The following is a 144,179-nucleotide window of genomic DNA, read 5'->3' on the forward strand; positions in this document are numbered from 1 at the left end:
CTTCCCATTGACACAAGAATAGTATTTAAAATCTTTACACTGACCTTATTGTTACTAAGATTTCAGCTTGAATGTAACCTTCCCAGGCAGGCCTGCTCTCAAAACTCAGCCACAGCTGTATGACTGTTCCCTCCCTGCTACATGGCTGTGTTTTAATACTTAGCCTAGTATTTGTTATTATAGGTGATTTTCTATAGTATTTGTTTACTTATTTACTATTTCTTCTCCATAGTGAAAACATATGTCTTGAAAACAGATGTCTATCTTTTTTGTTCACTACTGAATCATTATTAATAATAACAAAACACGGGGTGCCTGGGTAGCTCAGTGAGTTAAAGCTTCTGCCTTAGGCTCAGGTCATGATCCCAGGGTCCTGGGATCGAGCCTCACATCGGGCTCTCTGCTCAGCAGGGAGCCTGCTTCCCTTCCTCTCTGCCTACTTGTAATCTCTATCTGTCAAATAAATAAATAAAATCTTTTAAAAAAATAACAAAACACTTTTAAAACTCTTGATGATTTTTAGTTACTGTTCTAAATGATGTGTATGTGTATATATGCATACTTACACATGTATATGTTAACATTGTTATACATTTACATATAACTAATATCATTTCCTATATTTGAATATATGAATATGGATTCACATAAACGTATTTGGAGTGATATTAGTTATATAGAAACACTAATATAAACACTAATATATGTTGACTAATTGTCATAACAACAATGTAAGTACATATCATTACTGCTTTCATTACTACTTCATGGTTGAGAAACTGCACAGAGAGATTAAATTCCTCAAGATCACAAAAGCTAGAAAAGACTGGTGAGAGAGAATTCAAACCCAGTCAGTCTGGCTCCAGTCTTTCCTCGTAATTATTAAGTTAGAGCATCTAGAATGGTGTCAGGACTGATGTAGATTTTTGCTTTTGTTTTTGTTTTTTCTTAAAATTTATTTATTTATTTGACAGAGAGAGAGAGTTCACAAGTAAGCAGAAAGGCAGGCAGAGAGAGGAAGTGGAAGCAGGCTCCCAGCTGAGCAGAGAGCCCAATGTGGGGCTCGATATGGGGCTTGATCCCAGGACCCTGAGACCATGACCTGAGCCAAGGCAAAGGCTTAACCCACTGAGCCATCCAGGCACTCCCTGATGTAGGTTTTTAATTAGTGTTTCTTCATTCAGTGGAAGTGTAGAATTGGCTCTCTGGAAGAGGTGGTTATGTTTTGATTTAACATTTATAGAGTTGGCTGTAGAAGGCTAAACATTTTATATCTAGAAATAATTTTACTTGTGAACATTTTGGGGGGCAATAGTCTATAAATTATATCCTTATTATTTACTAATGAATGGTAACTTAATCATTTAAATTAGTCTTATTGGAAATGTATGGAATTGTCTCCTAAGCATATAAAAAAGAAAATTTTCTACTTAGAAGACAAATTAATTATTACATCTGTGAGATTTAACAATGCACATCCATATTCCTTTTTTTTTTTAATATTATAGCCAAGTATAGGGATGCCTGGGTGGCTCAGTCTGTTAAGCATTTGCCTTCAGTTCAGGTCATAATCTTGGGGTCCTGGGATCAAGCCTGGCATCTGGCTCCTTGCTCAGCAGGGTGTCTGCTTCTTCTTCTGCCTGTCTTCCCTCTCCCCCTGCTTGTGTTCTCTGTCTCTCTTTGTCTTTCTCAAATAAATAAAAAATAAAATCTTTTAAAAATACTATAGTGCCGGGGCACCTGGGTGGCTCAGTGGGTTAAGCCTCTGCCTTCGGCTCAGGTCATGATCCCAGGGTCCTGGGGTCGAGCCCCTGCATCAGGCTCTCTGCTCAGCACGGAGCCTATTTCCTCCTCTCTCTCTGCCTGCCTCTCTGCCTACTTGTGATCTCTGTCTGTCAAATAAATAAATAAAATCTTTAAAAAAAGTACTATAGTGCCCAATATACATGTGATTTGGAAATTTATACCAAATATTATTATAACATAGCTAAAAATGTCTATGGCAATCTACAGCTTTATTAGTTAGAATATTCTTAATAATTTTTATCATATTTAATGTTGTGTCTAGCTCTCAGGGAAATCTGATGGTCTGGCATAGCCTTAGCTCTCAGAAGCCTAGAGCCTGCTTTATAGGGCCAGGAGCTCTTAAAGACATATTGCTTTCATTTTTTCCTGTATCTTGGATGCAATTAATTTAGATGGAATTCAAAAAATACAGTTGCCTTTTAAGAATGACAACTATTCTTAAATGAAAGCGATGTTAGCACCTGAAGAAAAATAGTGTTGCTCTTTAATTCAGCTGAGTCCTTTGTGTATTTGTATCTGCAAAGTGGGTCTGGAGCTTCAGTCAGATATATGAGCTTGAGAAAGATACATTATTCTTTGTTGAAGAATAGCAAGTAGAAAAATCTTGCTGTTCCTCAAGTAGAAATGCAAGGAATCAGGATGGATGCGGGTAGTGGGAAGGAATGGAAGACAAATGGGGAGAGCCGCAGAGGATGGGGGCTGGGGTATGCAGTGAAAAGGCAAAACAGCACTTGGAAACAGGCTTCATCATCATATAAGCCCTCCATAAATATTGTTAATGTTGATATGTATTTTTTTTATTTTTAAAAAGATTTATTTATTTTAGAGAGAGAGAGCAAGCAAGCGGGGGGCGGGGGCAGAGGGAGACAGAGAATCCAAGTGGACTCCATGCTGAGTGTGGAGTCCAACACAGGGTTTGATCCCAGGATCCTGAGATCATTATGAGCCAAAATCCAGTTGGCTGCTTAACCAAATGAGCCACCAGGTGCCCCATGCTGATGAAAATTAGAAACCATATCAAGGAGGATATTGTATTAGTTATTTCATTAGTTTTGTTTGTATTGTTGTCTGTAAATCACACAAAAAAGCTGCTTTCATAGCTGTATTGATAGTGATGAAGAAGGCATCAGGCCTTGTACGTGAAACCTATGCAGGTTATCTCTAAACCTGAAGAACAACTCTATTACATCATCCCCCTTATCAGTACATAATTGGAGTGAGAATAAGTACTTTGTGCAAGTTTACACACCTGGTCATTGGCAAGAATGGGAGCCATCATGCAAATTCTCATACATGGCCAATGTGACTTGAAGTGGCCGTTGCTTCCAGTTCTAATGCTGCTCTGGACCATAACGGACATGAGCTTTCCAGCCAGATGAGATCTTGTGTATACCATTACTGCTGTTGTGAAGACACCTTCTCTGTTCTCTTTAGCTTAGAAGTTTTTTTTTTTTTTTTTTTTTTTTTTTAGATTTTTTTTTTATTTATTTTATTTGACAGACAGAGATTACAAGTAGGCAGAGAGGCAGGCGGAGAGAGGGAGGAGGAAGCAGGCTCCCCGCTGAGCAGAGAGCCCGATGCGGGCCTCGATCCCAGGACCCTGAGATCATGACCTGAGCCGAAGGCAGCGGCTTAACCCACTGAGCCACCCAGGCGCCCAGCTTAGAAGTTTTTATGTGTAATTAAAAACAGATTGAAGATAAAATAACAGCTTAAGCATATTTTTGATAACTTTGGCTAGATAAAAATAATCTCTATTTTCTTTATTCCTTGTACATATTTCATTATTTTGGATGCTTTCATTGTTGAACATAGCACTGATTGTTCCTCTGACTTGTTTATAAGACTTTGCCCACTTCTGGACCATGCATGCAAGAAGACCAAAGACTGAGTTATGTGGTATAGCACTGATTAATTGTCAAGTTAAAGTGCAGTTGGAATGAGAAGATGATCATAAGATTCTATTATTGTTTGCTAATTATAACCAGAACACAATCTGTTAACAAATGACATAATACTCTAATCCCTTCCTACAAATTCAAGAAAGAGGGACTTTGTGACCAATGAAGAGCTTTGAAGCAGAGAGGGCATAATTTCTTTATGTTTTAATACCATTTTTTTTCATTTTTGGATGTTGATTACATACACACTTCTGTAAAATATCAGCTATTAAGAAAGACAGTTTATTGTTAAAGTCATTGTAAAACTGATTATTAGGAGAAATATTTGTGAGTTAAGTGCTAATGAACAAAGAGAACTTTATATTGGGCAAAAACAAATACTTGTGGTATTAAACCATACAATGATAAGTAAATATAATACATATATATTTTTATATACATTCAGCGATGCCCCAAGTTTGGGAGGTCAAACATGGATCAGATGACTAGTTCAGATATCAAGAACAGTTTTTCAAATTATTTAATCATAATTGGTTTTTAATTTCAATATTCTATATAAAATATGATTTTATAAGAAAGGCATTTGAATTCATTCCCTTGAATGGTGATTTTTTTTTTTTAAGATTTTGTTTATTTGAAAGAGAGAGAGTGTGATCAGGGGGAGGAGCAAAGGAAAAGGGGCAAGCATGGAGCCCCCTATGCGGCTCAAGTCACAGTGCTGAGATCATGACCTGAGCCAAAACCAAGTTGAATGCTTCATCAACTGAGCCACCCAGGAGCCCGGAGTGCTGAAAGTGTTGAAGTCCAAAGTACGTAGTATCCATGGAAAGGGTTGGAATTGAGATAGCCAGAATACAAATGGATAATGGTTGGATTATATATGCCAGTAGAATTTTGATCCAGAACTTCTGCTGCAACCAGCCCAGGAATCCACACTATGACCACAAAAGTCAACCAGAAACATCAAGACTGGTCAGTGACTGCCACATCCCTATATTTCCCCTGGTTTTCAAGATGGAACTAATCAGAGAGATTCAAATATGTTTCTCAGACCCATCACCTAAGATGTCCTGCTGCCACCTCCAGCCTTTCTATGCCAAGACTGTCCAGTCAAAGCCCAGCAAAAACCATGCCCTTTTCTCACTAGAGAGTTGTTCTACTCTCCTGCCTACTTTTGAGCCTCTATCATACGGAAGTGGTGGCTGACTTGCTATAACAAGCTCAGAATAAATAACTTCAGAATAAAGAGTTTGTTTTCATTTGGGTGGTCTTTGTTTATTTTACAAAGCCAGTATGAGTAGAGACTTTGACATCAAAATAGATGAGATCCAAAAAATAGAAGCTAGGTTTAAAATATAATTTAGTGATTTTTATCCCCACTATATTTAAAAGAGAACTAGGGGGGCACCAGAGTGGCTCAGTGGGTTAAAGCCTCTGCCTTTGGCTCATGTCATGGTCTCAGGGTCCTGGGATCGAGGCCCGCATGGGGCTCTCTGCTCAGCAGGGAACCTGCTTCCTCCTCTCTCTCTGCTGGACTACTTGTGATCTCTGTCTATCAAATAAATAAATAAAATCTTAAAAAAAAAGAGAACTAGTTTATTTCTTTATTACAGGAGGAATAGTTCATATGCACCAAATAAATTAGTAAAAGAAAAAGTTATTCATCTTTTAGTTTTCCTCAAAATGTGGATATCATGAAATAATGTTTTTCATTAAAAATAAAAGCCTGATTGTGTTGGTACTCAACTCAAAATCCTCCCATGGCTTTCTAGAGACTTTCTTAGAATTACTTATTTTGGCTTCTCCCTAGTTGGGGATAGGTATTTGCACTTTTAGGGGAATAAAAGGAATTCTGATAGCACTGGCCTGTAGTATAAAATTAAAATCTTTCTCCAATCTCATCTTCTCCCACTTCCTACTGGAGGATGACGTTCGCTGTTGAAATATTCACTGTTTTTGAGCACACTCAGTTACTTCGAATCCTTGGAAGTCAGTTCAATTCAATTCAGTAAATACGGCCTGAATGTCTAACAGGCTCAGAGGTATTTTCTGGGTTCCGGAGTTTGCATCCTTCTGGAACAGACGTTTTCTGACTGGAGTGCTCTTTCTCTCAGAAGCCCTGTCTCTTCATGATCCAGTCCTCTACTCAGTAAAGCTTTTCTTAAATCATCCAGGCAAGGTTAATTGTTTCTGGTTCTGAGTTTCCAGAGCAGTATCTTTACATCTTGTGTATCCATCTTTTTTCTTTATGTTGCCTTATGATTGTTTATGATAATTTTTATGAATACCTTTAAACTATTTCCGTGGATAGTACATCATGCTGTCCTTTATACTCATGGTCTTTTCTCTGCCTGATCTCTGGAGCAGGCATTATTAGTATGACCATCCACAGAAGAGTAAATTGAGGATTACAAAGATTTATTAATTTTTGCAAAATCATGCAGTGAGTGGGTACAGATGTAGGATTCCAACTCCTGGTTATTTGGACTATTAAAGACTTCGGTGACCTGCCTCCAACTCTGACTCCGTTAGACAGTAAATCTTCTAAGGAACAATGTGCCCATTCATCTTGTATTCCTTACTTGCTTTGCAAAGTCAGAATAAGAAGCAAGCTATGTAGAGTGTCTACCCTACTGACTGGCATGTCCTGTATATAGATACTGTCTGCGCACTGATCAAGAAGGCATGTTTCTGTCTGCAAATCCCTAACTGCCTTTGGCTTAGAGCATTTACTTTAGAAAAATCTGTGATTGCACATTCTTTATCTTTCTTTCTGGTGGGTAAAATCCTGTTAAAAGCTTCTTGCATGTTTCTATAACCTGGGACTTTCTTTCTCAAGGACAGGGACAGGGGTGGTGGTGTTTGTTATTTGTTATTTGAAATGTTATCAAGGTACTTCATGCCCTTATCTCCTGCTTTCTTTAGGGAGGGCAAGAACCTAACTTTAGTGGACACCTTGTTCCCTGCATAAAAATTTCCTCTTGTCATGTAGATTTGAGAAAGTTTACTTTTTCCGGGGTGAGGCCAATTAGTAAACACAGATGACCTGAGATTCCCGCATCCCAGCTCTTAAAAAACTCACCAGCCCTTAGTTTTAGTAGAGTTGAGCTTAGACTGAATTCTGGCCACTCGTCTCTTTTATGTGGCCTCAGAGTCTTTCTTTGCTTCTTTATCTTTGTGAGGTTCAGTTTTTGCTTTGACACACTTTGAGCTTGGGTTTGTCACTCAGTCTCCTTTCTCAGGAGTGATGATTCTTCTTCTGTTTCCATGAAATTATTTCCCAGTTTCCAACCCATTTAATCTTCAGGCTTTGGGAATGACATCAAAATTCCTAGGAATTCTAGAAGATACTCTAAATCTTATTTAAATCTAAGTTTTTCTTAATACTTTATTTATGTATTTCAAATGGGTGACCATGAAAACAAACTAAGAATTGGTATCTGTGATAGGGTTACATTTCGGTGGTTTTTCTTCTCTTCTATCCTATTCTATTTTATTCGTTTACACCTATGACTGGCTTATTAATATTATGAAATGATATCTAGGAATGAGGCTGTGTATCCAGTAACATGTAAAAATAGTTTCTACTTGTAATAGAAAAAATAAATTCTAAATGAAACCATTAAAAATTTAAAGATAATAACACAGATATTTAATGTCCAAAAGATAGTCCTAAAATGAAATTATAAATTGTAAGGTGGATCTCACTGTTACCTTTGAAAATTCTTGTTAAGTTCTCAGAGATGAGGTTCTGGGGAAGAAAATTAAGGTAAGTTTTTTAAAGATAAAGTTCTGCAAGTGAATATCTCTCATATCAGTGGCAGTTCACTGAATAAAGGATAGGTTTTTCAGGAAATTATATTATGATAATTAGATATCTAAATTCAGGAAAAAAATGAACTTTGATCTATACCTCATATATGCACAAAAATTAACTTGAAACAGATCATAGATAAAAATGTAAAACCTAAAATTAAAATCTTTAGAATAAAATATAGGAGAAAATTTTTGTGACCTTGAGTTAGGCAAATATTTCTTAAATACAACACTAAAACCAGAATTCATAAACTAAAAAAAAGATAATTCAAACTAATTAAAATTAGAAGTTTCTGTTTTTCAAGACCATGAGAATGAAAAGAGGCCACAGGTTGGGACAAAATACTTTTAGTCAAATCTCTGATAAATGGTAAGAAAACAAGCCACTGTAAATTTTGGGAAGAAGATTTAGACAACTATTTCACCAAGAAAAGATGTGAGTGACAAGCACATAGCAAGACTCTGGATATGATTAGTCATAGGGGAATGCAGATGGAGGCTACAATGTCTTATCACTATGTACCTTTTAGAGTGGCTAAAATCAAAATGATTGACAGTATCTCATACTGACAAGAATATGGGGAAATTTGATATATCATCCATTACTCATGGGGATATAAAATGGTACAAACACTTTGGAAAACAGTTTGGTAGTTTTCTAACAAGAAATGTATGCCCCTGCCATATGCGGTGGTCCTTCTACTTTTTAGGTATTTGTTCAAGTGAAATGGAAAACATATATCCATATGTACACTTGAATATGAACGTTTGTGGCAGTTTTATTTGTAGTAACCCCAAACTGAAAACAACTCACATGACTATCAAGAAGTGAATGGATAAGAAAACTATCATATATCTATACAATGGAGCGTGTCTTAGTGATGAAAGAACCATTGATACAGGAGATAACATGGATTCTCAAAAATGATTACTTCAAAAGAAAGTAACCGGACCAAAAAATATGCATAATTCTTGCATATTCAAGGCAATACAAATCCTCCCTTTGAAACAAAGATCTTGTCTAATATTATCCTATTTTGGAGGATTAGGTATCTCATTTCTGGTATTTCCTATTTTAAGAATCAGTAGTGTCATCCAATCTCATTAAGCCAGCAGTAAAGAGATTTGGGGAGACTTTCATTAACCTTCCTAACTTTGTGGTTTCCTAAAAAGAAAAGTATGATGAGAAGTTGCTTGAAGAAAAAATGATAGACCTATAGAACTCTGCACTTATAGTAACATGTTTCTGTTTCTATAGACGGCTTTTAGCTAATTTATTGTTTACTTATTTCTTTGCTTTTGCTTTAAAATAGCCAACGGATTCTTGGTGCCTGGGTGGCTCAGTCGGTGAAGGATCTGACTCTTCATTTTCGTTCAGGTCATGATCCCAGAGTTATGAAATTGAGCTCGGCATCAGGCTCCACACTATGCTTAAGATTCTCTCCCTCCCTCTCCCTCTGTGCCCCTTCCCCTGCTTGTGTGCAGATGCACACTCTTAAAAAAAAAAATAGCCAGCAGGTTCTGCAAGAATATCATAAAATAGCCTAAATAATATGAGCCTACCTAATCAACTGGTAATATCTACTAGCCTTCAGATCTATGTCTTACAATTTTAGGATAAAAGGGTTAACCTAATACCAGACTTCAGGAAACCTGTATGCAAAATGACCCCTTGTGTTTTCTCCCTTCCTTTTTAAAATCTCTTGGGCATTATTGAAAATTATATGTTACTTGTGATGGCCATTTTGTGTTCTCATTTTCACTTCCAGAACTGAGTAGTTGCCAATTCTGTATCCCATTCAGACCCCATTACCTGTATGATTTCTGAACAGTTAAATTGTGCCTATATAAGAAATCACTGGAAGGGATTCACAAATCCCACATGTGGTAGAGTTAGTTCAGTGGGGGACCAGAAAACTCAGATGCCTGTGAATAATAACTGGAATTACATGGCATTAGTTTCTTGTGGAGATCCTAGGCATGAAATTGGAAGTGCCCATATATCCCACATTTTATACATTCAGTGCTCTTGCAAATTCAAAGGCTAACTCCAGACTTACATTTTGACTGTAACAAAACTATCATAAATGAAAACAATGATCTCAAGGTATTCGAGTTAAACCCACATAAGAACACCAGAAAAAAAAAATAATTATGAAGGAAAAATAATTAAGAAAATTCCTCTAGTGTGTCTTATTCCATAATATTGGGCAGAAGCTGTCATTTCTGTAGTTATCTTTTGAGGGACACTATTTGAGTCTTAGAGTCTTAGGTTTCTAGAGGCTTTTAAATTAGTCTTATTTTGAGGCCACTCATATGTGGAGTTCCACTGTTATATAGACTGGAGACATGCCTGTCCTATATCTTTAATCTTGACTGTTGTAGCTATGATCAATAGAATTTGAAATTTTGCCTTCAGGCAAGGATAAAGCACTTGTGCATTACTATGTCATCTGGTAGATCCAGTTACCATGCCGGAGATCATGCAAACTTTGGAAGGTATCTCCTTTGGAAAGGTCGCTTGTACTTGCTTGACCTAATTATGAGTAGACCAAGTAAGTCCTGCCTGATATTTAGCTAGATCCATGTGCGACATTGTTGGGGTTCTCTAACTATTCCATATTCCGTAGGTTGTTTGTGTATGATCTCATAGAGAGAAAGTCAGTCTGCACTCGGAGATGTTTTCATAGCCCTTAATGCTAGTGGCAAAATTTTAGGTCAGGGTAGAGCAAGGATTTCTTCTTTTTGATGCTTTTAACTTGAGGACAATGTTTACTGTTTCTGAATTTCTTAACAACTCATGGTGACATGAACATGAAATAAAATTTTTGGATTGAGAGAATAACCTCGGTGAGTTGTTTCTGTGTAGGGAATACAGAGTTTATTTCGCCAGCTCCATCAGTGAAAACCTATTCAACCGGAAACTTTACAAACAGAAACTAACACATATTCATAGTTTGGAGATGGGCAGTTGTATGAGATTAATTTGCATCAGAAAAGTTTGAGGAGGAAGAGCAATTTTTTTTTTTTAACTGTTATATATTCTGAGATTTTGTGTGACATGTAAAAACTATCTCTTTCATTATGTTAAGGGGAGTAAAAGAGTAATTTGACCAGGGTCCATTGGATTAATTGTGTCTCTCCTGAGAAGCCATTACAATTCACGATTATGGAGGCAGCATTCCTTTGATAGCCAGGATGTTTTTATTTATCAGAGGATTGAGCTGATTGCTTTGAGTTGATAAAAATCTTTCTAAATTTATTAGCACTTAATGTACCTGAGAGGTAACCTCCGTATTGACCAAGGAGGTTAGGCAGAGCATTGCCCTCAATTTCTGGAGTGATCTCTTATATGGGATCAAATAACAAATAACTGTTTGGGATATTGTCAAGTCTCTGAGAAGTCACTGATGTTTTTACCATTCTTTTTTTTTTTTTCTTTTTAAGATTTTCTTTATTTATTTGACACAGAAAGATAGAGGCAGAGAGAGAGAGGGAAGCAGGCTCCCTGCTGAGCAGAGAACCTGATGTGGGGCTCCATCCCCGGATCTTGAGATCATGACCTGAGCCGAAGGCAGAGGTTTAACCCACTGAGCCACCCAGGAACCCTTTTTACTGTTCTTAATTGTCTTCCATTTTGAAGTCACAATATCGTCAAGTCATGCCCAACTCCACAAGTACATCTACTGTTTGTACAAATGTTTTTTTTCTTAACTTTTTCCAGGCTTCCAGCTCAGATCATAGGTACCCAGTTTAGTTATCTGAACAGATTAAGCATTAGGAAAGAAATGTCTTCAGTCGCTTGTAAGTTCAGTGGTTACACCATATCCCATGCAGGGAATGCCTTTGCCATTTTTAAGGTAAGAGCCATATCAAACAGTATTAATTCAGGATCAAACAAGAGGGGTCTGTAAAATCAACCCGAGTATATTTAATTCCTGAATTATAGCCAAACATTCATGTATTCTCCTTCATCTAGAAGGGGTAAGATTGTAGGTTTAAGATTTGAGTAAAGTTTAATATTGGCTACGAAAGTAGACAATAAAAGATTTTCATAAACTTTCACAGGATCAAATAAGAATTAACCAAGAGCTCTTGGCATGTAGAGCCCATGGAGTTAGTGGAAAAACCAAGTTCCACACCAGCAGAAGCTTCAAGCAGTTTGGCTGCTGCTGATACTTCACACAAGTAGGAAAGGCATGCCTTTGCTCCTGAATGGAAGGTTATGCTAATGGCAGTAGCATTTTGCATGAACCATCTTACTATGTCCTAATGCAGTCAGTCCTGTCTCTCATAAACAGCAAGATGGATGGTTTTCGTATAGTTAGGGATACCCAAAGTTGCAGGTTGCTGCAGACAGGACTTTAATGAGGAAGCTTGCCAGCATTTGGATCCATGGGAGATGTGAGGGCTGAGCTATATTAAAACAAACAATAATTATTGTCTACAAGAACTAGTCAACCTAAAAGCATATGAGCAAACTTGCTTTGCAAGTGAGCAAACAAATAAACAAACAAAAAACCCAAACCAGCCAAACAAAAACCTTGACTTGTCTTTTAGTTTGGAGACAGATATAATTGGAGAGCCTTTATTTTCAGAGTACAGAAGATACCCATCTTCTGAGATTGTGATCCAAATATTGCACAGATTCTTTATAGATTTAAAAGTTTTTTTCTTGATGCTCTCTGCAACTATATATATATATATATATGGAGTCCTGTGGACTGTTTCAGGAGAGCATGACGCTAAATCCTCTCCATGCCATTTCAGAGTGGATCCTCAAGCAAAAATCAAATCTTTAAGGTTATCATTTAGACACCGAGGGAAATATGAGAGAGTTCTCATCATACCTGAGGCATAACCAACCAGGTATGCTGCTGATTGTCCCACCAGAAATCAAACAGATTACTAACAACTATTACCTACCGTGTCGAAAGAAGATGGCAAATGAATCTGCCATTGTAAAGTTTTTATTTAGCAGGTAGAAACTCCCTGGAATCTAGGGAGCAGGGTTTGATTACCCTCAGGGCTTGTGCAGATAAGTAGCCTTTTCCCTTAAGCTCCTTAACTGGCCATGGGGGAGTGCTGCAGGGACTGGTTCATGGCACAGTGTGTCCCTGCTCTAAGGGAGGCTCAATAAGAGATATTCCTCCTGAGCTTGCTTTTTGTGCCAGAGCACACTGCGGTATAATTCAGGCAGGGGTTTATATAGAATAATTTGAATTTTTATAAAGTCAGCTCCATATATTCTGCTCAGGTTACTTGAATCTTTGGCAAAAAGAGTAGAGGGGGGGCGCCTGGGTGGCTCAGTGGATTAAGCCGCTGCCTTCGGCTCAGGTCATGATCTCGGGGTCCTGGGATCGAGTCCCACATCGGGCTCTCTGCTCAGCGGGGAGCCTGCTTCCCTCTCTCTCTACGTGCCTCTCTCCCTACTTGTGATCTCTGTCTGTCAAATAAATAAATAAAATCTTTAAAAAAAAAAAAAAAAAGAGTAGAGGGTAACTGATGTGGTATCTGGTTTGTAGAGGCTAGTAGGTGCACAAAGTTGCACACCTCCATTTTTTGCATCATACTTGGAGAACCAACTGGTCACTTATAAGTACTACATAAATAAATATAATTTCTGAAAAGTGGATCTCTAGTATGTTCAAGTTAGGTCAAGGGGAGAATTGTGGATTGGTGCTATTGCTATCTTTTTGAATCCACTGTATGCAGTTGTATGATAACTAGGTAGAATTTTAGTAAACTCTATGCAAATTAGCTATTGCAGAAGTCATTCTAGTTAAGTCATATATTTGCATATTGTGGAGTCAGCAAATTATAGCCCTTGAGCTAATCCCACCTGCTTCCTGTTTTCATACAGCCTACAGGCTATGAGTGATTTTTGTGTTTTTAAAAGGTTGGAAAAAATCAAAAGAAGAATAATATTTTATGACATGAAAATTCTATGACATTCAAATTTCAGTGTCCATAAAGTTTTATTGAAATACAGCTATGCTAATTTGTTTACATATTATCTATGGCTGCTTTCACACTATGACTGCAGAGCTGAGTAGTTGTAATAGAGATCATATGCACCATAAAGCCGGAAATATTTACTCTCTGGCTTTTAGGAAAAAGTTTGCTAAACCCTGTATTAGAGTGACCCAGTATGCTAATTTTTATATATGATACTTTTTTGTTATTTTGACTTAACTGATATCTGAGGTATACTCTGTATACCTCAAAGAATAACTTGTGTAATACAGTAGAAATGGAGACTCTAAGATGTAGATTTTCCAGTAATTTGATGCATTGAATAGAGTATGGTATTTGGGATCACATGGTGTTTGCCACCTACCAACTCTGTGCCTTTGTGCAAATATATTAATAATTCTACACTGTAGCAATTAATAAATAAATGTTGGCTTTAACAATTGAGCAGTTCTTAAAGAATTATATGCAACCAAATTAGGAAAAAGGGTATAGATTATTATTTCAAAATACAATTTTGTTTGATTTAGCATAACTTTCCTTCTTTTTTTTTAAAATCTGAGAGTCTTTTATTCCTAACTGTGGTGATGAATATACTTCTTCTTTTTATGAAGATACCATGGTTGTAGGAGTTTTTTTTTTTTTAATTTTTAATTTTCCAAAAGGCAAATTAAAACCATGGCAGCACAATTACGTACATATACCCACACATACACAGAAGTATATATATGCATATGTAAATAGACATATATACACATGTGTAGTCAGGTGTCAAATGTTTTTATATTTCTTCATTTTTAAAGTTTTAAGTGTCAAATAATTTTAAGTTCTCTAAGCCATATGGCCCGATGCCTTTACTTCCACCTACATTCTGAAATACTTCTGTACTTTATACACATAGCTCTTTAAGTAAGGATTACAGTATACATGATTATTGAGAAACTATTCCAATCCTGATAGAATATGAAGTAACATTTAAGTGACTGGTATCATACTGGCCCTTTGTTGCTATGATGATTACTTAAATGGCATGTCTTCTAAGATATTGACTTATGTCCTGTGAGTAGAATCATTTTCCTGTTTTTTCCTAAGAAAAAAATTCTACCAAGATTTTAGAATTCATTGTGATTCATAGCTTCTGTGTCTACAGAAGTATTTTGAGTGCACTCTTCTCTAACACAAACACTTCATGGATTGATCTCCCATATTACATGTCAGAGCAAATGGCCAGCTGCTCTCAGAAAATAGGGCAATTCCCATTACAGCCTCTACTCGAAACTTTTTTATTTTCATGGGCAATTTAAAGAATGTGACTTAGGAATTACATCTATTCTTTTCGGACAGTATATGCCCAATTACTTAAATATCTAACTTGTATCTATTGATCTCTATTGAAATCCCTTTGTCCTCACAAACCTTTGTGGAATTCTCTAAAACTGTACAGGTGTTTGTTCTGAAAGGTTAAAAAAAAAAAAAAATAGAAACCCTGGGGAGCTCTTGTGCACAAGAATAATTCTGACACAGCCCATCCATTTGCACCTATAAAATCCCATAAATTGGTTTATTTCATGTTCACAATTTTATGTCTTTTATAAGCCTTTCAGTGAAGTTGTTTTTATTTCTGGTGATGACATATATAAAATGATATATAAAATGAATTTTAAACATCACAAAATTCATATCAGAGTCAAGATTTGTATATATATATATATATAGTATTAATAGACATAATGGGACTGCCTCACATGTTACTGATAGAAACATTGCCAAATATTTTTATCAAAGTATAATTAAGGATCTTCAAAGAATAATGAATAATGGGTAAAGTACTGAGACAATGAAGAGAAGGAAATGCTCTCTTATTTTTTAAAATATATGAGTAAATGAAATTCTACAAACCTGTAGACTTCATAGCTCCAAATTGATGTAAGACAAATCTTAAATTATTGAAAGACAGTTTATTAAATTACTTGGGAAAAGAAGCACTTATTTCTAACTCGTAACATTATTTTGATATTTTAAATTCTTATGAGACGATATTCTTCCTCCTCCTTTGCTGAGGTCACTGGCTTAGGAATGCATCGCTGGAGGAGACTTTGATTGCAGGTAATTCACATGGAGCCGACTTCAAATTGTGGGTTAATCAGTATGATTCACTGGTGTGATATGGCTGTCAACAAAAATTTAACATTATCATAAGTTCATTACAAGAAATAAACTGTCTGGAGCAAATGCAATAATATTCTGCTCTATCCAGAACTGGCACAGTCACAAGGGGTGTTGTATTCTCTCCTGAATTCCATGTGTTGCAAGTAAAATTAAGAGAACAGAATGTGTTATTAGCTGAGTGACCAAAGGGGTTAGAGGAACTGAAATTATATCAAGGAAGGGGACAAGAGGTTTTGTAGCTTTCAAGAATGCCCAATTCATCTGTTAGGGTGAGGGATGATTGCACTTGGGATTTAGTTCTAACTTCACAGACTTAAATTTATTTTTGCTATCTGCTTAATTTTTTGAATTTTTTTTCTGTAGACATAGGAGTTTCCCTACAGTTGTTTGGATGTCTAATCTTTTCCTGTGTATTTTAAATGTATTTTAGATTTTAAGTTTCTGTATATGATGACAATGTGTCCAACTAGATCATAACCTACTTCATTCAGTTATTTGTCCACTTCTAAAATATTTTACTAAACTATTTTATTTAATGTGTCTTGATAGTACTTATTGATCTGGAAGTTTGTGCTCATCTTCAGTAATCTTATTTAAAAAACAATTTTGACTCTTAACATCAGTCAACATTATCAATTTCTGGGGCGCCCAGGTGGCTCAGTGGGTTAAAGCCTTTGCCTTTGGCTCAGGTCATGATCCCAGGGTCCTGGGATCGAGCCCCACATTGGGAATCTCTGCTCAGCAGGGAGCCTGCTTCCTCTTCTCTCTCTGCCTGCCTCTCTGCCTGCTTGTGATCTCTCTCTCTCTGTCAGATAAATAAATAAAATCTTAAAAAACAAACAAGCAAAAAGCCATTATCAATTTCTTCTACTTCCCCAGAAATTAAAGAAGTAGACAGTTGTGGTATAAAGTGTGGCTAATTGAAGCACAAGCTTGATGGCATTTAATTCTGTAATTTTACTTTGTGATCTATGACTATTCCCTAGCCTGCCTTAATAATAATAATAATAATAATAATAACAATAATACATATTTCATATAATTGCATTAAGAATTTTAGGATATGCCTCATGTAAAGCAGTTTGCATAGTATATTACACCAGTAATATACTAAACATCTTATTTTTGTATTATTTTTTGTGATAAATATTAGAAATAAGCTTTAGAATTTTGGAGTTTTGAAAGCAGTCATATTTGTTTTCTAGAGTTGCCACAACAAAGGACCATAGACTGAGTGACTTAACTAACAGAAATTTATTTTCTCACAGTCCAGGAAGCTGGACGTCCAAGGTGGAAGACCAAGGTGTTGGCAGGGCTGATTTCTTCTGAGGCCTTTTTACTTGGCTAACAGATGGCCACCTTCTCCTTGAATCTTCATATGGTCTTCTCACCTGTGTGTCTGCGTCCTCATTTCCTCAGGAAACCAGTCATGTTGGATTAGAGCCAACCCCTATGACCTCATTTTCCTTAATTACCTCCTTAAGGACCCTACCTCCAAGTGAAGTCGCATTCTGAGGTACGGGGTGGAGGTTAGAACTTGAAGAACTTGAAGAACTTGGAGGGAAACAATTAAGGTGCGAACTCAAGTTGTGTCAAATTCATTTTAGAAAACTCTGCAAAGGTGAATTTCCCCATCAGGAGACATGTACGATCGTGTAGATTGCTGCAGTATTCACACAGCCTGCTCATGGAAGCGGCATGAGTGTCCAGCAGAGGATGGGTGGACAAAGAAAATGTGGCGTGTGCCTACAATGCAATATGGTTCAGACTTAAAAAAGAAGGAAATCCTCCCACTTGAGACAGCATAGGTAAACCTGGAAGGCACCATGTTAAAGGGAAATGAGTCAGACACAGAAGGACAAATACTACATGAAACCACTTATAGGCGGTATCTCTAATAGTCAGATTTATAAAGGCAGAGAGTAGAATGGTGATTTCCAGGGAGTTGAGAGAGAAGGAAATGGGGAGGTGTCAGTGAAAAGTATACAAAAGGGCCAGTGATGCAGGATGTGTCATCCTAGAGGTCTGCTGTATACCATAAAGCCTATAGGTAATGTCACGGCAGTATATACTCAAAAAATTTGTGAAGAGAATAGATCTCAAGTGTTCTTATCACAAAAAACAATAAGAAAATAAAGCACTAAGAAACTTTTGGATTGTTTACATCAATTGTTTACATTAAACTTGTATAGCTTTTGTACGTCAATCATATATCAAGAAGGTGGTTTTAAAAATCCATTACCTATTTCTGACTTTGCAAGTGCTGAGCATCTACAGGGCACTTCATTTCCTGGGTGAAATAAATGACACAACAAGAGCTGCAGGCCTGTTTGTGGTCTTCTACACAACACCACCTGCTATCAGAGTCTCTAATTCTATAAAGTCAATTTCATGTTCCATGCATAGTTAGAGCGAGGCATAAACCGGAGGCAACTTGAAGGTGTTCAGAGGTGATATATATAGGTAAAAACATTTAAAAAAAATAAAAAGAAGTTCTAACCAAGCTTATGCTTAGATTTCAAGAAATGAATAAAACCCTGTCACAGGAAGTGGCTAGTAGAAGACTTCAGGTCAAAGAAACAGGTAGCTCTGAGACTCCGTGAAGGTTTTGTGGTCCAGTAAGTCCTTGACTGGTCCTTCAAAGACAGCTTGAATTTAGGGCTGTGAGGGCAGAGAGTGGTGGCCTGGGGAATGACTTCACCTATATTCTTGCTTAACTGAAATGGGAGAGTGAGACATTTATAATTCCCATGAGAAGGAAGGCAGGAGCAACGGTCTAAAGAGTTGAAGGGGAAGACACTTCTGAGGACAGAGATCACTTTCCTTAGATTTGTTAAAGAAGCAAATATTTTTCTACTTTCTACCCTCAGGCAGGTTTTGAAAACTCTTAGAGATAATCTTCCCAAGATTACTTAAGTGTCGATACATCATAAACGACACTGAAGTGCTTTCGATTCTTCTGGAATCAGGGAATCATGCATAGCTTGTTTTGTTTTTGGAGCAGTATCTTTTTTTTTTTTTTTAAATTTTCTCTGCTTAAAATCAAGCAGAAAACACACATACCTTGTTATATACTAACATTTTCACAGTACATCGTTGGTAGAAGAGAAGGACTAAAAACAAAAATGTGTTTGCAGAGATCCAAAGAAAGTGCATGTCTGGGCCTCGCCTCCCACAGCCTTGAGAAGTTGTTCAAGATGAGCCACTTCGTAGTCTCTGGCTCTAAACAGGGTCGCAGAATTCATTGCCAGGTATTTTAGGAAATCGTAATTCAGTAATAATGCAAGGCTCTTCTTGTCCAAAGCTGTGTAGACCAATATTGCTCCCATTCGTAAAGGTTATCTTGGAAGATAGGGTGCTCCGTACATCTGGGTCTTGGGTGCATCGGGATGATCTGTGAGGATCTCTAGGCCCTGCGGTCTCTCAGATTTGTAGAGGAGCTGAGTGCCCAAAAGTACTTCGAAGTATTACTGGATCCCTGCCGCAGCCTCATTAACTGCAGACGACTCATTATCTGTGTTCTCCTCAGATTTCTTGTAATGTGCATAGAATGGAGTCCACATTCTCTCTGGCAGGAAGATAAAAGACCCATTGCTGCCTGGTAGTTAAGTCTCCATCCTCTAACAAGCCATGGTTTTAGTTCTTTAGGAATCTTTAATTCTGTTCATGAATACTTCCTCAGTGTCAACAGTAAGATCTACTGGGGCCCTTTACTTGTGAGGAGGCTGAGGTGTCTTTCTGGTCTACCACCATTTGCATTTCCATGTGTTTTCTGTTTGTTCTTTTTGAACTTTCAGTTCAACACTTTTCTATTGGCAGAACAGACGTCTTCTTTCCTGGGGCAGCCCCCACCCCCATCTTCTTCTCTGGATATTGTCCCTAGTTGGCTCTCTAAAGTTCACTGTTTCCCAGATTGGCCTCCACATATTTGAGTACTCTGCTTCCTAGAACCCATTCAATCCAATTTTTATTCCAACCCTGTAATGTAAAAGCATTTCACTTGCTTATCCGTTATGGCAACCTTTACGTAAAGGTTGTATAGTTTATTTTGTAAACTGTTTTGCTTGCGACTCTATCATCTGTATTCTTTGCCAGCCATAGCTCTTGCTACATTTCCCTTACACTATATACGTCAGTCTTACAGAAATGCTCTAAAAATCTAAATGGGTTCTACTTCTGCCATTTGCTTCCATATGCATGTGCTCTTGACTGTAGGAATGCCCCTTCCCCATGTGCTGGCTGGCGAATTTCTCATCCTGTAAGATTTGGTTCAGTCACAGCGCTCACAAGGGTACTTCCCCTGACCCTACACGCTCGCAAGGGTACTTCCCCTGACCCTGCACGCTCGCAAGGGTACTTCCCCTGACCCTGCACGCTCGCAAGGGTACTTCCCCTGACCCTGCACGCTCGCAAGGGTACTTCCCCTGACCCTGCACGCTCGCAAGGGTACTTCCCCTGACCCTGCACGCTCGCAAGGGTACTTCCCCTGACCCTACACTAATCAGAGTTTCGTTCTTTCCCCATGCAACCATTTCCCATGGGTCCTGTTTCATAGTGCTTATCCGTAATGCTTACCCAATGCTCTAAAGTTCTGACTTCTTTGTCTATTATTATAATAGACTATGAGCTGTTTCCTAATAAGAACCATGGTTTCTAAATGTTTCCATCTTTTGCAATAAGATGGAGGATTATAGCTAATTAATGAATAAAAGAATCAGTAAACACAACATGAATATAACATACACTAATACCCAACTACATACATCAACAGGAAATTGTCGAAAGCTCTGTTCAGAGGAGAATGACCCTAAAACTGCATTGCCTTACTATCCTTCCTTTACTGTCAATGTCATTGAAAATAAATCTGATTCTCAGTGTTGAGTATGAAATGATAAATGATAAAGCAAATCTCTGAACTCTTGCAGTCAGAGGAGATGCTCAGTGATACCGTACATGAAGGAAAGAAGCATTTCTATTTCGGCATAGCAAAGGAAACCATTTTCAGCTCAAACATCAACAAGAAAGTTAGTTTCCTCCAAAGGAGCAAATTATAGTAACACTTTTGCAACAAAAGCATGTGGCAGAATGCAAGCCACAGAAGCAGAACACAGAATTATGGAGTCAGAGAACAAAGAGTATTTCAATTGGAAGGAAGAAAGACAGAAAGCTACAGGGCAACTAGAGGCCACACACATGACACTTATTAACTCATAAACTAATGGGTGGCCTTTTTAAAAACACATTTAAGGGACAAAGGCTGATTACTTCAAGTGAACCTGAAAAGTATAATAAAAAATTTAGAATTATCTTCATTTACATTGAACCAAAGATGGAAATTTTTAGGCATACCCAAAAGAAAAAGAGGTATGGCAACAATTCAGTCGCTGTAAACCAATGTCCCAGCAGGCAGGGAGTGAAGTAGTGAAAAGAATTCTAAAATTCATCTTTGGGGGAAAGAAGGGGGAATAATCAGAGAATTTTTGCAAGAAATAAGAATAAGATAAACTGCAAAAATGAAACAGTGTGTCATATATCTTAAAATGATAATATTGATACACAAAGAAAGATTGATGGAATAGAAAAAGATCATTATTTATATAATGTAAATACATTAAAGGAGTAGAATCTTAAGTCAGTAATGTAATTTCTAATCAAGTAATGACAGAGGAAAGCCATTTAATTCTTTTCTCTTCCCTCTAACACACTGGAATCAAGGCAACAACAACCCCAACAAAGAAGGAACATTTTAAATTCAGTAAGAATTTTAGCTAGGTGAGGCTTGTCGAAGTATTATTATTTTACTAAAATTCTTATCTGATTTCCTTTTTACTTGGGTTTGTGGCTTAATAGTCAATACAGTTGATGCCCCAGAGTATCCATGCTTTCAGCATGTGATTTGTCATATGTCTCTGTCTCTCTGTCTCTCGTTCACTGTCTCCATCTTAATCTCTGTCTATCTGTCTCTTTCTGTCACACACATACACACACACACACACACACACACAGACATACACACACATCCCTTCATTCAGCAAATACTAAGTCATTTACACAGCACATTCCTCTTTAGGAACCATTGTGTCTCATTCTAAGTGTACATTTATACCAGGCAGTTGTGTTGTATGGTTATTCTTTGTTTTATCATCTCGTCTGCTCTCCTGTTTTTCTTCAAGTTACATTCAGGGATTCAGTTTTTGTTGGGTCCTTTCTGCCTTTAAGATACTGATTTACCCTTTTATTTTTTTTTTTTAAAGATTTTATTTATTTATTTGACAGAGAGAAATCACAAGTAGTCGGAGAGGCAGGAAGAGAGAGAGAGAGGGAAGCAGGCTCCCCGCTGAGCAGAGAGCCCAATGCAGGACTTGATCCCAGGACCCCGAGATCATGACCTGAGCCGAAGGCAGCGACTTAACCCACTGAGCCACCCAGGCGCCCCCTGATTTACCCTTTTGATATTTTCTAGATGAGCAGAAAATAGGCTTATAAGCCGAACTTCTCTGTATTCTTGGTTTTTCAAGGTAAGGTGAATAGGAGGATGGTCTTCTCTGCTGGTCATACTAGAGGTAGCATCTCAGCTTTCGTGGTGGTCCCTCTGTTCGCATGGAAGGAGGGAAAGAAGGAGAGTCCAAGGAGTCGGGGAGGGAGTGATTTTTTATAGAATTGGTTTATATGATTTTGGGGAAATGGCAAGTCCAGAATTTACAGGGCGACAGGGCAGAAACTCAGGGAAGAGTTGATGCCACAGCTGGAGTTCAGAAGCCTGGCAGAGATGGAACTCTCTCTTCCTTGGGGCCCTTCCATCTTTTTCTCTATGGCCTTCAAGTGGTAAGATGAGGCCCATGTACATATGGAAGAGGAGATGCTCTTCCATATGTTAATCTCATGTAAAAAGTATCTTCCCAGCAACATCTAGACCGGTATTTGACCACATAAGTGACTAGTCAAGTTGACACAGAACATCAACCATCACAGTGATTCATCAGTCCCCATTTGTCCGTGCTCTTTCCTTCCCCAAACAATGAGCAAATAGTGGCAGACAGAAGCATACCCAACATCAACCTTTTTCTATTTGAAAGAATTTAAAATCCTTTTTATTCAAATCTGTATGTCTTTGCTGTATTTCTAGGAACTTTTTGAAATATCTGAAATTCTATTTTTTTTATCTTACCATTATTTAATGATTTTGAGGCTTATTCTTCTAATTTTTTTTTTAAGATTTATAAATTTGAGAGAGAGAGAGAGAGAGAGGGCATTCTCACGTGAGCTAAGAGGAAGGGTAGAGGGAGAGGGAGAGCAGACTCCCCAGTGAGCATGGAGTCCTGTGTGGGGCTCCGTCTCAGGACCCTGAGATCATGACCTGAGCTGAAATCAAAAGTTGGAAGCTTAATCTGCTGAGCCACCCAGGCATCACTTGTATTAACTTTTGTGTTTACTAATGATAACATTACTTTATTTTATTTTTAATGTAAAATATACGTTTATGTGGATATTTATATATGGAAATTACTTGAATTATTTGACCTCAGATGAAAATTCCTCCTGAAAAAATTTTCTCTTTGCTTCTACAGGTTTCCACAATCACTAGAGATCCGTGACTTAGAATTTTCAAGTAAATTAACATCTTGCAACTCTTTGGGTTACCCACGTAGTTTCTGTTGGGTGATAAGCCTCCCCGGGGGCTGGGATGTGGTTGCAAAACTCTCAGAAAAGATACATTTTTGTTTTTCTTCTCTGCTCAGGGCCTAATTATCTGAAAGGATTTCTCGCATCAAGGCAGTGATAACAGTTATTGATAGTTTTCTCTCCAGAGTAATTGTTTCTTTCCTACTATGTCATGCATGGATGAAAGAATTATGTTTATTTGTTGATATTATTTTTTGTTATTATCAGAGAAAGTGTCAGTGTAGTCAACTGGGTACATTAAATGTATAAGTTATTTAAGTATGATTTTCAATTTATCACATTTTTCCTTATTTTTTTTTAAATCACTGCTCTATTGGAAATATCTTGTTTCTATTGAAGTATTGTTATGAATTCTCTTATTTTGAACTCGTACTGTCAGAGGATTTTTCTATTTGATCAAGCATTTCAAAAAACTCATCTTTTGGGTATTCTGAGTACAGTTGACCTCTAAACAATACAGGGGTCAGGGGTGTCCCTGCAGAGTTGAAAGTCCACATATAATTTTTGAGTTCCCCAAAACTTAACCACTAATAGCATACTGTTGAAGGGAAGCCTTATCAAGAATTTGAAATGAGCTCTTCATAAATAGGCATTGATTGTAGTTAAATTAATTTGGGATCGGCACTAAAAAATATTAAAATACATACGTGCCTATTTTATTCTGAGAACTTGGTATCAGCTGTTGAGTAATTCAGTGTCAAGACCCCCTATTGGGGTTTCTGACTCCATGAAGTTGCAACATAGGGAAGTGTTTGGAAACGGAAAATTATGACTCCCAGGCTTGACCCTATTCGTAAGCCCTCTCCTCTTGGAATCTAGGACACAGAGGACAAAGCTTGGGAATCACTTGAAAACAAATTCGTTGTTTTGGGTAGAACTCATGCATGCACATATTTCAGACTAATAAATATCTGGACAAGGAAAATCTGAAGTTTTCCTTGATAAAGTGGATTCCTTCTGGGTAGCACAAGTTGCTTTTCAAGGCTAAACCTGAATCCTTCTTGCTAAAACGTTCATGTACCTCCTCAGTTAACAGAAAAGGCTACTGCTCACTGTTCCATAGGCCATATCTCCTCTCCTTGAAGATTAGGTGTCCATTCAGCTTTCTTTCTTTCAAGCTGAAATGAACCTTGTTTTTCTCTCTTTCTCTCCTGGGGACAATCCCCTGACTTTTCGTCACTTGGTAAGTTCCTCTGTGTCCTCTTGCTCACACCCCCATAACCCCTGCTTGTCAGGGTGTCTGAGTATCCACAAGCTACCCACGGTCCGCCCTGTCCTTTTTATTCCGATGTGGCACAGATAGCGATCAACTCTGCGAGAATCTGTGTTCTCCTGCAGGTTTCCACAAGGAAGCAAAAGACCTTCTTCCTCTGGCAAGTGATCATTTTAGATTTTATTATTTTTTATTATGTACATTTTATGAAATCCACAATGTGTCTGCAGACGGCCCCTTAAATAAACAGTGTATCACCTCAGCTGGGCACCTCACGCTGAGCAAAACACGGTGGCTCTCCATTGACAGTTCTTTTCTGCTTCCTAAAACTGTTGACCTTCTCTAAATATTTCATTTCTTTTTAGGAAAAACGCGGGGAAGTTGTTAGATGTAGCTCAGTTCTTTTAAAAGTTTAGACTCTGTGTCTTGTCAGCAGAACAAATAGACACAGCTCCAGTGGGCCCTGCATATGAAATCACTAGCAGGATAATCCTACAGGATGCCAACTTCAATGCTTCAGTGAAAAAGCACTTCAATAATAGTTTGCTACAGAGGTATATTTTACAATCCAATGAGCTAACAAATTCTAACCCACCGAGCTTAAAACAAGATGAAATAAAATAAAACATAAAATGTTCTTGTTCTGCAGAACTGGGCATGGCAATTTCTTGTGGCTTTTTTGGAAAAATATTACATTTCAGATGGCTCGTCTCATGGAGTTGGGTAGAGATAATTCATCAGAAAATATTCATTAATAGCTGTGTGTGATTAAAAAGCTGTCCAAGTTCTTTTTCCCCCCCTCATGGTCTGAAAAGATTTTATTTAAAGCCTTAAGCAGGATAAATTAATGTTCTGTTCATCCCTTCTGCTGTCTTCACTTGTTTATTAATTAGCATAATCTTCTAACATTTAGCAAGATAAAGCCTGCTGAACACTGGGGAGATACATTTAGAAAAGAAATACAAAAGCTGGTGAGAGTTCTACCTTGTAGCCGGGCTTCTTTCTTTATTAATTTTAATCAAAGGAGGTTTGACTGTAAACACATCATCACTTCATATTTACATGTAATGCTTCCTCATTAGCAACAAGAGAGAGATGGAGGATTCAGGTGATAAATATGGCTGTCCTAAATGTATTGTGGTACCTTTGAGTCAAAGATAAAGTGGGGGAACTCTGAAGATGTTTCAGGACAAATGTAATACATGGGTCACCATGACCAGGATAGTAGGCTGTGTGACACAGCACAGGCTGTCCATCTTCTCAGAGTCTGTGTTAGACCTGCCTATCCCATTGACAATATGCCAGCCATTATGATATGTCAGTCACAAGATGCAAAAGTGACACACACTTGGCCTTCTGGGAGCATTGTGTGGTAGGAACACACAGACACTAGTTAAATAAGCATGCAATAAATATTTAACTAAACCTGTGAGAATTACTTGAGATCATAAAAGCAACAGCAGTGCCAAATTTAATCTGGGAAGGTTTTCCTGAGATAACACTTACTTTCAAAGTCTAACAAGGTGAGGCACCTGGGTGGTTCAGTTGGTTAAACAACTGCCTTCAGCTCAGGTTATGATCCTGGAGTCGTGGGATCAAGTCCTGCATCAGGCTCCCTGCTTAGCAGGGAGTCTGCTTCTCCCTCTGACCTTCCCTCTTCTCATGCTCTGTCTCTCTAAAAAAATTTAAAAAATAAAAAATAAAAAAGTCTAACAAGGTGAAAACAAGAGAGAATATTTTTGGTTTTGTTGATTAGTTTGTCTTTTGGTTGAATATTTGATGATTACATGATAAACAGTTATTTTCAAATAGTGCTCTATATTAAAAAAGAAATTGAGTTTTTAAATATTTTTCCATAGAAAACACTTATGATGGAAGTTTTTTTTTTTTTTTAGGATTTTATTTATTTGACAGAGAGAGAAATCACAAGTAGGCAGAGAGGCAGGCAGAGAGAGGGGAGAAAGCAGGTTTCCTGCAGAGCAGAGAGCCCGATGGGGGGCTCGATCCCAGGACCATGGGACCATGACCTGAGCCGAAGGCAGAGGCTTTAACCCCCTGAGCCACCCAGGTGCCCCTACGATGGAAGATTTTTAAGGGCCATTTTTAAGAGAAATTTTTAACTTTTAAGGGCAATCATTTCTAAGAATTGCATTGAGTTTAGTAACTTCAAAGTAGTGTTTTGATGATATGGGTTTATAGATTCCCAAACTCTTCCCTTGACAATATAAAGGTTTCCAATAAGAATGTATGAACATGGGGGCACCTAGGTGGCTCAGTGGGTTAAGCCTCTGCCTTCGGCTCATGTCATGATCTCAGGGTCCTGGGATCAAGCCCCGCATTGGGCTCTCTGCTCAGCAGGGAGCCTGCTTCTCCCTCTCTCTTGCTGCCTGCCTCTCTGCCTACTTGTGATCTCTGTCAAATAAATAAATAAAATCTTTAAAAAAAAATGTATGAACACGGGCACCTGGGTGGCTAGGTCAGTTGAGCGTCTGATTCTTGATTTCGGCTTAGCTCATGATCTCAGGGCCCTGGGATTGCGAGCTTAGTGGGGAGTCTGCTTGAGATTCTCTCTCTCCATCTCCCTCTTCCCCACCTCCCACTGACACACACGCTCTCTAAAATAAATAAACAAATCTTTAAAAATGAAGACTGTAAGTATAGACACACAAAAACATACAACTCTCACTTGTCAGGGGGAAAATTTCTCTCTAAATGTGCATATTGGGGGCGCCTGGGTGGCTTAGTGGGTTAAGCTGATGCCTTTGGCTCAGGTCATGATCTCAGGGTCCTGGGATCGAGTCCCGCATCGGGCTCTCTGCTCAGCAGGGAGCCTGCTTCCCTCTCTCTCTCTCTCTGCCTGCCTCTCCATCTACTTGTGATTTCTCTCTGTTAAATAAATAAATAAATAAAATCTTAAAAAAAAAAAAAATAAATGTGCATATTGAGGAAAAACACAGAATGAGGCCCAAATGATAACATAGAGGCTAGTCATGGGTACTTAATCTGAAATGGATTTAGGTGCAAAAACATAACTGCTATTCCAGTCTGTACTCAAATGACCCGGTGCTGTCTTCTTAATGAGAGGAATTAAGTATAATGCTTCTGGACAACAAAATATATAACATTAATTCTTAGTCTGTGTTACATTATAGGTTCAAAGGCCTTTTCAATTCATTAGGAAAAGACAAAACTTACTCTCAACAGATTTAATAAATCTCAGATAATATGCTAAGCCTATTTTTGTTAATTTTGAAAATAGCAAGCCAGTTGGGTTTCCGGGGGTCCCTCTGTTGCTCCCGCACCCCCACCCTTCTCAATTCTCTTACTTTGTCCTGTCCCTCATTTTTATCACTTTCTTGTCCCTTCTTCCTTCTTTTAAAATTTTGTTCATATTATATGTCCTTCTCTTTATTAGAAGTGATGTGATTTATCTTCTAAAGATAAATTTCCCAAGGAGTTGAAACTGACAAACACAGTAATTCCTTGGTCCTAAAGAAATCTGCTTCCACTATTTTATGTTTTCAAATGCATTTTTGATATGTTATAGAATTTCCATTCATTTTTCTTTCCTACTTTATTTTAGCCATCACATGTATTACTACATTTCAGAATTCTAAAACCTATTTTTTTCCTATTAAAGCACTAGTTCCAGACATATATTTAATGAAACATAGAGTTATAAATCCTCATAAAATCTTGGATTATAAGCCTGCTCAATTCTTTTAAAATTGAAACACCTAATAAATTTTGGAATTGAATATAGAAATAAAAAGAAAGGTTTGCTAATACAGCTGAAGTAGTAGTAATTATTCAATAAGAGATAACTTTCCTCTGCTTTGGAGGTTCAAATGTTGGTTGATATTTGGGCATCAACCCAAACTAAAAGTGGAATTTCTGGTTCAACAAAATTATAAATTCAATGAAATGTATTATTAAATTTAATAAATATGTAAGAGTAGCTAATGTTTCAAATGAGAATTAGGAGCTCTAGAAATCAATTTCCTTCTCTAAAATAGTTACCTTTTCTAAAACAAGGTAGATTTTTGGAATATTTTTTATTGGATTTGGAATACCAGAGACAATACAAGGAATGAAGGAAGGATATAAAGTAGTGAAATTGAATGGAGGGTCAAGTCATTAGGGACAGGTGAAATCAGAGAGATCAATTTGCATAAATATAAGTTGGGTAGAAAATACATTTAAAGTCACATTCTTTTGGGATGGAGTGGGGGAGCTGGATCAAGGAGCTGGTCTAGTTCGGCCAGGTCCTCTCCATTGACAGTTGCTAACGTACGCTACCTACCTCTCCTTCTCTGAGGAGCAGAGCAGAGTTTATTCACATTCTTATTCTCAGTATCAAAGGTAGATTCTGGATGATGAGGGTATGCTGGCAGCCTGCTGGCCCCAGCCACAGTTCCAGTACCAGAGCACTACTGACTTTGGGAATCCAACAAATTCCGTGTTGCAGGAGGCTGTCCTTTGTATTATGGAATACGTGGCAGATCACTGGCCTGTATTGGCTTAGAGTGTGATCACTGTGCTAGGGCAACCCCCAAGTCATTGGTGAGTGGACAGTGAACTGCTTCATCCCATGTTCCTGGAGAATATGCTGAACTTTAGAGGTGGCTCTTTAAAATGAGAGACCCTCGAGTTTAACCTTCACAGCAAATCTGTTTTTCAATGCACATCTCCTATCCATCTCTAATACAACATGTTGAATTAGTGAGCCCTCTAGTTTACTTATTTGGTTCTGTATTCATGGGCTGACCATCAGCATTCTGAATCTAAGGGATACCCCTTTGCTCATCTCTGTTTCTCCATCACCTCCCAAATTCCTGGCGAGTAGAAGACCCTTCACTACCATTTGCTGAAATTTTTTCCAGACTGAAATGCTAAATCACAAAACAACTGTACTTATTTATGAAATCAATTAGCAATGACATAGGTGTTCTTTCTGAAAGGATAGGCTAGCTGATTAATTCTGTCATAAGTGAAAGTCTGTCCCTCAAAGACTACTGTAAGAGAATGTTCCCCAAACACATCATGTGTAAATATACTGTTCCTCTGCCTTTTCATGTACTTACAGTCAGTGACCTACAACTTCGAGAAAATTTTATCTTGTCCTCTTACCTCACAGATTCCCAGTTGTACAGTTTAATTCTGTAACTTAGTGCTTAGACCACAATGGAGTCATCACCCAATGTTTTCCTCTTTGCCCAATGTAACGTTAGCTGCATAACAAATGCTCAGCAAAACCTTGCTGATTTGATTCAAAAATCCTTTAGTATACTATTAAAGTAACTACAGGCTACATTACATAAAAATCATAATGTCATATTTTAGGCGGATTTGAATTAGTCTCTAATAGTTCATGTAGTAATTTAAATTCCTAAGAAACCAAGGATGGATATCATTCTGCCAAAGTTTTACCTGCATTCATTCATTCTTTCATTAATTAACAAGATTACCTAATCTTTTACTTAACTCATAATCTTTAAGATTAAGACAGCCATGGGGGGTGGGGAACAGACAGCCATGGGGGCTGGTGGGAACAGATGCCATAAAACTACATAGGGGCAATGATAAAAATAAATGGAGAGAGCCAGGATAGCATAATGAATAAGAATACGGACTCCAGACACACGGCAGCTCTGTCACTAATTGAGTGACTTTAGGAAAAGTTACTGACTCACCATGCCTGCCTTTCTTCATCTGTAAAATGCGGATAATAACAGTACCTAGCTTACAGAGTTGTTGCTGAGTACAGAATTTTAAATGTTTTTTTTTTCTTCTTTTTTCTTTTAACATTTTAAATATTTTCAGTCCAGATCATCATACTGGGATCTTGAACGTCAATCAAGTACCGTATTCCACTGGGGGTCATTTGAGTCTTTTCTCTTTGATTACTTGTATCCTCCTAATCTGAGACTGAGAAACAGATCTCCCTCCATCCAGCTCATGTTGACTGAATTGTTAATTCCAGTAGACATGGATAACGGTTTCGGAATTGTTAGCCTGACTCCGTGGACCTTTCCAGACCACAGTGCTTCTGTGTGCTTTCTTTTGCTTTTAGTCATGTAGATTACATTAGTTCCTGTGTTTTCTCCGGTGAGCATCTTTCCCCACTTCCTTAAGGGAAGTGGAGTCTTATACATGGATGCAATCAGTTTCTTTTCTCACATTTCATTCTGGAATTCCCTAAGCATCACATAAAGTGTATTTCTGTGTCCATATTAAATTTTCATATATTAGTGTTCACCTCTCTTCTGTAAAGTTCTATGGGATTTGTCAAATTCATAGTGTCATGTATCAACCATTACAGTATCCTACAGAAATGTTTCACTGCCTTAGCCCTACCCTATGCTCCACTGGTTAATTTTTCCAAATTTAAACCCATGACCACCACTGGTATATTTAATGTTGCTGTCGTTTTCCCTTTCCAGAGTGTCAAATAAAGGAGATCACATAGCATGGGGCCTTTTTGACTGGTTTATATCACTCTACAATATCCCTGTAAGTTTCACCAGGACTTTGCATAGACTGGCAACTCATTCCTTTTTATTGTGAATATATTGCAGTTTATAGATGTGCTATAGTGTGTTTAGCCAGTCTTCTATTGAGGACATTTTGGTTGCTTCTAGTTTTTTTTGATTATGATTAAAGTTGTAATAAAGGTGAATGTCAGATTTTTGAGTGGGTATAACTATTCAAAGCAATTGGGTAAATATCTAAAGAGTGCATTGTTAGATCATGTAAGACTATATTTAACTTTATAAGAAAAGTACCAAACTCTCTTCCAAAATGGCTATATGACTTAGCATTCCCCTCAAAAATGAATGAGAATTCTTGGCAATTCCTTCTTTCTTGACTTCTTCCTTCCTTCCTTCCCTTCTATTTGCTTTCTTCCTCCCTCCTATCCTTCCTTACTTATTACTGATTCAATTTCTTTAATAGATGCAGAGCTATTAGATTATTTTTCTGTGTGTGAACTCTGTAGTTTATGGCTTTCAAGGAATGAGAATAATTAATCGAAGTAAGCAAATATGTAAAAATCAAATTGTTCATAGTATCCTTTATTATCCTTTTTCTACCTGTTGGGTAAGCCAGGATAACCTCTCTTTTATAACTGATATTGGTAATTTGTATTTTCTGTCCTTTTTATTTTCTTGGGGAGACTGGGTAGAATCATCTTTTCAAATAACCTGCTTTAGTCTTTGTCAGTTTTTTTTTTTTTTTTGACATTTTTTTTTAGAACAATAGCTGTTCTAAATTTCATTTATTTTAAAATTTATTCTGCTAGAGTTTATTTTTTTAGCTTAAATTTCTCTTTCCCCTTTCAGTTTACTAAAGGGAGACATAACTTTAAGTTTTAGATAATTTTTTCTAACAAATGAATTTAATACTGTTGCTATCCTAAGCTCTGCTTTGGTTGAATGCCATAGATTTTGATACATTGTGATTTAATTTTACTTTAGTTAAAAATTTTTTTGAAGTTTTAATTTAAATTCCAGTTAGTTAACCTGGAATTTATATATAATGTGAGTTTCAGGTTTACAACATAGTGATTCAGCACTTCGGAACATTACCCGGTGGTCATCATAATTGTACTCCTTAATCCCCATCCCCCGTTTCACGCATTCCCACACCCACCTCCCTTCTGGTAACTATCGGTTCGTTCTCTGTAGTTAAGAGTCTGTTTCTTGGTTTGCCTTGCCCTCTTTTTGTTCCTTGCTCATTTGTTTTATTTCTTAAATTCCACATATGAGTGAGTCGTATGGTATATGTCTTTCTCTGACTAACTTCACTTAACATAATACTCTCTAGCCCCATCCATGTCATTGCAAATGGCAAGATTTCATTCTTGTTTATGGCTAAATAATATTCATTGCATATGTATACAACATCTAATTTATCCATTCATCTGTCGATGGGCACCTGGGCTATTTTCATAGTTTGGCTGTTATTGATAATACTGCTCTTAGTATTAGGAGATACATGTATAGATGTATACTGTACAGTATACATCTCTTTATACATATATACATATATACATATATACATGTATAGATGTATACTGTATATTATACAGTATACATCTCTTTATACATATATACATACATATACATATAATATACAGTATGTATCTCTTTGAGTTAGTATTTTTCTATTCTTTGGATAAATACCTAGTAGTATAATTGCTGGGTCATAGGTTAGTTCTATTTTTAACTTTTTGATTAACCTCCATACTGTTTTCCACAATGGCTGTACCAGTTCGCATTTCCATGAACAGTACACCTCCTCACCAACACCTATTTTTTTCTTTGTTGCTGATTTTAACCATTCTGACAGGTGTGAGGTGATATTGTAGTTTTGATTTGCATTTACCTGATGATGAATGATGTTGAACATCTTTTCGTGTGTCTGTTGGTCATCTGTATGTCTTCTTTAGTTAGATGTCTGTTCATGTCTTCTGCCCATTTTTATTTATTTATTTATTTTTTTATAATTTTTTTATTTTTTATAAACATATATTTTTATCCCCAGGGGTACAGGTCTGTGAATCACCAGGTTTACACACTTCACAGCACTCACCAAATCACATGCCCTCCCCAATGTCCATAATCCCAACCCCTTCTCCCATTTTTTAATTGGATTATTCATATTTTGGGTGTTGAGTTTTGTAAGTTCTTTATATATTTTGGATTTTATTTGAAGACATCTTAACTTTTAAAAAAATCATTAGCTTATGTATCATATAGGTATGTAATGTTTAATTAGAAAATATTTTGGGATTTTCTGCTGTTTTTCTGTTATTGAATTCCTTAATTCCATTTGATCTGAAATCATACTTTGTATAATTTTTGTTCTTCATGTTTTTAAAGCTGTGTTTTATGGCCCAGAATAGGGTCTTTCTCAAATGTCCAGGTGGGCTTGCAATGAATGTGTATTCTGCTGCTATTTGATGGCATATTCCACAAATGTCAGTTCAATGAAATTGATTGATAGTGCTAGTCAATTCAGCTATGTCTTTACTGATTTTCTGCCTGCTAGATTACTAACAGAGGGTTAATTAATTAATTGGATTTAATTTGTAGTATACATTTTTATCTTATGTAAGTTTACTTTCAAATACTATGCCATTCTTGTGTAGTGTAGGGAATTATAACTATTTCCAATTTCTACCTACAACCCCTTGTGTTATTGCTTATTAATTTCATTCATTTGAATGCTATAAATGCCCAATACATTTTTAATGTAACCATTTAAAATAATGAGTTAATTTTTTAAAAAATTAAGTATTTGTTATATTTATTTATTCTTAGATACTCTTCTGTTCTTTATGCAGATCTAAATATATGACCTATATATTTTTTCATCTGTCTGAAAAACTTTCATTTCAGCATTACCTGAAGGGTAGATTTAGGGCTGTGAATTTCCACAGTTTTCAGTAGTTCAGAAAATATTTACTTCTCCTTCACTTTTGAAGAGCAATAATTTGTGTGTATAGAATTCTAGAATCTTTTTTCTTTCATTTCAGTATTTTCCTAAAAATAAAAAATACATTTTAAGTATTTACCTATAATCCCTTACTGCTTGCATGGTATCTAAGAACTTTTCTGTAATTGCTTCTTGTTCCCCTCTAGGTAATATGTTCCCCGAACATCCTCCCTGGGTTTCAAGACTTCCCTTTAGTATTCTGCAAGTTGAATATACTATGCTCATGATTTTTGTTTGTTTGTTTGTTTTGGTAATTATTTTATCCTCTTGTTTCCGGGATATCCTAGAACTATGGCTTATTGTATATCATCCATTTTGGAAAATTCACCTGCTACTTCCTCAGATGTTTCTTCTACCTCATTCTCTTTTTTACTTCTGACATTCCAATTATACCCATGTTGTGTTTTTGGAAATTGCCCCACAGTTCTTAGATGTTCTTTTTTGTCTTTTTTGTTTTGTTTTTAGCTTATCTCTTTTCATTTTATTTTGTGACACTTATATTGCTTGACTATCAAACCCAGGATTCTTTTTTCAGCTATGTTGTATGAACCCATCAAAGATATTACTTATTTCAGTTGCAATGTTTTTGATTTACATTTCCTTTTGACTCTTGTAGAACTCCCATCTTTCTGCTTGTAATGGCCATCTATTCTTGCATGTTGTCTGCTCTTTTGATTAGAGCCCTTAATGTATTAATCTTAGTTATTTTAAATTCCCTCTCAGATAATTCCTACACATCAGAGCCCAATTCTGATTATTGCCTTTTCTATTCATAATCCATATCCTTTCACCTTTTGACATGACTTCTAATTCCCCCTTTTCCCTCTAAAAATCAAATATTTTATATCAAGTGATAAGAACTGAATTAAGTAGGACTTCAGTGTGGGGATTTATGTTAATTTGGCTATGAATTGGGCTCTGTTTAATGTTTGTTATGTCTCTAGGTTGTCATAGCTAAGGCTTGTTGTAGCCAGAGCCTTCAACTCCCTCTGTGATCTCTGTTGTTATCTCCTCTTTTGATTTTCAGCTTCCCTAAGTACTCCTCCTTGGAAAGAATTGGTATCTTGCACATCCTTCAGATACAGTCCCTTGTTATGTTGGGTCCTTATGGTATGGTGGTAAGGGGTGAGGAACTGAGGGGTTCTGTAATAGTTTGATTAAATCTGAGTGTTTTCTTGGGACTGTATTTCAGGGCTATGACCTTCACAGTGTTTCTCTAATGCTATTTTTTTCCTCCCTGTATCTTTATTCCCTTCTCCAACCCCTGCTGTTTCCATCTGGGATGAGACAGTAATACTAGAGAAGACTGGAGTGAGAGAAAAGTCTCTTCTCCAAACCTGTGGTAAGAAGGGTAAGGGGAAGTCTGTTCTAGCGAGAAGGCATTTGTTATGAGAAGGCTGCACTTGTATTCACAGTGATTGTGCTGCCTGTCCTCTGGCCAGACACACAGGTGAATCTTCCTCAAATCTTTATAGCGAGAATCCCACAGTGAGGTTCGTTTCCTGGCAGTATAACCTTCAAAAATCTGAGGACTTGTCTAAGGCTGCTGTTTAGGAATTTCCTACTTTTTTTTTTTTTCAGTTTTATTTTTATGAGAGAGAGAGAGAGCTCAATAGACAGAACATGAGTAGGGGGTGCAGAGGGAGAAGCAGGCTCCCTACTAAGCAGGGAGCGGGGCTTGATCCCAGAGTCCTGGGATCATGATCTGAACTGAAGGCAGGCATTTAACCAACTGAACCACTGGAGCACTCCAGAAATTTCTTACTTTCAAGGTAGTCCATATGCAACTTCCCCAATTCACCAAAATTAGCATTTAAGAGTTTCAACCAGATTATTGTTCCAGTGGATTCTCTTTTAAGTATGTAGAGCTAGGCTGTGACTCTTGGGATATGCTTGTCTCCAAATTTTGCTTGTGATTAAATCTGTTTCCTCAGTTTTATGGCTTAGAGAAGGTGTGGATTTTCTGTTTGTCTAGCTTTTTCTTGTTGTATGTATGGGAATGCTGACTTCCAAACTCTTTACACTTCAGTGAAGCAACTAGAAGTTAGGGACAGTTCTGAAAGCCAATTTTCTAAGTTTCCTTCTTAAAAAAAAAAAAATAAAGATTTATTTGAGAGAGAGAGAGTGTGTGTGCACACAAGAGCAAGTGCACAAGCAGGGGAGGGGCAGAGGGAGAGAATCTCAAAAGGCCTCCCTGCTGAGCTTGAAGGCTGGCTTGGGGCTTTGTGTGGGTCTTCACACTCATGAGATCATGACCAGAGCCAAAGCCAAGAGTCTGATGCTTAATTGACTGAGTCATCCAGGCACCCACCTAACTTTCCTTCTTAATTCCTTTCCTACAGTAAAGGGAAAAAATAATAGTTTTACTTACTTCTGTCATATTTCAAGAAATGATACAAAAGCATGTCATAAAAGCAAAGAAAAATTTACATCTGTCTGGAATTAAACATAAATCGTTGCTATCTACACTATGGCTTTTACACATTTTATTTGCAGCAATGTCCACAATAGCCAAACTATGGAAAGAACCTAGATGTCCATCCACAGATGAATGGATCAAGAAGATGTGGTATATATACACAATGGAATACTATGCAGCCATCAAAAGAAGTGAAATCTTGCCATTTACACATTTTATTTGAAAAACACATTACTTTTCTCCCCACTCAAAACGTGTTAAGTACAATATCTTGTTTTTGTTTATTCAGTGTTGAATAGCTATTTTTGTTTGTTTTGTTCTCCTTTAATTAGAATATATACATGTGTGTCTTTACTTGTGAGCCCTTTGGAAGCAAATATATTATTACTTTTAATTTTTGATCCATGTGTCCACAGTGAGTTGGACACCTAATAGGATTACCAAAATATGTGGAATAAATGAATGATGATTTACTGTATAGAACTGAAGATTTGGTTCTTTTCTGTATCCATGTATACAAGGTCAATCTTGTAAAAATGTGTATGAGTGTGTTAAAACCCCATCTACACTGATTTACCTATTCACACATAAATACTCTCTTCTGTCTGTTTTTTGATTATTTTGTTTTGGGGTCATTCTCTTACCTTTATATCCTAATTAACTCTATCTAATTTACTTATTTATTTTTATTTATTTTTTTAAAAGATTTTATTTATTTATCGGAGAGATACAAAGAGGGAGCTAGGGAGCACAAGTAAGGGAAAAGTGGGGTTCAATCCCAGAACCCTGGGATCATGACCTGATCATGATCGAAGGCAGATGCTTAACCAACTGCACCACACAGGCACCCCTAACTCTAATTTAGATTTCAATTCTTATGTTCTACTGAGTGATTATGATATTCTATCTGGATCTAGTCCTTTATTTTGTGTCAATTATGGAATATATTTGTAACTAACTCCTCCTATACCTTGCCTTAAGAAAATATTTCTTTAACATTCCTGTTTGTAGGTAGGCTACTCATCTCTTCTTGAAAAGGCATGCTCTTCTTTTGACAAGTTCCAACACCCCCATGGGTGCATTTGAAAAAGGAGAAAAGAGAAACCCAGACTCAATAGAAAGTATTTGTGAGGGTGGTAAAATTTCAGAAAACTGAAAGCTTGAGGAGAGTAGATAGACCAGTTATCTGCCTATGCAATGCAGACTGTTGTCTCTTAGAGTTTATATATTTGTCTCTAACCATTCAAACACATTGTAGAGGAAAGCTTATAAACATAATTGTCAATATTAGCCCAAAGAATGATTGCATAGTGGAGGGTACACATGAGACAGATATTCACATTTCCAAACTTTGTAATACCAAGAAAGCATTCAGGATTAATTCACATTATGTGTAACTTAAGTCTAGTTTGAACTAATTGCTTTTTATTTATTTTTTTTTTAAGATTATTTATTTATTTATTTGACAGACAGAGATCACAAGTAGGCAGAGAGGCAGGCAGAGAGAGAGGAGGAAGCAGGCTCCCTGCTGCGCAGAGAGCCCGACGTGGGGCTCGATCCCAGGACCCTGGCATCATGACCTGAGCCGAAGGCAGAGGCTTTAACCCACTGAGCCACCCAGGCACCCTGAACTAATTGCTTTTTAATACACATCATTGATCTCTGTATATGGACAGGGTGTAAGTTGCTATTTAAAAATAGTCATAAATATCTCCCGATGATGTTCCTATGCATTTGAGCTTAGTTTGTAATGTGCAGAAGTCATGAGCTACTGCTATAAGGGTGCAGTTTCCTTTGTTCAAGTAAAATGGAATGAAAACAAAATTGATAAGAATCAGAAATCTTTCTTGTTCTTAATGAATAATAATCACAAATTAAAATCACTACGGTAGAGTGCCATGAACAGCAATGAACAATAAAATTATTTTTTCCACTTTCATTGTTTTGTGCAACAGGGTCCAATATATTTGTATATATTTGAATAAACAAATAGCTGTACAATTTTAGAAGTATAAAATGGAAAAGTCATGAATATTTCCAGAAGTAAAGTGAGACGTTTACCTCTACCGTATGCATTCCAATTTCATTTTAATTAGCTTAAAAGGTTGCAATTAAGACCATTCATCTTATTAATTCTGTAAAGAAATGAAGTGCTTCTTTTTGATATCTCTCGCAAGGAAGATTTGGAAATGTCAGAGACTGAGTTATAGGAAAAAGAACATTTCATGGCCTAGTAATTCAGGCAATGCATGCCAAGCAATAAGAAGGAGAGAAAGATAATTGAACTAGGTAGGATGGAGGAAAGATTGTGGGATAAATATTATGTATGGAGGCATACTCCCCAGGTAATGAGGTGATGGATCTAATCTTTTGTAAAATGTAATATACAAAGAGCCCTGTTTTCTAGAAACAGACAATACATGCAGCTATAAAAGAACAAGTAATCAAGCATTTATTATTCTCTGGCTCAAACAATAAGCAGAAGATTATAATGGTGAAAGAAACTCGTCCAGATTGAGGAAATTGCTCAGTATAAGCTTTCTTTAACACCAAGCCAGCTCTCAATTACATGCACTGAGGGAAGAGGAGACATAATGCAGGTTATTCGAATTGACATCCATTAAAAAAAAAATACATATGATTTAGCAATGGACAGTGCATATTCTGATATGAGCCCCATAAACAATGAAGAGCCAATATTTGCTGACAGTTTTGTCATGGGGACCCACAAATTGGGTGCACTGTGCAGTGATAGCTGAAAATCTTAAGAGGCGTACTGTCTTGGTACCAAATTTGGAATTATGAGGCAAGGCAAGAAGCTCTTTTTGGACCTTCCATCATTACTGTTCCAATCAGTGAAATTGTCTCAATATTCACAATACCTACCTTACATGGTCATTATCAGGATTTGGTAAAACAGGGTATGTGAAAACACCTGGGACCTGTTTAAATTATTTTATTAACATTATGCCATGAGGGCAGAGAATTTCTTTTTTAACATTCTGTCTTCTCTGTGTGGCCCAGTAATTGGCTCACAGTAAGCACTACATCAGTATCTCTTGAACAAATGAATGAGTGAATGAATGAATTCTCATTAGTATTTTTATAAATTATAGAATAAAAGCATTTCTTATAACTCCTCAAGGGATATTTTTTGCTGCAATAAAAACAGAGGTAATAATTTTTGAGGAACCATATAGAAGTATAATTGGCAAAATCTAAAGTAAACCCCTTCAGAGAGTTGCCAGTAGTCCACTGGCTTCAGCAACAATGTCATAACATTAAGTAATGAGTAATGCACTGAAAATATTTCTCTATCAGTGGATCATTTTTAGAAGTCCCTAATTGGTGGAACCTAATATTCTCTGAGTGTTTAATATTTGTATCAAATCATGTTTTTGTTCATATCTCAAAAACTGGTCATACATATAGTATAATTATGCTCAATGAACCAGTAAAGAAACTAAGACTATAAAAGTTTTAAAACTTGTCCAAATATAGAGCTAATTAGGAATCCAGCTGAGATTTATATTCTGTTATATAAGACTCCATGTCTTGCCTTTTTTCTTCATAACATATAGCCTTTACATAATGTGAATATGCAATTTTTGGTTAGCCAAAGAACAAAATAGAAAATGCAGTATTTGTCTATTATATAAACTTCTCAACTGGACATTCAACCTTGTTAGGTAAACTTCCTTAGGATATCCTTTTTCCTACTCATCCTTTATAAATCCCAGAAGATTCTACCTCTCTATGGATATCCTTCCTTTGTGAGGTAAAATTATGGGTGAGAACAAGAAATGGGAACTGGTAAACAAACCAAAGAAAACAAAAAGCCAACAACAAACAACACTCAGCTTTGGTAATCTGTGAGGCTTGGGGTTTTTATTTTTATTTGGAACTATTCAGTATTCAAAATAAATTTATAAGTTGACTTTAAAGCACTTAGAAAGGAAAGGAGAATTCTTAGACTTCATAAATCACAGTTAGTCCCTGGGACTATGGAATGCAAAAAAAAAAAAAAAAGTAGAGGCCATGCCTTGTTCATCTTCCCAACCCTCCCCCAGACCATATAACAGTCCCTTACGTGAATATTTGTTCAATATATTTTTTGTTAAATAATTAAAGGAGAAAATGTGGAATATAAGGTCTCAGTGATAAAGCAAAGGCGAGATACAGAGTAAAATCCCCTTCTCACTAACTTTATGCAATTTAATATATTGTGGAGTTTTTCTGTAAGCATATAATGTGAGTCCAATGGAAGATAAAAATTGATATAAAATAGAATAAAAAAACCTTACATTATCAGTATAGTATGTGACCCAAACTGCATTTGTAGATATATTTGATTTTCAACCTCTTTTTTCTTTCTTTCTTTCTTTCTTTTTTTTTTTTTTTTTTTTTTGGCTTTATTTTGGAAATAAATTGAACTGGACCAATAATTGTTAAAGCTGAGGCCTTACGGTAATGAATAAAGGAGACTGTATGTAAGGACCATAACTGAATTAATGGGGAAACATCATGGCAATAAGTAGCTCGTGGAGGAAAGCAAACTAAATCACTGGATTAAAGAAGAACCAAAATGATCCAATGGAAGGTAAATGATGACAGTGATGCAGATGACAGCCACATGGATGAAAAGAGGACGGTATCACACAGAGAAAGAGACTACAGCTTCTCTTTCTTTGCAGTGCTTCCTAAAGTGGATTTGTTGAATTTTCCAGCATCCAAGAAGCAAAGCCCAGGATGGATGCCATACTGGGAATGCCCTGTGGAGGCGGGCAGAGCGGATGGAAGGGGGAGGGTAGGAGATGCTGTGGTGAAAGCCTGACCCACCTTGTCCCTTATCAGATTTCCTGTGCTTTCAAAGGTCAGAGTTGTAACCTGAGCCCTTATATCACCAGACATTCTCTAAGAGCTAAATTAAAGGCCTTAAGAACATCCCTGTTATATGCCCCCCCACCAAACTCTACTAAGAAAGTGTACATTACTTTTCCTAGGTTTCAGAGCCGGCACTTGGTGGAGATCTTGTACATAATAATAACATGATCCTGACTCTCATCTACAAGGATGCTGTGTTAGATATGTCCTCCTCTGTTAGTTTCCTTTTAATTCCAATTGTCTCATTCAAATTGTGCGATGAAAAGTATAGACACGGAGCCCACTTCCCATGTCAGATATCCCCTGGAGTGCTGTGCAGGAACTGGGCACTATTTTCAAATGCTGACCACCTGAATGATTGAGTCAACCCAGGTGTTGCATATGTATTATAAAAATAAATACTCATGTTAATATAAACAGCTAAACCCATCAGGAAAGTTATATTTAATCTTCAAGTACTTGTGGGCCAGGAACAGTACAAAATGCCTTATGTAAATTATTTCATTTAGGCATGGCACTATGCAAAATCATCTTTACTTCTGTTAAGATTGTATTTTCATGATTACCAGAGATATTTTCTTATCTTTAAGTGTTTCTTTAAGTACTAGAAGTTTAATAAAGATCGTGATTACGCTAGTGTTCTGGGAAAAAGGAAAGTGGATTATTACCTTTTTCTGGATAATGCTCCGAACTTTTCTTTTTTCTCCCAAACTGTTTTATATCACTGCTGAATTGTCAACAGATAATTCCTCCTTTCTGTGCAGGAGGCCAGACTGATATGGACAGAGTGCAGAGTAATGAGATTAACCTTCTAAAGTAAAGTCACTTGTCAGCTCCCTAATTCTTTAAACCTTTTCAGAAACCGGTCGCAATTTTGTGGTATCAATAAAGAAATAAATCATGGTTGAAGATTATTTTCTTGGGTATCTGTTAGAAAGTAGAACAAAGAGCTACTTACCATTGCTTATCTCAAGTAATAATGGTTAAGAAGCCTTCATTTATCAAAAAGCTAACCTGTGACTTGGAAATTCTATTTAAAGTTTGGTCTTACTTTCCTTAAAACCATCTGCATAATAATTAGCTGGAATATTTTTTCAGATGTACACAGTGATTTCTAGGTTTTTTAGAGCCTCATTATCATGTGGTTTTCCAAAAGCATTCATGGTTTTTGGTATTCCCCTGTACTTAGTGGGATTTGTGGACTTCAAATGGTCACAATTACCAGATGCACTTCCTGACGGCCAAATAGTAAGCATGGGGGGCCAGACAAATGCTCTTGCAAGAATTACAAATGAAGTCTTCTTCTTTCCAAAAACTGTAACGTGCCTAAGTGAATGTGCACCAGTGGAATGGTTTTACTCATTTCTGTTGGTAGCAAAATTATACGGTCACTACCATATTTCAAAAGAAGTGGCAAAACACATCAATTAAATAACTAGACTAATTAGATAAGATGCTTTAGCCAATGCTGTTATTCTGTGGGGATAGGGAGTGGAAGGAAGCTAATTAAAAATCTTTGGGATAGCTGACCTCCTGTTCTAGAGAACTAAGTGTTCTCTAAAATTTCTCACATAGATTTTGAGGACAGGGTCAGAAACTTTTCATTCAGTCATTGCCAGTGCTGAGTTTTAGAACAATGCAATGATCAGGAATTTGATGTCAGGTATGTCAGCTATGCGTCAGGTAAAAAAAAAATGGATAAGTTATGACTTGATAAGGAAGAGAGGGGAGTTTTAGGGGGAGGGAAAGGCACAGAAAAAAAGAGAATATGTTGTTAGTATTTGATCCTATGTGGCTGGAACAAGCATGCGTGTTGTGAAGACAGATTTCTGTAAGAACCAAGAAGTCAAGTGGTACTAAAATCCTTCAATGTCAAAGCCATGGATAAGGATAGGTTTAATTATCTAAGATGAAAATCAGGTAGAGGTAGAACTGAGAGGATGTGGTTAGCACAAAGGACGCATTCTTGAGTGCGTACCAAGACCCCCCACCCAGGAAAAAGTGCAGTTCTTTGCATACAGTTTGGCATATGATTCCTAACAGGGTTGGACTAACATTATGCAATCAGCTATAGAGCAGACATTCAGTGGTTTCAGTGGTGTTTAATTAACTAATTCTCAACAATGTATAATAATGAATTTAAAAGATGATATTACTATGAAATCATCTACATGTGGTGTTCATAATGCCATCATTGTAAAATAGCTCTTCCATATTTGCCTTAGGGCACTAGAATGTGTGAATCCCAGCTCTTACAACTATTACAGAGAACTAAATAGTCAGTGTATATCATTCTAGATAACATGAAAACAGATTCATAAACCCTTACGTATGTGTTATTACACAACATCTTAATATATGGTTCATTTTTGTAAATAATAGTGTAAAATATATTCAGACTGTTTTGGCTTGCTGTTCCTTGAAGATTGTCTTGTATGTATCGCTAGGCTGAGATGATAGCAGATACTGATTCACATCCTTATTCTTCTCTCGTAAGTTGTGTAAATTTAGGCAGTTTAATTAGATTCTTTGAGTCTGGTTTTCCCATTTAAAATGGAGATGATAATGCTTACTTTTCAGGGCTAATTTGAGAATGAATGAGAAAATGTATGCACAAGTTATGGAGCAGTGCCTGGCACTTAATAGACGCTTGGGTAATGTTAGTAATTTCTTCCTCCCTTCTTGTTCAAGACATTGAACAGATGGGTATTTTATTATATATGAATAAAAATACTAATTATTTCAACATAGCAAAAATTCTTATATACCCTATAATATAGTAAGTAGCATGACATCACATAATAAATCATAGTTTTTTATAATAATGGCAAAGACTAAAAAGCTCCAAACCGAAAGGGGAGAATTTTAAATGAATTCAGTCATTTGATATAACTGCTAAGACAGTGAGTATACAGACACAATAGAAGGCCCAGCAAAAGGGAGTTCAGTTCTGGCTACAGCTCTATAAGAAGAATATTCACAAATCAATTTAAACTTGAAAGATGGCAAGAGATCTTGAATTCTGGTTATGAGACTAGTAGAAGTAACTGGGACTATCTTGAGCCTGTGGTGCACAGGGAATCTGAGATCTTGCCATGTTGTATGGGCTATCATGTGGAAGCAGAACAAAGAGGGCTTCTTTGCTGCCTAAGGGCTTCATTAGTATGACTCAGAAGAATATAGAATAGAACATTAAAACTAAAGGAAAAATAGCAAAATCAAACAAGAGCAACAAAATGACTGTTCTCTAGTAAGAAAGGCAAGAAACAGCCCACTGCTGGTGATATGAGAGCAGAGGCAAAACAGAGAGTGTAGGTTAAGGAAATTGACAAGGAAATGCTCAATGTTTAGATTAAATACTCAAGCCTAGGATCTCTCCAATCCTTTTCAACTTTAAGATCTCATAATATAAGTGATGACAGGATTGTCCTGAAGATGGAGTGTGGTAAAAATAAAATAGAAGTCTGTCTTTATGGGGCGCCTGGGTGGCTCAGTGGGTTAAAGCCTCTGCCTTCAGCTCAGGTCATGATCCCAGGGTCCTGGGATCAAGCCCCACATCTGGCTCTCTGCTCTGCAGGGAGCCTGCTTCCTCCTCTCTCTCTCTGCCTGCCACTCTGCCTACTTGTGATCTCTGTCTGTCAAATAAATAAATAAAATCTTAAAAAAAAAAAGTCTGTCTTTAGAAATAATTATTTTGACCAATCAAAGACCTTGGCTTTTAGGAATTTCTCAGGGAGGAGTAGCTAAAATTAATATTGAAAGCATTCTCTGATATATGATTCAAAAAATTAAAGGAAATTCAAAATACTTTCTGAGAAAGCAGTGACTTCATCAGTTACACTTATATCCAGAGAGTGAGTGTGAGTGGCACCAAAAGATCATAGAAAAAAATTACTATAAATATCAGCCATTTGGATACTTTTAACACTTCCATGTCACCTCTCTCCTTCCCACCCCCTCCTTGAACGCACACAGAAACACACATGAAAGGGAAATCTAAATGAAAGCGGAGATGAAGCTAAGAGAAAGACTTTGGTAGGGCAAGGGAATTAGGATTCTTCATCTAATCTACATTTACATCTGTTTCTCTCTCTCTCTTTTTTTTCCAGTAATCTTTTATTTTTAATCCCAGTTTACAGACACTGAAATTCACTCTTTTTGTTGCACAGATCTGTTTCCTTATAATACCTAGTTCAGGAATTAAGGTAATGGTGCCCTAAAAAGTGAGTTGTAAATTGTTCCCTTCTTTTAATTTGTCTTAGTTTAGTGCAATTGTTATAATTTCTCCCTTATGTTTTTTTTAATTTAATTTTTTTCAGTGTTCCAAGATTCATTGTTTATGCACCACACCCAGTGCTCCATGCAGTATGTGCCCTCCATAATACCCACCACCAGGCTCACCCAACTCCCCACCTCCCTCCCCTCCAAAACCCTCACTTTGTTTTCCAGAGTCCACAGGCTCTCATGGTTTGTCTCCTCCTCCAATTTCCCCCAACTCACTTCTTCTCTTCATCTCCTAATGTCCTCCGTGTTATTCCTTATGTTTCACAAGTAAGTGAAACCGTATGATAACTGACTCTCTCTGCTTAACTCATTTCACTCAGCATAATCTCCTCCAGTTCTGTCCATGTTGATAAAAAAGTTGGGTATTCATCCTTTTTGATGGAGGCTTAATACTCCATTTTATTAAAAAGAAACTACCAATGAAGTTCTCTAGGTACAAGTCTATCTAAATAGAAGTATTTAAAAATTGAATTTATTACTAGGTCTCTTAAGATAATCTACTTTGTCTTCGGTGAACTTCAGTAGCTTGATTCAGGAAATTGCCCATGTTTTCTATATTATAAAATATATGGCATAAAGTTGTAATAACACTCCTTTCTTTGTCTAATTAATGTCTGTAGGCTCTGTAGTAATGTCACCACTTTCATCCCTGATATTGCTGGTTTGTGTATTCTCTCTTATTCAACTTGATCAGCCTGGTGAGAGATTTATCCAATTTTTTTGACCTATTATTCAATGAACTTCTTTTAGTTAAATTGATATTTAAATTTTTTCTTTTTTTTTAATGAATATCTGCTTTCTTATCTTTGCTTCCTTTCTTCTGTCTCCTTTAGATTGAATTTGTTTCTTCTCTTTTTTTTTTTTTTTTTGCTTTTTTTTTTTTTTTTTTTTTTAATGTTGGAAGTTTTAAGTACTGGTTTGAGACCTTCCTTATTTCTTAATAGAGACATTTAATTTTATAAAATCCCCACCAATAACTGCTTTGGTTGCATCCTGTAAAGTTTATTATGTTGTGTTTTTCTTTTTATTAAGCTCAAAATTGATGTCTATTTCCCTGGAAATTTCTTCCTTGATGTATGGATTATTTGGAAATAGATTGCTTAGTTTCCAAAATTTGAGAGAATTTCTAGAGATCTCTCTGTTACTGTTTTCTAATTTAATTCAATTTTGGTTAGATAATATACTTTGAATTAATTCAATTGTTTTAAATTTGGTGACTTTTTCTTGTTTTAATCAACCAAAATATAAATGAATATTTCATGTGCACATGAAAAAAAGTATTGTCCTCTTTTTGTGGTATATTGTACTATAAATGTTAATTTAGCAATATTGAATATTAATATTTTAAGTTACTAATTTCCTATATATTTTTACTGATGAAACTATCTACTTGTTCTATCAAGTAGAACAGTTCAAAGGAATTGTGATTTTTTTCTATTATTCCTTTAAGTTCTATCCTTTTTTGATTTATGACTTTTAAAGTTCTGTTATTGATATATACACATTTCATATTGTATGACTTCAACTATTAATATTTCTTTTTGTACATTTGTACATTTATAGTTGTTTTTCAGTCTGCCATTGCTGTTTGACTTCTGTTGTCTCATCACTTAATTCTTATCTTAACTTTCTTCCTTTATAAATTTATTGTGTTTATTATGCATCATCTCTACTTATTGCACATTTAAACATTTTAAGCTTATTTTAAAATATGGACTTTAAATTACCATTGTGAACCATCAAATGATATCATTCCACTTCATGTAGAATGTAAGAATCTTAAAATATACTCAATCATTCCCTCCATCTTATCCTTTATACTATCCTATTATTCAACTTAATTGTGCATTTGTTGTAAAACATACAATTTATAAAATTAACTTCTTTGGTTTAGACAGTCTATTATTCTTTAAAGTAATTGAAAAGAAGGAGAATGTGTCTTGTATGTGCCTGCATTTTGACCATATATATTTCTCTTTTTTCGACCCAGATTTATAGCTGATAGTGTTTTCCTTCTGCCTGAACCAATTCCTTTAACATTTGTCATAATTAGGTCTACTAGCAGTGAATCTTCTCAGTTTTTGTTAGTCTGAACAAAATTTTATTTCACCTTCATTTTTGAAGGATATTTTCAGTGGGTATAGAATTCTGTAATGGAAGATTATTTTTCTTCCTTTTTTTAGTTTTTAAAGACATCATACTCTATGTTTTATCTTCACTCTTCTGTGTATATATATATTTTTCTTTTCTTCAGATTGCCTTTAAAATGTTTTCTTGGGGCGCCTGGGTGGCTCAGTGGGTTGAGCTGCTGCCTTCGGCTCAGGTCATGATCTCAGCGTCCTGGGATCGAGTCCCACTTCGGGATCTCTGCTTTGCGGGGAGCCTGCTTCCTTCCTCTCCCTCTCTCTGCCTTCCTGTCTGCCTATTTGTGATCTCTGTCGGCCAAATAAATAAATAAAATCTTAAAAAAAATAAAATGTTTTCTTGATTTTTGCTTTTGTGCATTTTGACTGTGATATGTATTTATAGCTTTTTAAAATTACTGGGTACCTGGGTGGCTCAGTCAGTTAATCATCTGTTTTCAGCTTGGGTCATGATCCCAGGGTCCTGAGATTGAGCCCCACATTGAGCTTTCTGCTCAGTGAGGAGTCTCCTTCTCCCTCTCACTGTGCTTACTTTTGTGTTCTCTGTCAAACAAATAAGTAAAATATTAAAATAAAATAAAATAATTATTAATAATGTTTGTTTCTTTGATCTTCTTAAATCTGTTTTTGCTTTTTTTCTTTCCTCCTTTCATTCTTTTTGAAAATTCTCACCAATTGTATTTGGAAATAGTTCTTCTGCCTTCCCTCTTTTCCTTTATGGGTCTCCAGTTATGTAATGAAGTCAAGATAGTTGATATTGACCTATACCTCTTGAGTTCTTTGTTCTGATTTTCTTTATTTCTCTTTGCTTCATTTTGGACAATTTTTATTGGACTCTTTTCAAAGGTGTTTGATTTTTTTATTCTATTTTGTTGATAAACCCACTGAAGGAATATTTTATCTCTAATGTCATATTTTTATTCCTAGCAATCTCATATGACTTTTTTAAAATAATTTTATATGTGTCTGCTGAGACTCTTCTTTTTGTATCAATTATTCCATGTTAATTATCATTTAAACTGTATATTAATTCCCTAGGAATTATGTAACAAATCATCACACACTGGGTGGTTTAAGACAACAGAAATATATTCTGTCACAATTCTGGAGACTGAAAGCTTGATATCAAGGTAATGAAAAGGCCATGCTTCCTCAAGAGTCTCAAGAAAGAGTCCTTTCTTCTAGCTTCTGTAATTTGCTGGCAATTCTTGGTGTTTCTTGTTTCGTAGATATATCACTCTAATCTCTGCCACTGCTTTTGTATACCATTGTCCCTGTGTCTGTATGCATCTCTTAAACCTTTAAAAATACCCACCATATTGAATTTAGAGCCCACCCCAATCTATTATGACTTGACTTTAACCTAAATAATAAGAGTGTTAAAACCTTATTTCTGAACTAGGACACATTTACAGGTACCTGGGCTTAGGACTTCACTTTATCATTTGGAGGACACAATTCAACCTACAACATACTATCAACTTCATAATGATTATAGATATTTTAAAGTCCCTGTAGGGTAGTTCCATCATATGGGTCATCTCTTAGATTATTATCTCTTGATAATCATTTTTGTTGCTTTTTATAGTCTGTTATTTTTAATTGAATACAAAATTTTATGTATACATGAAAAGTAGGTACCAAGAAATTTATACGTACCAAGAAATTTATACCAGGAAGAAGGTAGATGTTTTCTTCCATCAACTCATTAGTGTGTAAGGTTGGGTCAGTCTAGTCACTTGGTTGGGCTGGATTTGGGCTTTGTTGTTGCTATTGTCATTCTTATCTTCCCACACACTTTACATTCCTCTAGTAAGACTTTTGTTTCTTATTATTCAGGGGTAAGCTTGTGATACAGGCAGGAAAGTATTCTTAATCCTCTGGTCCAGGTTCTGCTTTTGGTAAGACTTGTGCTGCTCCTGGGTTCACGATAAGGCCCTTTAAGCTTTCTTCTACTCCCTTCTTCAGTGTGGTCAGTATTTCCTTGCTGTTGTGGATCCTGTGCATGCAAAAATTCCTTGCCTTTCCCCACATGTCAGGTGGGTTTGACTTCTACTCTTCTTTCAAAATACATCATTATCATCAATAACAAGAAAATTCCTGGGTCTTCATTTAGCTTTCTGTGGGAAGAGAGAGTTTTCTAAAGGTAGAGAGTTCTGCTTTTACTTCTCCAACAGAGTCCTGAGTACCACAGACTTCTATGACCTTTCTGTAGTGGTGTAAAGCTTTTTGTTTTTCTTTTTAAGTTAATATTTACTAATATCAATGCTTGAGGGCAGGGTTCTGGGAAGTGTTTGACCTTATCACGCATCAACAGCTGATCTCCTCCCCTGAGGACTGTGCCACCGAGAAGCTCCTCAGACCTCTCCCTCTTGCCCCTCCTCTTTTTGTGAATACCCAGGAGAGACACATGGAAAAGAGCCTCTGAGTAAGTGTGAACACTCCCACGTCTAGATCTATTTTAAATTGGTATGCCAGCACACATTTGGCCTTTAAAAATTTGTTAAAATTATAGCTGATTTATTCTTTCCCACTTCTGCAGAGACTGCTTCTTCCTCCCATGCTTGTCAAAGGTGAAACAGTTCATAATCTCTGCTCTCCTGAGAGGCGCTTGTTACTCTTTGGAATCCAGTTCCTTTTGCTGCCTTGTAACCTCAGTTATTTGACAGAGTCAAGAAGAATTATGATTCATAGATTAATACCAACATTCTCTTGAATCTTTCTGTACCTTGATCACATGCAGGACTCAGTGAATTCTAGGCCTAGACCTACATTGTGATTCAAAGCAAACCAAGGATCTCCTATCTAAGGATGAAGGATTCCTTCACATTGATATTTTTGCTTTGCTTGTCTGTTTCTCCTTACTGGAATAAATAAGCCTTGAAGGCCAGAGTGTGTGCCAGCTTTATTTATTGCTAGAACACTTAGAAAGGAGTCTTCCACAAAGTTGCTTCTTGGTAAATGTTATTGGATGAATGGCTATTTAATAACATATAGTTTAATGAGGCATTAAATATATTTTCATATTTTGTTCTCAAACAACACTTAACGTAGATAATATCCTCACATTTAGAAATGGAAAGTGGTTTTCAAAGATAGTTCATGAATTGACCTGCATAACCTAGTTTTACTTGGCAGGGAGAGAGAGAAAGTAGTATCCTGGAAAGAACAAGAATATTCGTGTTGGGCATAACTGTTTTTGAATGCTGACTTCTCTTCCATCTTTGGTGGTTTACTCTCTTTGTCAAAGTGAACCCAATATTTCCTCATTTAAAATATTATATTAAAGAACTAGTGGGATCATTATTTAAAGAAATTTAAAGAAATTGGACAACTTGTAGTATACTTAGAATAGCTATTACCTGTTCTCTGGCACGGAAGGCAGAGCTAACTCTTCCTTGTGGTAAATTGAACGAGTAAATATGAATAACTTGTGTAAAACAAAAGCAACAGTGGATGGGTTTACAGATTTAAATCCTCGGTAGCTAATTTTGAGTAAAAAACACATTTTCTAGAAAATAAAAGTAATCCATGAAGCATAAATAGCATTGAAGATAGTATCAAAATAATATTGATAAGTCGACAAATGTAATATCCAGAAGGGTTTTCTAGGCTATCATGTTTTGCATTCTATTGTCAAGGTCATAGGAATATTGGAAGGATTAAAAGAGAATAATAGATTTATGTATTTCAAACTTATCTCTTCCAGCAGAATGGAGTGCTATTAAGCATGAAGTCATAAAGACTTCATTCAGGTACAGATGTTTTATTGTTTTATGTTGTTTGAGATTTGGAGCTTTGTAGGTCTAGGGAGTGACAAGACAGACAGGAGAGTTGACAGGACCAAAAAGAAACGTCAAAGTTGTAATATAAGTTGAGTTACTAATGCAATAATGATCACATTGAATAAGAATGGAAATCCAACTTTCTGTATATCTGTGTAAGTTTTCTGGGTTGCTCAGGTCTGTGGCCGAACATGCATATATATATTTTTTTTTTGCCAGTTTGGAAGAGTGATAGACTTTTCTGTGCCATTTAAAAGAATACGAATTATTTCCCTCTGAGTTCAAATTTCATGGTGATAAGAAGTTTTGAAAATATCTCAGTGGTGGCAAAATGCATTTTTCTTATTTGCAATAGACTTCTGTAGGGATTTACTTTGTGTCTTTATGGAAAATAGCCTGCAGCATTATGTGCTAACATATTGGTTAACATCCTTTTTTGAGAGTCCATTAGCCAAGGAAACTCAGGCAGAAAACTAATGTTTTCTTTTCCATTACATGTTTAGAAGTAAGTGGAACTGTTTTGAGGACTGGAAAGACATTGTAGCTGAAAGTAATCTTGGATATTATCATATTATCAAGGAAAACTTACTTATATTTGAGAACTATAAGACCTAAATTGAGAAACAGTATAACCAATGTCACATAATTATGTTCAATGGATACATTTTATCATTAGTGTCTGAATACCAACTCAGTGTGATTTAAACTGTAGCTTATTATGTGGAAGTGAATCTTGCATAAATTATTGGTCATATAGAAAAATAAATACTTTATTTCACTGGGTAGTTTAAATACCTTTTTCATGTTTTAAGATAACTTAATGACTTATTTGTCATTTTGCTAATGTAAATGTTTGTTTTTTCAAAAAAATCACTGACAACTCATAATTACACAAATTCTATAAAATAATGAGAAGTATATATAGAATAATTTGCATAAAATGCACAAAGTAAAACTAAGCACTGTCTCAATGCCAGTACTCAGAAGAAAGCAAAAATTCACCCTCAGTAAACATAACATTGACATTCAGTACGACTCAGAACTTAATAACACATGAGCTCTTACCTCAAGGAGCTCACTATCTAGTAGTGAAATAGACACTAAGAAAATGATTACAGTGTTTTAATATAACTGAGATAATAACAATTAAGTAATTGGTTTAGGGGTTAAATAGTACAAAGAAATTATGCAGTTAGGGATTTTTTGTTAACAGGCGGTGCATCTAATAATATGATTATTAATAAAGAAAGCCTACTCTCAGTTTAGACACTAATTACTAAATTACTTCTGGGTCTAAAGGAATGAATATAAGCTTTTCTATTGAAGAGATAACATGATGCAAAATATGTAAAGAACCCTCAAAACCAAGGATTACAGAACAAGGAACAAGGAACCCTACACCACCAAAAAATGAAAAGCACAAAAGACTTAGACATTTTACAATAAAACATATGACAGATTATCTCATGAAAAAGTGTTCAATGTTAGTCATTTGAGAAATGCAGAATAAAACATCAGTGGAATACTAGTATGCACGTGTTAGCATTCTAAAATAAAATAATCCTGGCAAAGCCATGTGTGGGTATGGTTTAGGAGCAACTAAAACTCTCAGGTGTCTTTGGTGGCAATGCAAAGTGGCACAGCCACTCTGGAAATCAGCTTAACATGTCTTCTAGTATATTTTTATTATATTCATAATCACCCAAAACTAGGGGCAACCCAGATGAACTTCAGTGGGTGAATGCATAAACATTCTGTAGTACATCCATCAAATAGACTGCTACAACTGGGGCGACAGAAAGGAATTAACCCTTGGTCGGCCCTCTACATCGTGAATGAATCTTAAAGGCTGAGTGGAAGAACCCAGCCAGTTATGATTCCTTAATGTACAATAACATTTACATGATGTTCTGGAATAAGCGAAGTTATAAGGACAGAGTACAGATCAGTGGTATTAATGTGCTAGAGATGAGAACTCTTGACTCTGAAAGGCAGCACAAGGGAACATTTTCTGGTGATGGAGACGATCTGCACCCCAATTATGATGGTGGTCCCCAAATTCTGTCTGTGTGTTGAAGTCACAGAACTGTGCACCAAAAGGTCTATTTTACTATTTGTTAATTTAATAAAAACTGACTATGTTGTTATAACAATTCACAACTAATTCAATGACTGTGTCTAAAATGTGATCACTATAAATGCTGAAGAGGATGTTGAGGAAGTAGAACTCTTGTAGAGTTCTTTCATATTTTCTTATAGAAATATAAAGTGATTTAATCACTTTGGAAAATAGCGTTACCTCCATTAAAGCTAAACATAAGCCAACTATGTAACCCAGGGTTCCTGCTCCTAGATATGCGCCCAACAGAAATGTGTGTGTGTGTGTGTGTTAAGAAAAAGGCATATGCAAGAATGTTCATGGTAGCTTTACTCCTAAGAGGCAAAAAACCAACTTAAGTGAACAGCAAATAAAGAATATCAAAGTAAAGCAAAATATATTTACATAATGGAACACTACACAGAAATAAGAATAAATAAACTACAGATAACACACAACACTGCTGAACTTCACAGACATTATATTGAATGAAAAATAAAAACACAAAAGAGAACATTTCTGTAATTAACTATGTATCTCAAGGACAGGCAAAATGTATTGAGTGGGCTGGGACATGAGGGGTCTTGGTGGGGAGGGGAAATATCTCCGTCTGAGTAGTGGTATGAACACATACATATGGTACATTTACGGAGTTATATGTGTCGTATTTGTGTACTTCACTCAATGTTGTACCTTCATTTCAAAAGAAAAAAATTTTTAAAGTAATGAAACAGGAAAAGAAAATAAAAGAAAGGAAAGGAAGAGAAAAAAGCAAAACCTTCCAGTCATTCCTTCCTAAAGAATTCTCCTTAGGTCACTTCCAATCTAAATGATGATCCCAGAGTGGATAAAATTAATAAGCTTCCCTCTTTGAAAATGTGTTTATACTGACTTATCTGAGTACATTATTTATTCCATACAGATACTTAATTATCCCACACCTCAGTTATTAGTCATTTGTTAATATATTCATATTAATATATAAATCAGTATGACAATTAAGTGATTTAATATGGAACCAATTTTCCTGAGCAATTAGAATCCTGGACACAGTCCATCAACTCTTTTAGTTCTAGCATCTGAAAGAGTGATTCAGTGGTCGCTGGCATAACCTGAGTGTTGCACAGTTCATGGGGACATGTTTACCTTGTGGTCTACATAACTTCATTCCTTAATTTGAATAAAATAGTAGTTCTGTTTATCTCATAAGGAAAATAGTATGATTTGGGACTGTTTTGCCTGAGCTCTGGCAAAGCTGGTGATTAGTAATACTCTACCTTCACCAACTCCTATAGATCACCTATATCATATCCGATAGGCTATATCATCACCAACTCCTAAGATCTCCACTGCATTATTGAGGAAAAGCTATGAACAATGCTGTCTATCCCTTTTGGTCCCTTTCCTGAGGGGAAAAGAATGGTATTTGAAACAGAGGAGAAGCAGCGGTCACAATTGCATTGAGAAACTTAGGGGCGTTTAACCCACTCAGAGGGTTTATGGCGGGTGCTTTGCAACTTCTGGAGGAACCCTTGAGATCCACCAGTCTCAGTGCTGAAGAAAGCTCAGGCACTGGCCCCTATGACCTTCTTCCCTTTAAAATAGTTGTGTAAATCTTGAATTCTCTGTATTACAACCGCTCATTCCTTGAATACAAAGAACTAGCTTCTGTTTTTTCTGACAACAATGATATTGAAACATTTTTCTACAGTTGACACTAACTCTCCAGTTCTTTGGTTGCTTTTTAACAAATAGATATAAGATTTCTTTCCCATAGAGTCAAAATGTTATGTTTCTTTCTGGGGAATCACATTATTTAGCATGTGTTTAGCATGGTATCTCCTTGGTAATGGACATATCATAGACTAAGGGATAAGATATCACAGATACTCTATGAATCTGGAAAATATTTATTGGCTTCCAATGTTAGGCCCTGTGGTGGTGAAAACTAATCAAGCAACTTTAATTTTAAAGTGCAGTTATGGCACATCGAAGTGGAAGACCTTTATAAGAGAAGGTTTGATAGAAGAAAGGACATTTAAACTGACAAATGGGATTGATATTTAGTCAAGTTAGAAGTTGGGATATTCCAGGGGTTCTGTGACAAAGATCTCTCTTCTTTTTCTAAACAATGCCTGTAGATTCATTTAGAAAAGCTCTCCCAGATATGGGAAACTTTCTGTGGTAGCCTGCAAACCTAGGTGTTTTTTAAAGTAATGCTTTCATAAGGAAGAGACATATTTAAGACTGGCACCAGTATTAGAAATATTTGCCTAATGACCCTATTGCACTGGTTACAAACTTATTAGATATGTTCTGTGACAGGTAGTGTACATTAGGGCCTTTTAACAGAATAGATTTAAAAATATATTTTGGAAGGTGGTTGTACGTTAGTGATTAACCACTGATGGTTAAGTACCATCTCCTTGCTGGGTGCTGTCTTTGGCATTTTGTATTTGTTGGCATTTTGTATTTGTAGCTTTATCTTTATTACAAACTTTTTTTTTTCTTTTTCAAAATTTTGCTTATTTATTTTAGATGGAGAGAGTGAACCAGAGAGCATGAGTGGGGTGATGCAACAGAGTGAGAGAGAGCAGCAGACTCCCCACTGATCAGGGAGCACAAGCAGGGCTCAATCCTGGGACCCCAGGATCATGAGCTGAGCCAAAGACAGCCACCCAGGCACCCTTCTTCACTGCAGTCCTATAAGCATCTATTTTACTGAGAAATAGAAAGCTGAAGTAAAACTACACAACTTTCCAGTTGGCATATATGTAGTAATTAGTGGATGATGTGGGTAGGGTAGTAGGGATGGGCAGTGAGCACAGTTCTGGCTCCAAGGTCTGGTCTGGACTGTTTTCCCCACTGTACGATGGCCCTAAGACTCGACTGCATGTTTCTGTGTTGCTGGTGACTCGTGCGAAGCACTGTATTTATCTTTTGAATTCCTGTGGGTTAGACTCCATTTATCATTTCTATAGGGAGTCTTATTTTCTGAGACTGTATCATGTAGGAGGCCTTGTGTTAGCTGTTTTATAAACACTATCATTTGTTTTCAAGCCCTCTGAGTAAACATGCGACCCTTCTTGTAAGGAAGCATTCCAAATTCAGGGAATGAAAGTCCACAGAGTTCATAAGAATTGGAGTTCAGTTTTGGACTCCGGCTGATTAGACTCTGAGTAAACCTCTCCACTTTTCAACTCTCCAAAAGGTGTGGTCTCTACCAGAAAACCTAAGAGAGTTCCAGGATATTCAGTTAACCTAAAGATACTCGGTTAAAATATATTCAAGTGAAAGTAAATTTCTCAGTGACAGAAGACTTAATTCAATGTGGTAAAGAAACTGATAATTCATTCTGGCAAGCTGCTGAAATAATACATCAGATTGGGCTTTTGAGATTTAAATTAACATACACTGAAAATTAAATATAGGTGTGGAAGCTGAGACAGAAAACTACATAAACAAACCCAAATTTGGAGGATGGATACCAGGTGGCACATATGACACCAGCTGAAACCTTTTTTTTTTTTTTTAAAGAGAGAGAGAGAGAGAGAGAGCACACACATGCAAGGAGGAAAGGGGTGGAGGAAGAGAGAGACTCTCCAGCAGATTCTATGCTGACCTCAGAGCCCAATGTGGGATTCTATCTCACAACCCCAAGGTCATGACCTGAGCCAAAACTAAGAACCAGCTGCCTACCTGTCTGCAGCACCCAGGTGCGCCACCAGCTAAAACTTTTACAATCCATCTCCTGCAGTGTATGAAGACACACACTATGTGGCTTTGTGTGACAACAGAATTTTGGAATTTGGAGAAAGTTTATCCTCATGTCTGGCCCTGAAGAGGAAGAAAGGCTACTGTTGAGAGACAAAAAGACTCTTTATTTTCTAGATAATAAAGAACAATATAAAAGAAAAGGCATCCATTGGATTTAGACTTTTTTTTTGTTAGCTGAAAGGCACCTGCAGAATCATTAAGGTAAACCATCTTACTTTTAAAATGTGCAAATGGAGACCATGAGAAGATGAATAACATTCCCAAGACCACAGAGCTTTTGCAGTGTAATAACTCAGGTCTCTTCCCTGCCCAGCAGTTTCCAGCAGACCACATGCTAGTGGAGTTTGGGTTGAGCCCAGGAGTTAAAACCTCCAAGAAACTGTTATTAATCTTCTACACGTGGTGGGACGGCAGCTACACAATGAGAAAGGCCATTTTTAGCTCAGACCACAAAAGAGGGGACGCTTCTCACCAGGTAATATTTAAAATTCTGTTCTTATTTCCGCAGCTTGAGCAAGGTACTGATTCTGACAGAGACAAATGCAGCCCAGAAGGAGAGAACGTGGTGTCCTGAAAGCCTCCTAGTTTAGAGGGGAAGACATTGATATAAAAATGGAATCCCGCTCTCTTATTCCACAGATCAATTAATGAAAAAGAATCCACACTTTCAGAAGATACTGTGGAGAATAAAAATCTATTGTGGGATTCAGTTCAGAGCTTTTGGCGTGTTTACCTTATAGTTGGAGTAGCTGAATAAACCCATACCAAAATATGCTAACTAGGAACACTGAAGCAAAAAGTCACACCCTCACCAGAGGCTGGGGACCGAAAACAGGGCAGGAGAAAATTTGTGGGATTTGGAAGGAAAATGAACAAGATGCATTTAGAAGAAAAGTATTTCTTGCACAAAGGTAAGGACACATTTATTATTGAATTAGAAAGAACAGTGATAAAAAAAAAAAAAAAAAAAAAAAAAAAAAGAAAGAACAGTGATATCAAAGTTTGCTTGTCTCAACTTAAGGTCACCAAAAACAACCTGAGTAAAGAACTTGGTTGTAGGGAGTTGTTGAGTGAGGTGATCCCAAGAATAACAGAGCGGAGTGAGTGACACAGGAAAGGAGGAAAAACCAGTCAAAGGCGTATTATAAATATTTCATCTGTAGGCACGATGTGACCTCTCACAGTCGTAGGGGACCCTTTCCAGAATTATCCACCTGAAAGGCTGTAGCCTTTACCAACTGGCTATAGTTCCCACTGATGACAGACTGCCCTGGGAGTGTAACTGTCCCCATTTCCAGATGGCATTTGCCCCCGGAAAAGACCCTGGAAAAGAGTGCAGGGAGCTGACCTGAGGGAATTAGAGGTGAGTCCTGTGGGAGGGCTGACCAAGCTCTTTAGAGAAGTTCCCTACAGCCCTTTCTGCATCCCGGGGGATGTGCCATAGGCAAGAGAGGTGTCAGTTACAGAGCTACATTTCCTGTACAATTTGTTATAGGCAGATTTCACTTCAGACACTGGGCTCTTTTATACCCATAATTAATGAAGTCAAAGTATCCATCCCGGCTGAAGATACATTACGGGACCAGGCAGCTCCTATTTGTCTTCCGCGGTAAGGTCTACTGGCCGGTGGCGCCAAAGGCAGAAAAGCAGCTACCCTTGACATTTACTCCTTCCTCGGCCAGTTTTTCCGGCACTGATGGGTTACGTGCATATTGTGCTCTATCCTATGACACCATCCCAACTATCTGTTCCCTGTGCTGAGAGGGGTGACTTATTCATGAGTCCTACAGTGCTCATCTAATTCTTCATTTAAAGCACAATACCATGAAAAACAATTTCAGTGATGATTCAGTTTTAAACATTTAAAAAAATATTCTAGCGCATTATTATTATTTTTTAAAAGATTTTATTTATTTATTTGACAGAGAGAAGGTGATCACAAGCAGGCAGAGAGGCAGGCAGAGAGAGATAGAGGGAATCAGGCTCCCTGCTGTGCAGAGAGCCAGATGTGGGACTCGATCCCAGGACCCTGAGATCATGACCTGAGCCAAAGGCAGAGGCTTAACCCACTGAGCCACCCAGGCGCCCTTCTAGCACATTATTAATGAGGATTCAGATAATGCTATCAAAAGGAAAGAAAGGAAGTTGATGGCAAAGAGATAGTTTTTAAATATGCTGTTTATTTAGTGGGTAGCAGGAAATTGAATTTGCAAGAGTAAAAACATTTCAGAAGCTAGAGACCTAGATTTGGGACTTGTCGATGTTAGATGAAGACAAGAGGAACTCTCTGATGGAAAGGGGAAAAATAATACAGAAGCCATCTATGGATAGAGAGATGGAATACTTCTATGAGAATATCCTTCTTACACAAGAAAGAAAGGAACAGGAAAGTACATCAAAACCTAGAGAATCTGAATTTATGACTTAAGAAGCAGAGAAAGGAAACCTTTGATTACAATGTTCAATGTTGGAAATTTGAAATCAAGGAGTCATAAATGACTCTATACTTAGTAATCCCCCCCTAATTTTTTTTCCTTGAAGAGCATTTCCAGTGAACCGATCATATGAGTTTACTTACTGGAGCAAAGCTGGAATATGTATTTGAAGATTTACTTGAGAGAAAGAGAGTGAGAGAGAGAGAGAGAGTGAATGGGGGGAGGGGCAGAGGGGGAGGGAGAGAGAGAATCTCAGGCTGACTTCCCACTGAGTGTGGAGCCTGACATGGGGCTTGACTTCATGACCCTGAAATCATGACCTAATCAGAAGTCAACAGTCCGACACTTAACTGACTGCACCACTGAGGTGCCCCAGTCTGAAGATATTTTGAAAAGTTTTAAATTGAAACCGATAATATTGAGAGGATCTCCTATTACCATGTGTTAATATTTAATGTAGTACAATTTTCATTTTGTAGGATTTCAAGAAAATCCTACAGAAAAAAATGGAGGCAGAAAAAACTAGAATCTATTAGAGGAAGGCAAGCGTTGATACACAAATTGATGGTGGGGAACTAATCTTATAAAAGTAGCGATACAACTTTCCTTTTTTCAAGAGGAGATAAGGTAGGTAGGTGAAAGTATAAAATACTCTGGAAATCAAGAGGAAAAAATTGTGGAATTTCAGATCAGATAACACTAGTTTTCTCAGGTAGAAAGTGAAAGCATCAGAAAATGCCTCAGGGTGACAGGTGTTTTGTACTTGAGAAGAATGTACTCAATAGTAAACAATGGAAGAGGGTATGTATGTAAGAAGTAATGTGAGGGACACCTGGCTTGGTCAGTTGGGCATCTGACTCTTGATTTCAGCTGAGGTCATTACCTCAGGGTCATGGCATTAGCCCCACGTCGGGCTCATGCGCTGGGCATGGAGACTGCTTAAGATTCTCTCTCTCCCTCTCCCTCTGCCCTGCCATCCATCTCTGTCTGCCCCTCCCTTTCTAACAAAAAATAAAGAGGTGATAGTGAAAATCAGTTTATATGCAAGGTTGTGGACCAAAGGGGTAGTGAATTGTGAGTGTCACAGAAAATTTGGACCTTGGTGCTAACTATTGCTTTGGCGTTAACTGAAGGACTGAGAAGTCATTTAACATCTCTGGATTCCATTTCATTTTTAAAAATGTGGATTCTGAAAAAAAACTTTTTTTTTTTTTTGGAAGCAAAAATAAATGTTACTGTGCTGCACTTGAAGGCTTACATAATCAAATAAGCTTCACAGAGGAGCTGGTCCTCTGTGCATGGGCAGGTAGGTGTGAATGCCAGGGACAAGGGTGGCCTCTCTTGAGACAAAACTATGGACAGAGAAGAGAGCCTTGATGGCGAATCAGATACTAAATGCTCCCTCTATGCATTCCACACACTGGGCACCTTCACATATTAAAAAAAATGCAAACATATGGTTTTGGTTATTGTTTGCAAGTTAGTCTATTGTGGATATACTTAAGAAAGGGTCCTCACCATGAGAAATCATACATGGGCCAGGAAATCATCATCTTTAGAGATTAGAGAGAATAAAGACACAGTTTAGGCATTACATTCCTGGTCTAATCAATCAAAAAGAATATATTGATATTGATAGTTGCCCCCCTTTAAAATTAATATTAGTGGATGATTCCCAATGAAGTATGATGAAGATATGATTTGGGAAAGACAGGCAAAGATCTTAAGAAAAACACTGAAGAAATAATATACAGCATCCATAATTTTCTAAGGGAAAAGTTACGTTATAAATTATCCATTCATACTGTGATCTGTAACCATTTACACTAGACTAGATTGGCCGCTTCCTTCCTCTCAGCCTCAATCTAAATACTTTTGAAAGCAGACCTTCAGTAAAGACATGCTCTGAGGAAACTCTTATTAAGGTACCGTGCCTTGCCATTTTTTTAAATAAAATAACCTTCCATTATTTGACAATAAAGGTGATGAATAAAATAACTACAAAAGACAATTTCTAGTACCAACATAGATAATATAAGCACACAGTAATATAAGCAGAATTGTTGCCAATCCAAATGATTCCTAATTCACTATTTTATAAACATTTTTCTGGATTAGACATTAAATAAATGATTCAGTTTTTGCTTTGCTGAGCTGTTTCTGTTTTCTTCGTCTTTGTGGATTTCTTTTCTTTTCTTCTTTTTTTTTTTTTTTTTTTAACACCTATTTCCTGAATCATTTTATTCAGTTCTCAGAATTGGCTCCGGCACCATCTCTGCTGCTTAGACTTTCTGTTCCTCCCCATGTGGCATTGATCCTTCATGCTTTTGGCTTTCTCTGAGTGTTATAAATCTTGTATAGAAGGTCTGTCAGCCAGTGTCCAGTCAGAAAACCATGTGATATTCTACTTTTTTCAAATGAGGAATTTAATGCCAGGAAATAGCTATAATGTGCAGAAGGAGTAGAAGGACAAGAGAAGGGTTAAGTTCTAACTGGAGGCGGGCTCGGATTTACTATTAACCGACAGAATGAGGGAAGCAAGAAAAAGAGAATCATGAACCAAGAAAGCATTATCTCAGAAAAGAATGCCCAAAGCAGTTTCACTAAATTAAAGCAAAAATATCAAATAACATCACTTTTCAAAAATGAAAGCTGAACTCCAGACCAGTAGCCATACAGTGAACTTGAATGGACACCCTTTGATGGCTCCATCCCAGAAGTATTAAAGTATTTAGATGGTGTGTCTAAAATAATTAAGAGAGAATAGACAGCCATGAGATATTAAGAAAATCACTCTAAAGCACACAGGCCTTGGAACTAGATAGCATGACTGGATCGCTCCATTCTTCCAACTCAAAGAAGGGAATATAATTCTGTCTCACAGACCTATGGTTATAATTGGAGAAGGTGAGTGATACAGAGAGATTGTGTGCCCAGGTGCTGAGAGCTATTGTTATCGTTAAAATTTTTTAAAAGATTTATTTAATTATTTATTTTTTTGGGGGGGGGGTGGGAGGGGCTTAGAGAGAAAGAGAGAGAGAATCTTAAATATACTCCACACCCAGTGTGGAGCCCAACACATGGCTCGAACTCATGGCCCTGAGATCATAACCTGAGTCAAAAACCAAGAGTCGCCATTATTATTATTATTATTATTATTATTATTTTCATTAAAACTCTGTCTCCTTTTAACTGTATTTGAATAAACTCACAGGTAGGACGATTCATTTGGCTTTCTGGAGATGTCAATTCTGAAGTACTGTAGCCATATATATAACTCTATTGGCACACAGATTCTATTTTGGTTTCTTCTTACTCACATAACTGCCAGCTATACCCGAGACTCTAAACAGTTCTGGGTGCATGAAAAACTCTGATGACTGAGCGTGGGGCCAGGTGAGTTCTCCAAATGAACACACCCTGCTGGTCCTGATGGGGGCAGATCCCCTCGCTTCTTTTCGAGGGTGTGGTCCTCATCCTCACTTTCCAACATGCCACACTGTTGCCTTTTTTATATTCACATTTCACCAGGATCCAAGATTTCTTTGACATGATTGTGACACTCTTTGTTCCCAGAGCCTACTCATATGGTGATTAATATTGGCTTAGAGTGGAAAAAATGGAGCCAGGAACTTTTATTACAAAAGATAAGCAGGTTTTTTTAATAGTGTAGAAAATGTATTTCCATAAGATACTATGTATCTTGCAATTCATTTAAAGTAAATATATCAAAATATCCTGCATTAAATAAGAATACACAGATTACATTTACCTAATAAAAACATTTCTAGATGTCAAAAAGTGCTTTTCATTTAAGAACTTAATACAAATAAAATTTTTAAAACCAAGAAGGAAACTCTTAAGTAAATCACTTAGTGGCATATGATACCATAATTTTACTTATAGAACATGGCATGGAGAGTTTTTGCTGAAGAGAAAATGAAGAAAAAAATGGAAATTAAACCACAAATTTAAGAAATGGGTGCTCGGGGCACCTGGGTGGCTCAGTGGGTTAAAGGCTCTGCCTTCTGCTCAGGTCATGATCTCAGTGTCTTGGGATTGAGCCCTGCATTGGGCTCTCTGCCCAGTAGGGAGCTTGCTTTCCCCACTCTCTCTCTGCCTCCCTCTCTATCTTGTGTTTTCTGTCAAATAAATAAATAAAATCTTAAAAAAAAATGGGTGCTCTTAAATTTCTGGTTAACTGAAATTCAACTTTATTAGTACTAGGGGCCTTTGAGAATCAATTTTTTACTCACAGACGTGTAAAACTTCCCCTAACAGCAGTAGTATATTTTTTTATTTCACCAAAAATATTTTTCTTTGATAATTTAGAAACTTATTTATACATATGTAGCATTTATGAATGATATCTGATTAACTTCTTAAATTTAATTACCAATTTAATCCTTCAAACATTTGTGACATTGCAGTTTCTTATAACACTTTTTTCCCCCAATGGCCTTAGGTGTTATAATAAGGAATACACTGAAATCCACTTAGATAAAAATTAGTCTTTTTTTTTTAAGATTTATTTATTTGAGAGAGAGAGAGAGAAGGCATGAGCGGGGAGGGGGAGGGGTATGCAGGAAGGGAGAGGGAGAGGGAGAAGCAGGCTCCCTGCCGAGCAGGGATACCAACTTGGGACTCAATCCCAGGACCTTGGGATCATGAGTTGAGCTGAAGGCAGACCCTTAATCGACTGAGAGATCTAGACACCCCTAGTATTAAAGACTATATTCATCCATGTTGTCGCAAATGGCAAGATTTCATTTCTTTTGATGGCTGCATAGTATTCCATTGTGTATATATACCACATCTTCTTGATCCATTCATCTGTTGATGGACATCTAGGTTCTTTCCATAGTTTGGCTATTGTGGACATTGCTGCTATAAACATTTGGGTGCACGTGCCCCTTTGGATCACTACGTTTGTATCTTTAGGGTAAATACCCAGTAGTGCAATTGCTGGGTCATAGGGCAGTTCTATTTTCAACATTTTGAGGAAACTCCATGCTGTTGTCCAGAGTGGTTGCACCAGCTAGAGCGTATCATGCTTAGTGAAATAAGTCAAGCAGAGAAAGACAACTATCATATGATCTCCCTGATATGAGGAAGTGGTGATGCAACATGGGGGCTTAAGTGGGTAGGAGAAGAATCAATGAAACAAGATGGGATTGGGAGGGAGACAAACCATAAGTGACTCTTAATCTCACAAAACAAACTGAGGGTTGCTGGGGGGAGGGGGTTTGGGAGAAGGGGGTGGTATTATGGACATTGGGGAGGGTATGTGCTTTGGTGAGTGCTGTGAAGTGTGTAAACCTGGCGATTCAAAGACCTGTACCCCTGGGGATAAAAATATATGTTTATAAAAAATAAAAAATTAAAAAAAAAGACTATATTCATGAACTATTTCCAAAAGTATAGCTTACTGTTTCCTAGTTATGTCTAGATAGAGCAAGACAGATTCCTTCCCTGTCTTCTGAGAGCTCACATTCTAAAAAATAAGTCAAGTACAGTTTCTGAATCACCAGGGTCTTCATTTCACTTTCCAATGTTTGTGTAAATAATTTCATCCCTGGGGGTAAAGAAAACCCTTTCGTATGCAGAACGGTCTTGAAATTCATGAGCAGAATTTTAAACACCTAACAGGATTTCATGTTGACAGGCCTATATATTCTGATTTAATTCCCTTTTTCCATCTCTATGACAGCACCAAATGGTTTTCTGGGTATTTTTTATTTTTGGGTTTCCCCTCAATTCTTGCAATATGGCTTCTGTAGATTCATGATCCAGTTGGCTTGGTTCTGTGACACTTTGCTGAAGCTTTCTGTTTTCCTCCACTGTCATCTGTGGCTTCCTTCTTATCAGAAGGTTCTCCATTGGAATATTCTTTTTCCTGGCTTTGTAGTTCTCTTGGATTAATCGCAACACTTTTTTAAATGCTCAGTTTTCAATAAAGAAAATGAATGTCCTCCACATTAACTTGGTGTTTGTTGTGAAATGCAGATTTTTTTTTTTTTCAACAGTACTCGCTTATGGATACCATTTATAACTCCTCCAGGAGATAACGGCTTCTGTTTTAAAGGACACAATAAAATATATTGATAAAGAAATGCACACTTCAGCAAAGGATGCTTCTAACATACTATCAGTCCTCACCACTACTGGATTTTTGGAAGATCATAATTTAAACTATTTGGCATGGGATGTCAATGTATACACTTACCGATCAAGATTAAAAAAATTTAGCTATTTGCACATTGATTAGAAATTAAAATGTATATGAGTACATGGAATTTAAAACTTCTAGGGAAAAAAAAAACCCTAAGCAGTAAAAAGTTAAGATATTTAAATATTCATTGATGTATCTATTACCCTCAGCATAAGCATATATAATTATGAATTCAACTATTTACATGTGTTGCAAATGAGATGATATCAAACTGCTGTCCACAAGCTGTATTTAACTCAGACAAGTGATTAAGATTCAGTAATTTTTTATTAATAGACTTTATTTTTAGAACAGTTTTAAATCTGGATAAAGTTGTATTTTAAATTTCTGTGCCTTTTGCCAAATGCAGAATATAACATTGTCACCACTCCAGTATCATACAGAATAGTTTCACGGCCCTAAAATTCCCTGCGCTCTACCTCTTCATCCCTCACCTTCCTTACCCACTGATGCCTGGGAACCATTGATCTCTTTACTTTCCCTGAAGTTTTGCCTTTCAAAGGACATCATATGATTGGAACCATATCGAGTATCACTATTTCGAATTGGATTCTATCACTTAGCAATGTGCATCTCAGGCTCCTCCATGTCCTTTCTAGGGTGATGGCTCAGCTGTTTTAAGCGCTGAATAATACTCTATTGCAAGGATGTACCACAGTGTGTTTATCCAGGAACCTACAGAGTGATGTTTTGGTTTCTTCCACATTTTGGCAAATATGAATAACCTACTAAAAGCATCATTCATGTGCATGTTTTATGTGTATATAAATTTTCAACTCATTTGGGTAGTAGCTAGGAGTGTGGTTAGTGGTAAGACTGTATTTAACTTTGTAAAAAGCTGCCAAACTGTCATCCAAAGTAGCTGTACCTTTCTGCATTCCCACCATCAATGGATGAGGGTTCATGTTTTTCCACATCCTTGCTGGAATTTTCTGTTGTCAGGGTTTTGGTTTTTTAGCCATTTGAACAGGGTATGTGTAGTGCTATCTCATTAAAAAAATTTTTTCTCTAATGACATATGATGTTGAACATTTTATCACATGCCTATTTGCCATCTTCTATCTTCTGCGGTCGAACGTTCAGATATTTTGCCAGTTTTTTAAATTGGGGTGCTTGACTTCATGTTTTTGAATTGTATGAGTTCTTTGTATCTTTTCAATACGAGCCCTTTATCAGTAGGTGTTTCACAAATTTTTCTTTGTAATCTATGGATTGTCATTTCATCCTCTTAACAGTTTCACAGGCGAGTCCCTTTTTTAGATTTATTTATATATTTTAGTGGGGGGAGGGGCAGAGGGAGAGAGAGAATCTCAAGCAGACTCCCTGCTGAGTGCAGAGCTGAGCAGGGAGCTAGGCATGGAGCTCTGTCCCAGGACCCGGAGATCATGACCTGAGCGGAGATGAAGAGTCAGCTCCTTAACCTACTAAGCCATCCAGGTGCCCCCAGAGGAGTGGTTTCTAATTTTAGTGAAGTCTCACCACTTTTTTTTCCTTTCATGGATCTTGGTTTTGCTACTGTATCTCATAACTCTATGCAAAACTCAGAATCATCTAGATTTTCTCCTATTCTAGAAATTTTACGTTTTTGTGTTTTCCATTTGGATATATAATCCATTTGAGTAAATTTTTGTGAAAGATGTATTGTTAATGTCTAGATTCTTTTTCTCCCCCCCGCCTTTTTTTTTTTTTTTTTTTTTTGCATGTGGACATCCAGTTGTCCCAGCATCATTTGTTGAAAAGCTGTGTCTTTACTCCTTTGTCAAGAATTAGTTGGCTGTATTTCTGTGGGTCTGTTCCTCGACACTCTGGTCTATGCTGTCAATCTGTCGGTTCTTTCACCAACACTGCACTGGCTTTATTATTGTGGCTTTATGCTAAGACTTGAAGTTGGGGGGCGCCAGTACTCTGACTTCGTTCTCCATGGTTTTGTCGGCTGTTTGGGTCTTTTGCCTTTCCCTATAAATATGAGAATTGGTTTGCCAATACCCACAATGTAACTTGCTGGAATTTAGATGCAGTAAATTATTATTCTCCAATTATTTTCAAAATAAATTGTCAGATAAGCCTTTTCCCCTGGTGAACTAACTAGCTGTTTAGTGTGAGCTAGCAGTGGCAGAGTGATGATCTGTGTTGGTGGCAGTCTCACTGCAGAGCAATCTGTCTTTACACATTAGTCACAGGAACTATAAGAATGGATGGAAGAATCAGCTTTCACATTTCATTGGATATTGGCATTGTCATAGTATTTTATATAGCCTGACTTGTATGTTACAAAACATCAAAAAATTTAAAAATAAATAAATAAATAAATAAAGTTATTCTGAAGGTAATGGCAAATTTCAGATAACAGGTATTAACTACTTACAACACTATTTCTAGGAATAATTCACAGTCTGAACCATATTTAAAATCAAAAACAAAAACACGTTTTTCTTGTGGTCTGTGCAGGATTCCTTCCTATTCCATCATTAGGAATCACTGCCTTGTCGCTGCAGAAACGTTAAAATCTGCAGCTGCCGACTAAGTCTGCTGTGAAAGGTGTACCTTCAGAAAACGTGAGTACATTGAACAACAGCCATAGCTCATCATCAGCGCCATCTAAAAGGAACATGGCAGGGCCAGCCTGGACAGAGATCCCAGGGCGACTCTGCATAGTGTCTGCATTTCCTCTGTCCTTTCAGGAATTGCCCCTCACCATTCAGGAGTATCTAGACTTTATTTATTTCCATACATTTATTTATTTATCAGCTTGAGTGAGAGAGAATGTGTGTACAAGCAGGAAGAGCGGTAGGCAGGGAGAGAAGCAGGCTCCCCACTGAGCAAGGAGCCTGGTGCTGGACTTGATCCCAGGACCCTGCCGGGGCTCATGATCTGAGCTGAAGGCAGATGCTTAATCTACTGAGCCACCCAGGCATCCAGTATCTATAATGAAATTTAATTCTTATTTTTCCCATATAGAAATGAGCATGGTAATGCTATATGCCAGAGAGACCTTGCCATCCAAGAAATCTCATTTTTACAATAAGTGTAAGGATACATTTCACTGTAAGAAGGCAAAAGAGTATAAAGAAAAAGAAATGAGCGACATTAGTTCTCCATCACCTCCAATGATTATGCCCATAGTGCTTGGTTTTGAGAAACTCCAGTGTCCTCATCTGTAAAATGAAGCTATTGACAGTTGTGTAGGATGTTAGAGATGATGACCTTCAACCTTGTATAAGGTCACCTGGTATAATGTTAAGGAGTCAGTATATGCTTCTTTCATTTAAAGTGTATATGAGGGGGGCGCCTGGGTGGCTCAGTCCTTAAGCGTCTGCCTTCAGCTCAGGGTGTGATCCCAGAGTCCTGGGATCAAGCCCAGCATTGGGCTTCCTTCTAGGCGGGAAGCCTGCTTCTCCCTCTCTTACTCCCCTCTGCTTGTGTTCCCTCTCTCGTTGTGTCTCTCTTTGTCAAATAAATAAATAAAATCTTTTAAAAAAAACAAAGTATATGTGAGGTATTTAATGGTTCTCCCTTTTGCATCCGAGTTTATAAATGAGAACCCTATAACCTCATCCACCAGACAAGTCCTTGAAGAAGGTTCATCTCTCTTTCCCATTTTAATCTTTACAACTGGAACTCTCTTTTCTTTTCTAAATCCTTGTTTTCAAGATGACTTTTCATTTTATGCGAGTGTCATAGTGTGTTCTCATAAAAATAAAAGTGGGAACTTATTCACAACCATAATGAAAATATCCAGGTAGGAGTTAAAGGCTGGATATCATACGAATAGCTAGTGTGCACAATCAGGGGATGTCTGAGCTATGTAAGCTATGTTGTATGTTTGACAGACAGTTATGACTGTCTGAATGCTGTAGGTCAATAAATAAAAGTTAATTTATTATTTTATTATTGGTTTATAGGATGCTGTTTGTGAAAAACAGAAAAAGGAAGAATATATGCTGGGACACATTTTCCACTTTCCTAATTACGATATTCATATATACATGAATGGCATTGTAAGATATGTGACCTTTTTAATATTGGATTTCTTTTATTCTGCATGATTTTCTTTTGATCCATTTAAGTCATTAGGTATCAGACTAGTTTCTTAATTTTTGTTTTCTCTTAAATTTTTTTTTTTTTTTAATTTGCAGATGGAGATCACAAGTAGGTAGAGAAGCAGGCAGAAAGAGAGAGGAGGAAGCAGGCTCCCCGATGAGCAGAGAGCCTGACTCGGGGCTCCATCCCAGGACCTTGGGATCATAACCCGAGCTTAAGGCAGAGGCTTTAACTCACTGAGCCACCAAGGCGCCCCTCTCTTTAAAAATTTTTAAAAGAATTTATTTATTTTTTTAAGAGAGACAGAGAGAAAGAGCATAGGGGAGGGGCAGAGGAGGAAGCAGACTCCCCACCAAGCAGGGAGCTTGATGTGGGTCTCTATCCCAGGACCCTGATATCATGACTTGACTGAAGGCAGACGCTTAACTGACTGAGCCACCCAGGTGCCCCTTGATTTTCTTCTTCTTACTGCCTAGTATTTCATGCTATGAATCTACTGAAGTTTCTTTATAGGAAATTTTTTTCTAGATTTTGAATAGTACAGATAAATTTCCCATGAACACTCTTGTATTGAATTTTATGGGGACATAAATATTTATTTTCTCTGGGGAAAATGTCCAGAAGTGTGATTGCTACACTATATGATACATGTATATTTACATTAAAAAAACACACACACCATGCTATTTTTAGCATGATTATATTATTTTACATTGCCATTATCAGTGTATGTGTAAGACAGTTTCTCCACATTTTTGTCCACATTTGGGTATTATCAGTGGTTTTGTTTGTTTTTATGTTCTTAGCAATTTTAACAGATAGTGATATCTTATCATGGCCTTACACTCCGTTGCCATAATGACTGCTGAATGCTAAATATGTTCTCATGCTCTTATTTGCCATCTGAGTATCCCCTTCATTGAAATATATATTTGTGGTTCACCCCACCATTTTTTTTTTTTTTTTTTTTTTTTTTTTTTTTTTTGGCTAAAGGCGGAAGATTTATTCACTCTGGTGAGAAACCAGAGTATTTTTACCCATTTTTAATTGGATAGAGTTGGCACTTCTTTTTATATATTTATTTCTTTATTTTTTACTCCTGAGTTTTGAGAGATCATCGTGTATTCCTGATAATGACTCCTTTTCCAGGTGTGTGGTTCTCAAATACCTTCTCACAGTCCATGGCTCGTCTTTTCATTCTCTTAGCATGGTTTTCACAAAGCAAACATTTTCAATTTTCAAAAAGTATAATTTAAAATTTTGTTTACAAATTTTATTTTTTGGATCATAATTTTGATGTGAGACTCAAAGCTGTTCATCACACCAAAGGTTTGCAAGCTTTTATCCTACTTTTTTCCAAATACTCTATAGTTTCATTTTACGCTTAAACCTGTATTTTTCAAAAACATATGTATTTATTAGAGAGAAAGAGAGAGAGGGAGGGAGAATGCAAGCTGAGGGAGAAAGAATCTCGAGCAGACTCCATGCTGAGTGTGGAACCCAGATCGGGCTCCGTCTCACCACCAAGAGATCATGACCTGAGCCAAAACCAAGAACCAGATGCTCAACCTACTGAGCCACCCAGTTGCCTCATCAATTTTGAATTAATTTTTGTAGGACGTTAAAGATTAGATCAATGTTTCTTTGTTTTACCTATTGATATCTGATTTCTGTGGAACATGCCAGGAGAAGTCATCAAGTAAATGTGACTGTCAGTTGACCTCTGAACTGGATCGAGGCCATTGGAGGCTCCTCACCTCCTCTTAAGGGTGTACTCTGGAGTATACGTTCTGCCCTCCATCCCCACAGGGGGAGCCATTTTCAAGAATGCAGCCTTAAGAGAGAAAGGTGTTGTTGAGACCATCTGGATGGGTATTATGACTGCACTCAGAGCCACTATATAAACTATTTTAAGATTCCAGCAGGCAGGTGTGGAAATCTTCTCATCTTGCAGCCATGCAAGACAAGCTTTGTGTGTAGGTTCCCTTGCTTATTAAAACTACTACTTACCAATCTGGAATGGCCTGCTTCTTTCTTCAGTCTCTCCTTTCCCACTACTATGGGGGCGAGTTTCAGATTTAACCTGGAAAATTCCTAAGGATGAGGACCAACAGGACTATTTGTTGGAAAAACTCTTCCTCTTCCACTGAATTCCTTTTATGAATTTGTCCAGAAATAGTGGGCCCAACTTGTACAGGGCTATTTGTGGTACTCCTCTGTTCAGTTGATCTATGTGCCTTTTCCTCACTAATATCATACAGTCGATTACTGTAGGTAAAGAGTGATTCCTTCCACTATATTCTTTGTAATGATTATTTTTGATACTTTGGTATGTTTTTTTCCATAAACATTTTAGAAAAGGCTTGTCCATATCTCTGAAAAACAAACAAACAAAAAAACTTGCAGAGATTTGTATACAAATTACATTAACTCTGTATATCAAGTTGGGAAAATTTTTACTTTCAGTTCATTTTCTCTCTTTTGTTCAGTTCGGATAATTTATATATGTATATATATTTGTCTTTAATTTCAGTGATTCTTTTCCTGTCCCTTATTCTTGTGTTGGAAGTTTTATTTTACATATTGCATTTCCAAGTTCTGGAATTTCTATTTGGTGTTTCTTTATGTCTTTCACTTCTTTGTTTAGACTCTCTACTTCTTTGTTAAGACTTTTTTCTTTTCTTTTTTTTTTTTTCCCCAACTATGTTCTTAAAGCTCATTGAGGTATTTGTATGATGACTGCCTTAAAATTCTTGCAGGTAATATATTAGCTCTGTTATCTTGATGCGAGCATTAATTGATTATTTTCCTCCTTCAAGTTGAGATTGTCCAGATTTTTTTATGACAGGTGATTTTTGGTAGAAGCTGTGATGTTTTACATATCATGCTATAAATCTCTCTATCTTACTTAAATCTTCTGTTTTTGGCTTGCCTTCTATGACACTGCCCCATCAGGGGAAAGTAGTATAGGCACTGACGGCTTCCTGACATAAAAGGAGAAGATCATGTATGTTCCACTCAGCATCTGTTGACACCTGGAGGAAAGTTCTTTGTTACTCCTCGGTTGAAGAAGTGATGCAGCTTTTTACTAGTTGTCTACTACACTATCGTGTCTGGAAGGATGGGAATGCCTTATTACTATTTCCCACATGACTTCCATTGACACGGAAAGGGGTCTGGCCTAGTTATACCTGGATGCCTTTGGAAGTCCTGACTCTCCATTCTCTTTGAGGCCTCTCCTCACACCACTCCAGCTAGAGGATGGATGGTATCTCTCTATCACCAGGTGGACGTGGAAGTTGCGGGTCTCCTGGGTTCTCCTCTGATTCAGTGAGGCTGTGGGCCACTCATTCCTGTGCAACAGGAATGGAAATCTTCCCTTCCTCTTTAGCTCTCGGTTTTGCTAATGTAAGTTTTAATAAATTTTAAAATGCTGAAATCTTAAACTCATGGATTAAATTTCATATCTGAATGAATCTATTAAAATTTGCTCCTCCATGTTGAGGTTTATTTGTACATTTCAAGCTAGAGCAACTACTCCTGTTGTTCTGAATTCAATTATGAAATTCTGGCTTTGACCTTTAACAAGCTTCTAGAGATGTATAAAAACATGAGAACATTAATAAGTTATTAGGCTTGCCGGCATCCGCTAGTGAGAAATGTCATTTTGTTTCAACATGCTATCCTGTTATCATGCCTTGAATAGTTACAGGACTATTTTATATTCCCTTGTGCTTTTGATTTTTTTTTACCTCACATCTGCTGCCTTAGACTAGCCACTCATCAGCATTAATTTCACCTTCCGGTCTTTAGGTTTCTCACAACAGCCAAAGAACCCAAAGGTTAATTTCTACTAGACCATTTTGGATGGTATATATACCCTCTGTTGTCATCTCTGCTCCTGTTGTCCTTTTCCTCACAAGCTCCTCAGCCTCAAATAATTCATTCCTTCTGGTGTATCCATTCTCTTATTAAATAGTCATTTTCAGGTATTTTTGAATCTCAGGCCATGCATGTACACAATATTCCGTCCTCTTGCTTGGAATCCACAATCATCCTAAGTTAAGCTTCTTGCAGCCCTTGGTAAATCATCTCAGGAATTCTACCTACTTAGAAATTTTCCTTGACACTGCCCCACATATTCCTAAATTAAGTCCAGTATTAACTGTAAACACATAAATCTTGAACACTTTGCTGTTTTTTTCTTTTTTTAAGATAAACTATTTTAGGGCAGTTTTTAATATATAAAAAATATGAAGGTACCACAGAGTTTCCATATACTCACACCAGTTTCCTGTATGATTAACATTTTTTACTAGACTAGTCAAATAGTTATAGTTCCTGGTACATTATTATTAACTGAAGTCCCTATTTTATTCAGATATCCTTATTTTTTTACCTGCTATTTCTGTTCCAGGATTACATCCCGGATAGTATTTTACATTTCACTGTCATGTCTTCTTTGGCATCTGTTGGCTGTGACAGTTTCTTAGACATTTCTTCTTTTCAGTGATCTTGAGAATTTTGAGGAATTCTGGATATTGTGTAGAATATCCCTCAGCTTGGATTTATTTGTTTTTTCTTTCATGATTAGAATGGGTTATGATGTTTTAGGGGAGAATATTACGGAGGGAAAAGGCCATTTTCATCACTTCATGTCAAGAGTGCATGCTCTCAATATGACTTAATACTTTTGATTTGACCTTTAGTACTCGACAAGGGTTTGTTAGGTTTCTTCACTGAAATGTACTTTATTTCCCCATTTCCATATTGTACACTTTGGAAGGGAGTCACTGTGTTCAGCTCACACTTAAGGAATGAGTGGTCAGACATCATTTCCCTGAAAGTGACGCTCGTTACCTACGCAAATCATTTGGAATCCTGCATGGGAGGATCTCTCTTCTTCATCTATGTCTTTAGTCATTAATTAATTTATATTATTATAAATTTATATTATTATAAACTCATGAATATTTTGTATGTATAATTCTTCTTTATTTCATTGCTCTGATTGTTCCAGCTTTGGCCATTGGGAGCTCTTTGAATTGGCTCCTTATGCATGTGTTGTGTCTTTGGCATGACAGCAAGAAATAATATATTTCCCCAAATTCCTTCAACAATACTGTTCTACATGCAACACATTTCTGATGCTAATACCTGCTGTGTGTTTTTACATGTGGATGTGTGTGGATGTGTGGGTGTATAATTTACATATAATGAGAGACAAAATGGTGTGCAAGGAAAAAAATATGATTCAGGTCTCAGTTTCCAAAATGTCCATGATTGAGCTTGTGATCTTTAAGAAAACTTCACTTAATCTCATGTTCCACATCTCAAGAAGGGACGCCATCCTTCTTCACATGGAACTTGTGAACTTGAAACATCCTATCAGTCACCTTGTGCAACAATCTTGCTATTTAATTACCATTCAGTAATTGTGATTTTCCCTATTTTTGCTGCCACCATCTTTTTACCATCTGCTTTTACCTCTGACAACTCCAATTGCCTCCAAAGGCAAATTAAATTTGAATATATACAGATTAATGTCATAATTAATAAAGTTTATAAGAGCAAAACATTTTCATTCAGGGGTACATGCATATATAATACAATTACATAAAGACGTGCAGTCATCCCCTGCATAATAAATAAGCTCCGGAGTGCTCTTATTTTCTCCCTTTACTTGCTTCTGGCTCTTTCTTGTCTTCTAATTTACATATCATATCCTCAGAGTTGCCATCTTTAATCCAGAATTTAGGTTAGAATTTTCAGTTATGGATCTCTGAATTTTATGGAACTTAGAACACAAAACCAGCTTATATCTTTAAAGAGATTATGATAATCATAATTTTTCACAATACTGAGGGTCTTTTCCCCCACCTACATTGTAAGTTAGCACTAAAATGCATGTAAGAATATATTATCTGATGATAATCATTTTAATTTTTAAGTTTTCCATACATTAATAGAGAAACTATTATTACAAGATCTTTTGTGGGTATTAAATTAAATATTTTCAAGTCTGATGCCTGCTACAACATAAAGGATGATAATAAAACTTACTAGACCATAATGCTGCCCATAACTGTGTTCACAGTGCTTTTCTCATCAAACCTCAGTAAATACACGTATCTGTATGCTATAGAAAAGGCCTGTTTATTGACCCACAAAATAGTTCAAATTGAGATTCTGCTGCTTATTAACATCAGGAACTGCGGGAAGCTCCAGCTGTAATCCTGGGTTTTCCTGAAGTAGGAATGATAATGCCTGACTTACAGTGCAAAGATTAAGGATGGTATAGACTTTATTTAATTAGATGAGGGATCCCTATATAATTGTCTCTATGTATATAAAGAGTTTTTAAATTTGCAGTTTGATATTACATTATCAAAAACAACTTTACACTTAATGTCATTCTGTTTAATTTCATGTTAATGAATCATCTTATATATTAAAAAAGTTTAAAAATATGAGATTTTATATACCCAACACCTAGGATAAAATATAACATTTTTACAAATTACTAGAATTACCTTGAATTCTGTCTTTTATTACTTTCCCTCTTTGTTAGAAGATGGCCAGTATTCTGAAAATTGAATATTCCATTTTATGTATCTTTTTGGTTACCTATTATTTTATATATTTCAACTCAGAAATACATACCAATTCAACTAATTTAAAAGAAAGCTTATATAAATGCTATTATATATGCATATATTTGTACATATTTACATATATATCTGCACAAATCTAAGCTAAACTTATGTTATCATTCAACGTTTTATTTATGAGAATTGTACTTACTGGCATATGTGTCTCTAATATTTTTCAATTTCATCATATAAATATATCGGAGTTGAGAACTGATTTATCCATTTAATTATCCACAGTGATTTAGATCAGCAATATCCAAGAGCATTTTCTGCAATGATATAAATGCACAGATGATTATTGAGTGCTTTAAATGTAGTTGGTGCAACATGGTAACTGATTTTATTCTATTTTAATTTAGTGATCTAAAATTTAAAAACAATTTCAAGATTTTATTTATTTATTTGAGAGAGAAAGATAGCAGAGGGGGGAACAGAGGGAGAAGGGCAGGCAGACTGCACTGAGCGTAGAGTCCAGCCTGGGGTTCAATCTCACAACCCTGAGATTATGACCTGAGCTGAAGTCAAGTCTGATGCTTAACTGACTGTGCCACCCACAGGCCCCTAAAATTTGAATTTGAATAGCCACATGTCCTCAGTAACTACTGTACTAAGCAGCACAGAATCTTTTTTTTTTTTTTTTTTTTTTTTTTTTTAGTTTTAGTTTTAGTTTTAGTTACATCTGCTAATGCTTGTGCATGACTCCTATGGACATGTGAGACTTTCTCCTGGATCCATACCAAATACTAGCATTGGTGGGTCACAGGTCAGACATATCCCAAAACTGCAATAGAATTAATAGAATTGCCATGTTATTCTCTAAAATTATTGTAACAATTATACTTCTGCTGTCAGTATATGGGAGTTCCTGTGTTACTAGGTAACTCTTGACATTGCCAAGCTATAAAAATGTCAATATTGTGAGTTTTAACATTTCCCCTTGTGCTTTTAATTTTTATTTACTTAATTACGAGAGGTTGAGTACCTTTCATGTTAGTTATTGGCCATTTGGAGTTCCATTTCTCTTAAACAGCTAGTCATAAAATGTATCCATTTATTTTATTGGCAAAAATTTAAATGTAGAGCAACCTTCAGTTATGCGTTAGTGGTCTCACTGTATTCAAGAAGAATCTGATACAGAGAGCAGCAGAAAATTGTGCAAAGTCACAGTCATGTCAGTGAATGAGTCCCCTCCCCCAATAATTGTCTCTTTCCTTTGAACTTTGGGATTTTGATGATTTTCTTATTCGGAGAAACTAGAAGGACCAAACATTATGGTCCTGGTTGCCTTATCTGTGACTTAACTGGGTTTGAAAAACAGTGGATGTAGCTTGACTCTGTTGAGTGTTCTGTGGTCCACTGGAGCAGAGTATTGATGAATACTGTTAAGACAACCCAGTCTGGAGAAGTTCTCTGTGGGAATGCATCGAACGTTCATTTTTCTGGACCTGCCCAGCATGGTGTTTTCCTATTGCCTGAGTTTCCTTTAGATTGAAGTCACTTTTGTGTTCCCTAACTTTACTACCTGCCCCTGTTTCTCAAATCCATTTCATCCCTCCCTGGTATATAGCACACACAGAACCTGTGTTTTGGTATTATCAGCAATGAATTTAGAAGTTACACAATATGATATATATTTCTCCCTACCTCCATAATGGGCTCTGTCCTTCCATCACAGTATGAGTATGTATATATAAATGTCTATAAATATGTCTGTGTGTGCCATCTATATCTGTATTTAGTTCAGCAAGTGTTCATACTCATGTCCACCTCTAATCCATTACCACAGGGATCATTCTGCCCTCTTCTACTTGGTTTTCTGTTTCTACTTGTTTATTCTACTCCAGCAGTGAAAAACTGTGTCCCTCAAGCCGCTACCCATTTACATTTATAACCACAGTTGTTCAGTTCAAATACACATGTAGATCTTTCCAAAATTGCTAATCCATAGCTCGGTGAGACACAATTTTGTCAAAGTATAATGCTTTGTATAATACTTTTTGCTTTTAGTCTTACAGATTCCACTCAGTTCCAAAATTTCTTAAGTCAGCACCTTTCCCACCATCTGCCCCCAACCCCCACCACCTCCTTCAGTAAAACGGTTTCATACACAGATAAAACAGATTCTTTTGTCACACTCTGCATTCCACCCTGGGACCCTCTAATCTCTGAAATGACTCTTGTCCACATTTTTGTATACATCAAAGTCTAGTATCGACCTATAGAGTTCTGTAAGTTTTGGCGATTGTATAGTGTCGTGTATCCACTATTCCGTATCAAACGTAAGAGTTCAGGGCCTAAAAATTCCCTGTGCCCTATGTATTCAGTCCTCCCACTAAAAACCTCCCACATGACCCCCAACAACCACTAAACTATTTATTTTCTTACGAGTTTGCTTTTCCAGAATGGCATATAGTTGGATGTAATTTTTTCAGGTTGGCTTCTTTAATTTGCCAATATGCAGTTAAGATTTATTCCCATCTTCTCATGGCTTGAGAGCCAATTGTTTGTCATCCTGAGCAGCATTTCATTGTATGAATATAACACAGTTCATCCATTTACCTATTGAAGGATATCTTAGGTGTTTCCAGTTTGGGACCATTATAAATAAATCCACTGTAAACTTTCAGGTGCAGTGTTTTTGTGTTTTCTTGTGTGTGACTCTAAGTTTTCGAATTAATTGTTTAAGTATGTAGGAAAGTGACTTCTAGATGATAGGCTAAGATGATGTTGAACTCTATAAGAAATTACCAAATTGTATTCATTTTGCAATCCCACCAGCAGTGAGGAGAGTTATTGTCCTTCTATATCCTGGTCAGAAGTAGTAGTGTGATTTTTTTTTTTTTTTTAATTTACCATTTGTGTGTGTGTGTGTCGTACTATGGTACCATGTGTTGTAATATGGTACCATATTGTTGTTTCAATTTGCAACTCCCTTAGGGCAGATGATTTTGAGCATATTTGCATATGCTTCTTTGTTATTTGTATGTCTTTTGATGAGGTACCTGTCAGATTTTTCAGCCATTTGTCAGGTAGGTTATTTACTCATTGTTGAATTTTAGATATTTTTCATATATTTTGGATTCACGCCCTGTATAAGATATGTGTTTAGCCAACATTTTCTCCCAGTCTGTGGTTTGTCTTTTCATCCCCACCCCCACCCCCGATCCACATTGGGATCTTCAGGAGGGCACATGATGTGGTGAGCACTGGGTCTTACACGAAACTGATAAATTATTGAACACTACATCTGAAACTAATGATGTACTATATGTTGGCTAATTGAATTTAATTAAAAAAAGAAAAAGGAAACTTCACGGTCTTCACTGTGGTAAGCTTCCCTGAAGTAAAGCCCAGGAAAGTGTGGGCACGGCCAAGACTGAAATTCCAGGGGATTTTCATTGTCACAACAATTGATCAAGAGTGCCGGTGACATTGTCCTACCAGTTGACAGTTTCCCAGCTATGACTCTCTGGATGCACCTCTCTGTCCAGGTTTCCAGGAGGCAGTTTGTTCTGTAGCTTTTATTCTCTTATGTTTCTAGAAAAGACATTGACTTTCAGCTTGTCCAGGCTTCCTTAGTATAAGAATGAATGAGGGTGGTAACTTCCAGGATTTGCGCATGTTGGAATTGAAATCAGAAGCCAATGCATTTTTTATAAATAGAATATGGCTTTTATTGTTGTTGTTTTACTTTGCATTTGAATTTATGTTAGTTATATCCTTTTTTGCATTTTGATTATTTTTTTCCTGGTTTGGTCAAATTACTATTGATTCTATATTTCCCATTGCCAACTTGGAAAATTTAACGTGCTTCTCCATTCCATTAATTTTTGACTTCCTTAACCCGGAACTCATGCATTTATTCAGTGAATATTTATTGATTACCTACTACTTATCGTTTCTTCCTGGCATGGGATTAAAACATTGAACAAAGTAGAGAAGAGTTTATATTCGAGGTATTCTCGCGAAGAAAAAAGCAAATAAGTACACAATAAAATGTCAGTAACCAGTAAAAATAAATCAGGTAATGGGTTGGATTGTTTCATTAGTGATTATACTTGGGAAAATTCTGACAAATGTCTGTATTTCTGACAATAAAACACATATTTTTCTTGGTTAATTAAAAATAAAAACTCTAATTTCCCCCCACAATTATGTTCTACTGTCACTTTCCATTATGCCCAGAATGAGATCTTCAAAACGTTTCTCTTCTCTTTTTCTCCCCTTCATTATCAATATCTATATTTACGTATATGGATCATATTTTATATGTTACAGAGATGAAATGAAAAAGTAAAATTAAATTAAAAATCAAAATAGAAAAAATTAAAAATTTCCTTATAATGCTGAATCTATATTTTATTAAGTTCTATTATATTGCTAGTATTATTTTATATTTATTCATATGTATGTTCATAGATATTTATAGAAATTATGTATTGCTATATATTTCACATATTTCTTTACTCATCCCTTTCTTTTTTTCAAAGTTTTTCCTCATTGTAGAGATTTAAAGAAAAATGTTGGTTAGAACATTTCTCCTTTACATGAGAATCATGGGTGATAAACTCTCCAATATCTACAAATATCCTTCTTGTGCCATAGTAAGATATTGACATCTCTGTTGGGTGTAACATCTTTGTATCGTATTATTTACTTCTGGTGGTTTTTCTACTACATTTTAGCTTCTAGAGTTATACATGAAAACTCTAATACTGCCCTGATCTTTTCCTTTTTGAGAAAATGTTTCCCCATCCCATTTTTTTTTTTAAGATTTTATTTATTTATTTGACAGACAGAGATCACAAGTAGGCAGAGAGGCAGGCAGAGAGGGAGAGGAGGAAGCAGGCTCCCCGCTGAGCAGAGAGCCTGATGTGGGACTGGATCCTGGGACCCTGGGATCATGACCTGAGCCGAAGGCAGAGGCTTTATTTAACCTACAGAGCCACCCAAGCGCCCCCACCCATCCCATGTTTATAAGATTTTTCCCTCTTTTGTGTGTGTGCGTGTGTGTGTGTGTGTGTGTGTGTGTGATTTCGAAACTCTTATATGTGGTATTATTTTTCTTCGTCAGCTCACTAGAGCCCAAGTCTTGTTGGAATTCCTTGAATAATGGTAGTACTACAAATGGCACAGGTAAAGATGACTTGTGGCTTGTCATTAAGTTGGGACACCTTGTCATCCAGATGTTAATGCTCTTATTCTTCCCAGACCCACAAGTAGAAGGCTTCAGACACTTTTGGTACTTGGAAATCAGGCCAATTAGGCAAATTCACACAGGGTCAATGTGGTTCTTACAATGTGGTTCTGTCAGCTAGGCTCTTTCTAGGAGATAAAGATACAGATAGAGATACCGATATACAGACATTATGTGTTTTTCTTTATAGTTCTCTTAAAGTGATGTCTAGTCCCTACACTGGCCACAGGAACCTTGCACTGCTTTTGTTCTATTGGCTTCCCCTTAGCACCAAAGCCCACCTTCCCACTCAGTTATCCACAGGGGCAGAAAGTGGCTGGGTTATGGCTGGGAGTGGAAGGAAAGAAATACGCTTATGAGTCACCATTTCCTAGAGTCTATTCTAGAATTGCCTCTATGGTTATAGATTGATACTGAGAGGTTATAAGGTACTACCTGGACCCTCAGAAACATGCTTAGGCTATGAATGAAAGCAACCTTAGAAAATATAGTCATAACGATTCATTCTGTATGTTTTTGAAGAGTGCATAAGGGTTCCGTAATAAGCATTTGTGTTTTTGTTTGTTTGTTTGTTTGTTTTCAGCATAACAGTATTCATTGTTTTTTGCACCACACCCAGTGCTCCATGCAATCTGTGCCCTCCATAATACCCTCCACCTGGTTGCCCCACCCTTCCACCCCCCACCCGTTTGTTTTAACTGAACAAACGCATTTTCATCTTGTGCATATTTTGTCAAGATTTGATGAGATTTCTTATTTAGTAGAATAAGTTTAATAACATCCAAAGAAGGATTTTAGTCACAGTCGTATATTCTGGTGAGAATTTTATCTTTGTTTCTGTGAGAATATTTCAGTTTTACTTCCTTAACTAAAGAAATTCTATTTATCATTGAAGTAATTTTCAAACCTCAATGAAATAATTTATGCCTTCTTCTAATTACATGTTTTGTTAGTATTTGCTTAATATTATAATGTAACTAGTTGTTTGACTATCAATCTAAATATATTTCTCCATGAAACCTGCGAAGTATATAATGTATTTTTAAATAGTTTTTAGCACATATGGGTGTTTAATAGTATTGACAGTAATAGTCATCAGATGAAGCTATTAAGTTATTTGATGTTTTAGAGAGAGTTCAATGATGAGTTTTGTTAAGAGTCTTTAACAGAGGCTACTAGGGTTATTGCTTAATAAGGATATTAAATTGATTTTTTTCTCTGTATTGAAATAGCCTAGAGTTATGTGGAGTGAAATTCCAGAATAAATGAAATATACTAAAATGTAGAATTTTTTCTTCAATTTTTAGTTTTGAGAGAGAGAGAGAGAGAGCACATGAGCTGCAGAGGGAGGGGGAGAGAGAGAGAATCCTAAGCAGGCTCTACTCCCAGCGTGCCTCCCAACACAGGGATCTATCTCAAGACCGTAAGATCATAACCTGAGCTGAAATCAAGAGTCAGAGGCTTTACCAACTGAGCCACCCAGGAACCACTGGACTTTTTCTACTAACGGGAACCCTATTCGCAGTTGCAGTTAGCCTAGAAAACTGTTCTCGGATTTGTTTTATCACATAAACGATCACATGGTTATCACAAATCCACTCAATAGTAATTTAAAATAAATTTTCAAATGAATTTTCAAAGCTGAAATGAATTACATGTTAATTTGCCTCATAATTTACTGTAAAATGGAGTTCCCACTATTATAAATCACTGGAATATTTTCTAAGATAGGTAAACTTTTCATAAGGAAATGACTTTTCTTGTGTAAGTCTAGATAGGAAGCATTTTAGAAAGATAATGAAACATAAACATGATCTAAAAATGCCCCTGCATGGAAGTGAAGCTGGTATGTGGGGTAGAGAACACAGTGACACTGGAACAGTTTCAACAGTGCCAGGGTCTCCATCTGTTGGGATCAAAACACAAGTTTTTGCAGCCTTGAGCATGACTTTGGACCGATCGTTTATATTATTCCTTCCAGTGATAGGATTCAATGAGCATAGAGTTAAAAAAACTAGTTGCCTGTATGAAAGTGAGGAAAATAATTTGTCCTAATGAAGTGTGACCATAATTGTTTTTAAATCAAATAGCAGATTCTTCAGACATACTGGTGACAGTAGGATTCAGGTCAGGTGTGCTGAGATTCTAAATTGCTACTGACTTTACCCCAAGGGACAAAATACCATCTGCTACCTGTTACGTTTGTTGTTTTTATTATTGTTGAACTCATTTGCTCTTTTTGTTAAAATTAATTAATTTATTTTTTATTTTAAGCATAACAGTATTCATTTTCTTTACTATTCATTATTTTTGCACCACACCCAATGCTCCATGCAATCTGTGCCCTCTCTAATACCCACCACCTGCTTCCCCCAACCTTCCACCCCCCCACACCATTTCAAACCCCTCAGATTGTTTTTCAGAGTCCATAGAGATTCTGCTGAGTGAAATAAGTCAAGCAGAGAGAGTCAATTATCATATGGTTTCACTTATTTGTGGAGCATAACAAATATCATGGAGGACATGGGGAGTTAGAGGGGAGAAGGGAGTTGGGGGAAATCGGAAGGGGAGGTGAACCATGAGAAACTATGGACTCTGAACTCATTTGCTCTTCAAGTGGCTGGATGCATGATGTTAGCCTTCCCTTATAGAAGTAAAAACAAATAAAACCATGATATTTATTAGTGAATCTCTCTTGATATTTAGAACTGTCATTAAGTCATAGTTACTCTAGGCTTCAAATATGCGCAATCTTAAAGTCATTGCATTTTTAAAAAAAAATCTAAATCAGAGGCAAGATGTTGTATGTGGAGCAAAGATTTCTACTGTACTTCACACACCGTTAATAATGATTCTATTTCCAATCCTGTCTGCCCAAACCGAGACAGTACCTTGTTCATGTCAAGTGGCCAAATCATAAAGTCTACAGATCCTGGCTTTGGAGGGATTAACAGCCACCGAGGACCAGAGGTACCATCGCTGCAGGCTCTTCTAATTTCCCAGGCATCCATAGGGCAGTATGCAAACAAGCCAGATTGGATGCAGTCATGGCGTTTTAAGGAAGGAGACGAGGAGCTTGGATATCCAGCACTCACAGACATGATGCAGTAGCTCAGGGGACTCCATTACCAGGGAGGTTACGGGGATTAGACCCCCTGTGTGGTAGTAGTCCCACAGAGTCCCTTCCATAGCACTTTCAGTAGCCTGCCACTCAACGGGCTGCCGCAGGTGTGCCCTGGGGAGGGCTACAGGGAACTTCAGCTCCTGCTCTACCCGATAATACCTGCCGTGTAGGAAGGCCATCTCGGTCATCAAGAGGCTTTGTGTGAGGAACCATAGAAGGCAGCCCAACCCCACTGCCCCATGACATGGCCTGTGTACTCATCTTTGAGCTGAGGTTTCAGTGGGCGATACTGAAGACTATTTGTACTAAGTACCAAGTACCCTGCTGGGGCAAGGCACTGAGGCCTAAAGTCATTGAACATATCCCAGGGTTGTTGGAAGCCAGCCCTGCCTCTTGGCAATTTGGGACTCTCCCTGAACTTTATTTTTAAAGTATGTCCAGCTTTAGCACCAGATTAGGAACCAGGTCATCCTTTAACACCAGTGCTTTGTCCATGACTAATATTAGCAAGCCAGTTGGAGAGAGCCACCAAACTACGAAGGATCATTACAAGGATGGCCTGGATTATGATAGGGGAAAAGATTTGGATTATCATTCATATGATATTTTTGTGAACTGATAGAAACCAACCTATGGGTAACACATGTAATAGTTTACATGCAATATTAGAGGAAACACCAAGTCTGTTGTTTTCCATAAGGCACAAATCAGCTCCTATGACTTTCAGTAAAATATATTCTGGGCCTGTGCTAGTTTGTTTGTTTGTTTGTTTTTAAATAATGTGTTTTATCTCATCCTTGTACTAAATAGGTGAAATAAGTGTAATCATTAAAATATTAGAGAATGGGACAAAGGATTAACATTTTTAAAAACCTACCCACTTTTCCAAAAGCAAGAAGTGATTTTTCTTTTTCTATGATGACTCAGTATTAAACCTAACGGCTTAAGATTCTTCTGGAGTATTTTTGCATTTTCCTAAGTAGCTGAAAATAAACCTTCAACTTACACATCATGAGTACCTATTTTATCTCAGGATGGAAAAAATAGAAATAAGACACATTTTTCTGTGCTTTATTTAATAAATTCTCATAATCTAGAGAAAGTTAGATTAGATAGATAAATTAAATCAAACAATTAAAACATTTAACTGAAATACAGTATGAGAGAGGTAAATACATATTTACATTAAAACATAGAGGGGTAACATCTAGCAACTTAAATTATGTCAGATGAAAAGTGACTTTTTATAACTGTATTAGGCTTGAATTTTTTTTAATAATCATATTCCTGAGTGTGTGTCATAAAAGGTGAAATAAATTATATTTGCTTCCGGTAACAGTACTATTAGGCTTTGGAAACAGCTGAGTAAGAGCTATTATTTATAGGCCTACATACAATTTTTAAGTGAAATTGAAATGGAAAAATCACTTTTTTCAAAGTACCAAGTATACCTACAGAATATTTTTATTTAGTTTAAATTGATGTATGGATTTGAATATTATAAGAAATCATTTCATGTTCTTCCAACCAGACTTCTGTTTCTGATACTACGATAATGTGCTTTTGAAATTCCCCTATGAAAGGCTTTCAATTTTATCTCACTGGAGTTTCTGTAATTAAAGGAATTTAAATAGGTTAGTCAAATATGGATATATTTTAAATTTAAGGAAAGAATGGTTGGAGGGGCAAGCGTCAGCCATGGGCTGAAAAGTGTATTCGTGGCACCCATCAAAACCAGGATGGAGTTGTGACCCTCTATAGAAATTGTTCCATGTCATGTCACAAGCCTCTTCTAATAGTTGGTCCTAATGAAGTGTTTGCTGATATTGATGCAAATATAACTTTTTCTCAATAAAAACTATTACTCTTTTCAAAAGTACTGTATGGTACGTAAAAGCAGTTCTTTGATATTAAAGCAAATTCTTCAAATTATTTTAAGTCATCATTTACATACACTAAAATGAATCCTTTACGTGAATGATTCAAAGACTTTCACAGAGAGATACAGAACAGTGAGCACCTAACTCAGCACTTAGATCATTTCCATCACATCAAAAAATTCCCTTTAACCCCTTACCTCTAGCCTGAGCCCACAACAACCTATGACCTATATTTTTATCTCTGTAGTTTTGCCTTTTTGAGAAAATCACATAATGGAATTGTATAATATGAGGCCTTTGTGTCTGCTTCTCATCCTTCACACTTTGGAATCCATCCCTGTGGCTGCATATCTTAGTATTTTTTTTCTTTTTATTGTGGAGTCTAGTGCCTTGAATGAACATGCCAAAATGGGACCATTCACAGTGTGAAGAACAACTAGGTTGTTTACAGTTTGTGGCTATAAATATAAAAACAAAAAATACTGTGCATTTTCACTTGCAAGTCTTGAGCCTGTGAGCCTGTGTTTTCACTGTAAGTAAGTAGCTGGAAGTGGAGTGGCTGAGATAAGCAGTAAATGTGTTTTTGGGTTTATGAAAAATTGTCGAACATTTTCCAGCATGACTGGAACATTTTGAATACATGCCATCAGTGTGTGTAAATTCTAGCTGGTCCACATCCTCATTAGCTTCTCTTATTTTCATTCTTTGATTTTCTGTTTCTCCAGTGTGATCGAGTTGAAGTGGTATCTACTGTGTTCTTAATTTATGTTTCCCTAAAGACTAAGGGATTTGAGCATTTTCCCATATCTTGTGCCATTTGTATATCTTCTTTGGGAAAATCTATTCAGATCTCTTTTTTTTTCTCTCTTTTGGATGATTTTTCTTTTAATTACTGGATTATTGAATTATATGAATTCTTAATACATTCAGAATATAAACCCTTATATCAATATTTATTTTAAAATATTTTATGCTAGTTGGTAGCATTGCCTTTCATTTTATTAAAAGGATCTTATGAAGTGCACAACTTCTTATTTACTTCAAAGAAGTCAAATTTATGATTTTTTCTTTTATGGTTTTTGCTTCTCTGAATTTTTAACAACAAAAACTTAGCCATAAGTGAAAGTCAGAAAAATTTTCTTTAATGGTTTCAATCAGATAGTCCAAAGTTTTCATTTTTATACTTAAGTTTTTGATAAATATTTAGTAAACTTTAGAATATGGTGCAAGATAGAGTTTACAGTACATTTTTTTTGCATGTATACTAACATAATTTCCAGAATTATTTGTTGAAAATACTACCTTTTCTCCTTAAAATACTTTTGTATTGGAGCATCTGTCAACAATGAATTGATCATATATATATATATATATATATATATATAAAGCAGGTAGATATCCAGACGCTCCATTAATTTACATGACTATTTTTGAGCCAATATTGCACTGTTTTAATAATTTCAGTTTTTAGTAAGTTGTGATGCTAGGTGGTCTGAGTCCTCCAGCTTTATTCTTTTTTTCTATTTTTTTTAACTTTTCTACATATCTTATTTTTTCATAAAAGTATTTTACAATTAGTGTGTCCATTTCTGCCAAAATTCTGTTGGAATTTCCTATTTAGATTTCATTGAATATATAATTTGGGAAGAATATTGAAATCATATTATTAAGTCTTTCAATTCTTGGACATCATATACTTCTCTATTTAGATCCTCTTCAGTTTCCTTGGAAATACTTTATGGTCTACAATATGCAGCTCTGACATATATTTTGTGAAATTTTTTCCTAAACCTTTCATATTTTTCATGATATTATAAACCTTTTCAATTCTATCAGTTGTACCTCCTTTTTTTTATCCAACTTAACAATTTTTATCATTTAAGTGATATACTTAGATGTCTTTAATGTAACTATCAATATAATTACTTTTTAAAAAAGATTTTATTTATTTATTTGACAGAGAAAGAGAGAGATCACAAATAGAGAGGCAGGCAGAGAGGCGGAAGAAGTGTCCTTGCTGAGCAGAGAGCCTGATGCGGGGCTCCATCCCAGGACCCTGAGATCATGTCCTGAGTTGAAGGCAGAAGCTTAACCCCACTGAGCCACCCAGGCACAATATATAGTTTTAAGTATTGCTTTTTTATTTACTTATAAATATACTATTTTGCTATTTATTTCCTATTTTGCTTTGCTCCTCTTTTTTCTTTTTGGCCTTTATTTAGAAATGTAATATTTTTTATTCCATTTTATCCTCACTATTGATTTTTGGATCATGCTCTATGTTTTGTTTTTTTAGTAATTGTTTTAGGATTACAAAATATATTTTATCACAACTTACCTTACTTATGTAGTAGTATGTATTGTACAGTGTAAGAATCTTATCACAACTCTCTCCCATTTCCTCACTTTCCTCCTTTGTACTTAATTATCTAATCTTTTATTTTGACATTTAGTATAAAACCCACAATACAATTTTAATTTTTTTGTATTGTTAATATATTTTTCTTTTTTTTAATTTTAAAAGTATGTAACAAAAAAATCTGGGAAACTATATACATCAAAATTTAACACAGATTTTTTTTTAATTTAATTTTATTTTTAAGGAGGTTAAATATATGGAAAATACTTTTATTAAAAAGATGTTATTTATTTTTTAGATTTTATTTATTTATGGGACAGAGCGAGCACAAACAGGGGGAATGGGAGAGGGAGAAGCAGGGTCCCCACTAAGTAGGGAGCCTGAAGCAGGGCTTGATCTCAGGACCCTGGGATCATGACCTTTGCCGAACACAGATCTATTTTATTTTATTTTATTTTATTTTATTTTATTTTATTTTATCTTATTTATTTGACAGTCAGAGATCACAAGTAGGCAAAGAGGCAGGCAGAGGGAAAGGGGGAAGCAGGCTCCCCACTGAGCAGACAGCCCGATGCATGGGGCTTAATCCCAGGACCCTGGGATCATGACCTGAGCTGAACACAGATCTCAACCAACTGAGCCACCTAGGTGCTCCTTAAAGATTTTATTTTTACTTTATCTCTACATCCAATGTGGGGCTTGAATTTATAACCCCAAGGTGAGCCACATGTTCTGTTGACTGAGCCAGCATGGTGCTCTAGAAAATACTTCTTCTATCGACTCTAATTTTCACCCCTTCTGATTCCCTTCATTTCTTTTTGTGTATCCAGATCTCCGTCTGGTGTCATGTTTATTCTGTCTGTGAGGCAGATCTGCTTCCAGTAAACCCTACATGTTTTGTTTGTTTGTTTTCCCATCAACTGAAAAGTCCGGTATTTTTCTTATTTTTATCCTTTATGTTTATTATTTTTCACCCCTTCTGGCTGCCTTCAGTATTTCCTCTTAAACTTTGTTTTCCCACACTTTGGCTATAACATGTTAGTATGTATTTTTTTTAATTTATCCCGTTTATGGTTCTCTGAGCATCATAGTGTACTGTACTGGCTTTCATTAATTTAAGAAATGCTTGAACTCTCATTCAACTGTTCCTCTGATCCTTTCTTATTCTTTGTATGTTTTTGTTGTTCTACTCAGACTTCAGTTACATGTATGTTAAACATTTTGATATAAAGCTCCTAATTCTTAGAGCTCTGGTCTAAATTTTAAAAATTATCTTTATTCTTTATTTTGGATAATTTCTATTGAACTGTCTTAAAATACATTAATTACTTCTTTTTCTCTGCTCAGTATATACTATTAAGCTTTTTGAATGATTTCTGTATCTCAGATAACACATTTTGCATTTCTGGCATTTCTGTTAGATTCTTTCTTAGATCACCATCTTGCTACTAAAATTCCCATCTACTTCTGCATGCTGTGTCTTTTCCACTATATCCTTTGATTAATTAATCACAGTTCCTTCAAAATCCCTACTTAGAGAGTTTCACCAACAGGCCCATTTCTAAGTTTGATTCTGTTAACTGGTTTTCCCCTTTAAAATGAGTAATTTTCTTGTTATTTTTCCCCCCTTCAGTGTGTATCATGTATTTGGTAGCATTTCAGATACTATACTTAAAAGATGAGTAAAGACTAAGCAGAATTTTATTCTTGCTTGGAAATGGACATGGCTCAGGAGTGCCCGAGTCAGTTGGTAAGCATCTGACTCTTGATCTCAGCTGAGGTCTTGATCTCAGGGTCATGAGTTCAAGCCCATACTGCACTTGATGCTGGGCATGAAGCCTAGATAGATAGATAGAGAGAGAGAGAGAGAGAGAGAGACATATAGAAAGACATGTCTCTTTTTCTTACTGTGTTAATGGAGAGATTTGAATTAATCTAGTCATGAGTTAGGGGGGCTTAGCTTTTATTGTTGCTAAAGTCACCGTCAGTGAACCATAGACTTCAAATTACTCCATCTTGGCTAACTGCTACCTTGTGCTGTAAGACCTGCAGTGACATAGATTTTCTCAGTGTTGCTGCTTTAGTCAAGGTGTTAATAGGATTGTATGCCTGAGACACAGAAGGGCTCTCTTTTCTTCCTCTGTTCTTCCAGTGGTGGGTTGCTGTTGATTTTACTTAATAGAAGACCCTGAGTGGGCAGTAGGGAATTAAGGGATGTGTCCGTGGTTCTCCTTCTTTAGCCTTAGTCTTAGGGTCTGGTCTGTGTTTGTGTGCCTCCAATATAGCCCCCCCCCCCACACACCCACACAAACTTTTTCTCCAACTCGATAGCCGTCAGCCAAACTGCCTTGCAACACTGAAGTGTCTTTAGGAAGAATGATTTTCTTTCCCTTACCCTGATTTGTTTCAGTGCCTGGTCCTTGATGAGAATGCATTCCCTTACCCTGTTCTAGAAACAGAAGGCTTTGTTTGTTTCTTTCTGCTAGAAGTGACCAGCCATTCCCCTGTACCAGTGGAGATGGGTGGGAACGTTTCTAGTTTCTCTTGTACATAGACAGTTTTTGTTTCATATGAGATAAGGGTCTGGGCTCTTTACCACTCTGCTCATGATGGCTTATCACTCCACATCTCTCTGTGTCACTGCAAGCCCTCCTCTGAGCTAAAGCCTTCCCCAGCCTCTCTCATGACCACCCAGTGAAACTTATTTTTAGCACATCCGAGTAATTAAATTCTCTCATTCACTTGTTCTTGGCCTTTAAGAATTCATGACAATTTGTTTTGTTTTCTTTTATTTTGAAAGTATAATTTTGCTAGATTTATAACTCTAGGTTGGTGTTTTCTATCTTTCATCACTTTAAATATTTCACACCACTGCTTCTTTCTTGCATGATTTCTGACAAGAAGTCTGCTGTAGTTTTTAATCCTTATTCTTCTGTAGGTAAGGTGTTTTGTTATTGTTGTTTTGTTTTTTGTTATTCTACTATGCCTTTTTTGAAGATTTTGTGTTTAGCTTTGATTTTCTACAGTTTCAATATAATATGCCTAATGATAGTTTTTGTTTGTTTTCTATATGTATGCTGCTTTGTGTTCCCCAAGCTTCCTGATTTTATGGTTTGATGTTATTATTATTGTTATTATTATTATTGTTTTCTGCCATTATTTATTCAAATATTTCTTTCAGTTTCATTCTCTCATTGTTTTTTTTGATACTCCAATTATATGCATGTAACACCTTTTGAAATTTTTACACAATTCTTATATATCCTGATTTTTTTTTCCTTTTCATTTTTTTTCCCCTTTTTATTTCATTATGGGAAGTTTTTACTGACATATTTACAGGCTTACCAGTTTTTTCCTCAGTCATGTGCATTCTATTAATGGACTTTGCAAAAATATTCTTCATTTTTCTTACATTGTTTTTAATTTCTAGCATTTTCTTCTAGCATTTCCATCTCCTTATTTATATTACTCACCTGTTTTTGCTCGTTATCAAATTTTCAATTAAAGCACTTAACATTTTAATCACATTTATTTTAAAATCATCATTCAAGTGATGCCTGGGTAGCTTGGTCTGTTAGTGTCTGCCTTCGGCTCAGGTCATGACCCCAAGGTCCTGGGATTGAGTCCCACATCGATCAGGGAGCCTGTCCTGCCTGCTGCTCCCCCTGCTTGTGCTTGCTCTCTTGCTCTCTCTCTCTCTCTCTCTGACAAATAAATAAAATCTTTAAAAAAATAAATTCATCTTTAAGGTGTAGAGACAGCTGGTGTATTCTGGATTTTTCAATATTTTTGAGGGAGGCTTGGATGGCTATGTATTTCCCCTTTAGGACCAATTTTGCTGTATCCCATAGGTTTTGAACGGAAGTGTCTTCATTCTCATTGGTTTCCATGAGTTGTTTAAGTTCTTATTTGATCTCCTGGTTGATCCAAGCATTCTTAAGCAAGGTGGTCTTTAGCTTCCAGGTGTTTGAGTTCCTTCCAAACTTTTCTTTGTGATTGACCTCCAGTTTCAAAGCATTGTGATCTGAGAATATGCAGGGAATAATCTCAGTCTTTTGGTATCGGTAGAGTCCTGATTTGTGACCCATTATGTGTTCTATTCTTGAGAAGGTTCCATGTGCACTTGAGAAGAATGAGTATTCTGTTGTTTTAGGGTGGAATGTTCTGTATATATCTATGAGGTCCATCTGGTCCAATGTTCTTGTTTCTTTATTGATTTTCTGCTTCGATGATCTATTTGTGAGAGAGGCGTGTTAAGATCTCCTACTATTAATGTATTCATATCAATATGACTCTTTATCTTGATTAACAGTTTTCTTATGTAATTGGTTGCTCCCATGTTGGGGGCATAGATATTTACAATTGTTAGATCATCTTGGTGGATAGTCCCTTTAAGGATTATGTAGTGTCCTTCTGTATCTCTGACTACAGTCTTTAGTTTAAAATCTAATTTATCTGATATGAGAATCGCTACCCTGGCCTTCTTTTGAGGCCCATTGGCATGAAAGATGCTTCTCCATCCCTTCACTTTCAGTCTGGGTGTATCTTTAGGTTCAAAATGGGTCTCTTGTGGACAACATATGGATGGGTCCTGTTGTTTTATCCAGTCTGCAACCCTGTGTCATTTTGTGGGTGCATTTAGGCCATTCACATTGAGAGTGATTATTGATAGATACGTTTTTATTGACATCGTGTTACCTTTGAAGTCTTTCTTTCTGTAGATTGTCTCTATATTTCTGTTCAATGCTATTCTTAGGATTTTTCCTTTTATAGAACTCCCCTTAATATTTCCTGCAGTGTCGGCTTAGTGGATGCATAGTCTTTTAAGCCCTGCCGGTCTTGTAAACTCTTTATTTCGCCATCCATTTTGAGTGTCACTCTTGCTGGATAAAGTATTCTTGGCTGCATGTTCTTCTCATTTAGTGCTCTGAATATATCTTGCCAGCCCTTTCTGGCTTGCCAGATCTCTGTGGACAGGTCTGACGTTATTCTAATGGGCTTTCCTCTGTAAGTAAGGAGCCTCTTTGTCCTAGCGGCTTTCAAGAAATTATATCTACAATTATGATTCCTCAATTTGACTACAAAGTGCCTTGATGTTTTTCTGGAATATTTAATCTTGGGTAGAGATCATTCAGCCTCTAGTACATGAATGCTGGTTCCTTTTGTGAGATTGGGAAAATTTTCATGAAGAACTTGTTCCACTATATCTTCTAGACTTCTTTCTTTCTCCTCCCCTTCAGGGATTCCAATAATTGTGACGTTGGAACGTTTCATGGCATCATTTATTTCCCTGATTCTGCTTTCGAGGCTTCTAAGCTGTTTGTTCCAAGTTTCCTCCTGATCCTTTCTGGGGGGATCACGTTACCTGATTTTAAGCTTTACTGCAAAGCTGTGATCACCAAGACAGCATGGTACTGGCATAAAAACAGACACATAGACCAGTGAAACAGAGTAGAGAACCCAGATATGGATCTTCAACTCTATGGTCAAATAATATTTGACAAAAGAGGAAAAAATATGCAGTGGAAAGAAGACAGTCTCTTCAATAAATGGTGCTGGGAAAACTGGATAGCTATATGTAGAAGAATGAAACTCAACCATTCTCTTACACCGTACACAAAGATAAACTCAAAATGGATAAAAGACCTCAACATGAGACAGGAATCCATCAGAATCCTAGAGGAGAACATTGGCAGTAACCTCTTCGATATCAGCCACAGCAACTTCTTTCAAGATATGTCTCCAAATGCAAAGGAAACAAAAATGAAGATGAACTTTTGGGACTTCATCAAGATCAAAAGCTTCTGCACAGCAAAGGAAACAGTCAACAAAACAAAGAGGCAACCCACGGAATGGGAAAAGATATTTGCAAATGACAGTACAGACAAAAGGTTGATATCCAGGATCTATAAAGAACTCCTCAAACTCAACGCACACAAAACAGACAATCCTATTAAAAAATGGGCAGAAGATATAAACAGACACTTCTACAATGAAGACATACAAATGGCTATCAGACACATGAAAACATGTTCATCATCACTAGCCATCAGGGAGATTCAAATTAAAACCACATTGAGATACCACCTTATACCAGTTAGAATGGTCAAAATTAGCAAGACAGGAAACAACATGTGTTGGAGAGGATGTGGAGAAAGGGGAACCCTCTTACACTGTTTGTGGGAATGCAAGTTGGTTCAGCCACTTTGGAGAACAGTGTGGAGATTCCTCAAGAAATTAAAAATAGAGCTTCCCTATGACCCTGCAATTGCACTACTGTGTATTTACCCCAAAGATACAGATGTCGTGAAAAGAAGGGCCATCTGTATGCCAATGTTTATAGCAGCAATGGCCACGGTCGCAAAACTGTGGAAAGAACCAAGATGCCCTTCAACGGACTAATGGGTAAGGAAGATGTGGTCCATATACACTACGGAGTATTATGCCTCCATCAGAAAGGACGAATACCCAACTTTTGTAGCAACATGGACGGGACTGAAAGAGATTATGCTGAGTGAAATAAGTCAAGCAAAGAGACAATTATTAAATGGTTTCACTTATTTTTGGAGCATAACAAATAGCATGGAGGACAAAGGGAGATGGAGAGGAGAAGGGAGTTGAGGTAAATTGGAAGGGGAGGTGAACCACGAGAGACTATGGACTCTGAAAAACAATCTGAGGGTTTTGAAGGGGCGGGGGGTGAGAGGTTGGGGTACCAGGTGGTGGGTATTATAGAGGGCACGGATTGCATGGAGCACTGGGTGTGGTGCAAAAACAATGAATACTGTTATGCTGAAAAGAAATAAAGATAAATAATTAATTAATCATCAAGAAATTCCATATTTTTACCATACATGAATCTTATTCTAATGTCTGCTTAGTGTCTTCAGATTGTGTTCTACTTTTTCCCTGCCTTTTAGAATGCCTTGAAGTTTTATTGTTGAAACCTGAACATAACGTACCAGGTAATAATTCCTTAGACTGAGGTTTTATTTTAATCTGACTCTGAATTGGGCTACATTTATGTTTGTTTGTAATGATAGATATCAGGGGGTTCAAAATCCCCTAATATCTTTGCTTACTCTCCCCTGTTTCCTTTAGATTATCCTGAGAACTCCTTACACTGAGTGGGTCTTGCTGGCTTATTCCACTCTAATTATTACTGTTAGAGTTCTGAAGCCCTGTGGATATGTTCATAAGGAGCAGGAAAGGGGAAAGATTTCATAATCTTAAGATTAAACCTCTCTTTTCATGGGCTATGACTTCCAGAGTGGTTCAGAATTGCTCCCCTCCCCCATCTTCTCTTCAGGTGACAGGATTAATAGGAGGAGTTAGATGATTGGAGTTGGATAATTACTTTTAAGCCTGTGTAAGATAGACTCTGGCAAAGCCTTTTGCTCTGGAGACTCGATGTTTGTTTGGAGAACACATTGGCATATTTCACACGGTTACTTCTTCACTCCCCCTGCCAAAGACACAGGGCGATATTCTTGTCCTTCGCTAAAAGAAATAATGGGGACCTGGACATAAAACGCATAAAAACAGAGGTGCTTCCCTGAGATTGCATGCCCTCAGGTTTTTCTCACTCTCAAGCTAGCCCACTGTCATCACATCACCGTTTAAATGTTCCTGCCAGTTTATGGCTCCAGCAGCTTATGCTCTAGTTAATCTGATCTCTGCTGGGATTCTCTGTATTGGCTTGTCTTTCCAGAGTTGCATCTGCCAGCTTGCCTTGCAACCTACATTCTCTAATGGGCCCAGGAAAAGATGCTGATTTTCAGATTATTCAGCCTTTTTTTTTTCTTTTGCAGTAAGCATGGAGTGATGACCTACTACAGCTCTTTATAAGTTGGAGCTAGATGGCGGAGTTTCTTAATTAGCAAAATCTAAAACTTTCTGGTCTGTTCTTTCTATCATCATCATGAAGTAGTAGATGGTTATTCTATTTTTTTTTAATTTATTAATTTACTGAATTCTTTAAGACTATTTAGGCTAAAAGCCTAGGGGAATGCGTTGATTGGATGTATGTTACCGGAGATTTAAAATCAAGCTCAATATCATTCCCATTATTGCTAGCTTCAGGAGTTTGAGAAAATCATTAATTTTAATAAACAGGGAGGGAAACAGCATTAGGGAACTTATCAACTCACATTATGAACATATTATTTAGTCACAGTGAATAGTGGAAGAACTTTGGTATGTCCTTCCTGGAGATGGTAGAGGATATCTCCTTTGTCCAAAGGTATGATTGGGTGATTGCAGGAAATACTTGCAGTAGTTCATAGGGCCTCTCAAATTGAATTTTGCTGGTTTTCATTTTAATTTGTATGCACACAAATTCAGTTCTTCATTTTGAGCAATACACACACACACACGTAGGTGCACATATGCACACAGACACATGCACACACATTCATCCCCTGGTTATAATAATGACACTTAAAATCAGTCACAAAAAGTGGAGTTGTATATACCTGATCATAAAACCACTATTGCTGCTCTTCTCCCTCTTTTTAATGCCTTGTCTCCATATCTCATTTAGATGGCTTGCCCGTTAGGAAAAGGTTGGAAGTCATCTGTCACTTAGAAGACATTTAATAGGAAAAAAAAAAAATGAAACCTTCCAGCAATTGAGTGAAATTATCCTCATTATACAGTATATATTACACATATATTTTTATTATTAAAGGAAAATATGCACATATTTGTTTCCATGAAATAAACACCTGTTTTGTGTCTTTGCTGGAACAAGTGCTTCACACCCAAAGACAATGACCACAACAAAGAGGTTGTTGGTAATGTCTAGGGACAATTTTGGTTGTCATATTTGGAAGGTTCTTCCTGGCAATTAATGCATAGAGGTTCAAGATGCAGCCAAACCTCCCACAATGTGCAGAACAGTCACACAAAACAAAGAGTTTTGATCAAATATTAATAGGGCCCCATGTAGAATCCATGACCTTGTTTAATGTATTATTTCTGCTAAAAGTCCTTTCCCCGCTCCTCTTTCTGTCTCTGCTCTCCTTAATGGAGTAACCCCCTGTCAAGTCTCTTAGTGTATAGACAATATGATGTATGTATTTCAGCTTAGAACATTAGAGTTTCTTTCTTTTCTTAACGATTTTGTTTATTTATTTGACAGAGAGAGAGCACAAGCAAGGGAAACAACAGAGGTGCTGAGCAGGGAGCCAGATGTGGGGCTTCATCCCTAACTGAGCCTAGGCAGAAGCTTAACTGATGGACCCACCCAGGCACCCCAGAACATCATCTTTTCTAACATGATTTTTATTTTCAAGGGTATCTTTGAGGACAGAGATCCAAAAGAATACATATGATAGAATTCACGTATTCTGAGTCTTGACTTATGGTAGAGGATTTCTCCTTTGTCCAAAGGTATGATTGGGTGATTGTGGAGGAAGTATTTATGGTGGTTCATAGGGCCTTTCAAATTGTTCCTTGTCCTTTTTCATTTTAATTTGTATGGACATAAATTCAGTTCTTCATTTGAAAAATACAAATCCTAATGAAAATATTCAGTGACTTGTGTAGTGGTGAACACTGAACATTTCAGTTTCCTTCAGATTTCTGTAGTTTTATTTTTTATTATTTTTAAAATATTTTATTTATTTATTTAACAGAGAGAGATAGTGAGAGAGGGAACACAAGCAGGGGACATAGGAGAGGGAGAAACAGGCCTCCTGCTGAGCAGGGAGCCCTATGTGGGGCTCGGTCCCAGGACCCTGGGATCATGACCTGAGCTGAAGGCAGACGCTTCATGACTGAGCCACCCAAGCACCCAGATTTCTTTAGTTTTAATCTGTATCAGTATGGACTGATGGGGTTGTTTTATTTGAATGGGGGCAAAAACATTGACTTTAATCCTTTCATTCTATTTATACATATTATGGATATCATTTGGTACATAGATTCTAGGTGAAGGAAAGCAAACTTGGTTTCCTAACCCTCTAAATCCTGTCTGCTATGACTGGTGAGAAATCCATTATCACTTCTTGAGGATCCTTTTCCACCTGTGCTATAAAAATATAAAATATATAGTCTTTGTGTAAATGGAAATAAAAATGGGACCAGATCCTTAAGTAAATGTTTTTTCATATAGCATTTATTCCCAGAAGCTAACAAAGTAGCACTTACTAGATAATCTACAAATGTTTTGGAATAGATGGATAAATAAATGCATGAGTGATTTATGGAAAATATACAGATATAGCATAGAAATATTTTCTTCTTTGCCAAATCATTGCTCCAATATTTTTCCAGTCTTTTCTTGAGAATATGAATTATTTTTCTGTGATATTAAAGCACTATTCGTAGCTGCTTCTAACAGGAAATTCCACAAAGAATATACACTTCCATAAGCAATACAGAAAGCTATTAATAATTTTTCAAGTGAACCAAAAAAAAAAAAAAAAAGAAGATACATATTACCAATACCTGAAATGAAAGAGGGCCCATAACTACTTATCCCCTGTATGTTAAAAGGGTAACAAGTGAATACTATGAGTTTCTATGTACACAAATTTGATAACTTATATGAAATGGATCAATTCCCTATAAGATGTAACTATCAGAACTCACAAAAGGGTAATTAAATAATCTTGCTAGCCTTCTGTTCATTAAAAAAACAAAACAAATAAAACCAAACCAGGACAACATATTGAATCAGTTACTAATAACTTTTCGACAAAGAAAGCCCAAAACTATATGACTTAACTGGTGAATTCTACTACACAGGCAAGGAAGAAATTGTACCAATTCTCTACAATCTTCCAGAAAATAGAAGAAGTAGAAATACTTCAAAACTTTCTTTTATGATATCATCGTTGCCCAAATAACACAGCCAGATTATGACATTAAAGAAAGGAAAACACAACAATATCCATTATAAATATAAATACTTAACAAAATATTAGAAAGTCAAATTAAAAAATATAGAAAGAATTATACACCATGAACAAATGGGACTTCCGACAGGTATGCAAGGCTGGCTCAGCATTCAAAATCAATTTAATTTGTCACATCAGCAGACTAAAAAAGAAAAATCTTATCATCATATCAGTAGATGCAGAAAAACCATTTGGCAAAACGTAATGCCACTGATAAAAGAAATAGAGGAGGACTTCCTGAACTTGAAAATGACTATCTGCATAAGTGAACAAGGGTCCATAGAAGGGAAGCCTGTTATAGATGTGTGGGTGGGTGTCTCTGCCATCACTTTTAAGTACTTGGAATATGTACCACATGGTCTTATGCTTTTTAAATTATTTATTGAATATTGCTTCAGAAAGTACCACTGAACTGTATTCATTAATTAATAAATTAATGAATTAATGAATTAATAATTAATTAAGAAAAGTTAACACCATTTTCAGAGGCACTGTCATAAAAGGATATGATTCTTTAGATGTAGGGTATCACACTTGGAAATGAGTGGCTTGTGCAGAGTGGAAGATAGGCTTATTGGAGGAAGTAGTTCAAGCTGCTGAGAGGCCAGAGTTGTGGAAGTATCATTTAGCATACATATTTAAAATCGATAAGTAAGACACGAGTTGTTTCGTTCAGGGTGATAGTTAACCAGTCGGTAATAAAAGTGTGAGGAAGTGGAGTAAATTATCACAGGAGTTGGTGGAAACCAGCAGAGATGAAGGGCAGAGCGTGACAAGTCTGCTGCTAACAGATTCCCAGCCGGAAGACTGGTACAGGGAGGAGGAGAAGGGAGTAGTCTTCAGGCAGCCCCGTGGCATAAGAAGACACTGCGCAGGATGAGAGGCCGTAGGGATGAAGAAGAAGGAAACAGCCATGACTTGAGAGCCTGGCAATTGGTATTCTGTAGAAAAACTTCCTTTGAGAGCAAAAACTAAGGGATTTTCTTAAAATAGGTTAAAGACAGAGATGACTTTTTATCATAAAATTACATTCGTGAGCAGGCAAACAAAAGTGTACCAAATGTGAGGAAAGGAGAGGGCACAAAGACACCAGAAACCTTACAGGGACCCGAATGTGGGATGCATGGTGATCTGGGGTTTGGGATGCTATTTTGGTGACTGAACCAGGTAAAAATGGCAGAATGAGAGGGACCTGACCGGGTAGACAGTTGGTGCGGAGCTGAGAGTGCTGTGGGTAGGGAGTGGCATTTTATCTTGGTCTTGATCCCTGGTGGATATAAATTGTGACTGCCAGCTCTTCTTCACAGGTTGATCTTCCAAAAGGACTCTGCTTATTCTCAGAGATTAAGGTTTGCATTGGCACAAAAGTGAATTCTGTCATGTATGCCACATTCTTATAAATAATCTCATCAAAAATGGTGCCAGCTTCCCAGATCATGCTGTCAAAGAATAGAGGATGGTCTGCCAGGTGTCCAGGTGTGCGTGAGATATAAGGTGTCACAGAGCATAGGATCACGTGCCATCTGGTTTTAAACATGTGGAAATTGCAATTAAGTAACAAACAATTTTAAAATTGCTAATTTTTCAAGTACTTAGAACGAAATAGGAGACTATGCTTCAGTATTGGATTGTGCCCAATTTTCCATTCCATGCAGCGCATGTGATATAATTATGTGGTTAGGTGCTTAGGTCTATAATAAAAAGATATCCACATTTTACATTTTAAAATCAAGTAACAATTAAGCTATGAATTTCATGCTACTATTACCTCTAGTATAATTGCCAGACAATTTTCAAGCCATAAATAATCCTACAATTACTTAATGCTTTTTTATGGTCTATAGTCTACATGGCAACAATTACATTATTACAGAATAATTACATGAATTACTTTATTTGTAATTACCATAAAAAGACATTATTCCAGCACTTTATTCAAAGCACAAAGACAAAAAACAATATACGTGATGCTGAGAATTTGATCCACTATTAGGACATTACATGGTATTAAACCTGCATGTTTTATCATTTATTTGAAGAAACATATATGTGAGTCTCAGTGGGTCATTTGCAAACGTTGTTCTTTTAGTGTTTTGAAATATACTTGGTTAAATAGGAAAAAGAAAAATTCTTAATCCATTTCATCATAACTTTGCAAGAAAGCTCTATAAAACCATTAAATGGTATGAATATGGTTTTAAGAACACAATAATTAGAAACTTTGTGTTACAATAATTGACTCCAAACAGTACATTTAAATGCTAAATATAATTGAATTTAAAGAATTATTTAAAGCTAGTTTTATTGGAACCTAAGGATGCTTGAATGAAGCTAAATATTATGATTTGGGGATTACATTCAGCCAGAACCAGGAGCTTAAATTAATTTTCATGATTTTTAGAAATCATTTGCCTCACTTAAATTGGGGATATAATCAAAGAATTAAGGCACAACTGGAAGTGCTGCCATTTTTATCTTCCCTGAGTAGATGTCATAATTCTTTTACCTGTAGCACATCCTTAAGAAGAGAATTGTTTGGTCAAAATGTTCACTTACCAATTTGGTTTGGATATCTCTATGAAATGTTGTGGTCTCATGGAAATAAAATGTGATTCACACTTGCGTTATTTATTTATTTTTATTCAAGGAGAAGCCACAACTTCGTAAATTATTAAAAGACTACAACTTACTTGAGACTCCAAAAGAATCCGCACTTCCAAATGACCGTGTCATTCCTTCCCTCCTGGCATTTACATACAGTTGCAGCGCTGTGGTTCTTCAGAGCTGGGGCTGCTTGCCTTCCTGCACAACCTCCTTACCTTCAACTGCTGCTCACAGATCCTTCCCTCTTCCTTCTCCTCTAGTACAGCTAGGGTGTGAGGACTGCTTGGAAGGTTTGCAACAACTTCATCCTGAAATTTTGATTTTCTCAGTAGCTGCTACCTGATGTTGGACTCTGCAAAATCTACCTATGTATCTGAAGCCAGGAATCTGCAAACGCATACTTTTGTGAAAACAAAGAGGATTTTCTTAGATTCCTAGTGACTCTGATGACCTTTGAGCATCTTATGCTCTTATGCTCCTCCCCTCCCCAGCTCCCAAGTCTGTTTTGCTTTACTGATTAGGTCTTCATGGAACCCAGAAGCTAGTGCCAGCTGGGCTCTAGCACGGTTAGCTGTATGGAACTAGTCCTAAAGTCTGGTACCAATTCATTACTCTCGAATTCTGTCGCAGACCTTACTTTAATTGGTGGTTGCGGCAATCCTTCCATCTGAGGGAGGGTTTCTATGGCTACATCTGATGGTGGAATGGAGAATGCGGAATTGTAATGTTGGCAGAAAGCAGTGGATTATTCTTTATAGTGAAAGACTGCAGTAAGTCAGGTTCTTATTAGGTTATGGAATTTCTTCTGAGATATGTGGGAATTTTTATTTTAAGACATTTAGATTAAAAAATGCACATGTATATTATCATAGAGAGAGCAAGTTTTACACTGATGTTTAATACAGAACATAAAGTGTCAAAGAGCTGGTTTTTTCTTGTTGCAGTCCACCATAATGTATGCCTTTAGGTCCTAGCAATAACATTTATTGCTTTCTGTCTCTGTGGGAATATTTAGGAAGCGATAGAAATGACAAGAGTATCGTAGGTTTGATGATACTTCATTGTGTCTTGACCATACATCATTACATTGAGAACACCACACACCCTCTCTGGTCAGGTCCTGCACCTGTGAAATTGTTGGGGGAGGTCATCAAGAGAACTCGATCCTTGGTTGATCCATCAGCTGGCCCTGGGCAATTGGAGGTCCCTAAAGCCACCCTTGTCCTTAGAATGTATGATCTGATACCCTCTGGCTGTACTTGGGATACAGTGGTGACACAGAACAGAAGAGCTCACCAGAGCAAAAAATGGGTCTTGGCCCATCTGGTATGAGATAACTTCTGACTATCTGGTGAGTAGGTAACCATGATGCTGAATTTTATCATGCAAATTGACTGGACCATGGTGGCCAGACATTTGGTCAAATGTTATTTTGGGCATTTCTGTGAGATTGGTTTTTACATTTAAATCAGTGGACTCCGAATAAAGCAGATAATTTTCCAAAATGTGAATGGACCTCTAATGTGGTCATTTGACAATCTGAGTAGAACAAAATGCTGACCTCTCCCAACAAGAGAGATTTCTGCAAGCTGATGGCCTTCAGACTTCATTTACAAAATTGATCCGGTCAACCTCTTCCAACAGATTTTGGACTCGCCAAACCTTCACCATCATATGAACTAATTCCTTAACACACACACACACACACACACACACACACACACACAGTATCAGTTGTGTGTCTTTGGAGGTTCCTCACTAATACAATAAACCAGTTTCAGTTCTCAGTCAGGATTGAGACCATGTGAAAGGTGTTTTCTAAGCAATGCTGTAAAAAGACAGGTGTCTTGTGTGGATTGAGTGAGAGAAATGCTGAGGGTCAAAGTCTAGAGAAGTCTAGAAGAGCCAAATGTCAATGAATATGTGAGTCGTGGGCTTAGTGTGTCCCAACGAGTTGTAGAGCCTTTGTCTGGAGACCCAGCTTTGCCTTAACTGTAGCCATCCCTGACCAAGGCAAGACACTCCTGCAGAGGGAGCCTAACCTGAATCCAACCAGAAGGAAACATCAAATTCAATTGTGGGACAGTCTATAAAATAATGGCATGTAATCTTTGAAAGTATCTAGGTCAAGAAAAGCAGGAAAAAATTGAAAAAGGAGTCCAAAGAAACATAACATAAATAAGTGAAATGCACTGTATGGTTTGGAATTGATTTCTTTTCTTACAAAGTATATTATTAGAACAATTGGCAGAATTTGAATGAGGTCTGAGGATTCAAAGGGTAATCATGATTCATTGTTACATTGCAACTCTGGAGAGCTAAACAGAAGTGATCTAAGAGAAAGTTCATGTTTGTAGGAAACTACATTAAAGTATTTGGTTTTAATGAGACATCATGCAGGCAGCCTATTAGCAGATGATTCAGGAAAAACTTTTTACAGTACTTGTAACTTTTCAGTAGGTTTATAACCGTTTAATGAAACAATTTTATTCAAAAAAAGAGAAATGTATTTATAATACTATGAAACAAAAAAAAGCAGACAAATAAAAACCTTTTTAACACTCTGAGATGGGCAGATACTGCCCAACATCATACAGTTCCAATCTTACTTTAAATGAGTAGCTGAGTTCTTTTGGCTCAGACTCTTGGCCTCTGCATTGCAACCTGCTGTGAAGAGAAAATATTTCTTCGTGAAGAATTTATGAACTTCCCTCTGTCTGAATCCAATCATGGAGCTATATTTCAAGATGTAATTTCTATGAGATTATTCATTTCTTTTTGAGGACATCTCTTTCCTTTAGTGAGAATCTGAGTCAAGAGAGTTTAAGCTTTGCCACTGACTTTGGCATCCTTGTCCAATGCATCTTCATGGAAAAACACAGGAAACGGTGCCAAGCCCAGTTCATGTAACAATTCAGTATTTTTTTAAAGTGAGCATTTAACAGTGTGATTGTAGAACAGTGAGAGTTCCTTCCCTGTAGCACCCCACACTCTGTGCTAGAGGTATGCAAGCAGGAAAGTGCAGATCAGAGTGAAAAGAGCCAGGATGAAGTAGGACATGCGAGGCCAGCTGAAAATAAAAAACGAAAACCCACTGATGAAAGACATCAAAAGGAATGGGTATTTGAGCTAGATATTGGAAAGGGTAACACTGTGGGTCTGAGAGAGCTGGGTTCAGACTTCACTTCTGTGCTGACCCCTTGTATCCCCTGAGAAAAAGAACTTTATTTCATGGAAGTTCAGTCCAATTACTTGTAATGCAACGTTAAACACCAATTAGAACTATTTTGAAGATTTTCCGAAATCAAACCTGTAAAGAAGTTTCCAAATGAAATGTAGTCACCAGATAAATTGTAATTTAGTATGAGATACCTGTGGGGAAAATAAATGAAGCTTTTGCAACGTGTGAGGCTTGGAAAGGATATTTGTAAAGCAAAAGACTTTTATGTGGCTGCCCTTAATCTAATATGAGTACAAATGTGTCTGTTGCTGTTTGACCCTATCTGCAATCTTGGCAATGGCCACATCAGTAGACACTATGATTTCCTCCACATAGGTCTGAACTGTAAACATATCCCACAGGTAATTCTAATGTACAGTGATAATAACAGGTACATTTTTGAAAATCTACTTTATGCCAGAGGTTATGCATGCATATATTACTCATAATTCTACACCCATCCTGTAAGATAGGCATACTTATCTTTATTTAAAACAAGAAAAATACAGGGTCTCCAGGAGGTCAAGCACTTGTCTTTGGTCAGACAGATGTTGAGAAGTTGGGGTTTCATTCTGGATCTGTGTAACCACAAAGACTGTGCCAATTTTAATTCTACCTAACATTCTCTAGTTATTAAAAGGAACACATAAATCACAGAGAGTATTATAAACTGAACGAGAATGGGAAACAGAAAATAAATACTGACATTTTGGTGAATACAAAGTATTGATTATTAAAGATCTCATTCTGTATTTTCAAATGAGCTGTTATTTATGCAGATGTTTCCTCTTTACAAACCACATCAAAGAGACTGAAGATAATATATGTTAATTTCTCTAGTTTCTTATCTCACAGTTCCTGAAGGTAGAACTATTTGCAGAATCCAGCATGTATTTATTTTTAGGTATATGATTTAAGACAATATATTCAAAATAAGATATTTATGTAAAAAAAGGAGTTAACACCTTATATGTTTTAGAAATTGTTTAAAATACTTTCAATGCTCTGAACACTTTATGCTTACATTTTTGGTTGAACCTGATAATCATGTGTGTTATGATTAATGCTTATGAAAAATCTATGGTATTTTTTTCTGCTGATTTCTCATTATGGATCTATAATTAAGTTTCCAAATAGAATTTAAGAAATACTTATAGTTTAAAAAATACTTTATATTTTATAATAAGTATGTATTAACTTTTTATACTTTAGAAAGTTATCAGTTTTCTAAATTTCTGTAGTGTCCTCTATTCATTATTATAAACAAAAATAGCCATACAAACGTACCAGTGTGCACTAGTGTACCATCCCTTGTTGAGAACCATCACCACAGAGGTAGACAGATAAGAGTCTCTGTTATCTTCCCTGCCTCAAGGGAGCCCTGGGTCTTATATCACCGCCCCTTATAACTTTGAAAACTTAAGTATTTAGGTCTAAAGATAGAAATTGACCCTCAGTATAGCCAAGACGGTACATGCTGGCTTCCTTACTATTTAGTTTTCTTTTATATTTTGTGAGCTTGGATATTTCTGTTCTCTTCTTGAAAACTCTGCTGTGCATCAAGAAAAAAAAAAGTATGTTTTATAGTTCAAGTTTATCCATCTTTTTAGATGTATTTCTCTGGATGTGCTATGCACTGACCATGTTACCATGGAAGTGACCATCTCAGAGTGGATCTCCTATGCATATATGCTTTCTTCTCATAGCCATGCTCTGTGTTTCCCAACGGACTGTAACCTCTAGCCCAGCCGTGTCTTCTCCACAGACATTCATTTATTCCTTCTGTATTTTATGTGATGTTTTTCAAAGGGTGGATCTGAAGCATGTGTTTGTATGGAGGCAATGTAACACAGTACAAAGAATTTGTATTCTCTAGTTAGGAGAAAAAGTGTTCAAGTTCAACGTAAGTGAGTATGATCTTGGGCAAGTTGTTAGCACACTTGCAGGCTTATTTGGAAACTAGAAAGGATATATTGAAAGAGTGCAGGATGAACTTATTCCCAAGGTTGTCTGGAGAAGATCCAGTTTTTGCTGATGTCTTGGTATAATTTTAATGACATCCCTGTTCCACTTTAATTGTGTCTCAGGTGGGTGATAAGCTATGAGTACCAATTTATTATGAGACTGTTGATAAAATATATCTTTTATTATAATTGCATTTGTTGGATTCAATCAACATTGTTTCTCAGGGAAAAAAAATATATATTTTTAAGAATCATGGTGGTTCCATTGTTCTCAACTAGTAGCACCATGGCCTCAGGATTGACTTATTTTACTGCTCATCTCACCAGACCGAATGACTGAAAATTTAGTGTATGAATTAAGTAATTAATAATTAGGCTAGAAATTATTGTGACAAAAGGTAATCAATTATACTTTCAGGCTTTGTAATAAAGCTACATGTTTTAAAAATTCATGAGCAAAATTTTAGCAAAATACACATTGGTCTGTTTTTATAAACCAATTATTTACAGATCCTCTATCTTTGATTGCATAGTTAAAGAACAGGAACAGGTCTGTACTCTGCAGAAAGCACAGAACAGCAGGGGGGATCTGAGCTCTTTGGTAGAAGGTGAGATGCAACTAAAAAATCCACTGGAAGAAAGGGAGAGCAAAGCCATGGTAGGATCTTTTGAAACTCTGATGCTTGTATTTCTAAAAATGAGATATCAAGGTCAATAATGAAAAGACATGTTGTTGCCCCAGCATTAAACAGAAAATAATTCATCCAATACATCATATTGACATAGGACATCTCAGGTCAGGAGTAGTGTGTCTCCTGGAGAGAAATTGGGGGATAAATGTGTTTTATGCACAGATGACCTTATTTGATGATGACTTTATCTTATTCTTCAGTCATCCTAGAATTATGATACCCTGAATTTGGAATACTAATATTTCATTTCATTAGTCATTTTAGGAGCAGTGGTGTGCTAGAAACCAAAGCTGTATCAAATAAGAAACTGTGCCCTTCAGGTGTATGGAAATGATCTAATGCTTTTACTGTCTTTATTGAGAATCACTGACCTTCTGTCACCTTCAGGTAAAGTGCCATCTTTAAGGGTACTGACTACTTGATTTAAATCTGTCTTACACATTTTATGAACCTTGTGCGGGAACCTCTTGGACAGAACAGTATCATTACTCTATTATAGATGAAGGGATTACGTCTGAGACGTGTAAAATAATTTTTCTCTGTTTACATACTGTTTGAGGCAAAGCTGAATTTTGAATCCCAATTAATAGAAATTCTATGTCCATTAATTTATACTCTTGCAATATCTCTGGTCGGGAAGGAAAAGTGATCTATAATCCCTCAAAGAAATTAAAAACAGAGTACCTCAGAGTGAAAGTGTGTCCAATCTGTGTTGTAACTGAATTATTACCTGAAGAATTGGGTCTGGAATGAGAGTATGGCAGACTCCAATCTAATTGGATAAAGATCATAATGATGAAAGGGTTTTTGGAATATCTGAAAGATTGTAAAGATTTGTGGGTTTTTTTTTTTTGTTTGTTTGTTTGTTTTTGTTTTTTTAGTACCCACAGCACACATTAGGTGGTTTCTGGACTGGATTAATCTACTATTTTACAGCTGAGAAAACTGAGGTACAGAAGCTAATTGATTTCTTCAGAGAGAAGTAATAGTTGTTAAATTAGAATTTGAATGCCCATCTCTCTTAAAGTCCTTGGATCATCACCATTTATAAATGCAAAAAGTGTATTCTGAGCACTTAATCTGTATGTGTAATGGCTTAGACAGTACAATGCAGCAGTTAGATAAGAACCCCTGCCCTTGGGGCACCTGGACGTCTCAGTCTGGTAAGCCTCTGCCTTGGGCTTAGGTCCTGATCCCAGGGTCGTGGGATGGAGCCCCAGCATCAGGCTCCCCTGCTCAGTAGGGAGTCTGCTGCTTCTTCTTCCACTGCCCCTCCTTCCTTCTCCTCTGTTCACTCTTTCTCTCAAATACATAAGTCTTAAAAAACAAAACAAAACAAAAAACAAACGAACAAACAAAACCCCTCCTGCTCTCATGAAAGAGGCACAGAAGGTATGCTGAGAAAAGGCTAAAGTGAGGGAAGGGCCAATAAATAAGATCAGTTAACGAGTCATTCTGATCGTTCTACTGAGAGCTGATAATGGCCAGGAGCAAGGTGATGAAACTATGTGTCCACCACGACAATGTATTCCCAGATCTGTGACCACTGGGGACACTCTGAAGTCCATTGGTTACAACAGGGCCTCGTTTCCCATGGGTTGCCTGGCCAGTAATTGAGTGTGGCAGAGATTCTAAGGCAAGCAAATTTCTCGGCAGTGCAGAAATCCCCTCACAGGTGACTTTGGCTTAAAGACACTTCATTGGCCTTGCCAAGCTCTCCTTAGAATTGTTTTGGGGGCATCTGGGTGGCTTGGTTGGTTAAGCCTCTGACTTCCGCTCAGGTCATGGTCTCAGGGTTCTGGAATGTGGCCCTGTGCATTGGGCTCCCTGCTCACTGGGGGGTCTGCTTCTCCTCTGCCCTTCCCCACTGCTTGTGCTCTTTCTCTCTCAAATAAATCTTTAAAAAAAGTTTTGCAGTCAAACCACTTAGACCCAATTTCTTATCTTCTCTTTCTCCTTTACTTGGAGTCGGATCTGCATTTCATTCTGTCTCTCCCACTCCATTCTCATTTTGACTCAAGGACTTTTTCCCTAATACATTTGCATGTTTAATCCTATCTTGGTATCTGATTCTCAGAGGACCCAAACTATCCCATAATGAATATGAGAAGTGGTAGAATATTGGATGTATTTTAAATTTTTTATTTTTTATAAACATATATTTTTATCCCCAGGGGTACAAGTCTGTGATATGCTGACTGTATATGGAGTGTCAGAAAAAGGAAGAGTCCGCGATGAATTTTACTTATTTATTTTTTTGACTTGAGTATCTGGAAAGATGGAGTTTACATGAATGAAGATGATTAAGAGTGAGGAAAGAGTATATCTGGGAAGGCATGATTAGAATGAAAAGAAGCATATGTTTGAGATGACTGCTAAAAGTGAGTTGGGCATACTAGGTAAGGCTGTTGGAGATACAGTCTGGGTTTGAGTTTGGAGAATGGATCGATACTGGAGAGACAAATACCAGAGTCAACATGTAATGATGGTATTCAGTGATATAATACTGGATGGGATCATAGGGGAGTTGAGTAATAGAGTGTAGAATTTTAAGGAAAAGAGATAGAGAGATGAAAGAGGGAGATGAATTTCCAAAATGTAGCAGTTAAGAATATCAAGAAGAGCTAACAAAGGACATTAAAAAGGATGACAGAAAAGTAGGAAGAAAACAAGAGTATGTTGGGACCTTTAAGTTTATTTCCCACTCCAACATGCTGGGCTCTAAAAATGTAACGATTTAGAATAATAGTCTTCAGAGCCATTCCAGTCTTTAAAATATGCATGTTTATCTAACTTTGCCTACATGCAAACAGTTTGCTCCCAGTATGGAAGAGTTCAAATCATAATGATGACTTCATACAAGCGACTTAATGTCTCTGGGGCACAGTTTCTTCATCCATACGATAGTTGTTAAAAAAATCTCTACTGGTTTGCAGAAGTTGAGGGAAAAGTGAGGTTGTGACTGACTGCATAGTTGAGTAGCTTGTTGGGTAATTTGACAAGAACATAATTTAAAAGATGGCAGATTTGGATTGACCCCAATGTCAGTGGCCCATTCATTGATGAACTTTTTCAGTATATATTCATATATTATTGAGCAGCTGTTCTATGCCTTAAGATACCTGCCGGGAAATGTTCTGTGTGCTGGGTTTAGCCTCTAGCTGATTTCCAGCATGGTTCAAGGGAGCCTGTAGTCTGAGACTCCCTGGTATAGATGTGCACTTATCAGTTATGGCTCTTGCTATTTTCATATTTGAGTATACAAACCATTAAAAGATCAATTAAATACATATTTGATAAATATTTGGCATGAGACTATTTGCTTTCTGAATGGGATTCAATAACAAATGTCTTGCATTTTAATAGTAAGTTAAGTAAGAATCAAACATGAAATTCTAAGAAACCATCTTGAAAAATGTTTTGATTAAAAAAAAAAAATCCTATAGGGATGCCTGGTTGGCTCAGTCTGTTAAGCATCTGTCTTTGGCTCGGGTCATGATCCCAGGGATTGAGTCCCAGATTGGGCTCCCTGCTCAGTGGGGAGCCTGCTTCTCCCTCTGCCTGCTTTGCCCACTGCTCTCCCTGCTTGTGCTCACTCTCTGACACATAAATAAATAAAATCATTAAAAATTAAAAAAAAAAGCTGTTGTGGAGCATAAGAAATAACACAGAGGACATGGGGAGATGGAGAGGAGAAGGGAGTTGAGGGAAACTGGAGGGAGAGATGAACCCTGAGAGACTATGGACTCTGAAAAACAATCTGAGGGTTTTGAAGGGGCAGGTGGTAGGAAGTTGGGTGAGCCTGGAGGTGGGTATTATGGAGGGCACGTATTGCATGGAGCACTGGGTGTGGTGCATAAACAATGAATTCTGGTACACTGAAAAGAAATTTTAAAAATTAAAAAAATTTAAAAACCCAATAGATAAATAAGGAGCAATTCCTGCAAAAGAGAATGGCAAAAAATAATAACTTATGCACTTACCTAACATGTGTGCATGGTCTCTGGTAAATTACATACACAAAAATGAGTGTTCTGTTTCAAGTCAGGAAGTCTATAGGCATGCTAATTTGGGCCTTACATTGCTTTTTGAAAAATTCTCTAAATAAAATAATATAGACATCCTGGGCAGTATTCTCTGTGATTCTTGGATTTGTCCTTTAGGCTCTTGGTTTTTGACTCTGCCGCATTCTTTTCTTTCCTATAAGACAGGGATTGGGATTTATTAGCTTTCTCAGATAGCTTCCTTCCTGTAGAAAGTCTAAGGTCTAAACATGTCTTTTCATACTTTGCTGTCTCTTGTCCTTTTCATCTCATACTGTTGGGGATTTCACAAGTACAATTATATTACAAACTTTGTGGTGATTTTTACGAATCTTATCAGAAATTTCTCCATCAGACAAAAGGTCACAGTGACAAATCTTTTTGAGAGATCTTCTGGCTATCTTGGGTTCCCTTTAGATTCTTACAATCTTTTTTTTTTTTTTTTTTTTTTTTTTTTTAAAGTAAATTCTACCCACAATGTGGGGCTTGAACTCTGACCACGACATTAAGAACTGCATGCTCCACCAACTGCTCCAGCCAGATGTCCCAGGACTTGCCGTCCATTTCACCAGAATGGTTTATGAGGAACATAGAGGATGTAGTGTGAACATAAAGTAGCACAGTCATTTAGGAAAACAATTTAGCATCATCTACTAAATTTGAACATTTGAATATCTCATGATGTATCAACTGTGGTTCAACAGAAATGTAGACACAGTTTACGAAGAGATCTTTTAAAAAAAAATGTTTTGAAGTGTTTTAAATACTGTCTTTATGTCTGGAAAAATCCTCATATGAGCACTGAGAGTAGAATGAATTAAATAATATTGTCTTTCATATAATATAATGAAAAAGAAGATGGACAAACTATAAGAACTTTCAGCAAAGTGGATGGATCCCCAAACATAATATTGAGTGCAAAAATATAGACAAAAATATTAAAGACTAAGTTATGATTTTGTAGGTTAGAAATTGGCTATCTTGAGGTAGAAGAAGACATTTGAGGGGCTTTTACTCATGGACGTATTGTTGTTTGTTTTGCAATAATTCTTTGAGCTGTATTTTTGTATTTTGGTGCATTATTTGATTTTTTTAAAAAAAATATTTAAAGACAAAAACAAAACAAAACAAAACAAAAAAACACCTCAACATAAGCAGGGTAATGCAATGACCTCTTTCCTAGCTCTCTTTATGGGTTGTTACTTTTTCTTTCTTTTTTTTAACAGCTTATTTCTGATGAACTAGATATACCCCCAAAAAACTGTACACATTTAATGTATGCCTTTTGGCAAGTTTGGATGTATATGTATATCAGTAAAGCCATACTGTAATCAGCACCCATCCTCAGCACCATGTTCGTCCTAGCCCTCAGTGCTCAACCCTGCACTGGGCTTTCACTTCCCACCACTGGCATTGGCACGTGCTGCTGACTTTGCTAGTCCCTCTTATTCCTTGGATTTGAGTTTGGCTGTTCCTGTTTCAGAAAGAGTTTGCATGAACTCTACTCCTTGGCCAAAACCACTTTAACCAAGTATGAAAACATTGAAAGTTTTCATAGGTTCCTGATTCTCTTGTGTTTTTTTTTGTTTTGTTTTGTTTTGTTTTTTAACATTGACTGCTGTCATTATTATTACTTGATTAATGTTTTATAATGCTTTACTACAAATGAAAGAAGTGAAAACAAAGGAGCTAGAATGGCCTTTGACCCAACATAAGTTCTCAATAAATATTAAAAATCTCAAGAATTATAATAAAAAGTAAGTATCATTGCTCTCATCACCTCTTTTTATGGAAAACTGTACTCCTGGAAGTCTGATTCAGTGAGAGACAAAAGGATAATCCTAAATAAAAGCAAACTTCAGTAAGCATCAGTATATAAAAATTTGGTTGAAAGCCTTATGCTAGCATTAAGAATAACTATCTAACAGTTTCTCCTATGTCCTGAGAGCTGTTCTCAAGACTTTTGATCATATGTTCTATCATTCCTTTCTTGTTAACCCAATTCTCATTGACCTTTCTGATATGAGCTTAGTTATCACCTAATCAGAGAAATTTCCTGAACTTCAATAGTGCTTGTGATTTTGAAGGAAGAATGAGAGTGCAGCACCTTTTGCACCATTTAACAAAATGGTCCTTACACATTTTTGTGTGAAATAGTTGGATCGCTGCTTGTTTCACTCACAAGAAAATAAACTCCACGGAATCAGGAACGATATCCTTTATCCTTTGGCAACCACTGTAAAATAGGGACTTAAGTATTTTTTAAAAAATTCAGATTGTTAACTTCCCAAGTTAGGATCTGGGGACAAAGAGATATGTCCTTAAAAAAGCTATTGATATAAAATTAATGAAAGTTAAAGACTTTTAAATTTCTTTATGATCTATAGAGCATTAAATGTGTAAGCCACCAATAGCTCCAGCACTGATGGGTTTCACAGTGGGGGCACCCACTCTGGTTATATGTGACAGACACTCAAAGTGTGCTTGATATCTGGAGCTTTAGATAACTTCATCAAACCACAGATATGAAGAAAACACCGATGCTGGAACTCATGAGGAAGCCATAATCACTCGGTACTGTATAACATGATGTTTGTTGTATGAGAAAACATTGGATGGGATGTTCACAGGAGAAAAGTGCTGAGAGCAGAATTGCTGATTTGTGGCTGTTACAGAAATCTTATCCTTGCTACCCAGGAGGTGTGGCTACAAAATGTGTGGAAACCAAAGCCTCTATAAGTATTGTATTAGTTTCCTGGGGCTTCCCTGAAAAAAAAGTTCCACGTACTGACTGGCAAAACAACAGAAATGTATTGTCTCATAGTTCGGGAAGTTAGGAATCAGCGATCAAAGAGTTGGCAGGGCTGTTCTCTAAAGACTCCAGGGAAGAATGGGTTGCAGGCCTCTCACCTTACTTCAGGAAGTTTCTTGGCCTGTGGAAGGATAACTTATATTTTCTGTGTGTGGGTGTCCAAATTTCTCCTTTTTACAAGAACAGTAGCCATACTGGGTTAAGATCCTATCCTACCCGAGGATGACCTTATCTTAACTGATTATATCTGCAATGACCAAAATTTCAAATAAGGCTAAATTCTAAGGTACTGGGGATAAGGACTTAAACATACAATTTTGGGGAACAGGATGGGTGGAGGTGGCATAGCGCAATTCAGTTCATCATGGGTAAGAAAGTAAACATTTATTTAGAATGAAAAAAGGTAATAGTTAAGAAAGTAAAAATATTTTAAATTCCATAAAATAATTACAAGTAACTATTTGACATACATCTATAGTTTCCCTAGTTTTTTAATAGCAAAATTTTTGCTTAGTTTTATTACAAGGAAAACTTTTATCATTTTAAGAGAAATAGATAATTCCATCTTTCCTATAACATGGTTGATCATAAATATTTTTATTATTAATAGTTCAATTTTGAGTGGTCGTGAATTTTAAATATTAATTGAATTGTTTATATGTATTCACTAGTGGATCCTGCTGTTCTCATTCCGCTGGCTGAATAGGAATGGTATTTTGCTGGCAATATTTTATGTCAGATCAGCAAGAAATTTAAATCAGGAATTCTGATCTATTTCAAGAGATTGCCATGTAAGGAATATTTGCATGTGAAGGGGAGTAGAATTTGCCACCCTAAAATATGCCTCTTTGGCATAAGGATTATCTTGAGGCTGATTATTCCTCTGAAATGCAGACACAGGAGAAGCTTTGGAAACCCAGTAGAAGTTACCCTATTGTGGGGCGCCTGGGTGGCTTGGTGGGTTAAGCCTCTGCCTTCGGCTCAGGTCATGATCTCAGAGTCCTGGGATTGAGCCCCATATTTGGCTCTCTGCTCTGCGTGGAGCCTGCTTCCCCCTTCTCTCTTTCTGCCCGCCTCTCTGCCTACTTGTGATCTCTGTCTGTCAAATAAATAAATCTTTAAAAAAAGTTACTCTTTTGTAAAAGAAATTTACATTTATGAGGGAAGTTTTCATTTGTATGGGTGTCTCCTCTGTAGCAGGAGGAAAAGGATGACTAAACCTCTAGAAACTCTTACCAGTGGAGATGGCAATGACTTAGATCTTCAAAACAGTCACACCTTTGTTACTTGTGACTGTGCTTTTATTTATTTTTTTTTAAAGATTTTATTTATTTATTTGACAGAGAGAGATCACAAGTAGGCAGAGAGGCAGGCAGAGAGAGAGGAAGGGAAGCAGGCTCCCTGCTGAGCAGACAGCCCGATGTGGGACTCGATCCCAGGACCCTGAGATCATGACCAGAGCCAAAGGCAGCGGCCCAACCCACTGAGCACCCAGGCGCCCAGGTCTGTGCTTTTCTTGACAATCTCCCATTAAAAGACCTTCCCCCACCCCATTACCCTGTCCTTCTGCTAGTATGTGAAGATGGTATTTAATGAGAAAGCTTGGAACCTTTATAAAATCACTCAGTTTTCCATGTAAACAGGCGGTACCTATGTTATTAAATGTCTGTTTAGTTTTCTTCTGTTACTGTGTTGTTTATTATAGGGGTCTCAGCCAAGAACCCAGAAGGGTAGAGGGAAAATTATTTTCCTCTCTTACACCTATATGTTTATACTTCTGTATGTTTTATTATTGATATTCCTAAACCCTCAGAAACAAAACAAAACATATTTTCTTTTAGCTAGATTTCAAATAAAATTGAATTCTGTAATTTTATAATTTTACATGTCTTGTAATTGAGCAGTTTTCTGCAGACTAGCTTCTGACTCCATATATCTCCAGCTGTTTCTCTTTCACTGTCCACAGCACAGTTGTGATGCCAGGCATTGCAAATTATGTTCATATTGTAAGACCTCTTCCTGAACCCTTATGTCATGTGCTGGGAGGGTGGACAAAATATATTGCTAATGGAGTATTCTATTTTTTTTTTTTTAACTATTTTATTTGAGAGAGAGAGAGTGCTAGAGCTGAGGGATGGGCAGAGAGAGAGGGAAAAGTGAGGCAGACTCCCCATGGGGTGCAGAGCCCAACTCAGGGCTTGATCTCATGACCCTGAGATCATGAGCTGAGCTGAAACCAAGAAGGAGATGCTTATGCTTAGCTGACTCAACCACCCAACACCCCTAGAGTATTCTATTCTTATACCCAGTCTGATTGCAACAAGTTAAGTATACATGGAAGTGATGATAAACCACATTCAGCAATTCTACTAAATCCAAACTAATTGTTTTCCTAACTCATCACTTTCTTAGGGTGGATCCCCAAAAGATCAACAGCCATTCATGTGCCTCCAGCATAGAGAGAAATATGAAGAGATATCATTCAGAGTCTTCTTAACCAGGTGTGGTCAAATACATCATTTCATTTGACAGTATCTAAATAATCATGTGAACATATTGCTAGGGTACTTCCAGGGATGAGTCCCATTCAAATAAAGGGCTCTGAGGCTTAGATTTCGTGATCCTTATGATTAAACCAGTTCTGCTCCCATCTAGGAAATATGGATGGTTTATAAAATGCATCTTTACTTCAGCTTCTATGGTATATATAATACCATATGAATCAAACATCACTAATACCCATATTTTAAGTAAAAAAAATATATATATATATATAAATGTATATATAATACCATATGGATCAAACATCACTAATACCCATATTTTAAGTAAAAAAAAACCATATATATATATGCCTTAAATGGGTGAACACACTGCCAACATTTATAAGGGCAGTAGGTGAGATGTATGGGTTTTGTGGTCTTTTCATCCTGCCAAGGTATTTATTTCTTTCTACCAGTATTGCCCTACTTGTAATTTTGGAACTGTAGTTTGGAAGGGAAGTTAACCTCATTCACCCAGAAGATTGCCAGCCAGAACTGTTGGAACCTTTGACCAGCTATGTACACATCCATGGAGACCCAGACCGTAACTACCTGGTTATGTTCTTAAGTTGATGACTCTTGGGTATATGACGAAGGTGGGACAGGTTACAGAACCCTCAGCGCACATGAGGAGAATTGTGTTTATTTCCCAGGAAAATGAGCATACACATAACATTTACATGTAGTTTTTTAAAAGATTTTATTTATTTATTTGAAAGAGAGAGAACACACATGAATGGGGTAGGGAGCAGAGAGAGAGGCACATGCAGACTCTATGCTGAGTGCAGAACCTGACATGGGGCTCTAACTCATGACCCTGAGATCTGGGGCTCAATCTGAGATCATGACCTGAGCTGAAACCAAGAGCCAGATGCTCAACTGACTGAGCCATCCACATGCCCCCAAATTTACCTATAGTTTTGAGGTCTTTTTGAGCACTGCCGCAGTCCACTGATTAAAAAAGTGTTCTGGACCTTTGATTAAGAACTTTTGCTTTAATATTGAAGGTAGGGAAAAAAAAAGAGAGAAGGTATTGCACTGGACTGATTCTTCCCCGTCTCTGATTCTTTGTCAGAGACAAGGCAGTAGTTACTCAGATGGATTTATTTTTATCAAAATATTACAGCTCCAGCCTGGAAAATTAAGTATAATTACTTGTAATTTCCTCAATTATTATTTATCAAGTCCTTTCCCCTGTAATCCCTATCAACACACATTAGCGGAACATTTTATAAATATTTTTCAGTATCGGTCTTCTCACTTTGTCTTAACAGTTCTCTTCTTGCCTTTATGGGCTTTGTAACTGTCTTTCTTTACCTTACTGTTTGTTTGTTTGTTTGTTTTGTTTGTTTTAAGGAAAGCTTAAAACACCTATTGGGAATCTAAAGATAGTAGTCTTACTATTGCTTAACTTTTCCCCCTAAATATAAGCAAACTCTAAGTTCCTAATCTATAAAAGTTATGAAAAATCATATATGATCACATCTCCCTAAAGTACTGGCTGGTTTCATTTTAAGACTTCATCATGACCAGAGTAAATTGGAATTGACCTAAATTATCACAGGGTCCCATTTCCTTTGTCAGTGAATGATGTAGAAAAGGTATTTTGTTTTATTTTGTTTCGTGTCAAAAAATGAGCCAAACAGAAGAAATCATCTTTTTTTCATTTCTTTCTTTTATTCTGGTAAGTCTTGTGTCTTCATCTGATAACCTAGAATTGCTACAGGCTTCTTTCTATCAGTGAGTTACCTTGAGAGAGAACAGAGTGGCAGAAGAAGAACCCAAGGTTTGATAAGATTGGTGATTTCACTGACCCACCCAATTAACCAGTGCTGGGTTTGCTGTACTTCTGAAATTGTCCAAATGAGACACATTAAGTCATCACTTCAATCTAGGCCATTTTGGTGTTGCATTTCCTTTTATTTGCTGCCACGAACATCATGGCTAATGTCTCCTCACTGCTTCCTCAGACAGGCAAAAAGTTCTTAGGGATGACAAATGGAACTTTACTGATTCAATAATAGTTAATGGTTGCTCTTTCTTGGCGGTTTATATACTTGGCTCAGTAGATTCCTTGCTCAATAGCGGAGAAGATGAAATGACTTTTCTTGAAGCCAAAAAATGATATCAAAGATATTATCACCTGCGATGACATGTTTTGTGGCCTTCATTTTTCTCAGCAGCAAGTGGTGAAAAATCTTTTCTGAAGGAGATAATCGTGGTCCGAATGGATTGCAATTCCAGTGTCTGAATTGTCCAGAGATTTGTACAAAAAGCTGCAGTCAAGGGATCCCTCTTCTTTGTAGCATAAGGAGGACTAAGTTTCGAATAGCCCCATTAAGATGGGTTTAATGCATATTTGATTCAAGGCTCCCAGGGGTAAGGAAATGTTTCAGGTCAAAAGTTTAGATAGAGCCCCACACAAGTGCAGTAAGCCCAAAATGCGTTCTGCATAATAGATATTTTAAGATCACTGGCTTCTAGTCTAGATTCCTCCTCTTCATAGAAAGTGATTATCTTTTTGAATCTCAATACTTGCTGATTTAATATGAGGACTTTTCTAATTCATCTCAAAATCCTTCATGCCTTTCCAAAAGCATTGTATCATTTGACATTTTCTACTGTAATACTTTATAATAAAGTGTGCTGGCTAAATGGTATTTTAAAGATAACTACATATTATCAAATAATGCTGCATACATTATATTAATAATTTTCTTGAAATTTCCCAAAAAAATTAATATATATTTCCCAGACATTGTAAAGCCTTCACAGGTATAATTATTTGAAAACTTTATTTTTATGCTACTTTGTAGCATGACAATTAGGTTGGAATGGGAGGGTATATATATGTATGTGTGTCTATATATCTCCTCTTAAGATATAATTTCCTTTATCCTGTTTCTTCTTCTTTACTATGTCACCTAGGCAGTGTTATTTCTTACTGCCATTATAATCTATTAGGATGTCTGTCATCTGTTTTTAATTTTATGGAATTAGGAAACAAATAATGTGTCTGGTCAAAATCATGTAAAATTATGGAAAAGCAGGCAGTTTTAAAGAAGCAAAGTGCAACAGAGGCTTTCCAAGAACATTTCTGGTACACTGCCTGCTGTTTGACCTCATGGCCAGGTGTGTAACCTCTGGGTCACTCTCTGCAGCTTGCTTCTAGAAATCATGAAACTTGTTAGTGCTTCTTTTTAGTATTTTCTTTTTATAAAAAAAAAAAAATGTACACCTTTCAGAAACATCTTTGATGCTATAGGGTTTTTTAAGTTAAAATGTTATCAAGTAATCTAACAACATGAATTATTATTTGCCTCTGAGCAAGAGTATTGCTGTTTTCTCTGTGTTTGTGATGGGACTTCTCAGCCTCCTATGTTTCATATAGATTTCATTATTATAACTTCCCACACTTTCTATTGTCAGTCTGATTGAATTTGTATATCTCACAGCTTATCGGATGTTCCATGGTGCAATTGTTTGGTACATAGGTAGCTTGCAGGGGACAGCAGCCTCCTACTACCATTTAAAGCCTGAAAGGAGTTGGCTGTCTCTAGTTGTTCTTGACTGAGCTCATGCCTGCATGCTGTACTTTAAAGGTTGCTTACATCTTTCTGATTTATGTATAGGTTAAATCTTTCTGATTTATGTATAGGTTAAATGGGAGCACTGTTAATTCTGCATTTACACCTGACAATACTATGTAAGATTATAAAAGAGCTAAAAAAAAAAAAAAAAAAAAAAGCAACACTTAGAGATCTATCTATACACATACTGGCTTATTTTCCTATGGTGGTTAATAATACAACTTAATGGATAAAAACAAACAAACAAAACAAAACAAAAACCCAAAAAAACAAAAAAACCCTTTTGAACAAATCCTGATTTTGATGGGGTTCCAGAGAAAGCAGCATGCATTTGAACTTATCAAGTGCAAACAGACTTATGACCACCTACTCTTGGTGGGGAGGGGTGGGAGAATAAAAGAGTAGAGATTTCATGCTCCTTGTGGTTAAAAGAAACCCAGAGCCAACTCAGGAGTATGTGAACAAAGCACGCCATTTCCTTTGATCACACTCACTAATCTGGAGTTACTCTTTCTCATCCTGGAGTCCTGAACAAGCTGTGTGAGGAAGCCCTGGAATATCATTCTAGTGGAAACAGCCAGCTTGGAAACACGAGTCATGGAATACAGTTCTTCCTCCCCATTGTATCTTATTGAAAATCTTAGCAACCTTGTTTGTATTGCTTGGGAATTACATTGGGTAGTTTTGTGTGCACACATAAATGAAATATGAATTATCTGTTAGGATCACATGGAAGTATGTATGTGTTATTGTTATAGATACATGCATTCTGTAGCGCTCATATATTTTTGTGTAGTGATGAAGTTGGCCTCCAAAAAGAGGTCTCCCAGCTCTTGGAGGTAAAGTGATTTATCCCAGCTCTTGGGAGGTAACCTCTGTATCTTTGGAACTTCCCAAGTGATAGGATATTTTTGTTATCTATGTGGGTCCTCAGCCACACCTGATAGACTTATGGTGAGGGGACTGGCCGTATCAGAAAGACCAGCCATGTGATTAGAGATCTGGGGGGCTTTAGACAGGCTCAGCCTCCAGGCAGGGAGTTGCTAGAGATCAAAGCCAACTAGGTCAGATATATGACAATTAACCGTGTCTAATAATGAAGCGTCAATACAATCTCAAGACACTAAAGCTGGGGTAAGCTTCTCTGGTTGGCGGTAAACTGTGGCTATTGTCACACAGTGTGGCCAGGAGGAAGTGAAGCTGTTCGTGATTTGACAGTGAGCAGATGAGCAGAAGCTCCATTTCAGACCCTTACCAATCCTGCCTTATGCCTCTCTTCTCTTGAATGGCTTTATTATGTATCTTCTGCCTAGAATAAATTTATTATGTATCTTCTGCCTAGAATAAATTTCTCTGTGTCATAGCTGTGATATTTTAGATCTCTGAGTCTTTCTATTGAATTACTGAATCTGAAGGTGGCGTGGGGAAACCCCTGAACTTGCAGTTGATGTTACTCAGTCTTCTGATAGACTGTGATAGACTGTGCCCTTGACCTCAGTTCAGCTCATTCTGGGTAATGCACAATATACAAAATTATATATTTGCATGTTATACCATCCCTGTCCATATAATTGATAGACTATAATGTACACTAGGCAGGAGTTACTCAGAAGACATGTATCCTGGATCTTGGTGTATAGTTTACCCAAGACTCAGCAAAAGACTGTTTCTCTGCTCCCTTTTCTCCAAAGTAAAATGATGGCGGTGCTATTGCTAGATCTCAGGTTTCCTCCAAATGTAACATTCTGTGACCAAATAGAAATAAGTGGAAAGCATACCAAGTATAGCATTTGTTTTTACTAGAGTGATGTAGTCATATAAAATTTTATGAGCTTTTTTCATAAACATGTAAGACCATATTCCTATTAGTTGTGCATGTTGAAGACCATTATTTCCTTAAAACACATTTGTTATATTGATTAAGAACTGGTTCCTTGGCAAAGTGTTCCATTTGCAAATTGGCTTTCTGATATTGGCCTAGTTCCTTGGGGTACTGTCTAGCTGCTACTAAAATAGTACGGAATGGCAGAATCTAACATGTCTTAGAGGAGAGATGGGGAAGTCCCAGATGGACCTGATGAAACTTATCCTGGGTCTTGAACAACATGAAAATATTTACAAGGCACGACATATGTTTGAAAAGGAATGTTCAAGCCCGTGTTAGAGCTAAGTTGGGCTCGATGTGGTACATGCACGGAGCTCTCAGAAATGAGTGATGCCTAAGCATCATGCACAGAATAGGAAGGAATTCTCAGGAAAGAAAATAAGTCCAATATTTGGAGAGCTGTACATTCCGTACTAAGGTGTTTGGATTTACTCTTGCAAGAAATGGGAAACTGTAGCTCCTTGTAGAGTTACTTTCAATTTCTTATTATCAACTACATAGAGAGGCTGTCTTCCAGTGTGTGTGTGTGTGTGTGTGTACAGAGGCCATTAAGCCTGAGGGGAATTAAAGCAAGAATCATAAAGACTCAGAAGTCTAGGTGTGCAAAAGCCTAGCCAAGCAGCAAGCACATTGACATTCAAATTGTTGGTAATAGAAAAAATGCAGGCTATGACCCCCATTACATTCATCTTTTAAAAGATGCTCTGTCTCATTGTTGAACAAGGAACTCTGTTCTTTACAAAAGCAGGAGGCCCCCACGTTATGTAGTTGTAGAAGCCTGGAAGGCAGAAAAGAGAGAGAGAAGCTTCTTTGGCTTTTTCTCAGACTGCCATTATTAGTTCCTCCTGAGAAGTAAACCTAAATGCCACAGTGCTTTTAATCATTAACAACTCCATAAGGATATCATTAAGTTGTTTTTCCATTTCTTTCTGTAGCCCAGAGGGAGATAATTTATTCTCTTCAGAACAGGTGGGAAAAGTATATATAATCACACATGTTTTATCCAGTTCGATAGTGGAAAAAAAATTGAGTGCAGGATAGTATTAAATGTGATCAGAATTTTTGGTATCACAACACTTCTGCGTAGTATAGTGGGAAGATAATGTGCTTGAAAGAGAACGTGTCAGAGAAGCCTGGGTGTGAAACCCAGCTGGCCCACTCGTGAGCTGTGTCCTCCCCCTCATTAGTCATGCTCTGCATATCTGTGAAAATTTTTCACCACAGCATTATTGAAAAGTACACTTGTGATGTGTAGTCAGCATGATATTGGGCATATAAAATGTGTTCAATAAATTCAAGTTCACATTGTCTCCTAAAGAATATGGACTCCTCAATTTGCCAAGTTTTCTGTTTTCCCCTCAAAGTGATTCACATCCATTTTTCTTGAGTATTGCCTTTACGATTAGGAATTATTTACATATTAGAATATAAATCAGAAAACTATATGCTTACAATGATCATCACAGTCCTACTTATAGTTGTGATAGACTGGAAATAACATTAAAACCGAAAGTTAGGAGAAAGTTTGCTTATATGTTGTATCTATGGGTTGGAAATTAAAGCATTATTTATATACTAATATTAAAGAGTATATATTCTGATAAAGACAGAGCCTATATATATAACCTATTTGCAGCTATGTAAAACAGGCAGGGAATAAATCATTAAGTGTAGTTTTTATTTTAGGTTAGTGATTTTCCCTCTACCCTCTGCTAGTATATTTACAAAATTCCAAAATTCAACTTCTCCCATTTTTCCCAAAATCAAAAATGTTGATTTTCAAAGTCAACCTTTGTCTCAGTTGGTACCTATTTAATAGAGATACTTCTGTACTTTTCTTCTATAAATAATCACTTCTTTGTGATAATCTGATAACTTTTACCTATTTCGATAGCTTTACCAAATGCATAGTATTGAAATTGTTTCTATATGTTGCTTTGGTTAAAATACGAGACTGTTTTGCTGCATGAGAAAGAAACAAACTTAGTGGCAAAGAAAAATGTGCATTCTTGTGCTTGTAGTTTAGGAGTTCACCTGTGGATCTCCCAGTATACTCTGAGCTCTGAGCCACTCTGCTTCAAGCTTAGGATCCAGGTTGAACTTACGTTGACTTCACATGTGTTCCCTCTTGGTCCAAAGTGAAAAGGGTCACAGTTATCTGGGAAAGATTGTTCTCATGACACATCACTGGAGTCCAAGAAGGCAAGCCCAACACTACAAGCTAATTTCAAGTCTATGTCTTCAGCACATGCACTGTGACATCACATTGATGCAAACGAGTCACCCAATCAAAGCCAATGTCGAGGGGATGGAAAGTATACGTTCCCACAAGGAGGCCAAGCAAGCACCTGAATGTTTGCCTTATGTCAAGGGAACAAGGAGTTGTGACAAAGAATTCAATCAATTACAGAGATCCTGTAAAACATGCATTTTTGGGGGGGGGGGGTTACATTATTGCTCTGTATAAATCTCATGTTATTAGTTACGAAGTCATTATGGAGTCATCCACTTAGGATTCCAGAGAACACTGAGGATGCAATTCTCTTCTGCTTCTCTAAACAATAGGAATCCATTTCTATTCCCCTCGTTAAGCTCAAATCCTAGATTCTGTCCAAAAGAGGTCTGAAACCTATCCAACAGCTGTCGTTGACTGTGCTTGTTACTAAGTACTTGAGAATTCTGTTATTGAAGTAATAAAAAAAAAATCCCTTTACCTAGAAAATATTTACATTGTTATAATTGATAGAAATGATCTGTTTTCTTGTTTTAGATCAGAGAGGGATATTTTAACATTTATATAAACACCTCCTGTTTTGTTCAAAATGCATGCCAGTGTTTTTCGTTTGAATTTTTTTTTTTTTTTTTTTTTTAGTGTTTTGGTACAAATGAACATAATCCAGAAATTCATTCAACAAGGACTGACAGATATTTCCTTAAAAAGATGAAGGAGGACAGAATTGAACCTACAAGAAGAAAGCCTTGTTTATTACCCTTTTTGTTTTAGCTCTTGTCTGAAAATAATACGTTAAGTGCAATTGTTGAAAGAAATTTAAAAAATTTATAACATATGGGGCGCCTGGGTGGCTCAGTGGGTTGAGCCGCTGCCTTCGGCTCAGGTCATGATCTCAGGGTCCTGGGATCGAGTCCCGCATCGGGCTCTCTGCTCAGCAGGGAGCCTGCTTCCTCCTCTCTCTCTCTCTGCCAGCCTCTCTGCCTACTTGTGATCTCTCTCTGTCAAATAAATAAATAAAATCTTTAAAAAAAATTTATAATATATTCATTCCAGGAGGAGTTAATAACTCGTCCTAAGTGACACGTGGAGGAACGGGGCTGGATAAGGACTAAATAATGCATGATCGATAAAATTCTTTGTGTGCCCCGTCGTACACCGGATAACATTTCCTTCTTTCCCTTCTCCTTTTAAGAATTGTTACCATTATCACTACTACTGCTGCTCTTTATACTGAAAGAAGCATAATAGCAATCAGAACCAGAGAAGATTTACTAAGCTGAACAAAAATGATCGTCCCTAGTCCTCACCGCGTAGCTGAACACGGTGAGGCTAGACTGCTCAAATACTTTTGACCAAGGTCAGAGTGATTCCTGGCAGCTCCGTGGATTGAAACTGAGCTCTTTTCTAGTTCCTAGGATAAAACAGTGTTCCTGTAACTGATAGCATTTGAGTTAAAAAGGGAGAAAGGCATGTAAAGTGATAGGGAATGAAGGATGTTTTGGGAAACAGTTGGAGGAAGATACAAAAAATACAAAGAAAAGGTCTATAATCCTGTTCGTTAGGGAACAGTTTGTTCAAATACGGATGGGGAAGATGTAGCTAAATCAGAGTTGCTTTCTCTACTCCGTAGGGAATGTGGATTTCAGGTGGATCTAAAAACTTAATGTCTATATGTATTTGAAAGGGGACAGAAAAGACACATGATGCCTATGGAGAAATCCCTTTTTTGCAAGAGCAGGTAAACAGCATTGACACATTTTAGCTAGAGCTGTTCCTAGACTCGGCAGCCACAGTACTCAGGCTCCTTAGTACCATCCCCTTCTCGGGAGGCAGAGATGATATAAAAAGATGACTTCCCTCAAATCCATACAAACACTGAATTCTTAGATTTAACTTGCAGTATTTATTTTGTGACCTTTTGTTTCTAGTGACTGGTTTTGGTCTCTGGTGTTTTTTTTTTAACTTTGTTTGTTTGTTTGTTTTGCTAATGCACTATTTTTTAAGGTTGTTTTAGTTTTGCAGGTCTTTGAGCCAAAAGTACAAAGAGTACTTGTCTTGCTTCCATTACCCGAGGCATAGTTCCCTCTATCATTATTATCTTGTTAGTATATTTGTTAGAATTTGTTAGAATTTTGTTAGTATATTTGTTAGAATTAATAAATGAATACTAATGTTATTAGTATTAATAAATGAATGCTCATATGTTACTATGAGTATTATTATGTTATTATGAGTATGTTATTATGGAGACTATAGTTTACATTACTATGGTTTACAACACATATAATTACACATTACATTTTTTTTTTTTTTAATTTGAGAGAGAGTGTGAGAGAGCATGAGTAAGGGGAGGGGTAGAGGGAGAGGGAGAGTGATACGCAGACTACCCCTTGGGCAGGGAACCTGATGCATGGGGCTTGGTCCCAGGACCCTGAATTGAAGTCAGGTGCTTAGCCAACAGCCCCATCATTCTGTATTTTTAAAAAGTCTGTGGGTCCCGACGTGTATAATTTGCATATCCATCATTATAGCATCATACAAAATAATTCCATTGCTATAAAAATCTACCTATTCATCCCTCCTTCTCTTATACCAAAGCTGCTGACAGCCCCTGAACTTTTACAGGCTCTATAGCTTTCCTTTTATAAGAATATCACATAGATGGAACTGCCAAGTGCATACCCTGTTTAGCCATTTCAGGCTGACTTCTTCATTGGGTTCCCTCATGCCTTCTATGGCTTGGTAGTTTATTTTTTTCTATCACCAAATAAAATTCCTTTACAAACATGTACCACAGTACCATGGATTGTATTTTTGGTGTTACACCCAAAAAGTCAACTCTAACCAGGGTCACCTAGATTTTCTTCTATCTTATCTTCAAAAATTTATATGGTTTTACATTTTACATTTATATCCAGGATCCACTTTGAGTTAGTTTTTTTGTGGAAGGTATAAAGTCTATCTGTACTTTTTTTTTTTTTTCTTTGTATGTGGATGTCCAGTTTCCTGTTGTTCTAGCATGGTTTCTTGAAAAGACAATACTTTCTTCATTGAATTGCACTTGTGTCTTTGTCAAGATCAATGACTATTTTTACTTCAAAAGAATACTAATATTGGAAAAACAGTTTTCAAGAAATGTATTCTAAACTGCCTTTCTGAGAGTGATCCAAATGTCTTGTGTTCACTGTTCTATGACTATAATACAAGGTTCTAAGTTCTTCAATGCATATGTTACTGTGATTTCAAAACTTCATTGGCTGAATTAGGGTCTTAATTGTTTAAATACACTGATTTTACTTTAATCTGTCTAGAGATTATTCCCCTTGTTACTCAAGTAGGACCACTTGATAAAGAACAGAAAGGGTACCTTGAGACAAGTTATGCCTCTGAATTTTCATTCACAACTGGTATTCCTTCTAGCACCATGATGTGCTGTGGCCTGTGGTGAAGTATATAATTCCCAGCCATTCTGGCCTAGAAAATTGGATAGATTATATCCCTGCTAACACCCCTGCAAGTTTACTCTCCACACTTCCAGAATTCACCCCAGGTGGTCTTTCTGGACCTCTCTGGCCCTTACATTTATGAGGATTAACAATCTTTACTTCAGTGTCATATTGGCTCATGAGTTACCCACAGAAACTGCCTGACCCCAGTGTCACACCCTAGTTCATTTATAGACAGCATTGTTCTTAGAGTGGATCTTAGGATGCAGAGTGACCGAGTCATGGGAAGTAAAATCATCAGCAGGATACATGCCCACAATCATTGTTCTACTCCAGCTACCCAAGCATGGATGTGAGCTCAAGTCTTTAGTCTAGAAATCAACTTTTCTTATGTAGCATCTTTCAAGCAAATATAGTTTATTCCAACCATTCGACCTAATATATTTTAGTATCACTAAGATGCTCTTAAAAAAAAAAAAAAAGTCGTAAGAAGCTTCTTCGATCCAAATAAGTGCCAAGGAGCACTGCATTCATTAATTTAATGTGTCAACTTGCCTGGGACACAGGGCTTCCAGATATTTGGGAAATAACACACGATTATGTATGAGGGTGTTTCTGGATGAGATTGACATTTGAATCTTTAGACCGAGTAAAGTTGATTGCCTTCTCCAGTGTGGGTGGCCGTCATCCATTCTGTTGAAAGGCTGAAGAGAACACACAGCTGAGTAAGAGAGAATTTACTCTCTCTCTGCCTTACTCCTGAGCTGGGACATCAGTCTCCTTCTGCACTCATACTAAGAATTACATCATTAGTTCTCCTGGGTCTCAGGCCTTCAAACTCAGACTCATGTTACACCACCAGCAATCCTGGGTCTCTGGCTTGCTGGCTGCAGATCATGGGACTTCTCATCCTCTGTGATCCTGTGAGCCAATTCCTTATGAGAACTCTCTCTCTCTCTCTCTCTCTCCCTTCCTCTGAAGAACCCCAACTAATACAGGCATCTCAGTTGTTTGCATTTCCTGTCATGGTGGAAACTTAAGAAAATATTTCCCTAAGCATTTTTTAGACCTGTGGATTTAGAGCTGGAGGAGCTGTGAAAGCTACTATACGTGTAAGTGACTCAGATACAGGGATGATCAGAGTTTTGCTCAGTCACGTGACAGCTAGCAGTAGATCTGAGACATGGAGTCAGGTTTCTACACTCAGCTTTGTGCTATATATTTGATCCTTTTTACTACCAGAAGTGGTGCCCTAAATACTATGTTAATTTGTAAATTGAAGGACAGGATCTACCTATATTCCCCAATTCTTCCAAATTGTTAAAGTAGCTCCATTGCTGAGCTTTCTTTGTGATTTATTATTTCTTTATTTCGTTCAGTGGTCCCAAGTGTTATTGTCAAGTACATTACAGAGCCTTTGAGAGAATTTATGACTGTTGCATTGGTCCTTTTCCTTATAGTGGTGTATATCAAGTAGTGAATGAAATTACTTACTTGAGATGATCCTGGGTTTATTAATCCACTGTTCACAGCCACACTGTATCCTGAGTGTGCCTTAAAGATTTTTCATTTTCCTGGCTTGCCTGGGTGGCTCAGTGCGTTAAAGCCTCTGCCTTCGGCTCTGGTCATGATCCCAGGGTCCTGGGATCGAGCCCCACATCAGGTTGTCTGCTCAGCAGGGAGCCTGCTTCCTCCTCTCTCTCTCTTTCTCTCTGCCTACTTGTAATCTGTCAAATAAATAAATAAATAAAATCCTTAAAAAAAAAAAAAGATTTTTCATTTTCCATGATACTAACATAAAAACATTACCTGGACTTAAAGGTTGCACTCTCATTTGCCCACATCCTCAAAATGAAGCAAAACATGTATCGACAGATGTTAAAATATAGCAAACAGTTGGATATGCTTATTTGTTTAATTGTCAGCTTTCTTCCATTAGAAATAGGCATTCTTGACAGAAACAAGTCTAGGTCCTAAGAAAAGAGCTGATTCTGGAATGCTGCCTGCCAACCAAAGGCCTATGGCATGAACAGAAAAAAAAAAAAAAAAAAAAAAGAACTCATGTGTCTTCTTTATGGCTTTAACTCTAAGCTCCATATTAATTGTGAATCATAAGATATAAAAGTTATCACCAATTTCCTTTATAAAATTGCTCAATACAGTTGTATAACTGGACTGGAATTCATTGATTTTCTATTCTCAGCCACTACTCTTCCTCTAGGATTCTATTTTCTTTTCAATAGGAAAAATAACCACACTGGGAAAGATGGAAAAACAGCTAGTTTGAACAGTAGTTAGCTGGTGGCTGTGGTCTTACAGACTACCATTCCCAGGTCATGGGGATGTTGTCCGTGTGAGGGTTGTACAAATCACATTGTGATGTCAGGCCTGGGCTTTGGCTGCTGAGCTGTATGGTTCCTTTTCCTCCCAGGATATTTGGGTCAGGCCATGCTCTCTCTCCTTGACTTGGAATCAGGTGCTGATACCTGGGCACAGAGAGCCTAGTTTCCTTTGAGTATACTCTGCTTGCTCAATAGCACGGACTCGGCTTGAGCTAATGCATCTGGAAAAAGCACCGGAGGTCAATCTGGTAGGCATCCTTGAGACCCCTGCTAACTCACACTGTCTGGTTCTCAGGGTTTGCTTTGCCTTTGAGCCATTCATGTGACTTGGCCTTTAGGCATTTACTAAACTCTCAGCTGCCAAGGCCCTCCTTCCAGAAGACTTGCTGAAGATTGCTTGGTGGCATTTACATCTTCCTGTCATTTTTTATGACTAGGGTCCTCATATCCACCTTTTCCAGAAGATTATTGGATAGTTGCCACTACCCTGACATGTCCAGAAGTTCCAGAAAAATAGGTTTGTCATTTTTCTGATGCAGAGTGGTATTTGAGGTGTTTTTAGGTAGCAGTAAATGGTTTTTCCATATTGATACAAGAGCACAGTGAGAAGCGTTTTCAGTTGAATAGAGCTTAGGCTTTGCAGTGAGATAAACCTGCCACAAGTTAGTCATTAATTAACCTCTGAGACATTAGTAAGCCCTGCTATTTCTCAGTGTACGATCGAAGAATACCAGAAGACAGGAAATAAACAAATGGATGTAAGTAAGTGAATGTGAATGTCCTTTACAAATATTTGGAAGTTGTGGGAATAAATATAATTGTTTTTCCATTTTTATGTCTTGTATTTTTTCCATAAGAGGTGCTATAATTGTAATAGAATGTTCATGCAGAATAGTAAGTGGGCTGCGTGTCCCATCTCGAATGTCTATAGCAGCCCTATGATGTAGATCCTCCTGCTATCGTTTTACAGCTGAGGAAACTGAGCCTAGAGTCTCGGGGTCAACATGCTGCCAAGCCCTAGATTTCTGAATCAATTCCAGGTTTCTTTGACATCAAAGCTCATTTTCTTCTTACCATCTTCTCATCACTCTGTCATGAAGCTTCCCTTAATTCTCCTTTGTCTTCCAAAAGTAGGCATTAGACACCCCTGCAGGGCTGGTAGTTCTGTAATAACTTCCACAGACATTTCTACTTAACCATACAGGATCAATTCTATTTCCATGTTTACATAAAGGGAAACTGGCGCTCAGAAAATTTAAATGATATTCTAAGGCGATGCAGCAGGTGAGCAGCTGGGGTAGGGTAGAAATGCATGATGTGTGGTCTAGAAACACATCCATTAAGTCATTTCTCATTTCTCTCTGCTTCTCTCTGCTTCTGTTTTGGTTTTTTTTTGTTTGTTTTGTTTTATTTTTTGTTTTTTTTTTTTTTTTCCCATTACTATCCATTCATGATTTCCTTCCTTTGCTCTTTATTATCCAGCTGAATTTTATTTTTCTTGGAGTTCAGTGATTTCTCCCAACGTCTTCTTTTCCCTTTGGGACCACACGAGTGCCGAGGGCTAGTGCTGAGCAGGGACAGATTGCGGTGGTTGGCAGGCGGCCGCAGAGCATGGGATCTCCCGCCATGTCTATCCGCAGGCTCTCAGCGGGCCCCGCTTCAGCCCACGGCCACATCCATTAAACGCAGCCTGTTGTTTACATTCTTTCTACTCTCTGCAAGTGAAGGGTTGTTTCATGCACTGTTTAAAATATTGTATCCAAAGGCTGAACATACCATGAACACTTGTTTGCTTGAGTGTCAGATCTTTTCTTAGGAAGAAAGATAAAAGAAGGATGGTTGGCATAGGGGGCACTTTGACGATGACAGGATAGGTTCCCGGCAACTTCTGATAGTCCGTTGGGTCCGTGAAAACAACAGAGTTCCGGGAGCCCTGTTCCTGTCTGGAGGACACGCTTTGTTAAGTACAGACTTGTACCATAACCAGTACATTATTATGCTGTTTTAATTATATTACCACATTTCATCCCCCTGACAATGCTGTGGTTGTTAGAGTTCTCATGTACAGATGGAGAATGAGATTTACAGATTTACAGATAAGAGTGAGATCTCTTGTCTTATCCTGTAAGTGACATTCTTCTGCATTCTAAAAAATCTGGACTTACCTGCCGTGAAGGAATGATGGCATCAGGTGTAAGAAGCTGAAATCCCCGAAGGTTCTTCTGAAGTCCATGCTTTCCTAACTCTCTCTTACCTACTGGACTGTATCAGTCTATCAAAATTGTAATACTAAAAAACAGTTCAACAGTTTCTGGATTGGGTTCCACTCGGAGCCGTCACAGGGACCATCTTTTGGAGTGGTGTCTTTTACTGGAATGAAAACAAGATGTCTTCTGAGTCTACCTCTTCTGAGGTTGTATTCGTCACTTAGATGTTTTCCTCGTCACTTAGATGTTTTCCTCATAGTTCCATGTTATCGGAAAAGACCATAAGCTAGTAGCGTATAGATAGTAATTTTCCTTTATGGATGTGCCTTTGCTTTCCTCTTTATACATGGGAATTTAAGTGAGATTTGAGGGTGATAATTTCCCCCCTCAAATTCCAGAATGAATTGAGAAACAGATATTGCTGTCAGGGAATGTGGTTGCTGATAAAGCTGGATAAACAAATACTTTACTTACTAAGAACACGGGTAGAATTTATATGATGAATGCTTTGGGGACCATAAATGTGTTTTGGTAATGTATGTTTGTGGGCTGACAGGAGCAAGGCATGAGGAAATACGCAAAATCCAATCCCAGTCCTGTTGTCAAACAACTTCCAATTATATGGAAACCCTGAGTACTCTGAATGAGTTGAGAATATTACAAGGGCATCCAAGGACTATCTGTCTGTGCTGTCCAAAAACTGGTATGGCTGAAGTGTTCACTCTGTAACCACTGGGGTGGGATTTGGAACCCACAGACTATTTACTTATTGGTGGGCCTGATGGCAGAGAGTCAGGATGCACACGTGTAACATGAAAACACTCTTTGTGTGAGAGTGTGAGGGAGAGACAACTTGATGTAAGGAGAAAAATCACACGGATATCCTTCTCAGATGAAGGGCACCTGGTGACATTCTTTTTTCTTTTTCTTCTTTCTTTTCCCTCTCCCCAGCCCCCTCTTGGGACAGGCCTGTGATTGAGACCCCAGGTGGCCCAGCAGTTTCCCTGCTCCTGTGTGACATAATTGCAAATCCCGACTTAGCTTCTGTGGCATCACTGGAGCAGCACAGAGATGTGGAATGTGCTAACCTAGATTTTAAAGTCAGTTGACATATCTGATTTCCTCATTCCCTACTCCTCAGATATTAGAAGAGATATAAGAAATTCTTATTTACTGCAATTGAAATGATGATCAAATTCACTGAAATCATGCATTTGTTATTTTTTGTCAGGTTTATTCACTCCCATAATCAAAATGTGGAACATTCTTCCTCAGTCCCCCAAATTCCTCATGTCATTTTGCTGTTGATGCCCCCCCCACCCGCAAACCTGGTGTGATGTCTCTGGCAATTGCAGAGATGCTTTCTGTTGTCCTGTTGCTGCTTTTCCCAGAAGGTCATACAATGGGGTTGCACAGCGTGTATGTAGCCTTCTGAGTCCAGATTCTGTAATTGAGCATAATACACTTGAGACTTAAATATATCACTAGTTCTTTTGCTATAAAACAAAAGAACTATTTCTGAGAACTATTCCTTCCGTTGATGATGCACTTCATTTTACTTATTAAATTATCAGTTGAGAGACCTGGGGTTTATTTTCAGTTTGGGATAATTACAAATAAAGTCACACTATGAAATTTCACATCAAGGGTTTGTGTGACTTGGTATTCATTTTTTTAAAATAAATACTGAGAAGGAGGGCACCTGGGTGGCTCAGTTGGTAAGTGTCTGCCTTCAGTTCAGGTCATGATCCCAGAGTTCTGGGATCAAGTCCTGCATCGGGCTCTCTGCTCAGTAGGAAGCCCGTGTCTCTCTCCCAATCCCCCTGCTTGTGTTTCCTCCCTTACTATCTCTCACTGTGTCAAATAAATAAATAAAATCTATTTTAAAAAATGGCTCTAAATAAATACTGAGGAGAGGGATTGCTGGTACAAAGGGTACCTAGATGTTTAATACTATTACAGATTGTCAAATTGTTTTCTGAAGTAGCTTACCGTTTTGCACTTTTGCCTGCAATGTATAGAGTGACCAAGTTTCTCTGCATCATCACCAGTACCAGGTTGTTTCATTTCTTTTTAAAAAAAAAAAAAAAAGTATTTTAATCATTTGTACTGAGTTGAATTGGGGTTTCCCCAAAGATATGTGTATCCAGAACTTCAGAAGGAGACCTTATTGAGAATAAGGGTCTTTGCAGTTGTAAATAAGGTAAAAATCTCAAGATGACATCATGCTAGATTAGAATAGAAGTCTTAATTAATGAAAGGAAGTGGTAACAAAGAGAGACACATAGGGAGAATGGCCATGTGAGGAGGGAGGCACGGACAGAGGCAAAACTGCATCTACAAACAACGGATGCAATGAATTGCCCACAGCCAGAAGTCAGGAGGGTGGTATACAATGGATTCTCCTCTAAAGCCTCTAGAAGAAGCCCACACTGTTGACACCTTGATTTCAGACTTTTGGCCTCCAGGACGAGGAGATTATACATTTCTGTTGTTTTAGATCACCCAATTTGTACTAATTTATTAAGGCAGCCCTAAGGAATCTAGTACTACCATTCAAATCCACCTTGATAGGTAGTAGTGTCTCATTGTGATTCTAAGTTACATTTCATTAATGACTGAAATTGAGTTCTCCTGTGGGCACCTGTGTACAATAGGCAGTCTGTTCAAAGTTTTGCCCATTTAATTTTTTTTTAAATTATTGAGTTGAATGTTATTCATGCTTTATACTTTGAAGAGTTTTAATGATTATATTTTTCAAATTCTCTTCCAGAAGGTGTGTTAATTGCATTTTTATTTTTTATCTAATGATTTTATTTATTTATTTATTTATTTGAGAAAGAGTGAGAGAGAGAGCAAGCACACATAGGGAGAGGAAGAAGCAGACTCCCCACTGAACAGAGAGCCCCATGCGGGGCTCGATCCCAGGACCTTGAGACCATGACCTGAGCCAAAGGCAGATGCTTAACCCACTGAGCCACCCAGGCGCCTCTCCTTTTTATTTTCTCACACTGAATTTTACATAGCAGAAATTTTTGATTCGTTGAAGTCAAATTTGCCAGTTTTTTCTCTCTGTGTGTATGTGTGTGCCATTTCTGAGCATTTTTTATCTAAATCAAAGGTACAAAATATATTTTGTACAAATATATTTTGTGAATCCAGCTGTACAAAATATATTTTGTACAGCTGGATTCACACCACCACTTTCCTTTGCACCCAATGGTACAAAATATATTTTAGGTATCGTTCTAGAAATTTCATATGTTTACATTTTACATTTAGGCTTATAGGCAGCTTCAGTTAATTTTATTTTATGGGAGTTGTTATAGTTCATGTTTAGATGTGATTAAATTAGACGATTCGTTTAATAGTATTTTTGGACTAAAATCTACCATTTTGCCTGTTCTCCTTGTTCCAAATCTTCTTTGATCAATTTGTCCCCTTTCTCTTCCTGCATTTGGATTCTTTAAATTTTTAAGATTCCATTTTATTTTCATTCTTGGCTTCTTATACTTTCTTATGTTTTTTTGTTTGTTTTATTTTGTTTAGTTTTGTGATCACTCTAGGATTTATCATACAGCTTTCTAATTAATCACAGTATACTTTTTTGAAGAACAATGGACATCTTAGCAGATTTTAAGTGATAATTAGAGAGCACTGGGTTCAACTATTATTTTTAAAAATTTGCTTCCCTGCCTTCTGTCCATCATAAGGGTCAGCCTTCTAAAAAGCAATTAGGTAAAGACTTTTCAACATGTTTATTACTGTACTAGACCCTGTGGGAGACACTAAAATTTGAGGGAGGGCTTATATAGCATCAATTCATTTTTATATATCCAATATGTAGCATGCATTAGGTGCCTGATAAATATATTTTTTAATTGTCTGCAATTTAACAAGTAGTAATTGATGTGTAATAAAATACAAATACTTAAGGATAAATTTTGATGAGTTTTGACATATTTATACCCCGAAACTCATATCTAAAATCATGACAATGAGTACATATCATCCTTGAAATTTCTTCCTGTCTCTTTACAATCTACCCGTCTTTTAACCCATCTACCTTCTTATTCTCAGGAAACCTGTTTTCTCTCAATACAGGTTTGTGTGCATTTTCTAGAATTGTACATAAAAATCATGTATTTTATATTAATTACTGTGGTATGCTTCCTTTCTAATCCTAATTATTTTGATTTTTGTCCGTTATATTGTGCTTTAAGTAGATACTATCTTTTTATTGCTGAGTGGTTCGCATTTGCCCCTTGCTGTAGGATGTTTGGACTCTTTCCAACTTTAGCTATTATAAAGAAGTTACTATAAACATTCATGTTCAATTTTGTGCAGACATAATATTTCAGCTTTCTTTGGTAAACAGGAGTGGAATGTCTGAGTGATACAGTAGGGATGTATTTAAATTTCTGTTGACTTATACTCCATTCATCACCCACTGTGTTGACCAATTTTGAAACACTCTTGTTTTTTACTTAGTGTTAAAGAGCATGTCTTGTCTTTGAATCTTTTATTTTGCTGTTGTCCTGTCAATGTCTTCATCATAAGCCTTGATAGCACTTAAAAAATAAGTGGGCAATCATTGCAAGTGTTCATGCTATCCTCTGGGACAAAAATTCTGGATTTATTTGGCATTGAAGTAATTAATGACAAAGGATTTACATAATAATTCCACTGATAATTGATTTGCTATGTCACTATGTCTTTTGTAACTACCTAGGAACTACCAGTGAGGACTAAACAATGAATGGCACATTTATCTGCAGCATTAGTCTACTATGATGTATTTTCAAGAAATATAATTTGCAGAATTTAGCACAATAGGACAAGTATCAAAGTATTCTAAAATAGTATTTCTAAAATAGTTCTAAGATAGTATTTCTTAACTGCTACTGGACATCTACGTATCATCAACCTCCCCTCTCTTCCTCCTTCCCTTTCTCTTTCTTTCTCTCTCTTCTTTTTGCCTTATGCCACAGCTGGATTCATACTATCACTTCCTTACTCATGTATCTTAAGTGCAGAAAATGTAGACTGAAATAAAATTAAGTTAGCTATCTTTATACAGATTGACTTTTCTTTACTTTTCAATTAGATCGCCTTTCCCAAGAAAGACATTGATAAAGCAATTGATTAAAATGAAGGATGAGTGGATACATTTTCACATGAATCTAATTGCGTAGTGGTTTATTGAGAAAGTGAGATGGGAAAAGTAGTGGGAATGTTGAGGTCTATGTCCTAGTTTGACTATTATCTCCTTATTTATATAAACAGATTTACTTCTCCCTGAGCTACAGTTCTTTTATTCTGTAAATAAATGAGCTGGAGTATCAAGGTAATTTTCCCCAGAGTTCAGCAGAGGTAGTTCTGTGGGAGTACAAATTGTGACTTGAATTTCATTTCTAAATTATGTTTAACTATTAAAAAAAACACACACAAACACTGGAAAATCACATGTTTAAATGTGTTAACAATATAATTTTTACACCTTGTGGCTATCGTGGAGCAAATACTGGATTAACTCCCTTTTGAGTGTAACAGAGTAACATCTCTTCTGCATTCTTTGCTTAATTAAACATTGCACGACTGGATTGTGTTCTACTAAAATTCATCTTGAAACAGTTATGCCCAATGTGATGGGATTTGAAGATGGAGCGTTAGGGAGATGAAGTCATGAGGGTGGGACCTTTTTGATGGGATAATTGCCCTTTAAGGAAGACATCAGGGAGTCTGCTCTCTCTCTCTCTCTGCTATGTTAAGGATGCAGAAAAAAGACCATTAACTATCTGTGAGCCAGGAAGAGTGTTCACCAGAAACCAATAATGCCGGCACCTTGAATTTGAACTTCTAGCCTCCAAAATTGTGACAACATAAATTTCTGTTGTTTAACCTCCCAGTCTAGGTATTTTGTTATGGTAGTCCCAACTGACTAAGACACTCTTTTATTTGAGTACAACAAAATACGATTTCTTCTGCATTCTTTACTTAATCAAACATTGTCACTGTGTACAGTTATTTATTAAATGTGCAAATCGGAGTTGTATTGATACTGGGCAAACAAAACAAAACCAAGAAATAATTAGTATGCCATGGGCTTTATAATACTGTAACACTCATAAATGTCCCAATTCAAAATTACATATTCACTAAAATGACCTTATTTTTCTATATACTTTCTTATTAAATAAGTGTCACTTTGCATGGCATTGCATATAATATTTTAATTTTACTTATGAATAAGTCCTCTTTTGATTATGCACATATACATATAAAATGTGTAAAGCTACATACAAGTAACCTTTCACAAAAATATTCTACAATATGAATGTGAAATCCGTGGAGATACTTGGTCTCTAAGATATTTTGTATTTTAATCTTGATTGATTTCCACATCAGCAGTAGAAAAGTTTTTTAACTCTATACCAAGGTGATATATTCTCAGGGATGAGTTACTAGTAAGTTTCTTCTTGAATGAGGTCAGTGTCACACTGAGCTGTTGGAAATTCCTGCTGGAGCATGTAGAATAGGGTGATTTCGTTCAGGAAGCTGAAGAAAAGCTTCAAAAGAAAATAGGTAAGAACCCATGCTTAGCAGAGAATTTATGGTGAAGCTGAACATTTTTAACATAAAATAGCAAAATTAAAGAATACATACCAAATCAGTCCAGTTAGAACTGGTACTTATGTGAGGTCCTGAGTAAGCAGGGTCAGGGGCCCTTGGTCCAGAAAAGTAGTCTCATAACACACACGGTGGAGATCGTAGAAGAGTAACGTCCAGAGATGCAGGTCAAGAAACTGGTCTTTCCCAAGTGTCTACTCTATGCCTGAGACCTCACAAGGTTCAGGAACACAAATGATCATGCATATTACCACACGGAAAGAAGAGTAAGGCTTTGGGGACTTCTCCCCGAAAATACTTCCTGTGTCTACAGAAATGTCCTAACCTCTGACCAACTGAGGCTCTGCAGATCAATAAGTATTGAAAGGTATGGCTTTGCCTCACTTATTTCGCCATTATTAGGACTTTTTAGGCAAAAGGCTTGGTTACCTACTCCTGCAAAATGCTAGTTGCATCCATTTTTGCTTTATTTGTGTAACTGAAGAATCAGTCTGGTAATTTTAGCAAAACAAAGGAAAGATTTCCTAATTATTTTCAAGTACTATAAGCCCATAAAAGGTAAAACTATTAGTGAATAAACTTGACTATCCATCAAAATAAATTGCCATTTCTTTAGTAATTCTTCTACAGAGAAATTCCTATTTCCCTGTCTCAGTGTTTCCTAGCTTGAGTCTGAACAGCAAGAAAGTCTTAAACATGGGTTTAACTTGATTAAGGTGAAGATAAGTTATAATACAATCTACTGATAAAAATTGGTTACTTGTTATGCTCCACAAATAAGTGAAACCATATGATAATTGACTCTCTCTGCTTGACTTATTTCACTCAGCATAATCTCTTCCAGTCCCGTCCATGTTGCTACAAAAGTTGGGTATTCATCCTTTCTGATGGAGGCATCATACTCCATAGTGTATATGGACCACATCTTCCTTATCCATTCGTCTGTTGAAGGGCATCTTGGTTCTTTCCACAGTTTGGCGACTGTGGCCATTGCTGCTATAAACATTGGGGTACAGATGGCCCTTCTTTTCACTACATCTATATCTTTGGGGTAAATACCCAGTAGTGCAATTGCAGGGTCATAGGGCTCTGAAAAACAATCTGAGGGTTTTGAAGGGGCAGGGGGTGGGAGGTTGGGGTACCAGGTGGTGGGTATTATAGAGGGCATGGATTGCATGGAGCACTGGGTGTGGTGAAAAATAATAAATACTGTTATGCTGAAAATAAATAAAAAATAAATTAAAAAATAAAATAAAATTTTCATATTTAAAGTAAAAAAAATTGGTTACTTGGTATTCTGGAAAATGAAAGAATTTGTTAAAACATAATTTTCAGAATTATGTGTATTGAGATGAAGCCTCATTATAAACATTCATTCATAATAATTTCCTAATTATTTATTTTATAATATCTGTATAGTATCTGTTCTGTTTCAACTCTTCAACCTTCTTACCACAATGTGAGAACACGTTGGAGAAAGAATGTAAGTAGACGCAGTACATTTTATAATGAAAGTAATTTAATTGACGTCAGTAATGACACCTTTTCACTTTTCAGGGTGGTTCAATGTAGATTCTCTAAATTCCAGACCATGATTGTCATTAAGCATTGCCGCCTTACTCTGGGCACAGAAAAGGATCTCAAATATGATACAAAAGCCTCTTCTTAAATCTGTTTGTGTGACCTTTGGAAAGTCAAATCAAATCTATGGGATTTATCATCCACCTCTGGAAAAATAAGGAGTTAAGCTAGATTATCACTAAAGTTCTTCCCAGTTCTAATATTCTGCAAAATTGAGTTGGAGGAACATTTCCTCTTAACTTAAGAAGATATAGCTGACCTTTCTAGAGCTGCAAGTTTGTGCAGAGTATGCTGGGCATTTTGCACTCACTTTTTCACTTAATGTCTCTCTGAATGCTGCAAGTGTTTCTACAGATGATGAAATCGAAGCTCAGAGAGCTTAACTAGCTAGCAATATGCTCCAAAGCCCATGTTTTTCCTACTACATTGGAAATTACACATTTTCCTCCAATGACATGCAGATCAGGGTGCATAATAGAGCTGTGAACGACACAGAATGCGTCAGAATTATTATAATTAGTAGCATTTATACATGAAATGTTACAATCTTTACTTGAAAAATTCCCGTCTTAAGCAATATCCAGTTTGATCTTTATGCAGTCATTGTGGAGAGCAAAACTGAAGTAGGAAGAGCTCAAGGCTCGGCCTAAGAAAACCCTGACTTAAAACTACCCCTGCTATTCTCCAGATGTATGATTTGGTCAAACTCTTGTGTCCTTAAGCAAGACAGACCTTACAGTGTTTGCGTGGGACTTTATCTGCAGTTCTGTCCTGATGATGATGATTTGATTTGTTTGGTGCTCAACTGATATATTTTGAACATTCAGAGTACAAAAAATATTGTGTTGCTGACATATAATAACTTAATGTGATTTGCTTAGCTCCACTGGGATTCTTTACATGACAGATTCAGAAACTAATACCTAGAGAGGGGTGGTAGTAGTTAGTCACACAGAGAAGTTCAGAGACATACGTGGAACACAGTTGTTCCTTTGGTAATAAAGGAGAGAATTCACTGTCTTTTCCGTGAACCACATACACTTTTTACATAGTGTTAGTTAGTTTGTTGTTTTTGCACACTGGGCATTGAGGAGAGGTATGGTTCCCAAGCCGCCATTTGTGATTATCTAAGGATCCATAATAATTACGCTGGTCACTTCTGTGTGCATAAGGGAGAGCAGCAATCACCTTGAAGCAGATTTTCGTGACTATGGGAGGCATCATTTAGAGGTTTTCTTTCATTTTCATTATGCAAATAGGAGTTGAGTAGATAAACAGATGCTTAGTGGAAGGATGCAGTGGATTTGCAGTGGCTTGGAGAAAGCTGCCTGCCTTTCCCCAGAGCCCTCAGATACAAACTGTCAAGTGGAAGTGGATGATTTCCATTGGAGGACAGACATGTCCAGGAAGGAAGGGAACACGATGCCAGTCCTTATAGCCTCAGAATGCAAGAGGGGGAAAACTGCTCCTCTGAACCAGGTGACCCTATTACTGATCTGCTGGGGGGAAGTAGTATCAGGAGTCTGAAAAAGGAACTCCCTGAGAGAGAAATAGGGATTGGGATCTGTGCTAAACAAAAAGGCCTGGTGAAGGATGACTGGTTAGATCGTTGTGAAAGGTAAACATTGGAATGGTGTGGGAAAATGGGTCTGAGCAGGTCACACTGAAAAGAGCGGCAAGGGACGCCTGGGTGGCTCAGTTGGTTAAGCAGCTGCCTTCGGCTCAGGTCATGATCCCAGCGTCCTGGGATCGAGTCCCATATCGGGCTCCTTGCTCAGCGGGGAGCCTGCTTCTCCCTCTGCCTCTGCCTGCCATTCTGTCTGCCTGTGCTCGCTCTCTCCCCCTCTCTCTCTCTCTGATAAATAAATAAAATCTTAAAAAAAAAAAAAAAAAGAGCGGCGAGCTTGAAGTCTGACGAGAGGTAGCATGACACCGCCAGGAGGAATTTTTTACTTGCAAGTTACTATTGAAACAGAGGACAGTTGTTCAACTGTGTAGGGCCAGTCCTCTAAATGGCGCACATAGCAATAGCCAATGCAGTTATGCCAGTGGGTGAATTTACCATTTCTCTTGGAGAAGGAAGACTCCCTCTTAATCAGGGAAGATAGGTGC

General features: G+C 36.9%; 1 pseudogene; it reads right to left on the reverse strand.

Moving 5' to 3' along the window:
* Positions 1 to 18,778: 18,778 nt before the first annotated feature.
* Positions 18,779 to 85,019, reverse strand: LOC131808459 (mortality factor 4-like protein 1; annotated as a pseudogene).
* Between the last annotated feature and the right edge of the window lie 59,160 nt (positions 85,020 to 144,179).

Source organism: Mustela lutreola, chromosome 9 (genome assembly GCF_030435805.1).
Source record: "Mustela lutreola isolate mMusLut2 chromosome 9, mMusLut2.pri, whole genome shotgun sequence".
Classification (NCBI taxonomy): domain Eukaryota; kingdom Metazoa; phylum Chordata; class Mammalia; order Carnivora; family Mustelidae; genus Mustela; species Mustela lutreola.